Below are 127,056 nucleotides of genomic sequence, written 5' to 3' on the forward strand. Positions count from 1 at the left end.
TATAACGTAATACGTTATAACATTATACCATATAACGTAATACGTTATAACGTAATACCATACAACGTAATACGTTATGACTTAATACCATATAACGTAATACGTTATAACGTTATACCATTTGACGTTATACCATATAACGTAATACGTTATAACGTTATACCATATATCGTAATACGTTATAACGTAATTCCATATAACGTAATACATTATAACGTAATACCATATAACGTAATACGTTATAACGTTATGCCATATAACGTAATACGTTATAACGTGATACCATATAACGTAATACGTTATAACGTTATACCATATGACGTAATACCATATAAGGTAATACGTTATAACGTTATACCATATAACGTTATATCATATAACGTAATACGTTATAACGTTATACCATATAACGTAATACGTTATGACGTAATACCATATAACGTAATACGTTATAACGTTATACCATATGACGTAATACCATATAACGTAATACGTTATAACGTTATACCATATGACGTTATACCATATAACGTATTTCGTTATAACGTTATACAATATGACGTAATACATTATAACGTTATACCATATGACGTTATAGCATATAACGTAATACATTATAACGTTATAACATATAACGTAATACGTTATAACGTAATACCATATAACCTAATACGTTATAACGTTATACCATATAACGTAATACGTTATAACGTAATACCATATAACGTAATACGTTATAACGTAATACCATTTGACGTTATACCATATAACGTAATACGTTATAACGTTATACCATATATCGTAATACGTTATAACGTAATACCATATAACGTAATACATTATAACGTAATACCATATAACGTAATACGTTATAACGTTATACCATATGACGTAATACCATATAAGGTAATACGTTATAACGTTATACCATATAACGTTATATCATATAACGTAATACGTTATAACGTTATACCATATGACGTTATACCATATAACGTAATACGCTATAACGTTATACCATATATCGTAATACGTTATAACGTAATACCATATAACGTAATACATTATAACGTAATACCATATAACGTAATACGTTATAACGTTATGCCATATAACGTAATACGTTATAACGTGATACCATATAACGTAATACGTTATAACGTTATACCATATGACGTAATACCATATAAGGTAATACGTTATAACGTTATACCATATAACGTTATATCATATAACGTAATACGTTATAACGTTATACCATATGACGTTATACCATATAACGTAATACGCTATAACGTTATGCCATATAACGTAATACGTTATAACGTGATACCATATAACGTAATACGTTATAAGGTTATACCATATGACGTTATACCATATAAGGTAATACGTTATAACGTTATACCATATAACGTAATACGTTATAACGTAATACCATATAACGTAATACGTTATAACGTTATACCATATAACGTATTACGTTATGACGTAATACCATATAACGTAATACGTTATAACGTTATACCATATGACGTTATACCATATAACGTATTTCGTTATAACGTTATACAATATGACGTAATACATTATAAAGTTATACCATATGACGTTATAGCATATAACGTAATACATTATAACGTTATAACATATAACGTAATACGTTATAACGTAATACCATATAACCTAATACGTTATAACGTTATACCATATAACGTAATACGTTATAACGTAATACCATATAACGTAATACGTTATGACGTAATACCATATAACGTAATACGTTATAACGTTATACCATATGACGTTATACCATATAACGTAATACGCTATAACGTTATGCCATATAACGTAATACGTTATAACGTGATACCATATAACGTAATACGTTATAAGGTTATACCATATGACGTTATACCATATAAGGTAATACGTTATAACGTTATACCATATAACGCAATACGTTATAACGTAATACCATATAACGTTATACCATATGACGTTATACCATATAACGTAATACGTTATAACGTTATACCATATAACGTAATACGTTATAACGTTATACCATATAACGTAATACCATATAACGTAATACGTTATAACGTTATACCATATGACGTTATAGCGTATAACGTAATACGTTATAATGTTATACCATATGACGTTATACCATATAACGTAATACGATATAACGATATACCATATAACGTAATACGTTATAACGTTATACCATATGACTCTATAGCATATATCGTAATAAGTTAGAACGTTATACCATATAACGTAATAAGTTATAACGTAATACCTTATAACGTAATACGTTATAACGTAATACCATATAACGTAATACGTTATAACGTTATACCATATAACGTATTACGTTATGACGTAATACCATATAACGTAATACGTTATAACGTTATACCATATGACGTTATACCATATAACGTATTTCGTTATAACGTTATACAATATGACGTAATACATTATAACGTTATACCATATGACGTTATAGCATATAACGTAATACATTATAACGTTATAACATATAACGTAATACGTTATAACGTAATACCATATAACCTAATACGTTATAACGTTATACCATATAACGTAATACGTTATGACGTAATACCATATAACGTAATACGTTATAACGTTATACCATATGACCTTGAACCATATAACGTAATACGTTATAACATTATACCATATAACGTAATACGTTATAACGTAATACCATACAACGTAATACGTTATGACTTAATACCATATAACGTAATACGTTATAACGTTATACCATTTGACGTTATACCATATAACGTAATACGTTATAACGTTATACCATATATCGTAATACGTTATAACGTAATTCCATATAACGTAATACATTATAACGTAATACCATATAACGTAATACGTTATAACGTTATGCCATATAACGTAATACGTTATAACGTGATACCATATAACGTAATACGTTATAACGTTATACCATATGACGTAATACCATATAAGGTAATACGTTATAACGTTATACCATATAACGTTATATCATATAACGTAATACGTTATAACGTTATACCATATAACGTAATACGTTATGACGTAATACCATATAACGTAATACGTTATAACGTTATACCATATGACGTAATACCATATAACGTAATACGTTATAACGTTATACCATATGACGTTATACCATATAACGTATTTCGTTATAACGTTATACAATATGACGTAATACATTATAACGTTATACCATATGACGTTATAGCATATAACGTAATACATTATAACGTTATAACGTAATACCATATAACCTAATACGTTATAACGTTATACCATATAACGTAATACGTTATAACGTAATACCATATAACGTAATACGTTATAACGTAATACCATTTGACGTTATACCATATAACGTAATACGTTATAACGTTATACCATATATCGTAATACGTTATAACGTAATACCATATAACGTAATACATTATAACGTAATACCATATAACGTAATACGTTATAACGTTATACCATATGACGTAATACCATATAAGGTAATACGTTATAACGTTATACCATATAACGTTATATCATATAACGTAATACGTTATAACGTTATACCATATGACGTTATACCATATAACGTAATACGCTATAACGTTATACCATATATCGTAATACGTTATAACGTAATACCATATAACGTAATACATTATAACGTAATACCATATAACGTAATACGTTATAACGTTATGCCATATAACGTAATACGTTATAACGTGATACCATATAACGTAATACGTTATAACGTTATACCATATGACGTAATACCATATAAGGTAATACGTTATAACGTTATACCATATAACGTTATATCATATAACGTAATACGTTATAACGTTATACCATATGACGTTATACCATATAACGTAATACGCTATAACGTTATGCCATATAACGTAATACGTTATAACGTGATACCATATAACGTAATACGTTATAACGTTATACCATATGACGTAATACCATATAAGGTAATACGTTATAACGTTATACCATATAACGTTATATCATATAACGTAATACGTTATAACGTTATACCATATGACGTTATACCATATAACGTAATACGCTATAACGTTATGCCATATAACGTAATACGTTATAACGTGATACCATATAACGTAATACGTTATAAGGTTATACCATATGACGTTATACCATATAAGGTAATACGTTATAACGTTATACCATATAACGTAATACGTTATAACGTAATACCATATAACGTAATACGTTATAACGTTATACCATATAACGTATTACGTTATGACGTAATACCATATAACGTAATACGTTATAACGTTATACCATATGACGTTATACCATATAACGTATTTCGTTATAACGTTATACAATATGACGTAATACATTATAACGTTATACCATATGACGTTATAGCATATAACGTAATACATTATAACGTTATAACATATAACGTAATACGTTATAACGTAATACCATATAACCTAATACGTTATAACGTTATACCATATAACGTAATACGTTATAACGTAATACCATATAACGTAATACGTTATGACGTAATACCATATAACGTAATACGTTATAACGTTATAACATATGACGTTATACCATATAACGTAATACGCTATAACGTTATGCCATATAACGTAATACGTTATAACGTGATACCATATAACGTAATACGTTATAAGGTTATACCATATGACGTTATACCATATAAGGTAATACGTTATAACGTTATACCATATAACGTAATACGTTATAACGTAATACCATATAACGTTATACCATATGACGTTATACCATATAACGTAATACGTTATAACGTTATACCATATAACGTAATACGTTATAACGTTATACCATATAACGTAATACGTTATAACGTAATATCATATAACGTAATACGTTATAACGTTATACCATATGACGTTATAGCGTATAACGTAATACGTTATAATGTTATACCATATGACGTTATACCATATAACGTAATACGATATAACGATATACCATATAACGTAATACGTTATAACGTTATACCATATGACTCTATAGCATATATCGTAATAAGTTAGAACGTTATACCATATAACGTAATAAGTTATAACGTAATACCTTATAACGTAATACGTTATAACATAATACCATATAACGTAATACGTTATAACGTTATACCATATAACGTATTACGTTATGACGTAATACCATATAACGTAATACGTTATAACGTTATACCATATGACGTTATACCATATAACGTATTTCGTTATAACGTTATACAATATGACGTAATACATTATAACGTTATACCATATGACGTTATAGCATATAACGTAATACATTATAACGTTATAACATATAACGTAATACGTTATAATGTAATACCATATAACCTAATACGTTATAACGTTATACCATATAACGTAATACGTTATGACGTAATAATATATAACGTAATACGTTATAACGTTATACCATATGACCTTGAACCATATAACGTAATACGTTATAACATTATACCATATAACGTAATACGTTATAACGTAATACCATACAACGTAATACGTTATGACTTAATACCATATAACGTAATACGTTATAACGTTATACCATTTGACGTTATACCATATAACGTAATACGTTATAACGTTATACCATATATCGTAATACGTTATAACGTAATACCATATAACGTAATACATTATAACGTAATACCATATAACGTAATACGTTATAACGTTATGCCATATAACGTAATACGTTATAACGTGATACCATATAACGTAATACGTTATAACGTTATACCATATGACGTAATACCATATAAGGTAATACGTTATAACGTTATACCATATAACGTTATATCATATAACGTAATACGTTATAACGTTATACCATATAACGTAATACGTTATGACGTAATACCATATAACGTAATACGTTATAACGTTATACCATATGACGTAATACCATATAACGTAATACGTTATAACGTTATACCATATGACGTTATACCATATAACGTATTTCGTTATAACGTTATACAATATGACGTAATACATTATAACGTTATACCATATGACGTTATAGCATATAACGTAATACATTATAACGTTATAACATATAACGTAATACGTTATAACGTAATACCATATAACCTAATACGTTATAACGTTATACCATATAACGTAATACGTTATAACGTAATACCATATAACGTAATACGTTATAACGTAATACCATATAACGTAATACGTTATAACGTTATACCATATAACGTAATACGTTATGACGTAATACCATATAACGTTATACCATATGACGTTATACCATATAAAGTAATACGTTATAACGTTATACCATATAACGTATTACGTTATGACGTAGTACCATATAACGTAATACGTTAAAAACGTTATAGCATATAACGTAATACGTTATAACGTTATACCATATAACGTAATACGTTATGACGTAATACGATATAACGTAATACGTAATAACGTTATACCATATGACGTTATACCATATAACGTAATACGTTATGACGTAATACCATATAACGTAATACGTTATAACGTTATACCATATAACGTAATACGTTATAACGTAATACCATATAACGTAATACATTATAACGTTATAACATATGACGTTATAGCATATAACGTAATACGTTATAACGTAATACCATATAACGTAATACGTTATAACGTTATACCATATGACGTTATAGCATATAACGTAATACGTTATAACGTTATACCATATAACATAATACGTTATAACGTTATACCATATCACGTTACAGCATATATCGTAATACGTTATAACGTAATACCATATAACGTAATACGTTATAACGTAATACCATATAACCTAATACGTTATAACGTAATACCATATAACGTAATACGTTATAACGTTATACCATATAACGTATTACGTTATGACGTAATACCATATAACGTAATACGTTATAACGTTATACCATATGACGTTATACCATATAACGTATTTCGTTATAACGTTATACAATATGACGTAATACATTATAACGTTATACCATATAACGTAATACGTTATGACGTAATACGATATAACGTAATACGTAATAACGTTATACCATATGACGTTATACCATATAAGGTAATACGTTATAACATTATACCATATAACGTAATACGTTATAACGTAATACCATATAACGTAATACGTTATAACGTTATACCATATAACGTATTACGTTATGACGTAATACCATATAACGTAATACGTTATAACGTTATACCATATGACGTTATACCATATAACGTATTTCGTTATAACGTTATACAATATGACGTAATACATTATAACGTTATACCATATGACGTTATAGCATATAACGTAATACATTATAACGTTATAACATATAACGTAATACGTTATAACGTAATACCATATAACCTAATACGTTATAACGTTATACCATATAACGTAATACGTTATAACGTAATACCATATAACGTAATACGTTATAACGTAATACCATATAACGTAATACCATATAACGTAATACGTTATGACGTAATACCATATAACGTAATACGTTATAACGTTATACCATATAACGTAATACGTTATAACGTAATACCATATAACGTAATACATTATAACGTTATAACATATGACGTTATAGCATATAACGTAATACGTTATAACGTAATACCATATAACGTAATACGTTATAACGTTATACCATATGACGTTATAGCATATAACGTAATACGTTATAACGTTATTCCATATAACATAATACGTTATAACGTTATACCATATGACGTTATACCATATAACGTAATACGTTATAACGTTATACCATATGACGTTATACCATATAACGTAATACGCTATAACGTTATGCCATATAACGTAATACGTTATAACGTGATACCATATAACGTAATACGTTATAACGTTATACCATATGACGTAATACCATATAAGGTAATACGTTATAACGTTATACCATATAACGTTATATCATATAACGTAATACGTTATAACGTTATACCATATGACGTTATACCATATAACGTAATACGCTATAACGTTATGCCATATAACGTAATACGTTATAACGTGATACCATATAACGTAATACGTTATAAGGTTATACCATATGACGTTATACCATATAAGGTAATACGTTATAACGTTATACCATATAACGTAATACGTTATAACGTAATACCATATAACGTAATACGTTATAACGTTATACCATATAACGTATTACGTTATGACGTAATACCATATAACGTAATACGTTATAACGTTATACCATATGACGTTATACCATATAACGTATTTCGTTATAACGTTATACAATATGACGTAATACATTATAACGTTATACCATATGACGTTATAGCATATAACGTAATACATTATAACGTTATAACATATAACGTAATACGTTATAACGTAATACCATATAACCTAATACGTTATAACGTTATACCATATAACGTAATACGTTATAACGTAATACCATATAACGTAATACGTTATGACGTAATACCATATAACGTAATACGTTATAACGTTATACCATATGACGTTATACCATATAACGTAATACGCTATAACGTTATGCCATATAACGTAATACGTTATAACGTGATACCATATAACGTAATACGTTATAAGGTTATAACATATGACGTTATACCATATAAGGTAATACGTTATAACGTTATACCATATAACGTAATACGTTATAACGTAATACCATATAACGTTATACCATATGACGTTATACCATATAACGTAATACGTTATAACGTTATACCATATAACGTAATACGTTATAACGTTATACCATATAACGTAATACGTTATAACGTAATACCATATAACGTAATACGTTATAACGTTATACCATATGACGTTATAGCGTATAACGTAATACGTTATAATGTTATACCATATGACGTTATACCATATAACGTAATACGATATAACGATATACCATATAACGTAATACGTTATAACGTTATACCATATGACTCTATAGCATATATCGTAATAAGTTAGAACGTTATACCATATAACGTAATAAGTTATAACGTAATACCTTATAACGTAATACGTTATAACATAATACCATATAACGTAATACGTTATAACGTTATACCATATAACGTATTACGTTATGACGTAATACCATATAACGTAATACGTTATAACGTTATACCATATGACGTTATACCATATAACGTATTTCGTTATAACGTTATACAATATGACGTAATACATTATAACGTTATACCATATGACGTTATAGCATATAACGTAATACATTATAACGTTATAACATATAACGTAATACGTTATAACGTAATACCATATAACCTAATACGTTATAACGTTATACCATATAACGTAATACGTTATGACGTAATAATATATAACGTAATAAGTTATAACGTTATACCATATGACCTTGAACCATATAACGTAATACGTTATAACATTATACCATATAACGTAATACGTTATAACGTAATACCATACAACGTAATACGTTATGACTTAATACCATATAACGTAATACGTTATAACGTTATACCATTTGACGTTATACCATATAACGTAATACGTTATAACGTTATACCATATATCGTAATACGTTATAACGTAATACCATATAACGTAATACATTATAACGTAATACCATATAACGTAATACGTTATAACGTTATGCCATATAACGTAATACGTTATAACGTGATACCATATAACGTAATACGTTATAACGTTATACCATATGACGTAATACCATATAAGGTAATACGTTATAACGTTATACCATATAACGTTATATCATATAACGTAATACGTTATAACGTTATACCATATAACGTAATACGTTATGACGTAATACCATATAACGTAATACGTTATAACGTTATACCATATGACGTAATACCATATAACGTAATACGTTATAACGTTATACCATATGACGTTATACCATATAACGTATTTCGTTATAACGTTATACAATATGACGTAATACATTATAACGTTATACCATATGACGTTATAGCATATAACGTAATACATTATAACGTTATAACATATAACGTAATACGTTATAACGTAATACCATATAACCTAATACGTTATAACGTTATACCATATAACGTAATACGTTATAACGTAATACCATATAACGTAATACGTTATAACGTAATACCATATAACGTAATACGTTATAACGTTATACCATATAACGTAATACGTTATGACGTAATACCATATAACGTTATACCATATGACGTTATACCATATAAAGTAATACGTTATAACGTTATACCATATAACGTATTACGTTATGACGTAGTACCATATAACGTAATACGTTAAAAACGTTATAGCATATAACGTAATACGTTATAACGTTATACCATATAACGTAATACGTTATGACGTAATACGATATAACGTAATACGTAATAACGTTATACCATATGACGTTATACCATATAACGTAATACGTTATGACGTAATACCATATAACGTAATACGTTATAACGTTATACCATATAACGTAATACGTTATAACGTAATACCATATAACGTAATACATTATAACGTTATAACATATGACGTTATAGCATATAACGTAATACGTTATAACGTAATACCATATAACGTAATACGTTATAACGTTATACCATATGACGTTATAGCATATAACGTAATACGTTATAACGTTATACCATATAACATAATACGTTATAACGTTATACCATATCACGTTACAGCATATATCGTAATACGTTATAACGTAATACCATATAACGTAATACGTTATAACGTAATACCATATAACCTAATACGTTATAACGTAATACCATATAACGTAATACGTTATAACGTTATACCATATAACGTATTACGTTATGACGTAATACCATATAACGTAATACGTTATAACGTTATACCATATGACGTTATACCATATAACGTATTTCGTTATAACGTTATACAATATGACGTAATACATTATAACGTTATACCATATAACGTAATACGTTATGACGTAATACGATATAACGTAATACGTAATAACGTTATACCATATGACGTTATACCATATAAGGTAATACGTTATAACATTATACCATATAACGTAATACGTTATAACGTAATACCATATAACGTAATACGTTATAACGTTATACCATATAACGTATTACGTTATGACGTAATACCATATAACGTAATACGTTATAACGTTATACCATATGACGTTATACCATATAACGTATTTCGTTATAACGTTATACAATATGACGTAATACATTATAACGTTATACCATATGACGTTATAGCATATAACGTAATACATTATAACGTTATAACATATAACGTAATACGTTATAACGTAATACCATATAACCTAATACGTTATAACGTTATACCATATAACGTAATACGTTATAACGTAATACCATATAACGTAATACGTTATAACGTAATACCATATAACGTAATACCATATAACGTAATACGTTATGACGTAATACCATATAACGTAATACGTTATAACGTTATACCATATAACGTAATACGTTATAACGTAATACCATATAACGTAATACATTATAACGTTATAACATATGACGTTATAGCATATAACGTAATACGTTATAACGTAATACCATATAACGTAATACGTTATAACGTTATACCATATGACGTTATAGCATATAACGTAATACGTTATAACGTTATTCCATATAACATAATACGTTATAACGTTATACCATATGACGTTATACCATATAACGTAATACGTTATAACGTTATACCATATGACGTTATACCATATAACGTAATACGCTATAACGTTATGCCATATAACGTAATACGTTATAACGTGATACCATATAACGTAATACGTTATAACGTTATACCATATGACGTAATACCATATAAGGTAATACGTTATAACGTTATACCATATAACGTTATATCATATAACGTAATACGTTATAACGTTATACCATATGACGTTATACCATATAACGTAATACGCTATAACGTTATGCCATATAACGTAATACGTTATAACGTGATACCATATAACGTAATACGTTATAAGGTTATACCATATGACGTTATACCATATAAGGTAATACGTTATAACGTTATACCATATAACGTAATACGTTATAACGTAATACCATATAACGTAATACGTTATAACGTTATACCATATAACGTATTACGTTATGACGTAATACCATATAACGTAATACGTTATAACGTTATACCATATGACGTTATACCATATAACGTATTTCGTTATAACGTTATACAATATGACGTAATACATTATAACGTTATACCATATGACGTTATAGCATATAACGTAATACATTATAACGTTATAACATATAACGTAATACGTTATAACGTAATACCATATAACCTAATACGTTATAACGTTATACCATATAACGTAATACGTTATAACGTAATACCATATAACGTAATACGTTATGACGTAATACCATATAACGTAATACGTTATAACGTTATACCATATGACGTTATACCATATAACGTAATACGCTATAACGTTATGCCATATAACGTAATACGTTATAACGTGATACCATATAACGTAATACGTTATAAGGTTATAACATATGACGTTATACCATATAAGGTAATACGTTATAACGTTATACCATATAACGTAATACGTTATAACGTAATACCATATAACGTTATACCATATGACGTTATACCATATAACGTAATACGTTATAACGTTATACCATATAACGTAATACGTTATAACGTTATACCATATAACGTAATACGTTATAACGTAATACCATATAACGTAATACGTTATAACGTTATACCATATGACGTTATAGCGTATAACGTAATACGTTATAATGTTATACCATATGACGTTATACCATATAACGTAATACGATATAACGATATACCATATAACGTAATACGTTATAACGTTATACCATATGACTCTATAGCATATATCGTAATAAGTTAGAACGTTATACCATATAACGTAATAAGTTATAACGTAATACCTTATAACGTAATACGTTATAACATAATACCATATAACGTAATACGTTATAACGTTATACCATATAACGTATTACGTTATGACGTAATACCATATAACGTAATACGTTATAACGTTATACCATATGACGTTATACCATATAACGTATTTCGTTATAACGTTATACAATATGACGTAATACATTATAACGTTATACCATATGACGTTATAGCATATAACGTAATACATTATAACGTTATAACATATAACGTAATACGTTATAACGTAATACCATATAACCTAATACGTTATAACGTTATACCATATAACGTAATACGTTATGACGTAATAATATATAACGTAATAAGTTATAACGTTATACCATATGACCTTGAACCATATAACGTAATACGTTATAACATTATACCATATAACGTAATACGTTATAACGTAATACCATACAACGTAATACGTTATGACTTAATACCATATAACGTAATACGTTATAACGTTATACCATTTGACGTTATACCATATAACGTAATACGTTATAACGTTATACCATATATCGTAATACGTTATAACGTAATACCATATAACGTAATACATTATAACGTAATACCATATAACGTAATACGTTATAACGTTATGCCATATAACGTAATACGTTATAACGTGATACCATATAACGTAATACGTTATAACGTTATACCATATGACGTAATACCATATAAGGTAATACGTTATAACGTTATACCATATAACGTTATATCATATAACGTAATACGTTATAACGTTATACCATATAACGTAATACGTTATGACGTAATACCATATAACGTAATACGTTATAACGTTATACCATATGACGTAATACCATATAACGTAATACGTTATAACGTTATACCATATGACGTTATACCATATAACGTATTTCGTTATAACGTTATACAATATGACGTAATACATTATAACGTTATACCATATGACGTTATAGCATATAACGTAATACATTATAACGTTATAACATATAACGTAATACGTTATAACGTAATACCATATAACCTAATACGTTATAACGTTATACCATATAACGTAATACGTTATAACGTAATACCATATAACGTAATACGTTATAACGTAATACCATATAACGTAATACGTTATAACGTTATACCATATAACGTAATACGTTATGACGTAATACCATATAACGTTATACCATATGACGTTATACCATATAAAGTAATACGTTATAACGTTATACCATATAACGTATTACGTTATGACGTAGTACCATATAACGTAATACGTTAAAAACGTTATAGCATATAACGTAATACGTTATAACGTTATACCATATAACGTAATACGTTATGACGTAATACGATATAACGTAATACGTAATAACGTTATACCATATGACGTTATACCATATAACGTAATACGTTATGACGTAATACCATATAACGTAATACGTTATAACGTTATACCATATAACGTAATACGTTATAACGTAATACCATATAACGTAATACATTATAACGTTATAACATATGACGTTATAGCATATAACGTAATACGTTATAACGTAATACCATATAACGTAATACGTTATAACGTTATACCATATGACGTTATAGCATATAACGTAATACGTTATAACGTTATACCATATAACATAATACGTTATAACGTTATACCATATCACGTTACAGCATATATCGTAATACGTTATAACGTAATACCATATAACGTAATACATTATAACGTAATACCATATAACGTAATACGTTATAACGTTATGCCATATAACGTAATACGTTATAACGTGATACCATATAACGTAATACGTTATAACGTTATACCATATGACGTAATACCATATAAGGTAATACGTTATAACGTTATACCATATAACGTTATATCATATAACGTAATACGTTATAACGTTATACCATATAACGTAATACGTTATGACGTAATACCATATAACGTAATACGTTATAACGTTATACCATATGACGTTATACCATATAACGTAATACGCTATAACGTTATGCCATAAAACGTAATACGTTATAACGTGATACCATATAACGTAATACGTTATAAGGTTATACCATATGACGTTATACCATATAAGGTAATACGTTATAACGTTATACCATATAACGTAATACGTTATAACGTAATACCATATAACGTAATACGTTATAACGTTATACCATATAACGTATTACGTTATGACGTAATACCATATAACGTAATACGTTATAACGTTATACCATATGACGTTATACCATATAACGTATTTCGTTATAACGTTATACAATATGACGTAATACATTATAACGTTATACCATATGACGTTATAGCATATAACGTAATACATTATAACGTTATAACATATAACGTAATACGTTATAACGTAATACCATATAACCTAATACGTTATAACGTTATACCATATAACGTAATACGTTATAACGTAATACCATATAACGTAATACGTTATAACGTAATACCATATAACGTAATACCATATAACGTAATACGTTATGACGTAATACCATATAACGTAATACGTTATAACGTTATACCATATAACGTAATACGTTATAACGTAATACCATATAACGTAATACATTATAACGTTATAACATATGACGTTATAGCATATAACGTAATACGTTATAACGTAATACCATATAACGTAATACGTTATAACGTTATACCATATGACGTTATAGCATATAACGTAATACGTTATAACGTTATTCCATATAACATAATACGTTATAACGTTATACCATATGACGTTATACCATATAACGTAATACGTTATAACGTTATACCATATCACGTTACAGCATATATCGTAATACGTTACAACGTTATACCATATAACGTAATACGTTATAACGTTATACCAAATAACGTAATCCGTTATAACGTTATACCATATGACGTTATAGCATATAACGTAATACGTTATAACGTTATGCCATATAACGTAATACGTTAGAACGTTATACCATATAACGTAATACGTAATAACGTTATACCATATAACGTAATACGTTAAAACGTTATACCATATGACGTTATAGCATATAACGTAATACGTTATGATGTTATAGCATATAACGTAATACGTTATAACGTTATACCATATAACGTAACACGTTATAATATGATACCATATAACGTAACACGTTATAACGTAATACCATACAACTTAATACGTTATAACGTTATACCATATAACGTAATACGTTATAACGTTATACCATATGACGTTATAGCATATAACGTAATACGTTATAACGTTATATCATATGACGTTATACCATATAACGTAATACGTTATAACGTTGTACCATATCACGTTACAGCATATAACGTAATACGTTATAACGTTATACCATATAACGTAATACGTTATAACGTTATACCATATAACGTAATACGTTATAACGTTATACCATATGACGTTATAGCATATAACGTAATACGTTATGACGAAATACCATATAACGTATTACGTTATAACGTGATACCATATACCGTAATACGTTATAACGTTATACCATATGACGTTATAGCATATAACGTAATACGTTATAACGCGATACCATATAACGTAATACGTTATAACGTTATACCATATGACGTTATACCATATAAGGTAATGCGTTATAACGTTATACCATATCACGTTACAGCATATAACGTAATACGTTATAACGTTATACCATATAGCGTAATACGTTATGACGTAACACCATATAACGTAATACGTTATAACATTATACCATATGACGTTATAGCATATAACGTAATACGTTATGACGAAATACCATATAACGTAATACGTTATAACATTATACCATATCACGTTACAGCATATAACGTAATACGTTATAACGTTATACCATATAGCGTAATACGTTATGACGTAACACCATATAACGTAATACGTTATAACGTTATACCATATAACGTATTAAGTCATGACGTAATACCATTAAACGTAATATGTTATAACGTTATACCATATGACGTTATACCATATAACGTAATACGTTATAACGTTGTACCATATCACGTTACAGCATATAACGTAATACGTTATAACGTTGTACCATATAACGTAATACGTTATAACGTTATACCATATAGCGTAATACGTTATGACGTAACACCATATAACGTAATACGTTATAACATTATACCATATGACGTTATAGCATATAACGTAATACGTTATGACGAAATACCATATAACGTAATACGTTATAACGTTATACCATATGACGTTATACCATATAACGTAATACGTTATAACGCGATACCATATAACGTAATACGTTATAACGTTATACCATGTGACGTTACACCATATAAGGTAATGCGTTATAACGTTATACCATATCACGTTACAGCATATAACGTAATACGTTATAACGTTATACCATATAACGTAATACGTTATAACGTTATTCCATATAACGTACTACGTTATGACGTAATACCATATAACCTAATACGATATGACGTTATACCATATGACGTTATACCATATAACGAAATACGTTATAACGTTATACCATATAACGTATTACGTTATGACGTAATACCATATATCGTAATACGTTATAGCGTTATACCATATGACGTTATACCATATAACGTAATACGTTATAACGTTATTCCATATAACGTACTGCGTTATGACGTAATACCATATAACGTAATACGATATAACGTTATACCATATGACGTTATAGCATATAACGTAATACGTTATAACGTTATACCATATAACGTAACACGTTGTAATATGATACCATATAACGTAACACGTTATAACGTAATACCATATAACGTAATACGTTATAATGTTATACCATATGACGTTATAGCATATAACGTAATACGGTACAACGTTATACCATATAACGTAATACGTTATAACGTTATACCATATAACGTAATACGTTATAACGTTATTCCATATAACGTACTACGTTATGACGTAATACCATATAACGTAATACGATATAACGTTATACCATATGACTTTATACCATATAACGAAATACGTTATAACGTTATACCATATAACGTAACACGTTGTAATATGATACCATATAACGTAGCACGTTATAACGTAATACCATATAACGTAATACGTTATGACGTAATACCATATATCGTAATACGTTATAGCGTTATACCATATGACGTTATACCATATAACGTAATACGTTATAACGCGATACCATATAACGTAATACGTTATAACGTTATACCATATGACGTTATACCATATAAGGTAATGCGTTATAACGTTATACCATATCACGTTACAGCATATAACGTAATACGTTATAACGTTATACCATATAGCGTAATACGTTATGACGTAACACCATATAACGTAATACGCTATAACATTATACCATATGACGTTATAGCATATAACGTAATACGTTATGACGAAATACCATATAACGTAATACGTTATAACGTGATACCATATAACGTAATACGTTATAACGTTATACCATATGACGGTATACCATATGACGTTATAGCATATAACGTAATACGTTATAACGTTATACCATATGACGTTATACCATATAACGTAATACGTTATAACGTTGTACCATATCACGTTACAGCATATAACGTAATACGTTATAACGTTATACCATATAACGTAATACGTTATAACGTTATACCATATAGCGTAATACGTTATGACATAACACCATATAACGTAATACATTATAACATTATACCATATGACGTTATAGCATATAACGTAATACGTTATGACGAAATACCATATAACGTAATACGTTATAACGTGATACCATATACCGTAATACGTTATAACGTTATACCATATGACGTTATAGCATATAACGTAATACGTTATAACGTTATACCATATAACGTAATACGTTATAACGTTATACCATATGACGTTATAGCATATAACATAATACGTTATGACGAAATACCATATAACGTAACACGTTATAACGTGATACCATATACCGTAATACGTTATAACGTTATACCATATGACGTTATAGCATATAACGTAATACGTTATAACGTTATACCATATAACGTAGTACGTTATAACGTTATTCCTTATAACTTAATACGTTATGACGTAATACCATATATCGTAATTCGTTATAACGTTATACCATATGACGTTATACCATATAACGTAATACGTTATAACGTTGTACCATATCACGTTACAGCATATAACGTAATACGTTATAACGTTATACCATATAACGTAATACGTTATAACGTTATACCATATAGCGTAATACGTTATGACGTAACACCATATAACGTAATACGTTATAACATTATACCATATGACGTTATAGCATATAACGTAATACGTTATGACGAAATACCATATAACGTAATACGTTTTAACGTTATACCATATGACGTTATACCATATAACGTAATACGTTATAACGCGATACCATATAACGTAATACGTTATAACGTTATACCATATGACGTTACACCATATAAGGTAATGCGTTATAACGTTATACCATATCACGTTACAGCATATAACGTAATACGTTATAACGTTATACCATATAACGTAATACGTTATAACGTTATTCCATATAACGTACTACGTTATGACGTAATACCATATAACGTAATACGATATAACGTTATACCATATGACGTTATACCATATAACGAAATACGTTATAACGTTATACCATATAACGTAACACGTTGTAATATGATACCATATAACGTAACACGTTATAACGTAATACCATATAACGTAATACGTTATAGCGTTATAGCATATAATGCTATATAAAGTAATACGTTATAACGTTATACCATATATTGTATTACTTTATAACGTTATACCATATAACTTAAAACGTTGTAACGTTATTCCATATAACGTCATGTTATATAACGTAACACGTTACAATGTTGTACCATATAACTTAATACGTTATAGCGTTATACCATATAATGCTATATAACGTAATACTTTATATCGTTATACCACATAACGTTATGTTATATAACTTAATACGTTATATCGTTATACCCTATAACGTATTACTTTATAACGTTACGCCATATGTCGTATTACGTTATAAGGTTATACCATATGACGTAATACGTTATAACGTTATACCATATAACGTGTTGTTATATAACGTGATATGTTATAGCGTTATACCATATAGCATATTCCGTTATAACGTTGTACAATATAACGTTATGTTATATAACGTTATGTTATATAACGTTATACTATATACCGTAATACGTTATACTGTTTTACCATATAACGTTATGTTATATAACGTTATACTATATAACGTTATACTATATAACGCTCTACGTTGTAACGTTATAGTATATTTTGTTACACCATTTAACATTATACTTTATAGCATATTACGTTATGTCGTTATTCTATATTTCTGGTTAAGATTAGAATTTAGGGCGCGTGACGATTCTTCGTTTGAATTGGCCATCGTTTTACAAAACAGTGATTATATTTACGCGTATATACAAGACTTTACAAAGTATAATGAATATTGAGTTAACGAATAATAAAATTAACAAATATTAAGTTTTACGAATGATAAGATTGACGAATAATAAGTTTAACGAATAATAAAATTAACAAATATTAAGTTTTACGAATGAGAAGATTAACGAATAATAAGTTTAACGAATAAGAATATTGACGAATAATATGTTTTACGAGTAATAAGTTTAACGAATAATAAGTTTAATGAACGCTATTAACAATGTTCTTGGGTTCAAACGAATCCACGGTCAACGGAATAACTTTTTACTATGCGTAGTATAATTTTAGGCAGAAACATGCGATTGCTGAGACGCTCGGTAAACTGCTCGATGTATTACTTTCCAAGGCGATCACACGAATAATAATCTGATGGAAATCTTTCTCGCTGTACGATTGCATTTGTTTGTTATATGCTCGTTGGAAGCATCGAGGGTGTTCCAATCGCCGTTGCTAGGCAGTTTCTGCCTAAAGTTTGATGTATACTCATTGGAAGCATCGAAAAATTTCCAAACGCCGTTGCTAGGCAGTTTCTGTTGATTATTAATACAACGTGTGTCCCATTATATCGACACCTCCAAAGTACAATCCCATGTGGCCAGGCCCGTTCTTGAGGCCGTATGCCGCCACAACCACATTTCTAGAGAGAACCATACAACCGCTCCATACCTCCGTCAGGCAAAACGTTCATCCCGTAACCGTGGCTACTTTCGGCGACCAGTTGTCACCTCGAGCCCAATTTCGCTATCACAAATCTCGAACAATTACAATCAGATCGAATGACAACAATTGCTTAATTACAGCTATGATAAAATCTAGGCTAAAGCATTAGAGAACTCTCCCAAAATTGCAAAGGGAAGGCTTCGGTTTTCCTTTCATCTCCGACACGGCCATTCTGACCATCACACGTCCTCGTGTGCAGCTAAAATACAGAGTTTTTTTCCAGCATTAGACTCAATGTAACTGATATTATTTACCATTCAATTAAATGTTCCAAATAAGTCAAGGCTCCAGTTCAACAACAAAATTTTGTTCGGAGGTTTGACAAGCAAGGAAATGAAAGAGAACTCAAATTAATAGTGTTATAGTTTGTATTAAAGTACCAGTATAAAAGTACCAGTTGCATTCTGTGAGTTACCAGTCAGACCGCAATGACACGACAGATCATTTTCGATTTCGCACACAGATCTCAGTTTGTTGGATCGTATTATCACGTTGGGTGCATTACGAAAGGCGCAGGACACCACACTGGGCGTATTACAGAAAGCGCATGACACCACTGAGCGTATTACAGAAGGCGCAGGACACCACACTGGGTATATTACAGAAGGCGCAAACGCTACACTGGGTATATTACAGAAGGCGCAAATACTGCACCGGGTGTATTACTATGACCACAACGTGGTGTTAATTATCACCGTCGTTGTCATCACCGCAGACGTCTAACTCAGCAAGAACGCAACTATCTGACATTTTTCTCAATTTGTCATGTCTGTCCTTATATGACCGTTTGCCGTCTAAGGTTTTTAAGGTATATCTATCTCCTTCCAAAATCTCTGCTATCACGAATGGACCCCCGAATTTCGGATCTAACTTCCTTTGATTTCTTTCCTCCTTCTTACGTAATACAAAGTCACCGAGATTAAACCTAACTATCTTAGCTTTCGTTTTGTCGAACCTGTCTTTATCATAACTAGCGCAAGTATCTATGTTCTGTATCACCTGTTGCCTTACATTGGAGATATCTACTTCCTTTTCCTCGATATTATCAAGCAACGATAAGCCGTAGGGCCTTGCTGCCTTCCCAATTAATAATTCTTGATTTAGTCACACGATTAGTGGTGCAATTCAAGGTTAATTGTATCTCGCCAATCGCGTCTTGCCATGATCGCCCGGTCGTTTCCACCGTCGTAAGCATGTTCTTTAACGTACTCATAATACGCTCTACTTGTTCATTGGCCCTACTAGCACCGGTTGCTATTAAGTGGAGTTTAATGTGTTTTGGAAATTTTGGAAATCTTTACCTGTAAAACATCTTCCTTGGTCAGCTATTACCCGGCAGGGATTGCCGAATAAAACTATAGCGGACTTAAGTGCTGTAATGGTGTTAAGGGAATCTAGTTTACGGATATGATGCAGATATACAAATTTTGTAAAAGCGTCGACCAAAACAATGACATACTCCTTCGAGTCACTCCTACCGCTTAGTTTGCCCGTTATGTCCATATGAACCGTATGCCAAGGTATGCTGGTCTTAGGTATAGGATGTAATTCGGCTTGTATTTTACCTGAATTTGCCTTTGAAACTCGACAAGTATGACAGTTCTCTACGAATTTACGAACATACTTCGCCATTCGTTCGAACCAGTAATACTCGTACAGTTTCTCAAGCGTTTTATTCCAACCTAAGTGCATAATGGACTGGTGCACATGGTTAATAACGGACCACCTAAAACCTCTTGGGACAATGGGCGAGCAGAGAGTTCTGCCTTTTCTCTGTATTTTACGATGGAGGGTACCGGACCGTGATTCATACGTATTCGCGACATCTTCCGCGAGCTCTTCGTTCTGCAATTTATTGACGATCTTAGAAATTTGTGGGTCGCGACGTTGTTCCGCTAGTAACCAATCGTCGGAGATCGTACGATGATCCAAGTCTACAGGGTTCCGCGAAAAGAAGTCTACGTGGGCCATTCGTCTGCCTTCCCGATATATAATGTCAAAGGTAAAAGTTTGTAGGTAAGCCCACCACCTATAAACCCTGTCATTTAAATGTACCTTATTACTGGATGCCTTCAAGGAATTGCAATCAGTGACAACAAGAAATTCTCGTCCGTGTAGATAATAACGGAAATGCTTGACGGCGTTTACAACTGCTAACGTCTATAGTTCATAGGAATGATACCTAGATTCCGCAGGGCTAGTTCTTTTGCTGTAATATTCCACTACTCTGTTTTTACCTTCAACCTTATGCATTAAAATAGCCCCATATCCCTCAGAACTAACGTCAGTATGTAGCTCTATCGGATAATTGGAGTCAAATATCATTAACTCCAGCGCGTCGGTCAGAACGGAGATTACCTTTTGCCTTATTTTTTCATGTCTATCCGTCCAAGTTATGTTTTTATTGCCGGAAGTAAGTGCATACAAGGGTTTCATTACCTGTGAGAATTTAGGGACGAATTTTCGGAAGTAAGAGGCTAAATCTATGAATTGCCTGAGCTGTGTGACGGTCGGTGGCGCAGGTAAAGTACTCAAGGCGTGTATTTTACCCGGGTTGGGACGAACTTCTCCGTCATGAATTACATATCCCAAATAGAGTACCGATGTCTTTAGAAAAGAACATTTTGAAAAGTTAAAAGAGAATCCGGTTTTTGCGAGGGTATCTAATCGGTGTACAATCTTTCTATGGCCTGATCTGTCGAGTCGGCAATAATTAGGACGTCATCCAAGTAAACAACAACGTATGAATACGCGAGGTCGCCTAAGGCATTGAGAATGGTCCTTTGAAAAACGGACGGTGCATTTTTCAATCCGAACGGCATTGTTATGTACTCGTATTGTCCGTCGGGTGTAACGAACGCTGTATACTCCGTCGAATTAGGATGAATGGGAATTTGATGAACTAATGAAATATCTCGCCTTTTGCAATCTCGCGATTTGATCCGCGATAAGGGGTAGGGGATACCTATCCGCGATCGTATCTTTGTTTAACGCTCGAAAATCTACACACAGTCTATCTGAGCCGTCCTTTTTCTTCACGAGTAACATAGGGCTCGCAAATGGTGAACTATTAGGCCTTATGATTTTTGCTCTAATTAGTTCGCTTACGGAAAGCCATAATAAATGACTCTTTAAAATTTTGGAAAATAGAAATCAATCGGCTTTTACCATTACCAAATACTTCAGTGTCCACTTCATTAAGATTGCAAGCATTAACTATCTTCGTTTTACAAATATCGAAGCTATTGTGCGTAATATTTACATCGAATCCTTGGCCTAAGATTTCGCGACCAATCATAATATCATACTTTAAATAACTATCGACAAGGACGTGAAAAGTTATCTCCAATGTAAAACCGTTAATACGTACAACGGACAAAATCTGAGACGTACTTTTAACGCAAGTGTTACTACTACTATATCGGTCGTTCATTTACCGGAGAATTTCGAGGCGACAGATTCTTTAATTAATGAGCACTCGACTCCGGAATCGAAGTAAAACGGGAACGACTCACCCTGATAACTTAAACTACCGGCTGGGGACTCTATCACGCAGGAGTTGACTCGACGTTCGTTCTTGGGGCCGGGTTTTCTGTCCTGTCGTAGCGGACAGTCAGGTCCGATGTGGCCCTCCGCATGACACTTAAAGCAAACCACCTGGGACGATGTGGCTGGTCGGCTTCCTTCCGGGCGTTGTGTATCCTTTCGCTGTTCGCTATGCATCCTACTGCGGCACTCCCTTATTTTGTGTCCTCGATTACCACAGTAAAGGCACCTCACCTGGAGGGCCGATAGCTTGCGTCGTTTGGCCTCAGGTTCCTCCGATGGATTATTTGACGAAGGTACTGTAGTATCGTGAAAATTAAAGATATAAATTTTTTCCCGATTACTTACAATTTATTAATAGGGAATTAAACATACAAATATAAATTAAACAGAAAACGATATTTGTTTAATTGAAACTAAATGCTATACTCGTATCTATATCAAATAACTTTACAGTTATTTGGCAACTCTCCTCACAACGAATCTCTCTCTCTCTCTCTCTCTCTCTCTCTCTCTCTCTCTCTCTCTCTCTCTCTCTCTCTCTCTCTCTCTCTCTCTCTCTCTCTCTCTCTCTCTCTCTCTCTCTCTCTCTCTCTCTCTCTCTCTCTCTCTCTCTCTCTCTCTCTCTCTCTCTCTCTCTCTCTCTCTCTCTCTCTCTCTCGCGAGATCGCGTCACCCCGCGAACGTGCGAAAGTTAAAGTATAATAGGGTATATATGAACATTACGAATATGGAACATATAAGTAATTATATTACAACAAAAATTACAACCAAAATGTAAATATTTATTAGGCTTATATAAAACTTACATTTAATAGGTGTAAGTTCGACCAATTGCTGGGAGACGTAATCGCGAGGAGAGACGTCAACGGGAGTCGTAAATTCCCGTTACGATTATAACAATCGACACCATGAATTGATCGATCCCCTGATTTCCGTTGAGATAATAGGGGTGATTGAGTTTGTATAACACTGTGATTCAGAGAATTATAAATTATATATTTCCAACACTTAAATTACACTGTCGAAGAGAGATAAATAAATAACTTGTCGCACGAAGATGCGATAGATATGTATGCTAGAGCAGGGCTCTTATAATGGAAATTAATGTATTAATGGACTTAGCACTATAATATATTTAGGAGAGGCGATGTATGTTCGACAGCACCGAGAACCGACAAAAGATTTGCGTGAAGTATGCGACTCTCGCGCTATGTGTAGACTGCCGCGTTAGGCGTTAGTTTTTTGACTGACTGTCACTCTTTTTCTAATACGGACGAAAAGTTCGATGTGGGTGTGCCCCTGTGCCTAAAGAACGCGGATTCGTTGTTCCCACTTTCGTTAGGAAAAGTGAGGGTATCGAACCGCGGTGTTGATTGATAATGACCTGCCCTACTGCTCGAAGGGATGAGTAGGAAGTCTCCTACCATCGTGGTGGATAGATGACCGTATTCGTGAAGAAAACCCAGCTTGTTTTATTAGAGGGCTATTCGGATTTTCCTAATGGGCGCATACCCGCTTTCTCCGTGTTTTAAGTGCGCCTAATAAACCCAAGGACCTCTCTAAAAACCGACTGTGTTTCGAGAATATTTTTAAGCTTTAGAAATTCTTCCAGACAAACGGATTGAAGACACATGGCGAAACAATACAGGGAAGTGAGAGTTATGGTGGGTCCTTAGGTTTATTGAGGGTCGAACTGACGTTACGCAGGCCGGTTGTTGTCCGGTCGCGCGGGCTGGCGTGCAGATGTTTTAGGCGGCGTAACAATAGGTTTATATACAACATATTTATACACAATTTATTAGTTTCATATTGTATTAGATCGTATCATTGCAGTCTTTTACTTCTGAATGGTAGGTGCAGACTGATTGGATGATTTGGAATCTCGCATAGAAGCGCTACGTCTTCGCTTTAGTTCTTCTTGACGTCTATTCTTAGCTTCCTTTTGCCGTTGTGCTAACAGCTTCGCATACTCTGCTGCTTGTTGCTTGCGAGCCAAGCAACGCCTCCTCTTTAGAGCCAGTCTATGCCTCTTTCTCTATATAAACATATTTTTATTTTATCATAAATTCCTTACTTTTGGAAAATTTTAACTGAAACAAAACAACAATACGATATAAATACATATATGTACAAACCTGGAGTGTAAGTGGGGTAATAAGACGTTGAATTTTAGGGGCTTTCGACCGCTGTGGCTTGCCCTCTTTTTGAATTGGTCGTTTCACAACGAATCGACGGACATCATCTTCCTTGGATAAATTAAATAGCTTGCGAATTTTGCTCGCCCTCTTGGGTCCTAAACGGCGAGGGACTTCCTTGTCAGTTAAATCCGGGATATCCTGTAAGAATTTAATCAACTTATACATTAAATGCTTCTTAGCATTAAAAATGTTCTTTAACATGTTCATGTGGGTGCTGCTTTTTGTATTTCTCGCCGTGGGACAGCGCTCATATGGATTATTATTTGAAGGCCACATGCAGTTTATAGATAGCTATTATACTAGTGTCCCTTTGGTTGAAGAACATTTGCAGAAAAAAACATTTATTTGTGGTACTGTAAAAATAAACAAAAAATTTCTACCGCCACAGGCGATACAAAAACAAAAACGGGATCACATTGTGAGTTTTGAAAATCGTAGCACAGTTAAATCTTTTAAATGGACTGACAAAAGACCAGTTTATATGTTTACCACTTCCAAGAATCACATGTGTACAATTATTCAAGGAAAAAATGACGAACTAAAGCCTAATGATTTTTTTTATAATAATACAAAAAAGGGTGATGACTTATCCTATCAAATGACATCGTACTATAGTTGTTTACGGAAAACCGTTAAATAGTACAAAAAAATTATTATACAATTAATGTGAGGGACTTGCCTCATAATTTTGTGGTACATATATCAAAGACGATGTAATAAAGATATTAATATTTTGCAATTTAGAGAAAAAAATTATTGTTCATCTTTGATCAATAATCACCACATTGCAGAAATGGCTATTGAAAAGCAAATACCTTCACAAAATGTTCACATTTTCTCCATTCACATAAAGGGTTTGTAAGAAAGTCAAGAAAAAGATGTAAGGAATGTTACAAATGCTTATATAAAAAAAACATTAGATTAGAGACTATGTCACGAAAAAAAAGTAAAAAAGTAACGATATATTGCAATTGCTGTGAGAGCCAGCTAGCACTTTGTTTGAAATGCTTTTAAAAATTGCATAGAAATATATAAACAATTAAGTTAAGTTTATAATATTGAATTGCTGTGTTTACTATCGAATTTTTCTTTTATACGTTTATAATATTAAGATGAAATAAAATAAATCCTACTTCTTTTTTATTTAATAGGCATTAAATTTCCGTTTAAATTTTCAAATATTTCAAATGGCGACTTTTTCTAGTTACTAAACGAACTACATTTTCAGTGGTACACACCACCTGATGGAACATCCAAATGTGGGTCAGGTGCATGCCGCCTGATGTGAAACTCGAGCGCGAGCCACCGGTGGTACGCGCCGGCGTAAACGTCTTAATAACTTAACTCACTGATCATTACAGTCATAGATATGTTGACTTTTAGTGTATCGCTTGTACACTGAGAAAAAGTGTAAATTATATAACACAGTCTCCCAAATCAACACGATAGTTAATCTTCCATGTTTACGATAGTATCGTAAGATAATAAGTCAATTCTAAGATACACCCTGAAACATGGATTATAGATAGAAAGTACAGTCAAATTAATACCTTTTCTCCTTTTTTGACAATGACAAGAGCGAGTACTGAAAGGTTGGAATCGACGATGCATCCACGGACAGATTTACGTTTGCGCTCACCATCACGTCTAGGTCTGTAGCATGAATGTCCTTTTGAGAGCAGTAAACGTACGCGCCCTAGATACAGGAATTTTTAAAAAATTAAAATCAATGCATTGTACCAAATCTATAAAATTCATAAACACATGAAGTTGTTACAAACGAAATTAAAATAGAAAATGCTTGTGTTACCATTAGTCAGAACACCCTGTTTCATAGGAAATCCTTGTTTATCATTGCCGCCTGAGATACGAACGACATATCCTTTCCATTCGTTACCAAGAGCATCAGCCTCTACTTCTGCGCCCATACGCTTTTCATAAAAAATTCTCAGCTTATGCTCATCGGAGATTTCAAACAGTTTCTGACATCCTGTTGCAGGATATGATACGTTCAACTAGAAAACACATAAATATCATACAGAATATGCAAAGATTTAACAGCCTTTGTCAGTTTATTCAACGTACATAATCAAATAAAAAATGTTCTATATACATAGCTGCATAAAGCTTTATTAAAAAGTTAGAACAAAAATCCAAATTACAAGGGGAATTGCAAGAAACTCGTGATTACTATGCTATAAAATAACAGTAGATATATCACTTTGCAATAAGACTTCAATTGACTTATATTTATAAAGCATATTTTCCTTGATAATAGCCATAAAATATATTCACAAAGGTCGGCCGTTTATACTTGTACAGTGACATATAAGTTAAACGTCTAAGACATTTTAATGAGGTTATGCTTGCTTTCATAGTATAATAATGAAAATTGTAAATTTTAATGCTCTGAAGAAAATTTATGTTATTCCTCGTTAGAATATGACTTGCTTAATGTTGTTTATAATGTCAAAGTTAAATAAAATGAGTCATATTTCAAAATTGGTTAAGTATACAGATAAACGAATGTTTCATAAATTATATATATCTAAAATTATTTATAGCATTTCAATAGATAAATTTTTATAGTAACTGTTTGTAATATTTGTTAGATTTTGAAATTATTACTGGATGCGTACCTTCATTTCGACAAGTATGAAACAGCACTGCGAGCTACAAACAGAAAGATGGGATGTCGCATTAACGGACACTGCATGCGTACTGTGAGTGCGTTAACCGGATATCCGGTTTAAGTCCAGTGAAATATTAAAGTGAAAATAACAATAAACAAACTCTGTACAAATCTGTAAACAAATCATATTAATATTTATGTTTATATAGTAATTACTTAAAACTTAATTTTTTAATGTTAAATTAGTTCATCAACGAATTATATTTCTCTAACAGACGGATGTGATGAAAATTAATAACATTTTTTTTAAATATTTAAAACCACTAATGTGTACGTACATTACATAGAAAATATATAAATACAAGAAAAAACGTTATTGTTTCTTTATTTTTAAAAGATAAGTAAATATCCAAATATTTTATCAAAAGTATTATTTATATTGTTGTCTATTAGAAAGAACTAGGTTTTTAGTTCTGGGATAGTTCTTTGGAAAAATTGGAATTTTTGCTTGAGTACATGAGTAAATAACATTATTATAATAGATTGATCGTATATGACGATATATGAATAATGGATAAATAAATCGAGAGTAGAATCGCGTTTTACGCGTAATAAGCTGGTTTACACTATGGCAATAACTGACATTTTGTAGAAAGAGAAAGAATAGCGATAAGTTGTTTTTATTAATGTATTTTCAGTCCTATTCATACATATGATTATAATATAATGATTAAATCATTATTTTGTACTTCATTAAAATTTTAAATTATATCATCAACAATATTTACAGTAAATAGGGAAATTAAAAATTAAATTCATAATAGACTTTTCATTGATCAATCAATGATAACATCAACGAAATTGTTACTTAGTGTACAAATAATGAGGTTATGTAGATTATGCTTATATATAGTGTCTATCCAACGAGACGAGGCAGTAAACGTAAACATTATTTGACTGCTACAGATTATACATACTTTATCTACAATCTACATATGTATCTCTGTATATATTATTCGCAATTGCAGAGTTAGGTTCATTATAGAATATCAAATAGGATATGGAATATATTGTGATGTCTTTATATAAAAAATGTATGTGAAATTAAAACAAAAAGTATCAGACAAAAGATTATTTTGCTGTAAACATGGAGTAAAAAATTCTACCGAATTTAATAAATTTAGGATCTGCTAGAACTAAACTTTACTACAATGTTAAGAAATTAAATTTGATATTCGTCTTAAAATAGGAGTACTATTAAAATTACCGTTGATGTTGCTAAACACTATAACTCGGCCTAGATCACTTCAGAATCTTTAAAAATTATTAATTAATTAAAATGATAAGCCTCTACCTACGTATATGCTGTATAAATTTAAATGAGTATAATAGTGAGTAAATGAATATTACGAATATGGAACATATAAGTGAGGTCAACAAAGTATTACAACATATTTATACACAATTTATTAGTTTCATATTGTATTAGATCGTATCATTGCAGTCTTTTACTTCTGAATGGTAGGTGCAGACTGATTGGATGATTTGGAATCTCGCATAGAAGCGCTACGTCTTCGCTTTAGTTCTTCTTGACGTCTATTCTTAGCTTCCTTTTGCCGTTGTGCTAACAGCTTCGCATACTCTGCTGCTTGTTGCTTGCGAGCCAAGCAACGCCTCCTCTTTAGAGCCAGTCTATGCCTCTTTCTCTATATAAACATATTTTTATTTTATCATAAATTCCTTACTTTTGGAAAATTTTAACTGAAACAAAACAACAATACGATATAAATACATATATGTACAAACCTGGAGTGTAAGTGGGGTAATAAGACGTTGAATTTTAGGGGCTTTCGACCGCTGTGGCTTGCCCTCTTTTTGAATTGGTCGTTTCACAACGAATCGACGGACATCATCTTCCTTGGATAAATTAAATAGCTTGCGAATTTTGCTCGCCCTCTTGGGTCCTAAACGGCGAGGGACTTCCTTGTCAGTTAAATCCGGGATATCCTGTAAGAATTTAATCAACTTATACATTAAATGCTTCGCTGTACACTGAGAAAAAGTGTAAATTATATAACATAGTCTCCCAAATCAACACGATAGTTAATCTTCCATGTTTACGATAGTATCGTAAGATAATAAGTCAATTCTAAGATACACCCTGAAACATGGATTATAGATAGAAAGTACAGTCAAATTAATACCTTTTCTCCTTTTTTGACAATGACAAGAGCGAGTACTGAAAGGTTGGAATCGACGATGCATCCACGGACAGATTTACGTTTGCGCTCACCATCACGTCTAGGTCTGTAGCATGAATGTCCTTTTGAGAGCAGTAAACGTACGCGCCCTAGATACAGGAATTTTTAAAAAATTAAAATCAATGCATTGTACCAAATCTATAAAATTCATAAACACATGAAGTTGTTACAAACGAAATTAAAATAGAAAATGCTTGTGTTACCATTAGTCAGAACACCCTGTTTCATAGGAAATCCTTGTTTATCATTGCCGCCTGAGATACGAACGACATATCCTTTCCATTCGTTACCAAGAGCATCAGCCTCTACTTCTGCGCCCATACGCTTTTCATAAAAAATTCTCAGCTTATGCTCATCGGAGATTTCAAACAGTTTCTGACATCCTGTTGCAGGATATGATACGTTCAACTAGAAAACACATAAATATCATACAGAATATGCAAAGATTTAACAGCCTTTGTCAGTTTATTCAACGTACATAATCAAATAAAAAATGTTCTATATACATAGCTGCATAAAGCTTTATTAAAAAGTTAGAACAAAAATCCAAATTACAAGGGGAATTGCAAGAAACTCGTGATTACTATGCTATAAAATAACAGTAGATATATCACTTTGTAATAAGACTTCAATTGACTTATATTTATAAAGCATATTTTCCTTGATAATAGCCATAAAATATATTCACAAAGGTCGGCCGTTTATACTTGTACAGTGACATATAAGTTAAACGTCTAAGACATTTTAATGAGGTTATGCTTGCTTTCATAGTATAATAATGAAAATTGTAAATTTTAATGTTTCATATGAAGAAAATTTAGCTTCTTGCCTTATGACTTAAGTTCCAATAGTGCGTGCCATAAGCAACAACAAGGTTGGTCAAATGTCGAACCATTTCACGATTTGACTGAGTGTTCGAAATTGTACAAATGGTTCATGTCTTTTTGTAAATGCATGTGTAAGGCACAATTATTTTGCAGGATGTTTGATAAATAAATACTACCAACTGATCATTGGACAAGCAAGATTTATTATCTTGAAGTCAATAATAAATCAATAATATTTTTATTACAATTCCTAAAGAAACATATATTTTAAATTATGAATGCTTAATAAAATTTATAAAAATTTAATAATCTTCAGTTGTGTGGTATCTTTCAAAGCATATTGGTACATGTAATGCAACTTTACATCTTTTGCATTCCCACGTTGTTTCACTACGTTTTTTATGTTTTGTGCAAACTTTACAGGCTCTTGATGGCTTTGATTTCGATGGTGTTGGATCTATATGCTTGGGAAAATGACCCCAATGTTTCCCGTGCAGTCTCTCTGGTAAATCTCCATTCGATAATCGTCCTTTTCGTTTATACTCTGGTAATGGTATATTTTTTAGTAATGATTGGGCTATTTCAATTCTATATTCAGCATAAGTCTGTTTTTTGTTAGTATCTATTTTGTTGAATAAAATGTACGAGTTAAACAGAGCAATATCAAAGAGGTAAAAGAAAACTTTTCGGTATCCTTTCATACATTTCCTCATCACAGGGAAGCACGCTAGCATTCGGTCTTGCCGGTCAATTCCAATCATTCCTTTATTGTACTCAATGACACATCTTGGTTTTGAAGTACAATTGAATTGATTTTTTTCTGCTTCAGTCATTTCTGCTGTTTCGTGTTTTGAAGAAAGAATATAAATGTCTCGTATATCCTTCCATTTTAATGCCAGTATTCCATTGCAGCTTCTTATTATATATTCACCCTTTTTTAATTTTACTTTACAAAAATCTTTTGGCATATTATTTCTGTTCGAGTGCACTGTTCCAACAACATTAGTTTTACTGTTAATTAAAGTTTTAAACAGTTTTGGAGAACAATTGTTTAAATATAAAGTATGTCCTTTATGTAATATTGACTGTGATAGCTCTTTGACAATACTTTCAGATGCACTGTCACCAGAATTTATTTTATCACTACCAGTGTATATTTTAAAATCATAGCAATAACCTGATTTTGACTCACATAATTTATAAAATTTTATACCAAACCCTTCTGACGGATTAAATTGTTTGTAGGATAAATGTCCCTTATATTTCATCAATGATTCATCGATAGTAATGTTCTCTTGCATTGTATATACTTCTTTAAATCTTTGATTCAAAAAATTTATTACAGGTTTTATTTTACATAATTTATCTGTATTGTTAACTGAATTGTTATCTGAAAAATGCAAACATCTAGTTATTTGCAGAAATCTTTTGAATGGCATTGTTTTTCTGAAAATTGGAGTTTCTATAACTGCTTTCTTAGACCAATTCATTTGAATTGTTGGTTTTTTAACTTCAGCCATTATTATACATAGTGCAAAATATATTTTGATTTCACCACTGTCTACGGGGAACCAAGTTTTATCTATTTTTAGTCTTTTATTTTCATTGTTCATTATTTGGTTTGCGTATTGATTCGTCTCCGTGACAATATTTTCCCAAAATATATTATCAAATATTATATTAAAAAAATCTAATTCTTTTTTGTTTTCACCTAACTGACTCAAAATTGCCACTTTTATGCCAGGAATCTCTGTATAGTTCCAGATTTTTGGATCATTAGTTTCTTCTTTCCAAATCCATAGCTCTGATTGTTGATGATTACTGTGGTCTTCATCGTCGGTATCATCTTCAATAATCAGTCGCTTACAACGTTTTCGTACAGGAAGTGAAATATCACTACTGTCACTATCACTATTTAAAGTATCTATCAAATCACTTTTTGCAATGCTAGCTGAATTTTCAATGTCCTCAACAACGCTTAATATTCTTTTTGAAGACATTTTTGAGGGTACCTTTCTAATATTTTTCAAGAAAATATATCTGCATGTCCGAATGCGGCCAAGAAAATTAGTAAGTATTTGTCGCGTGTAGCCCGAAGAACGTACCACGTCTCTCACACGTATTATTTACTTTTGGTCCGAATGACTTACCATGTCTCTCACACGTATTATTTATATTTGGCCTGATCGACGTACCATGTCTCTCACACGATATCGTAGGATAAGGGGTTAAGTATTCTACATTTGGATATGACTTGCTTGATGCTATTTATGTTGAAGATAAATAAAATAAGTCATATTTTAAAATTGGTTAAGTATACAGATAAACGAATGTTTCATAAATTATATATATCTAAAATTATTTATAGCATTTTAATATATAAATTTTTATAGTAACTGTTTGTAATATTTGTTAGATTTTGAAATTATTATTGGATACGTACTTTCATTGTGACAAGTATCAAGCAATGCAGCGAGCTATAAACAGAAAGACCATATATCGCACAAGCGGACACTGACTGCGTAGTAGAGTGCGTACACCGGATATCCGGTTTAAGTCCAATGAAATTTTAAAGTGACAATAGCAATAAACAAACTCCTTATAAATCTGTAAACAAATCATATTAATATTTATGTTTTCATAGAAAATATAACTTAAATTTTTAGTAGTAAATTAATTCACCAACGAATTACATTTCTCTGACAAACAGATATGAAGAAAATTAATAACATTTCTTTCAAATATTTAAAATCACTAATGTGTATGTAGATATTTTATTATATAGAAAATATATAAATGCAAGAAGAAACATTATTGTTTCTTTATCTTTAGAAGATAAGTAAATATTGAAACATATTCTATCAAAAGTATTATTTATACTGTTGTCTATTAGAAAGAACTAGTTTTTAGTTCTGGGATAGTTCTTTGCAAAAATTGGAATTTTTGCTTAAGTACATGAATAAATAACATTATCATAATAGGTTGATCATATCTTATGACGATATATGAATAATGGATAAGTAAATCTAGATTAGAATCGAGTTTTATGTGTAATAAGGTGGTTTACACTATAACAATAACTGTCATTTTGTAGAAAGAGACGAGAGCAGGAGGGGGGCAGCGTTCTGAAATGCCGACTTGCGGGCGTGTGTGACATTTTGATGTAGAGTGTCTTTGATGATTTTCGTCATGTATTGATTTAATACATAGATATTTCCGAAAAAAGTTAAGTTTAGTTGATCTTTTCAGAGGAAAACAAATAATAATGAGCTATTTGAATTTAATGTAAAACATTGAATATATTAATTTTTTGTAGGAAGATGGATGTCGCAGTGATAGAAGTCCTTCAACAAGCGGGTAGTCAGGATCCCACTATTTTGAAACCAGCTGAACAAACTCTAAAACAATGGGAAACTGAAAGGGGATTCTACACTGCGTTATATGTAAGTTGCATAAATAAATGTAAAATAAATTTGATTAGATTGTAAGGAGGCAAAAATTTATTCTTGATCATTTTTATTTTAACTAGCATATATAAGCATATACTATTTGCTTATGTATGTAATATTATTTTAGGTTATTTATTTTCATTACTAACGAAAGTCTAATTATTATATTGTAAGTAAAATATTAATAATTATTTCAGAATGTGTTTTCTAATCATTCCTTGAGTATCAATATTAGATGGATGGCTATTTTATGTTTCAAAAATGGTGTTGATAAATATTGGAGAAAGAATGCTCCAAAGTAAGTATTATTTAACGCAATCAAATTTGACTAATAGTATTAACATTTTAATGTAAATTAATAATTAAATAACATGCATTATTACTACAGTGGAATTGCAGATGACGAAAAGGAATTTCTTAGACTACGTTTAATAGTAAACTTTGAAGAACCTGTAAATCAGTTAGCTATCCAATTGGCAGCTCTCATTGCTAAAATTGCAAGGTAATTGATATTGATTAAATAATTTGTGTTTATTTTTCTCTCTGATTCATAAAATAAGTTAAACGAAATAATGTTGTGCAGATATGATTGGCCTAGAGAATGGCGCTCATTAATTCCAACCTTATTGGATGTTATAAGAGGACAAAATCCTTTGGCCCAGCATCGGGCACTGTTAATATTACATCATGTTGTTAAGTGTTTAGCCTCTAAACGTTTAGTTCCTGACAGACGACTCTTCCAAGAATTAACCAGTAGTGTGTTCAGTTTTATTCTGAATGTGTGGAATACTTACACAGAATCTTTTCTTATAATGGCATCAAATGGAGCAGACACAAATCAGATACAGGAAGCTTTGGAAAAAGCATTGCTTCTATTGAGAATTCTTAGAACACTTATTGTAAATGGGTTTAATAAGCCTTCAGAATCTCATGATGCTATGTCATTCTTAGAAATTGTTTTTGAACGTGCAAGAACTTGTCTTGAATGTCGTTAGTATATTTCTCCTCTGATACTATCTTTAATATCAGTTATATATTTGTCTCTTTTAATAATGATTTTTATATAATTTTAGGAAAAACATTAATTTCAAGAGGTATACAGATGGAAGTATGCGATAAATTTATAATTCATTTAACTAAAGTATTAATAGGAGTATTAGAAATGCATCCATTTTGTTATGTAGAACTAATACCAACATCATTAGAATTTTCTGTTTTTTATTGTTTTACTGAAGCTGGTCAAGCCCTAGCTTTTGAAAGATTTGTTATACAGTGTTTAAATTTAATGAAAGGCATTTTATTATCTACATACTATAAACCAGCTAAAGTTCTTAAAGGTATATATGATGGATAATGGTATTTTGTAAATTTATGGGTGTGATTTATTAAGCTTGAAAATTTGTTAATACAGATACGAAAAATCCGTTAACGTTGAGAGCAAATCAATTGAGACAAGAATTTTTTACACCTGAAACATTAGCAGAAATTTGTTCAAGGCTCGTAACACATTATTTTCTTCTAACACCTGCTGAATTGGAATTATGGGATACAGATCCAGAAAGTTTTGGTAAATATTTGTATACATACATACATATATGAATATATATATATATATGTACATACAATGTTTTATATTTTTTATTTATACTGTTTTCAGTTGTCGATGATGGCGGTGAATCATGGAAATATAGTTTAAGGGTAAATATTGTATAGCCGACTATTTACAAATATTTATAAATGAATTATAATTGTAAAATTATACATTTTTATTTACTTTATAATTAATATTTTATTTTCTTTAGCCTTGTACGGAGTGTCTGTTTGTAGTAATTTTCCATCATTTTGGAGAAGTTCTTGTACCAGTTTTAGTTGAATTAATGCAAAGACATCATCAACCAGTTGACCCGAATAATTTGCATGCTATTCTAGTAAAAGATGCAGTATATAATGCAGTTGGTTTGGCTGCATTTGATTTATATGATGAGGTGAGAACAAAATATCACAAAATAATCAGTGTAAATAGTCAGTCATCCAGTTTATCATGCTTCTATTTATTAGGTAAATTTTGATCAATGGTTTTCAACTACCTTAAAAGAAGAGTTGAAAATTCGAAGTAACAATTATAGAATTATTAGAAGACGAGTATGTTGGCTTATTGGGCGCTGGACAAGTAAGTAAAGTGCAGCTTTTTAAACAAGTAGGATTTATTATGTAATAATTTTGTATTGTAACAAAATTGCAGCTGTTAAGTTAAGTACAGAGTTAAGACCAGAATTATACAAACTTATGGTTGAAGTTTTGAGTCCTGAAGAAGATCTGGGTGTTCGTTTAGCAGCAAGCGATGCTTTAAAACTTGCAATAGATGATTTTCAATTTAATCCGGAAGAATTCTCGCCATATTTAGAACCAGCATTCTCTTTGTTATTTTCGCTCCTAAAAGAAGTAAAAGAATGTGATACCAAGGTATATATATATACATATATATACTGTTATATGTTACTTTCAAAATATTGTTGTAGTTCACAAAAACATATTTTAAATAATTTTCAGATGTATGTATTATACGTATTATCATTTATGATTGAACGTGCTGGTAGTGAAATAAACCCACTTGTTGGAGCCCTCAGTTCATATTTGCCAGCACTTTGGCAAGAATGTGAAGAACATAATATGTTAAGATGTGCTATAATTTCAACACTTGTACATCTGGAAAAGGTACATTTTTCTTTATATTGTTTAATGAATTGAACTATATTAATATAAATCAAATTATTGACCTTGATATTGATAAATCAAATATATAACTCAATGATTTTATTGAAAATTTTAAATAATAGATAACATTTGAATTATTTTTTAGGCTTTAGGTTCTGAAAGCGTCCTTATAGAACCACTAGTAGTAGGTGTTATTGCATTAAGTTGTGACGTCAATCAAAATTGTCACGTTTATTTGTTAGAAGATGGCTTGCAATTATGGTTAGCTTTACTGCAAAATGCAGCTGCGCCAACATTAGCTATAATGGAACTGGCTAAAAATTTGCCTGCTGTATTAGGTTAGTAAATAATTCTATTTGATGATGATTCTTATAAGCATCCAGAAAACTTGATGCTCTTTATATTTTTCAGAAAAATCATTTGAACATTTAAAATTATGTTTGTATATAGTTCAAGCATATGTAATATTAAGTCCCCAAGAATTTTTAAGTCAAAGAGGAGCGATTATAATCGAAACACTTAGGTCACTTTTAGGAGATTTGAACTCGGAAGGAGTTGTAATGATAATGACAGTGTTTGAACTATGTTTATGTGCTTCACCTCGGCAAGGTGCAGAACTTATTAAACCTGTTTTAATAACTATATTTGAGTGAGTATAGTTGCTTCAGTATGTTATATCAAGTTATACACATTAATATTTATTTGAATTTTGATAGAAATATGTATAAGGAAGAAGAAGTTACAATGACGATGACTATGTATTTATCTATCGTGGCAAGAGTTTTATGGTTTTACAAAGATATTTTTATACAGGTATTAACATTTCATATATTGTATTTATGTATTTGTCAATTTGTTAATATAATTTGTGTAAGCATTAAAATAATCGTTTAGGTAATAAGCGAATTAACCAGAAAAATGGGTGGAAACGAAGTTAGAGAAGAAGTTGTATTGGGAGAAATAATACGTATATGGGTTAATCGAATGCCATATATTCCTCTACTAGAAAGACGTAAATTATTAGCTCTTGCACTTTGTTCACTTCTTGGACCTGACAGTCCTCCCTGCGTTCTTCATTATTTTCCACTAATAATATCTAATATCGTCGGAACTCTCAATGACATCACCAAACTTGACGACATAAGATGCGAAAATATTGGATATGCCATTGAGTACGTAGAAATTATTCGCACAATACATATAATTGCAATAAAAAATCATACTGCTATAAAAGTTAGCATTTTTACTTATTTTAGATCTTTGTCAATTAGTGGGCAGTCTAGTCCATCTCAGCATGATGATGAAGAATATGGAAATAAACACGAACAGCGAAAAAGGAGACTTGATTTTAGCGATCCTTTGCCTAGTATATCTTTGAAAGATACATTACAAAATCAGGTAAAGAGATAGTTCACTTTTAGTTACAATTATGTACCTATTATATGCTAGAAACCTCCTAATTCAATTATGTATTTGTTATATATTAAAAATCTTTGTTTTTATTTCAGTTACTTACTTTACGCAGATTAATTGGAGATAACCAGTTCAATCAATTGATGTTAACCCTTCATCCAGAAATTGATAAAGAACTTAAACTTTACGTATCTTTATGAAAAAGGAGAAAGTCTAATTGAAAGAGAAGAAAAACAAAATATTATGTTAAACGCCCACTACGTGTAAAAAAAAAGCTTTACGGCGCTCTATTATAAAACGGCACTATTTTATTGTATTATATTAGCTGTTTCACTGTACTAATAATGTTGATAATAAAAGACTTGACATTTCAAAATTCTATCTTATTCATTTGTTTAAAGTATATATATATATGTTCTAATAATTAAAGTGTTCCCGCAATAAGGTAATGCCATACCTAAATTGTATTTATTACAAGGGAAAGAAAGGCTTTCATATACAAATAGTTGTTTGATTTTGAACTGATTTACTCAAATTATTACAAATACTATAATTTAAGTAGTATAATTATAGCAATTGATTATGAAGAATTATATTCTAATAATCTAATAATCTGCAGTTAAGAATGTAATAGTACTATAATCATATTTGTTCTATTCCAAAAATTATTAAATTTCGTAATATATATAAGAATTATATATTTAAGTAGAAAAAGGCATTTTTAATTCATAATTTTTCCCGCTTCTTGGTGATTATGATTAAGAGCAATCTAGCGTTGCTGCTGCAAACTACAAACAGCTGTCGTCTATGTCAAATCGTAGCAGGGGGTTTGCCCATTTCCAGTTTCAAATAGTTCTCTGTTCTCACTAAATTGAGGCAAGGTGAGTACTCTAAAACAAATTACATTCATTATTATCCTTAAAATAACTAATTTTAATGTTTTGTGCAAAAAAATGTTTGAATCAGTATCTTTATTCAATACACGGATGTACTGTATATAATATTCGATTGGTCGGTGTACTTGTTTGACATATTCATTGATTTTATACGTTTTTTTGTACATTCAATAAACAATTCAATAAACACGTGTATAGTGATATTGCGATTTCATAAATTACAAAATAGGTTTAAAGCGAAAACAAATGTTAAGTGGACGCCATGTTCATTTTTGGTTACTTACAGTAACATCTGTGATTGATGGCGTGGTATCATTGTTATTATCGTTTTAAATTTTGGTGAAATATTTAAATTGCAGACAATACACAAAACACGCAAGATTAAATTGTAAAAAAATTATATACAAGTCAATATATTTTTTTAATTACAACAAAAACATTGACAATGTTGTTGGTTCTATAAAATAGTTTTCACGCTGAATATCTAATAACAAGATATGTACATGTATAAGTACATTATACATATAGAAATATACTTTCTAGTCGCTAATAACTGATTAATTATGAATGACTTAATATTTGTTGATGATCGTAGTATACGATTACGATACGATACGTAGCATTCAAAGTATATACAGGGTGTTCCAGAAATAATGTACAATCGGCATGAAGGCGATTCCACATGAAAAATGAATTAAAAATATAGATTAAAATTTGTTCATATAGTGTTTCCTTTTCGATAAAATAAAATTTGGAGATTTGGTTCGTATATGTGATTTGGCTAATTCGTGACTGAGTACAAATAGACAATCAGCAGGACATTATCCTGTATAGATAAGTAAAAAATGTAGAATAAAATGTCATCGTAAAGGTTTCGTTTTTAAGAAAATAGAGTTTGTATGTGCTTAGTTAAGAATTTATCTGGCACTTGATAAATTTTCAAATTCCATTTTCTCGGAAACGAAACGTTACGTGAACAAAACTTGTTCTTCGAATGTCTTCGAATCTTTTTTTCACGTAGAATCTTTCCCTTGCCGATTGTACTATAATTACTAGGATACCCTGTAGCTCTCTCTCTCTCTCTCTCTCTTGGAATCTTCATTGGGCAAAAGCAGATGTTCATTTCATTCTTTTTATGTAAACTCTTTATATTTTTTAACATTAACCTTTTTAACATTAGCATCCTACTTCTAAAATCAGTATAAGGAGGCTATTTACCAAAATAGCCATCATATGTTTCTTATATTAAAAGGTCATTAATAAAAAAAAAAAAAGAAAACTATGATACGTTGGCATGAATATTCGTATATATGAATTGAAAATTTGCTATCTATTACTTTTGTACAATTCTAGATCTTCCGATGGAATTAATTATAGATAAGTACAGGTTTATCTTTGTTAGCATAGATTTTGATAAATGATAAATTGTTATAAGTGACATAACATAGGTTTGTTTTTTAATCTGTATACATATTTATTGTTTACATAGTAAAGTGACAATCACAAGAGATAAAATAAATACAAATATTATAGATAGGTTAGTTTTTTCTTTATAATTAATTTCTTTATAATCTTTGCAAAGAAATTAATTATAAAATGAATATCGTGTCCTAACAACATCTATAATGATACCATATTCATGATAGAATGATAAAGCTATATGGTTGATACAATTGTAAACAAATTAATTGCATAATAAGAAAATGATATTGAATTTTTTAAAATAAAATTCGTGATCGTGGAGCTATATTTTTAACAAAATAGAAAAATGTTATTTGAACACAAAGAATTAACAGAAAATTGCAGAGATATTTCATATTGCATATAACTTCGTTGCGATATCATTGTTTCCTTTTCCGTGTTTATTTTATGAACGTTAAAGAGAGTTCATAATGGAAAGCTGCTCTAGAAAAATGAAAGTAAGAGTTATTTCAATGTTGGCAGATTAATATTGTCTCCTGCTGAACCGGCATATATTTTTAGAACTATTTTCAAGAGGCCCGCGTGGGGGTGGTTTGTATAGCGGATGCATACTCAGTATAGGGGGCGTACAAAGCGACAGAATGTTATCGAATGATAGCAGTACCATGACCTAATCGTATTTCTCTTATGATTCTTCGCTGACCAAATGTCTGAGATTTACGAAATTTTAACATTTAATTTCTTCACTTATAGATGATACTTTTATTTTATTTTTGTACCGAAATTATAATTATTGTTGTTATATTAAGGTAATAGTAATTCGAAGAATGAGTTCATGATAAATATCATGATAAATATTCATTTAGGACTGCGATAAAAATATTTCGTATCGCTTCTTTGCCCTTTCTTTGTCAATGGGAGTCATGAGTTTTCAAACAAATATATTTTCTCGCGCCCCTTTCGTTGCATGTAACACCGTGACCTTTTCATGTAAAATCCTTTGAATCCCCGAGGTGCTAGTGTCGGTCCTAACGAAGAACGCCAATAATGCGTATTTCGTTATAGACATACCAGAAAAATTAATTGAAATTAGATAGGTATTAGATAGTGTTTTTTTCATGGGTTTGTATATAATTATTCCGTTTTCGTCTATTTCATATTAAAATATATTCTTTTAGCTACCAAATATTATCAAACTAAAAAACTAACAAAAATGGATTTATCACATCTTTTCCTGTGGTTTTTATTTGGTATGTATTTTTAGCAATAGAAATGCACAAGCTTATTCATTGAGTATCAAAAATCTTGTTAGTATTTGTTTACTTCTCATTGATTATATATAGTTACATCAATCACTATAATAGATTAGCGATAATTGAAATTATAGGTTCAGTTTTATCATTTTTGGAAACGATTGGTTTGCTTAATAAATTTTAGCAAAATATTTTAAATTATCTCTTACAAAAGAAGTATTTGATAACGAAAAATAGAAACGAGTTGTAAAATAGAAATTTCGCTATATTATAAAAACGGAAGAGAACGGCAATGTTTCAAGAACTAAAGATCGATTTTTCCGCATTTTCGTAATTTTTTATTACTTAATAATTTGAATCGAACATTTTGTAGTGCATTTCTTTTTTTCGCGACATTCTGAGTAGGGGGAAAGCCTAAACTAGTGTTGTAGGTATATAATGTGATGGCGCGAAGTTTCGAGTCAATAGCCTGTTCATAAAAAGATTTCAAAAATTGTAAACCATAAGAATTGTAATAAGATATTATTGTTTTTTGGAAAGCAAAAACGTCAAATTTTCGTATCGAAGTAAACGTTGAATTGTATCTTACAATATGCTATTTTTCTATAATAAATTTTTTCTGTCTAACCAAATAATAAAAGCTCTCAACAACAACTTCTTACACGTTTTTCAAAATCTTATTCTGAGATATCCCATACACAGCAGGAGATTCACGTTGATTTACATCACTTACATAGTTGGGGCAAAAACAGAAAGGAAGAAAATATAGTAAATATGGGCAAATATATGTTGGCAAGATATTATACCTCGACGAATGTTCAAACTGGATCAATAAGAAACAGCGCAAAATCTAACAAAAACTTGTAAGCTACGTGTATTTTCTGCTCGCTAAAATCGTACTAAGTAGAGGTTCGTATTCAATTAGTTGATTTGTTGTTTCTGTTGCATACTTTCGACATATGTTATGCCGTATAACCTTCAATAATAATCTTCAAAGTTAACCAAAGTTGAAATTCCCAACAGATAAATATGGGAAATTCGTACAAAATGATATACTTATGATTCTAGGTCTATAACTTTTTAGTTTATGTAACAAATTGTGTAAATAAAATTATATTTATTAAATGTTTTCACAATGAACATAAAGTAACAAAAGTAAAATTCAAAAGTTTAAATATAGCGCTCAAATTAACGGCAAATTAAATCTCTTCTCTTCTCGATTTTAGCCCTTTGGCTGGATAAACCGTATATATTATACAATATTAACCCCGGATCTAAACTAAAAACGATAATATTGAAAATCATCCAGTATTTTGGATTCACAGGCAGTGTAGTTGTCATATGTCCAATATGTTTATTAAACACGTTTTACACTCTATATACTATCTTCATCTAAGTGGCTTAGTTTATATTTCTCGTGATAATATATGTAAAAGTTATTTCCATTATCGTCATGTTTATTTTAGTTTCTTTATTCATCAATTTTCGTCTTTCAACTATTATTGCCAAAAGATTAAACGATTTTTAATAAACAATGGTTCGGAATACAATACTTCACATAGTGTTTTTATTCTGTATAGTCCCAGGACTTACGAACAGAATTTTCTGCTTGAACCTAAATATTAATACGGGACTGATTGGCAATGATTTTAAAAATACAATGTAAATAGATACTGTTAATATGTTTTTCGTGTAACTTATCTACAAACCTATGCGATCTTCATCTTCATGTTACTTTCCTATTTTGCTTATTTCACAAAGGGTCAAACCTAACCTAACCTAATTTTTATCCAGTATTACTCTATTAATTCCACAGAAACATCGTTTTTTGTTTTCTGCCTATTATTTCCAATGTCTTTCTACTCTGTCTGTTTTACAAGCGATCAAACATAACCTGACCTAATTTATATCTAACATTACTGTGCATGGAATTAATGAATCGAGTCAAAATGAACACCATTCTTCGCTTCATTTCCACGATCCTCAGCGCCACTTTCCTTTGCTGCCTTTGCAAACGACAAAAATACGTGGCTGATCCCGTAAGGGGTTGCGATTAGACGGTGCGTGGGCGTAAATCTAGCGACACGCAGCGGCTTGCAGAAAAAGCTGTAGAAAGAAAAAAGGCGTGTGCACTTGGAACCTATTAGAAGTCCAGAAAAACCAACGGAAATGAGAAAACAGGTTAAAGGAAGGAACGAAAAGGGAATAAGGGAAAGTGTAGTAAATACAAAAGCTTGAGACAATTACGACAAAGTGGAAGTAGGAATCGCAAACGAGACAAGTAGTGGGGATACGATGTAGCGAATGTTGAACAGAGATACTCATGTAATTTTTGTGCATGCGACAAGAATGGACAATGCGCGTGGAAAGGGAAGGCATGAGAGTGAGGGTAGAGGGAGTTGGCAAGCGTGCGCGTGAAAGAGTGGGGGAAGTAGAAAGAGATGGAGAATGCGATATACTCTACTATGTTGGTTTGAGAGAGACAGATTGATTTTGGTCGCCGGGTATCGATCGTCGCGTTGAAAACTACCCCTCGAGTTGGAGGCGCAGTGTGCAAAACCGACTACGTACGAGTCGGTGGTGCTCGTGGTGATCGCGGTCCACGCGGATCTCTACGCTTTAGGCTCTTAGAGTTTTCACTTGCGTGTTCATCGCGATTTCCTCAGTTGTGGACTATCCACGGCACAGATCATCAACAGTTTTAAAAGTGCCGCAAGGACGTGTATAAGGTGAGATGTCTGCTCTATCGTTACATCTGCATCTGTTAAGAATCCCTCAGAAGTTCGATCTATCTGTTAGTCCGTGTATTATACTCGATATACGTTGCTTCTTTGGTCCGAGTGTCTTTTATTTGTGGAAAGGAAACAAATTATTCTGGAATATTTAGAATTTAGAGCAATTGCCAGTCGTTTGGTCCTCTTTGCACGAATTTTGGCTCATTGGTCATTTTCTGACCAATTTTGCTTGCGGATAGTTGAGAACATATTTTATTGCTTTCTTCGTGTTTTCAACGTTATCATGATGGTTAACTTTCAGATTGCGAATGTCCTCTGTAGCTAAAATCTCAGAAAACTGAAGTTCCCTTCATTCGACTTTAAATATATAGTATTAACTTTTCGTATTTTAATTTTAATGTTACTTTTGTTGTATTTTAATCTTAGTATTAATTGCTCATATTTTAATTTTAATATTATTATTTCGGAACACATTGTGTGACATAACTTTACTTATAAGATAGAGGATACTAAAAGAGAGATATTTTTGACATATTTCTACATATTTTGAAAGATGAGAAAAATGCTAGATTTTAGTTAAATAGATAGAATTTTGGGTGTTTTTAACACTGTCACAAATAAAGGTGAACGTAGAGCGGAGACCAGCGCTGTCATGTCAGCACCGGGTCAATTGGAAGGGAATTTAGTTCTATGTAACACCAGTGTACACTTGTATTATTCTTGATGTTAACCGTTAGCAGTCATTATTAGCCCGTTATTAAATGCATAGGTGAATCCTTTTCCCTCCAATGCAACCTTTGCCCTTATTCGTCTGACACTTGTTCTGTTCTCCTCGAAGAAGCGCGCGGCTTATTAAGAGGGACGCCACTCGTTAATTCCTCTTTATGAACGTGACACTCTATTTTTGGAGTCTTTGCTCCATGACGGAAAGGCCTTATAAGAATCTCGCTAGGACTAAAACATATGATGTAATTTTCTATGAAAATTTGCGTCAGGATTAGCGATGAGCCCGAACACACTGCGAGTAGCATATTCATCGATTAGATTCGAACTCTGTATAAGTGTATTAGGTTATACAAAAAGTTGATAGCGTTTCTATTATATGAATTTCTATGGAATAGTGGAACGTTCGAACAAATATTGTTTTTAGTTGGATAATTTTTAATTAACGAGAATTAAAGAGAAATGTCGAAAATTTGTTAATGAAACAGCTTTTTTTTTGAAGTGAGACAACGTTGAGATTTGTATATCTAAGAAGTGTTGAATCGTAGCTATCATGTTCACCTCTATCTGTCTCATTCAACAAATATGGCAGAGTCTCGTTATTATTTATCATGGCCTTTATAAATCTTATTCAAAAGAAATAGATGAGAAATGAAATATACCAGAAGGCTATAAAAGCTATGTGATGGGATTTATTAGTCAAGACGAACAATTTTTCATGCCGACATTCATTTCGTAAAGCTACAGATGGTAAAAGGATTAATTCTAGATAAATTTTTCTTAACATTCAGTATGAACTTTTGGTACAATCTGGTATTAATTGTCTAATTAAACAGATAATAGGCCTTACAGATTTACTTATGTTTTCGAAAGTGTCCTAATACTACTGAATACTTATGAATTTATATTTAGTTCCAATTTTATATCTAGTAAGTTTATTAATTGTTCCTTTGTTCCATTTCCTATGTATCAGTTTCTTCAAAATAGTAATTGTTTTGTAAAATGATGAATATATTATGATACAGTTATTATTATATTTTCATATCCATGCAAATATATGCAATATTGGAAAGTATACATTACAAGTATGTTCAAACATTGATCAATGAGGTTCGAACACTCTACATATAAGTATTTCGAAAGAAACTACTTTCAACTAGATTCGAACCTAAACGCATCAGATTCGCATCTTCTACGAGTACTTTAGCAAATAAAAATAATAGAATAGTCCCAAGTAGAACCGATCGAACTGATCAAATAAATTCGAAACTATACGAGCGTCTTTCCGGAAATTCTCCAATCGCTTAAAGTCATTTTTTAAATACTTATAAGTGTAAAACGTTCAAATAAAATTTATACGAATTCCATATATCATCTACAGTTCTATAGATTTTTCCTTTTTTTAGAAAAATTCAACAAGATGATAATGTTTTTCTGATTCTCGTAATTCGATTGCTAATATTGAACTATTCGTTTCGAGTACTCGTTCCAGGGTTCGAAGCCAGCTTGTGAGGATCGAATATTTGGCAAGTAGAATTAATGAAACGTTGTATGTTACAAGTACTATTCAAATTCTATGAAATTATTTATAGGATTTATGAGTTACATATGTGTATATAATATTGAATTTGATGCTATCACTAGTATACAGTCAGTTTCATCCATGAATTTTTATTTTATTATTTCAAACTTACTTTCACCTCAGCAAAAAGAAAAGATTTCTTTATTCTTTTAGAAGATGTTTATCTTAAGATAATAATATTCTTTTTGTATTTTGTTCAAATGAGATATTTTTTAGCATCAGAAGAATACAATTAAGTTGAAAATGATTGAAATGCAATAGGATTGTTTAGAATTTTCACTTGAAAAAATTCGTGAATATTTCTCAAACGTTACTAAACATATATGCAAAAAGCCAATGCAGAAAGTGTTCCAATTTCTTGAAAAAAAATCTCAATAAATATTTGAAACGAGGTAGGTATTTTAAAACAGAATACTCTCGTTTAAATATATTCGTAATTTGTTAATCATTTCTGATGATATTTTTTCGTCACACTGATTCTGTATACGCGTGTGTGAAATATTGGAAAGGATTAGCATGTACATGTGTGTCGGCGTTTATTACATCAGAAGTAAGTCAGGATGCTGGAAAACGTGGTCGATCGATAACATTGAAAATCATCCGTCCGTGGATGGCTGGATCTGGCGAGCAACCAACCGACCAGTCATAAATTCAAACCCTTCCTCTCTTCGTTTTTCGAAAATTTGCTGCGATCGTTTCGCGACACACACACATCGATTATCCTTTTTTCTCTTTTTTCTGCTTGCAGGCTTTCTGCTTATTTCTGTCTAGAGAGAGAATAGAAGTATCATCAACACCACCATGGCGTTCGCAGGGTTAAAAAAACAGATTAACAAAGCAAATCAGGTGAGTGTATAACTTTATTTAATATTTGTTTATATCGCATTTCTCATGGTACAATCAATAAGGGGGGGGGGGTGATTCTATGTGAAAAAATAAATCAGGAATAGACAATAAAATCTTTTCATATTCCATCTCATTTTTGATAAAATTGAATTTAAAAGTTTGCTTAATAACGTGAATTTGTTTATTTATCGTCTGGATACGAGTAAACATAACCAGTAAGAGGTTATTCCACGTGGAAAAATAAGTAAAAAATATAGAATACATATAATTTTTTCGAATCTAAGGCCTTGTTTTCAAGAAAATAGAGTTTTAACATGTTTAATTAACTTGGATATGAATTTTATTTTTGTTAACTACTTTATTATAACATTCTATATCTCATTGTACTATAATCAGCAGTTATGATCGGTTTGAATGTTGAAATTTTTATTACGTTTCGCGATTCCTCATCGGTGACCTTTTATCAACGCGAATTTTATTGCTACCGTAATTTTCATGAAACGAACATTTAATAACGTAGTAAAATACTGTGGAATGAAAAATTGAACGTAAAATTTAATATATTCAAATATTAAACAGAACTCTATGTTACAATGTTACAAATTAGATAATTTTTCGATCCAAAAAGAATTTCAAGTCTTTAGCACAGGTTCCCAATTTAGTACAGCACTGAATACGCAATGGAGTCAGTTGAACATATTATCATAATTAGCAGCCCTGTTTTAATACGCGGACCACCAGTGACTGATTCAGAATCAGAGTTGGTCACTTTTTACTTGGAAAAGAAATAATAGACGAAAAAATCAAGTATTTACACTAAATAAAATAGTAAGAAAGTTTATTTGAAAATAAAACCATTTGCAAATAAATTTCAAAATCGTACTGGAAATGTAAATTATTTCTAAATAATTTATTTACCAAATATTTCATTGTTTCAAATAATAATGGGAGATAAAGGATAACGAATAATTGTTTTTCGTGTAGAAGGGATGTTAATTACTCTATATGTTGATATTTAATACTATCCTTTGAAAATCATTTCGCGATCCACACTTTACAATCTATGGAATAGCATGTTACTTATGTGTCGGTGTTCAATGTCTCTTGTAATGTAATTACGGTATGCTATGAATGTGAGAGGCGAAGTCGCGTTATCCTCGCCTACGCACGGTTAACTGACCGAGATTCGTGGAGTTTTTTTGAGGCCAGATTTTCAAGCTTACTTCGCCACCGGGGAATCACCGTTGTCCCTTTGTAGTCGCACGTATATCGCTGACTTTTACTAGGTCACGCTATGATTTCAATTGCATTTCACCGTCTGATAAATCATTATTATGCACGTATTATGATTTCGAAGACATTGCATATTTCGGTATTACAATGACAAAGAGACGAGTAGAATATTTCTCTTTGTTAAACTGGGGTTTGGAGGTTTGGATATATATATGAATATATATATATATATATATATATATATATATATATATATATATATATATATATATATATATATATATATATATATATATATATATATATATATATTCTTATCTATATCTATTTAATATATATTATTTTATTGTAATTTAGTTATAGTTATAGCAAAATAGTTAATACATATAAACATACATACGTAAATGAATGGAATATATATTCCTTTCTTTCTTTTTGCTAAATTGAGATTTTAAAATTAAATTTTTTTTAAATCTAGAAATTTTGATATACTTCTTTATTGTATTTTTTATGTTCAGTTCTTGAAGTATAATTTTTGGTCATAAAGTATACATTAACCATATTTTCGAATTATTGGATCATCACTTTTTCCTTTCCTTTACTGCTTTATAGTTTCATAATAAGTCAGAGTGATATTCGTGAAAATATATGGATTGTTCGTGGGCGATAATGATTATTCCTATACGATGCAACAAAGTTTCGTCTTATATAATTATCGAACGAAATATAAATTGATCGTAATGCGGTAACTAACGGCACGGATAGATTTTAAAATGCACTATTGAGGTTTCAAATGCAGGTTCAAATGCTATTTTTACTTTAATTTTCGATAATATTTTACAAAGTACTTTTAACAATTTGTTCAACTGGAACATATCGTTATTTATAAAAACTGTCCATAGAAGCATTAATTATAATATGTAAACATTAGAAAAAGGGAAAGTTTACGCAATTTTTAGTTAATAAATAATAACATTTAACATATAATTGATATAACTAATATAATTAATAGAACAATTTTAAACTATTTTTTTTGAAAAATTTCAAAACATAATAATCTTTTAAATTTAATTTTTATTTATATTCGTTGTAACTTCAAATAATATTATGTTAGTTATTTATATAATAATACTATATTTTATATGTTTACCATAATATAATAAATTATTATTATAAAGTTTCCACTTGAAATAGTACCACAGAATATATCTTATTAAACTTATTCATTAGGATAAAAGAAAATACTCTTTTATATTAGGTCATCCCATAAGTTCGTGGCGACTTTTGTGTATACATTTCATGTGTCGATTTATAAACATACGGCGATAAGGAGCCAATGCACTTGAGCTTAGCTGATCGAGAACAGGCTAGAGCAGATTTTCGTAGATATAAGATCGTAATATAGTGAACACAGTGACTTCTAACAGTAAAAAATCATGAGTGAAATGCGTATCCATTTTCGACATCTCATGTTATATGAATTTCGGAAAGGAAATTCTGTAACAATTGCCACGAAAAACATATGTGCTGTTTACAGAGAAAATGCGCTTTCATCTCGCACCTGTAGGAAGTGGTTCCAACGTAGAGCTGGGAATTTTTGTTTAGAAGACGAGGAACGCTCCGGGCGTCTTCCGCAGACAGACGAAGATAAAATTCGGGATCTTGTTGAAAAATCACGAAGTTTGACAGTTCAAGAGATGTCAAATGTTCTGAAAATACCTAAGACAACGATTCATAGGTGTTTAAAAAAAATAACATATATAACCTCTCGAAAAACGGCATGAACTTATGGGATGACCTAATAGAATTGAAAGATTATCTACGACCAATTATACAATTTATTTCATGCATTCATAATATGTAATTTATTGATTCTTAATCGCTTTTAACAGAAAACTGAAACAAGCAAGTTGTCCTCGGAACAATACGAAGAACATAACAAACAGTACATTAAATCAGTCTTGCAGTGCAATTTGTATCGTTATATCGTTCTTTAATGATCAATTTACCGGTATCCTAAACTGCTTATCGAATAGTCCTTGTCGATAATTAGTTTTACCGTTATACATGGTTTTATCGTAAAATAATTCTGTATACGTTCACGTTCAACGAAATATTTTATAGAAGTACTTTAATTAAATATTATTGGTATATTTTATGAGATCAAAAGCATACATTAGTTTAACTTCATTGAATTTCTACATCAGAAATATTTAAGTTTTCACAAAATTCGATTCAAACATTTTTAATGTGGAAATTTGATGAAGTTAAACTGATATTGCTGACTGAATTCGATTCAGCCAACAGATAAAAAATGTGGAATTTTCAACGCAGATCGAAATACAATATTTATTTCTTTCCTGAAACTCAATTTGCCTGGCTTACTATCGATAATAATTTATATTTGTTCTTTTCCAATAAACTTCTCCCTTTTCTATTTCTTCACGTAATCACGATATTATTTTACTTATACTTGCTAAGTTTCCCTTCATTGACGATTAAAAATAAATAAATATTCGAGGTGATTTACTTTTGAATATCGATTTCTCTCTGTTATATCATTAGGCTCCACTTGAGTTTGATTCTCTCTTCTCGAAGCTTATTATTGTCATTTTTCATTTTTCAAATGTACAACATTAATATGAATTAATTCGTTAAACCTCTAGTTCGTAATCGTAAAAGATCAATATTAAATAAAGGTAAAGTATGGCCACAGAGAAAGTAACTAAGAATAATTACGATTTCATATCGATCGATGTTCCAACCATTAGTACAGTGTTTTGACCCGTGAACAGGGGTCTCGTTCGTCACAATGCGCCTTGAGTGGAACAATTAATTCTTATTTAGGCTGACACTTATTAAATGCGAGATGGGAGACGTGTTCATAGTTTTACATGGTTAAAGATAAACTTTCTCAAACCAAGATAAGTATTGCAAAGACCAATAATTGGATAAATATAATCTTATATAATTTTTGAAAAATTATAAAATTTTAATAATTACAAATTATATTATATAAAAGGGGTTGCTTTGCAATGAGTGATATTCATAGGTATATTTAGATAAATGAAGTACTACTGTACTTACATATGTACATTATGGTATTTTCAGTTGCAGTTACTATTATAGAACAATTTGTATATAGTTCTTTTCTCAGTGTTTCTGTGTCAAACAATTTATTCCTGTGTAATTAAAAAGAAAATATTCATTGAAAAATTAATTGAAATCGTTATATCGTGAAACAGATGAATGTAATTATTTTGTTATACATATGTATGGTGTAGAAAGAAAGAGAGAATTTATGGCAAGATTGTTCTATGAAGTAATGCAAATAGCGTACGGTTTCAATGAAGTTCTCCGTGTATTTTATACGGGTATTAATTCAAATTTACCGGCTTTTTAAACGAGTCTGGGAAATGATACTCGAGGTTGCAAGAACGACTTTTATTTCAATCATAGAAAGACAATATCCGATTCATGAAAATTTATATTCGCCAACCAAGGGCGTAAATGTATTTTTATCCTTTTGAAGTCGCAGTTCTGAAAGTTCATCATGGCACGGTTTTTGTCAATGTATTAATTAACTTTTAGAGTTACTGTTTATTACTCACTTATTGTTCTTAATGACCAACAAAAAAAAGACTAATTTTAAATATACTACAGAAAATTGCAAAATAAAATTATCCTGTAATCTTAAATAATTTAGGTTTGTCAGTTTATTTTTTTTATATACTAATTACAAATATCAAAGTATTATTTTTATAATTAAAAAATCAGGAACTATATAATGGTTTATTTGTTGCGTTAAAGAATCAAATGCTCGTAATAAAAGGAATATGAAAAGAATTCTAATGATCTTCTTTTAGAAATAAAAAATTTAAAATATTAGGTGTGGTATAAATTATGTAAAATTTACAAAATGTTCACTTTTATTATAGATATAACATAGCTTTACATATTAATTTTGACATGCGTGTAACAATTATATAGTTTTGGATTTTACGTAATTGATTTCGTAGCAGCTACATTTAAAATTTTAGCTACGAATATTTTAACTACGAATATTATAGAAACAGTGTAACGTAAATGTTGCATGAATTACACATTTATTCAAAGTATCGCAATTATTGCATATAGGTAATAATAATTACGTTAGCAAGTGCTATTGGTAATAGATGCTCATTTGCCCTTTATAAACATGAAATATGTAATACTAAGCTACTATTATATTTTAATTCTTAATTGTGTTGTGTTATATATTAACCAGCATAGAGAGATATGAAATTTTATTATATTAGAAATTAGGAAATCATCTTTATAATCAATTTCCGGAAATATCATTTTAATGTAATGTATGTATGTATGTATGTGCAACGCATTAAGTAATATGTTTGATAGAATGTATGTGTTAATTAGAGATTAAAATAGTCTTATCATGGTATCTTATCATCATCATCAATTGCAAAATAATAATTTAAGGGACAGTGAAAAATTCGGAAGTTTGAGAATAATTTGAAAGAAGTTCGAAAATTTGAGAGTAAAGAACTACTAACGCCGATTATAGTCGGTGCTCAAATAATAATATGCTCGGTTCTAATTACATCTGAAATTATTGTTTTGATTTTGTGTTTGATTACGTATTAATAATGTAGTTTCTTCGAGGAAAGAGATTGGAACAAACCAGTTATCTCTGTACATCTATTAATTTCTTCAGTTGTCAAGGTTACATTTTTATCTTATCCTAACCCTTTTTTTATCCAAAGTGAATATTCGTAGCGAGTAGAGGAAATATACTCGCAGCCATGTGCGCCTTAAAGAGAAGGTTAATGCAGGATATGAGGAAGATTTTTTCGTACTTAACGTCAAAGTTTTTCGTCCTTCATAAACGAAGAAGATTTACAAGAAATGAACTTGTTTGCGCACGATCGAAATATTATTAATACTATTTTAAAATAGCAAGTTATAAGCTGCCAGTATCAATAAGAACTTATCCGTGCACAACAGTAACAAACTTGATAACAAAAGAAATGAAATTTTATAAGCGGAGTTGAAAAATTACAAATTATCTGTTTTTATTTTTTGTTATTCTTTACTACTTGAAATTTGTTCGTTAGCTTAAGGTTATTTATATTGTATTCTAATTCTAAAAAGAAAACTGTTTAATAATAAACGTACAAAAGCCACATTCGCAGTCATGTGCGCTGTAAGGAAAAGTTTAACGCGAGTAACTGTATTTACCGAATAATTCCAAGAAACCGGATTTTCATGGTAACCATTCTCAGAATATTTCATCGGCAGTTGTAACGTCGCGAGCATTACAATATAATCGGTGCATAAATTCGAATCAAACAGCATGTGATATTGCAACTACCGGATGTGGGTCAGATTTACTCTAGGACAACGTGTAATCGGCAACGGTGCGCTACCTATGTTTCTGCGTGTGATGCCGCTTCATAAGTGGGTCACTGTTAAATATAGGTCACGGTCGTATGGGACCTTCGTCAAATAATCGTGTTGCTTGGCTTTTACACTTTTCAAGGATCTTGACATAGTGTTGCTCTCGTCTGTAACTTGCGATTCAACTACAAACGACTCGATATTCGCGATTATCTTAGATTTGCTATATTAAGTTACGCGATCACTTAATAGAAATAAACGATCAACTTAGCTTTAAACCGGAAGCTTCTATAATTATAAGATTAAAAGTTAATAACGATAAAGTAGTTTTAGCTTTTTAGACTTCCTGCAAACATAGATACGATATTATTTATTTCCAAAGTTATCTCGGCATAACTTCATAAAAATGAGAGATTTTTAACTTATTCATTATGTAAATGAATTTCATACATAAAAATACACGAATAGAAATGCTACCTATAAATCGTGAATTGTTCAATAGGAAAAGAATTAAAGTACACATGTGATTAACAACACTCTCGCGATATTGTTTGAAATTCTATTATATTCATTATATGGAATAGTGAATGAAGATAATTTCGAATTAAACAGAGCTGAACAAAAACGAGAAGAGAAAGAGAGATTGTGGGTGGGTTCGCGATGCGATATGCGTTGTTATTATGTAAAATGAATTGCTTTCATTTCGCGTTTCAAACATTGTAGACGATTCATCTTCTTCGAGAAAAGATGTGTAGAATATTTTGCTTGTTATTGCGAAAGGGCGCGTAGTAATGTTTGCAATCCTCATTCATACGTTCCCGTTTCATTGAAATTACTTGCGTGTTTCTCAAATGAAAAGAATTAAGCCACCGTGATAATCTTTATTCATATATGCAAAGTAAGAGAGAAGACCAAGAAATGGCACGAAATGTATTTATTAAGAAAATCTTCTCGAACTTTTAGATGCGTTAAAATAAATGAAATAAATAACGAATGAAATAGAAATTATATTTGTATAATCATTTGAAGAAATAATAAAAATAGTTCACTTCCGTAATGTCCAACTTTAAAACGATACATTTAAGGGATAAAAAGATATAACCGCTCTAGAAAGCTCGTTTGTAGGCCGGATATGATGGACAACCGGAAACTGGCCCGTCTGTCGCCATAAAAGAAAGCATCGTAGAAATCTCGAGCACATATATTGTGATAGTCGATTGGTCAATGTTGGTTAATTGCTCGTAAACCGAGATGATCTTGAAAGATGAAACGAGATTTCCTATGAACGAGAGATATCCGTAGGTCAGAGGCGAGGGCAAAGGATATATGTAGTATGGTAAGATGTTTGAAAAGGGAAGAAAATACCACTGCCAGAAACGATAGGCTCTCCGGATCAATAATACCCGTCGTCAATTGATCTAAAGTGATGTATACCTCTGAAATCTTGGCAAATAGTACGAAGGAACTCTCGACCGATATTCAACCATTTTTATCATACAATCATCACCGCCATAATAATCAATAATCAATATTAAACAAAGATATTTGAAACTATTAATTCATTACATAATTGTGGTCTATATTATATGAGTTATTGATATGATTGTTTCCATTTTAGATTTATCTAGTCGTCATATTATACAAATACATTTTGTATCGTATCTGTATAATATAAATATCTCCATTGTTTTTATTATCAAACGAAAGTTCTTGAATAACATTAACATAAACTTGCATATACAAATGTATAACGTTATGAGCAACAGAACACAATAATAAAAAGCAAGAGATTTAAATCTATTAAAATCTATCGCGCGATTAAATTGACGTACTTCCTTTTCCTCAAATAGCAAAGGTGAATTTAACGAGCAAAAATCGAATAAGATGAAAAGCATGTCTATATAATACGAAATATGAAAATACAAGAAAAACAAAACAATGAGTATTTATTTTTTAGTGAACGGTTACAAACAGAAAATGTTCATGTTAGATAATATTAAATATTTGATGTGCTAGTTAAAAATAGGAATTGTGGATCATTCACTTGGTCGAAACGAAAAATGACCTCACTCTTCCTACTTTCACTATTTCTGATTAGTAGAGATAAGTTTGCGTTACGTCAAGAATAAGAAAACTTTCAACAAAAATAATATAAAGTTGATTAATTTTAATAAATTGATGAGTATAAAAAATATGCTAAATGTAATTTCTATAAATCCAACTGCTTTTTCTAACCAGTTACAATTTTAGGCAGAAAATTGATACGAAAGTTACAGTTTGAAAATTAAACAGACTAAACTAAACTAAATTAAATCAACTAAGTTTAACAAATTGTAAAGTACATCATTGAGGTTTCAGATATGATTGGAGACACATTATGAAGATTTTAAATGCAGTTTTAAGTGTATCATGAAGAAGATAATTATTGTTCTTCATAACTTTGTTATTGCTGTAGAAATTCATTTAACCAGCTTATCCGGCTCGTTTATGTACAATCAATTTCCTGAAACATAATTAATAGAGAAAATATGAAAGAGAGCGTGATAATTAAAGTAGAAATTATACTACTTATTAACGCAGCGTTAAAAAGATAGGAAATAATACAAAAATTTGTTTTTTTTAATATTTTCTTTTTATAGATTATGAAAATAAAAATAAATGTTTGAAAATAATAAGGAATTGATTGACATTGCGTTCAACTTACAAGAGTAACAAATTTGTGATTTTTACGAAAAATAGGTAATATAAATTCTCTTGTATTATTTAGTAATCAACATGAATTAACGAGTATTATTCAAGAAATTAAAAATATGCGCAAATAATATTCAGTTCCTGCATAATTATAATCAGTTCAAAAGTGCTTTTTTTTGTTTTTAATCAAATGTCCGTTTATACATTTAACAATAATGAGTATATATAAATGACATGCATTAACGTTCCGGTTATTATATAATTTATTATATAATACATTAAATAATTTATTATATAATAAAAGTGTAAATAAAAGTGTAGTAAACATTCATAAAATGAAGTTAATAAAAGAAAAATTTTATTAAATGTGTCAGAGAATATTTACGTAATATACGTAATTATAATATAAGGAAACAAGACCGAGAGGAAACGAAGATCGCGAAAATTTATTAAGTTAATGAAAAACTCGTTATTAATTTATCTATTAAAAAATTACTAAATTATAAAATTTCAAGTATTCAATCTCTCACACACAGAGTTAAAAACAATAAAAATTTCTCTAATAAAGACATTAAAGAAATGTGTTTCATAACTTCTTTAAATTCTATTTATTAGTAATCAGTAGTCGACATTATTTATTGTGAAATTAATAATTTGCAGGATGGTCGCATGTAAGTCAAATGTACTTTGCATTTATTTCAGTAACAATAAATGCAAATGTACTTTGCATTTATTTAAGTAACTCTGCATTACACCGTTATTTATAGGTTCCAAGCACACCTCTTGATTACTGCAGACGTATACCAAGAGTCTTTCCCTTTAATTATTTACGGTAAAACCAAGGATTACTTTCGGAAAAATAGTTACGCTCATCCATTCATGCTCTTGCATTACGATCTTTTTTGTGAATTATTATAAAAAACACTAAAGATTTGTCATGATATGAGACATTTTTCATTCATATAAATTTTATAATGGATAAATCCGTAATCTTGTAGACATTTTCGAGTTATAAAGGCTCGCCTGTATCCATAAAAACATATATTTAATCCCAGAAATAAATAAAAAGGTAGAGTTAGAAACATAGAATTTTAAAATTATTCCTGTGATCTTCAGTTCGAAAAGCAACAATGGAAAGAATCATTTGCTATTTTCGCGTGTACCTGCAGATTTTAAGGTTTTTATGTTTCATGAATTTGAAGGCTTCCTGAATAAACAAAATGTAATCTTGTCACGATTTTCGAATTACCACGGATCGACTGTACTTAACTCTTAACTGGTATTATTGGATCACAGGCAACCATAACAATTTGGAATTAGATTACTTAGTTTGAAGAACGTAAAATATAAAATAAAATTAGATATGCTAAGTTTCAGTAATCTAACATAAGTTATAATAGTTATACATACATAATCTAGCAGTACTATTTGAAGGATAAAATTATAATGTTTAATCTTATTATTTAATTCTAATGAAATTTGTATTTCCAGTATATGACAGAGAAGATGGGCGGAGCGGAAGGAACCAAGCTCGACGTTGACTTTATGGATATGGAGAGGGTGAGTACACGTTTCTACATTTTTAAGGTTTCCGGAAGGTGTTCTTATTGCATCGTCTTTAACCTTCGATCAATCTTCTCGCCAATGAAACCTTCTTGATGAAATTTGTTCGCACCTCTTTTACTTCAAAGAAATGAACTCCTTATGTACTTTGAAATATTATTTAGAAATAGAATTTAGGAAAAAGAAAATAAGAAAACGAAATAAAAGTAGAAATTTGATAATGTAATATCATTTAAGCTAACGTACAGTATGATATAATTTTGATCGTAGAAAACGGATGTCACGTATGAGCTGGTGGAGGAGTTACAAATGAAAACGAAAGAGTTCCTTCAGCCAAATCCAACTGCAAGAGCGAAGATGGCCGCGGTCAAGGGCATCAGTAAGCTCAGCGGTCAGGCAAAAGCCTCGACTTACCCCCAACCAGAAGGTGTTCTCGGCGATTGCATGCTTATTTATGGAAAGAAATTGGGAGAGGATAGTATTTTCGGTACGTTTGTTCAGTCCATATAGTTAGACTTAATTAATAATTAATTGTTATTTTAAAACATTCATATTCACTTCCTATCACCAAAAAGCTGTGCCGCTACTTTAACTTTCGGAGGACATTCGCATCTCAACCCATAACTTTCGTAATTGCATACCTAACGAAGAAACTAGTAGAGCAGACGCATAAATTATGCATCTAAGTACAAGCAAACATTCGGCTCATTAATCTTTCCTAATTTCTGTTCGCAGCTCAGGCTCTGGTTGAAATGGGCGAGGCGATGAAGCAGATGGCGGACGTGAAATATTCTCTGGACGACAACATTAAACAAAACTTCCTGGAGCCTCTGCACCATTTGCAGACCAAAGACTTGAAAGAAGTGATGGTAGGTTGGTTACTAAAAAAAGTTGGCTTTTCTTCTTGACTCGTTGAGTAGCGTTGTCCCAGTTTAACGCGACAAGAATACGCGACGAGACAGAAAGAAAGAAAGAGGGGAAAAGTGCATGTATTCGAGAACGGGAATTGATATCCCTTTTTGTTTTCAGCATCACCGGAAAAAGCTTCAGGGACGAAGGCTGGACTTCGATTGCAAGCGGAGACGTCAAGCGAAAGGTATACTTGGACGCGAGTTGACTTTATCTTTCTCTGCGATATTTATTGATTTATTTAAGCACAACACATTGGGGCCGCGCACATTGTGTCCTTGCACACCTTGTACATACATCATGTCTTTGTACAAAAACTCGATGCGTGTCGTTTGCAATTATACGCACGTAGAGTGGCTCACAAAAGCGTTCGAACACTTCTGAAAACCTCTTATGGATATATTATACCTGTTACATATTTTGAAATTTCATTGGTATTGTAGTAAGATAGAAGTATCATGATTTACGTTGGTAAAATATAAAACAGATGTACAGTGGCTACACAAAGTATTTACATGTCATTGTATTTATTATTGCATTTACTTACTAATTATTTAGACTCGATTTCGTTATGTTATATTTTATATGGTAATAACAATTTATGATTAAGAAGGAATATTTTAATATATGACAGGTAAAAGTTCTATGTCATGATAGCCATATCTCACTACAGTATTAATGCAATTTCAAACAGTTCTGTATAACACACATAACACATTCATAGAAGATTTCTATAAATATTCAAATAGTTTCATGGGTCACTCTACTAAAAATAAAGATAACATGTAAAGATAAAATCTAAAATCGGACAAGAAATGCAGCTTTATTAAATGATTTATGCGTGTTCTTCCTTCATTTTCAGTTCATTGTCTTAGTTTACAGGCATTCCATTCGCATGTTCTGCTGCATGTGCACTTTGTCATAGATAAATTATAGTTGGTTGATGTTACCATGATAATTTTTTATTTGTTTATATGGGGTGTTTCATCAAGTTAAAATGCAGATTATTTATTGCAGATGATCTTAATGCGTATGAAGGTCCATATTTATTTGCAAATTATCAATCATTAAGTTTTTCAGTTTAGTATGAGAGAAAAATATTTGTTTTCCGTTTGTTTGTCTGCATTCTTAATAATTAGCAACTGGAAAAAGATCAGCCAGTCCTCATTTTGGAAGTCCAGTGAAGTCTTCTTCACCATACACTGGTACGTGATTTCCTACGTGCAATAGTTATTAAATTCCTCACTTTATTTCCAATTTTTTAGATTTAGTTGCTTTTTTTAGAAACATATAGAATAATCAACCCTTTAATTATTTCCCTTTAAATCCATAATCATTACATTACATTATGTGCATATAAATAACAATCCAAGTTATAATCTTTCTTTTTTCATCTTTGATGTATCTTTGTATATTTTTTCTAAAATAAATGTATGTAGATTTATATCATAGTAATTCACAATCCTTCCAGATGATTATATCAAAAATACTAAGTATAACAAATATAAATATATTCAGAAGTGCACTAAAGGTACTGCGAATGTTGAATGTGTTGTTCTTATTCTGTATATATTTTCTAGTGAAACTTCAATATCTGTATTATAAATGCTTGTGTTTCGAGAAAGAAGGAATGTACACGATCAAAGTACTTAAGCATTTCATATGGTTTAATTTCGCTAACTTTTACTCCTTGTTGTGTGTATATCTTATAATGTATCAAACATAGGCATTTAAGCAACCCTGTAGTACAATTTTTAATACCTTCACCGGCGCAAATTTTGCGAGCAGGTTCTCACGTTTCAGACGACGAAATTCGTCAAGCAGAAGAGAAATTTGCAGAGAGTCTCCATCTGGCACAATTGGGCATGTTCAACCTTTTGGAGAATGATGTAAGTAAAAAACTAATTGAATGTGTGTTAATTTTTACTTGAACAAGTTCTTATATAGAGATGTATCAAATTCTTCATGGAAGAATTGAGCAATTAACACGATAAAAACTTAAAGATGTTTGCTTATCATTGTTATATTGCTATATTGTTGCTTTTCATTGTTTTTTCCTTAGGTTGAACAAGTGGCACAGTTGGCAACATTCAGTGAAGGTCTCCTGGAGTACCATCAGCAGTGTACTGAGATTCTAAGAACACTAACAGAGACACTTTTGGAGAAGTATGTATTGATACAGTATACATATCTCACCAGACTTAGAACATCTTTTATTTTTTATAATCCTTTACAAGAAAATGTATAGAATATAAATGTTAAATAATAAATTGAAAAACTATGGCAATTTATATATTAATTCACTTTCACTTAAGAAATTCACTTTCTGTATTGCTCTAAAAAAGAATTTTGATTCTTTGTGTAATTTAATGTGATTATATTATGTACAGGGTATATGAATACTATTGTTAAAGATCATCACAGTGCAACATTATACCTCTGGATCAGTGGAGGTTTGAAATTCGAAGTTAAAGACAATTTTGTAGCAACTTCTTTAACGAATCTCTATCGATCTAAAGATGTAGAATCGCACTATAGTGGTCTTTATTAACAATATCTATACATCTTTTACTTTATTATATGAATTTTTTCTAATTTCTATAGTTTTAAGGTTCCTAATAACATTATTTTATGCTATGAAATAATCTTCCACTTATTATCCACAATAATTTTGTAATGATTATGCTATTGTATTTTTATCTTTAATCACAGGAAAGACGAGGCAGCGAACAAACCAAAAATGGAATTCATACCGAAGACATTGGCCGATTTACACGTCGATGCATTACCTACATCGGATGCTATGAACGGTGGGAACTTCTCCTTCCACGGTAAAACACATTCACACATATGTTCACATCCAAGATAATGACTCTTGCGGGTGAATTGGCTGTCTGTTTCTTGTTTCCTCTGTCATGCAACATTTCTGCGTGTCCTGCAACTATACACTATAGTCGTATACATTGTACTCTTTCCTGATTGAGTTTCCCTCGCCATTACTCTGACTGTTAAACGGACATTAAATTTTTGTTATCTTTTGTACTCAAAGGAATATATTACATACACACTAAAATATGACATAATAGTAAGATATAAAAGTCGATGAAATCATATTTGAACTTCAATGTGGAGATTGATCTTCTTTTTTATTATGGTTTCGTCGAGATTGTAATAGAGCTAACAAATTGAATAACAAATTTTCCTGCAGTTTTATGTTAATTTTGATAAATAATATTATATAATGTTTCTGGGTTTAGCATTTCGTTTTTTCAAATGCTAGAAAGTTATTCTATATAAATTTATTTATTTATCTATTTAATGGTAATAAAAGCTGAAATTGCTTCACTTATTATTATTGCTTCACTTAATTAAACATTTAACACGATTACTTACCTATCACCTTGAATGCATTTTATTTTACTGTTTCCAAGCTAAGCAATAATTTTTTTGTATTTCTGATACTTCGAGAAATAATTGTACGCAAGTATGAACTATGTATATATTGACTCACCAACGTAATTTTGCGAAACTCATCTCTAACACATTCATTACACGTTATCCGACTGTTCTGTGTGTATACTCTCGTATACCTGAATGTCTGTCCTTTTGACACAATGTAGGGGCAAGTCGAGCCGGGTCTCCGATTCATGGGGATGGGAAGCGCTCGCAGCTTGAGCTATTTCCAGCCGGAAACCCGCCACAATCTGCCAATGGTAAATTTTGCATGGGGTTGGTTTCTCCTATCGTAGGTTTCGATCGATCGATTAATTATTCAATTTCAATTCTATCGCTTTTCGTGCACCGCAAACAGGGCAAGAAAGTAATTACTATTTTGCTTCTTGTGTATCTTCTATCGATGTATCCTAATTTAGCCATTTACTGGTCATTAAGTATATACATGCATGTTTATGTAATGGTTATACATTTCTTTTTGTGTGTACTGTTATGGAATACTTTGTTTTTCTTAATTTTATAAGATATAGTGATTCACAATAAAACTTGAATGTCAAGATCATTATGTTGTTTACTATCATTTTTTAATAATATAGTATTTATTGGATTGTTGTAGATTTCTCTATAAAAATTATATAAAAAGTCTACTTAGAACCAATAGAAATCTAATTTTCTAATTTAATTTTCACTGCATATATAAATCTCAGACATTATCGTATTTAAATATTAATGTGATTCACTGTACTTCATAATTTTATCTAGATTTTAGCGAGAATAGCTGTTTAAGTTGATCATCAGATATTATCATACATTTAGTTTTGCATTATGTTTTATTTTATTGAAGATAAAATTCAAATTATTTAGATACTGTAGTGCTCTAATTTAAGACTGTTGCAGCAAGCCTAATATTTTGTTGCATTATCTATTTGTATCTAATATAATTCTAAAATTCTTGATGGTTTCTAGCTTCGCCCTTGCCATCACCGAGCAAATCGCCAGCCAGGACTCCGATGACAAGACAACCTTGCTGTACAGCTTTGTACGATTTCGAGGCAGAAAATCCTGGAGAACTCGGCTTTAAAGTAAATATAATACAATTATATATACAATTTTCCATTTCTGATTGTTTTTTTGTGTGAGTAATCTGAATTGGTAAATGTATTTAATTAAATATTTTGTAACTTAATTTTTTGTTATCGTAATTGAGGCATTGAAAATAAAAGTGAATTAACATAGAAACATTCTCAAATGTAAATCACAGATTTTAATAAAACTTATGTAGTATGATGTAGTTCTTGAAAAAGTATTTGACACATATCTTTTTTATGTACTGATATTCATGTTGAAAGAGTGAAAACAGCTCCCGAAGTTGAATGTTGGAAACATATTTGACGGAATATCTCCGAAGCTATTAGGTTTAGAAAAATTGTCCAAATGTAAAAAGAAATGTTTTTAAATAAGTAATGTATCTAACAATGGTGTATTATATTTCAGGAAAATGATACGATCACTTTGACCAAAAAGATTGACGAGAACTGGTTCGAGGGTAGCCTGAACGGTCGTACGGGTTATTTCCCAGTAACTTACGTGCAAGTCGTAGTGCCATTACCTTAAGGAGACGCGGTGCGTCTCGAAACCAAAGACCCTGCATTCGTTCATCAGCGTTTACCACGAGAATTACCTTAAATTAACAAACAATTAGCCTAAAAATCTCTCTTTCAAGATTACTCTCTTCCCTACTGAAATCACTTATTGCGTTATGGTTCGCTTATTCGAAATGGATGAATCCTCAAGTTCTACTCTATTCACTTATTTTATTTCTTTCCTTTTGTCCCCAGGAATAGCTCTATACGCATGTTAATGTACATATATAATGTTATAGTGTCTTTTATCGACGTAAGGACCTTCGCGCGCGCAGATACATATATATATAACACATGACTTACAGTACTACAATTAAGTATGAACACACGTATACACGTACACGAGATATACATGTACACACAATGTTATACATCATGAAGTACCTACGATGGCAGTCCACTGTCAAGGGCGGCTCTTTTCTCACTTTTTAATGTCGCTTCATGTGTCATCGATTTAATATCATTAATTTCTCACCAAAGTTTTATTGCACAAAGACATCAGAGCGCCAAGACTGCATTGAAATTTTTCAAAATACTTTTTACCTCAAGTATTTTCCCGTTCATTCAATCAACAATCATATACTCATTTAGTAGACATAGAACAAAATAATATTGCCTATTAAGTGATGGTTGATCTGCTCGGAATCGATTTTTCAGTCATAAGTATTTGAATCACTCGATATATCATGTTCATATTTCATGATTTCATTCAACGTTCATGTTTTCATGTTGTATATTTCTTTCCATACATTTGTTATTTGTTCATCATGTTCTCAAGTGCATTGTTCCTAATATAAGGGGAGAGAGAGAGAGAGAGAGAAAGAGAGAGAGAGAGAGAGAGAGGTAATTGAAATCATGTCATCCATTTTGCGTTGGTCCGCACGGCGCAGCAAAAAAGAAGCCACATAATTCGTATTATTAATATGGATTCGTATGTTGTATAGTAATTCCTTTTCATTCCTCTATCATTTTTTCAACGTTTATCTCGTATCATTTGTCATTTTTTTTTAATCATTTAGGTGACACCGACTAGAGAGTTAGAATTTAGTTAAGCGATCTTCAAAATGGCGGCGAACCTCTTCCACGAAGTCGTCGATTAATATTTAATGAATAATTAAAAATATTCCATGTTTTCCATTCTGACTGTTTCGAGTCGTGACGCAGAATATGATTAACTATGTATTTCTGTCAGTCAGCATTTCTAATTCATTTAAAACTTGTTAATTCTGAGCTCCTTCTGTGTTATAGTCTCAAATTGTCTTCATTTTTTTAAGATTTTAGTTCTTGTTAAGTGTAACTTCTTAGCAAATTAATTCGAATGACTAGTAAAACGCGATATTTTCGGAATAAAATAGATTTTACTTTACTAAGTATTTTAGAGATTAGATATTTTAATTTCTATTCTTCTTGGACTTTGTACGAGAGTTCAACCGCCAGAACAATGAAAGTAATTAAGGAACTTGGTTATTTGTTGCCACGTGGATTTTAGGTAAAAAATCTTCAAACAAAATATTTGCTAAGCATAATATAATAATGTTAGAGTATATAACTTACATATTATATACATATACAATATATATACATATATGTTGTCGATGACGGCGACAACAGTGATGACTACGACGATGGCATTATTATTACTGGTACTCGTATATTTTTCCATTTACTGTTACAATGAAAACATTTTCCATGATAAAAAACGTTCTTGGCCTTACTTTATATTTTTAACTGTTCCAATAGCAGTTTCATATAGTTGGTATTTTATGAATTATAACAACTCGCTAAGAACGACGTTCCAATGTGAGTGCGTTTCATGATTAAAAATTTTATGACTGGGATCTTTCCTAATGTAGAGATTATAACAGATTATAAAATTTCAAATCCGCATATAATTTACGATAGTTTATGTAAATTCATATTTTTATGTGTATTTGGATATGAGGACTTCTTTCATTCTCTATATATTGTCGTCGATACTTTAAATGTTTTGTATATTTTTGCATTACATACATTTCCTACGAATGCATAAGGTCTGCAATCTAATTATTAACCATTTAATGTACATATCCGTGATACACATTACATTTAATTTAACCAATATTAAAATTTAACCTATATAAATTTTTATAATATAACTAATTTTACTGTCTATTTTATGAGCAAAATGAAAAGATTAATAATTATTACCTGTTGATCTTTTCCTGATCTCTTTTTAGTTATCATGATGATAAAAAGGAAAAAGGGAATCCTAACTTCAAAAAAGATATAAATTATAACATATTTTATTTCTTGAAGATACAAAATATAAGAATCGAGGAGAAATGAATTGGAACGTTGTTCTTACGACATTTAAAATTCTTAAGAACGAAACCTATAGTTTGATTTGCCACGAAAATGAAAATCGTTCCGAGTTATCAGCTGATGTATTTGAATACCACACTACTATCGTCATCAGCGTTCAGTCATTGCGAAGACGAAACAGAAAGAGAAAAAAAGAAAACGAAGTAGAAGAGACATTCATATAATTTTATCTATTGTAATTCATCATAAGTCGCATAAAACTTTTTCCGACAAAAAAAATCGAAGTGTTATCGATGTTGTGCAATATTAAAATTTTAACGTCATGCTGTTTAAGTCACAATCGCTGGATCAGTGTTTCTCAAAGGCACGATTGAAGAAAAGGGAAAAGATAAATCTGATAGTAAATAAACAAATGCCTTCGATGTTAGATATCAATGATCTTTCGAATGAAAGCGTAATCTTATTACGTATTTCTTCTTTCGAGCAATAGAGGAACAAAACTCTCGTTCTTTGTGATTTTTGTCTTCGGCAGAGCAAAACGACGCGAAAGAACGTAACAATTGTAGCGACTAGGTGCCATACAGAGAATGTATTCGTAATTATAATTGTCGAAAATGTAACAGCTTATAGCTACAAAACCACAGGTTGTGATAACCTTATGTTCTTTCGAGCGTTAGCCGCTGCTAAAGAATTTCGTCAATTAATAAAAATACGCGAATTAGTGAGGCGTGAGTTTCATCTTCCAAGCGTTGTCGAGAATCGTTGAGAGATATATAGTTAGATAAAATCATGATTGAGAAGGTTGGGAATCTTGTAACTTGCGTCCACATGCAAACGATAGCAATATAAGTATCTTTCTAGAACGAGAGACATATCATCGAGATTATCTTTTTGCGGTTTGAGAAACACTGCACTGGTACATACATACATATGTACGTTTAAAAAAAGAGTATCATGAGGGATTTATTCTCGTTGAGTGATAATTATTGTTGCCCTCGCGGACCTATAACAACAATTTCTGTCAACTGGGAATTATAATACGATCGACGATTGTCGAGAAAAATAAAAGGAGAACGAGATGAAACGATCTATGAATAACTAAAAAAAAAACAGATCGGTATCTTACTCTATAAATGTTGGCTATTGTTAAATGTTGAATATTGTTCTGCGGAGGGCTTGCCTCCTTTTCGAACGATGGAGCACGCTCGAAGCTTCGAATTGACTGTTTATTTTAAAGAATTATGTTAATAGTTTTACAGCGATTATTAGACTGCGAATATTTATGTATTGAATATATATTATATATTTATGGAAATCTCAAAGTGCAAAATTACATAAAATACTCGAAGTATAGTGAAACAGATCTTTGCTTAGATTTCATTTTCTTAATTATATTAAAAAGAGTGTAAATGCTTGCAGTCTAGTAATCGTTAGTCTTGTTTTTCTTTTTTTTACCTTTCTTAATGGCGACGAAGAAGCATTTTATATATATATAAGTACATATGTATACGTACGTTTACTAGGTTATATTTCTTATAGAAATGCGTTATTTGTAATATGTATATGTAGGTAGATTTACTATTTTAGGGTGTTCTGAAAATTCTTAGCGAAAGTTAAGAAAGATTTCATTGAAATTGGAATTTTCGCAATCTATAATTTCACGAATTTATTTCTAAAAAATTGTTTGTTCAGTAATGGGTTTCCTCAAATAGGTTTTACCGCCTTCCAGAGTATTTCACTTTTTTAGCTTTCGAATAAGCTTTACAAAGAGCGCAATAACAATGAGACTATACTATATTCAGTGAATGAGATAAAGGTGAATCTATCAGTTACGACTCAAAATTTCTTAAATGTATGAGATTCAACATCCTTTCAATGAAAAAAGGAAACTTATTTTATTAACGAATTTTCGGTGTTCCTCCTTAATTCTCTCTAGTATTCAACTAAGAGCAGCGAACGTTTCGTTATTCAATAGAAATTTATAATAAAAATGCTACGAACTTTTTGAAAAAAACATTATTTCAAGTAGTGTATTTTATGTAGAGGTTAACTTATTTTCGAACGCATAAATTTCGTTCGAAACGACAAGCTCTCCGCATTTTAATTGTAATCTAACTATTTCGGGGTCGGGGCGACATTGAATCTACCGCCCCCCGCAGTCACTGAGCATCCTTGGTCTGGAAAACTCGAATTACAGACGCTATTCTTTTTTCCTCCTATCTTGTATAGTTTAGTTTTTCATCGTTCTTCTATAACCCACGGTTCTTTATTCGAAACTCTTCCTTTCAAATTTCTCGTGATTCTGGTCCACTTATATTTTGTAAGCGTCAAAATGTTTGGAATTCATCGAGAAACACGAAAGGAAGCGGGATATTTTTCTTCCTTTGTTCTTTTTGTAGGTTATGTTTTTTAAGCTTCTTGTCTCGGATCTCGTTTTCTTGTTAATTTGTTTGGTTGTCCTTGACGAAGTGCGAAGAGACGACCAGTGGATGCAACGCAGTGATACTTTCAGACAATACATTACAATTAATTACACTTATATTAATAAATTAATCTATTATGATTATTGAACTTCGATCGAAGAGGAATATACGATATGTACTCGATTTCGATCAATGCTAAATAATTATTATCACTAATTAAGAAATAAAGTGTGCTCTATGTCATGCTACTTTCGGTCTTCAATGATTTCTTAGATCTTTCATTTTTTGCATTTTAAAGTAGTTTAACTTAAACATCTAATAACACTTAACATACTATACAATTCATTTCAATAAATTTTCTATATATTTTCTAACTATTTATTCTATTTATTTCAATCAGCACAATTAAATGCTTTTTTTTTTAAACTACTTCATAATTAAACTGCATTGACATAAAACCTAAAGAGTACTGTTAACTAATTTATTATCAAGTAAAATATAGTAAATATATTGCATAATAGAAATAAATATATTACGTTAAAAACATAATGATGTATACTAAAAAGTAATGTACAATAAAAGTTTAATTAATTTTAACACTAGATTTACCGACATTTCGATTGCGTTAAATTGACATGTATCCAAAGAGATAGATATATCACATAGAAAACTTCAAAACGAGAAAGCTTTGAAGAAAATGAATTTCGATATATATTTATCTCGTTAAATGGATAAGTGAGTACAAATGGTAGAAGAAAAGTATAAACGGTTCGTGTAATTTTCCTCATGGAATTCAAAATGCAACAAAATGACGGGTCCCCTAAAATCTAGTGTAAAATATTTTACTAAATTAAATTTTAGTTATTTTAACTAATTTAATATTTTTCATTATTTATTAAAATTTGTTACAATTTTTAATTCGTAATACATAAATAATAAAATATACAAAAATATACCTCCATTTTATAATACATTTACTATTTTTTACTTTCTAGTAGATACAACCAACAAATATAAAAACAATAGTTCTTTATCTCAGCAGTTACATTAATTGCTTCATTTATATTAAATATCATTCTTAACCTCATTTCATACACATTTGAAACCCAAAAAAAGTAGTATCAATCGTAAAAAGAAAGAAGGCTTGCTTATCTTTGGGAAGGTGGTTAGGCGTGATTCTGCAGATCATTTGCAGAGTTAACCAAGCCTGCGACATGATTTACTGGGCATAAAAGCTGCATCCATAATGCATATCTGCCCTTCGGTGGACATAATTGTATATGATATTACCCGAGGGAGCACGGTTCTTCCCGGTAACAAGGCATACCATCAACTCAAAAAGAACCCTCATAAAGCATCCTCTCCACGTGGCGTCGCTTCCACATACTAGTTCGCGCCGCAAGATCGAGCCTCTATTCGCGTTTTCTTGAGCTGCGTTATTATCTGGCTACCGCAAACTCAGCTTTTCCCGAAGTTAACCGCGGAAAATACAGCCTTTTCATGCCCAATTACAGAGCTAGTTTCTCTTTATGTGCTCCTGGTCGTGGAATTTTTTTCACCAGTGTTTAGCAAGCTGAAAAGTCTCAAAATGAATCTCAGGATATTTTAAAGGATTTAAGTTATATGTGAAATAATAGATAGGTTAATTTTATATTTATTTCAAGTTTTATTAGATTAGAATTTTTTATACAAGATGTTTCAAAAGTAGGCTTTTTTTATTTCTTTTGGTTATGGTATTCATCGAAAAGGATAAAGAAATGTTTAATTAATATACACAGAACATAAAATCGATCAACGAAATAGTAGTTTTTACATTTGTAGAAGTTAATAAGTTGATATTTATGGATTATACAATATGGATTGATATACTTGAAGTGAACTACCGTCTAAAAGCATGTAATTTAATTATAAAATTTTCACAGATCGAGATAATTATTTTAAATTTTGTATCTATTTTATACGAGTCCTTTTCAATAATTTTTTATTAGCTTAGGTTCCTTTTGTAATTCTTTTAAATAGGTTTCACAAATGTTTACATTTTTATTTTAAATGAACGTGAGAACTGACAAAAAATAAAAAAGAAAGAGGGAAAGGAAGAGTTCCAGAAATTTGCAAAAAATAAATATCTTTAATCTCATCGAGAATGCCAATTTAATTTGATACTTCAATTGACAACGATTTGACAAAGCAACATCCTTCAGAATATCATTCATTGTTCCTCTTCTAGAGTTTAAGAAATATTCGTTCAGGGACGCTTTTCTTCGAGGGAAAAGTCGAATTACTTTCTGGCAGATACAATACCCGCTGCTTGTTCGCATCCCGTAACAGGAGGGTCGTTTTTATTAATGCATGCGAGAGGGGGCACGTAAGCGGCTTACCTCGTGCAATTAAAATGTTCCTTTAAATACTCAGCTTGTCGACTTTATTGTAGATGACTGAAAGTTGTGTTTAAATCCTTGCTTGTTATACTGGCTTCCGATACATTCTTCGCCTCTGCACGAGGGCCATAGGTAAAAACATCATGTTTTTCCTCTCTTCTTTTTTCCAATATAGTTTGTGATTCAAAGTTCGTAACATTCGCTTGCATAATGTTTTTTATAATATTAAATGAAACGATTATATTTAAACATGTTTTGCATTTATTATGACACATTTTGTCATATGGTAGAATTATTTATGAGAATTAATGCAACGCGACGATTTAAATTATAATGAGTTAAGTTAACATATGGCTTAACATTGCTATTACTATTGTCATCACTTTAATTGTTTCATTGTGCAAACATTTAGGATTGGAAGACTGACGTTAAATCATTTCGGTAGTGTATTGGACAAAATTACTTCAAAATTCCTGTATCACGCAAGAATCGAAGTCACCTTTATCGATCACATTGTGGGTGGATTCTATTTTGTGTATTATTCATACGATATCAACAATTGACAATTTAACGATACCAGTTAACAGTTAAGAAAAATGTAGTATTTATCAAATAGATGATTAATCTGTATTTTTTTTTTTTTTATTGTTGGAAAAGAAGCAAGTGGAATTTCGTGAAGTATCTCTATCGATTATAGTCGATCGCAAACGGGCAATATCAATAATAGGTATCGTTGAAGAAACACCGTCTGCGGCTAATGTTCCGGCAAATTGGCTTCGCGAACGAAGACACCGTTGCCTCTCGGGAGGAATCTACAAGTACGACTGGCTTTTCTCGCGCTGACTTCTCCCGTAACTACCTCACGTCCCGACAATACATGCTCATGTGCCATTATAAAGGGTCATCTAGATTCTGAAACCGGGAGTATTTGTAAAGGTTTGTTTCGTTCAGGAATATGGGGTGTCCTGCAGAACGTGTAACAAACTATTATATGTATAAAAAGGAAACGTGAAGTTAGTCTTCTGGAATTGACGGTTAATTAGGATTTATATTAGCATTAGGTATGTGTATTATGCAAATTTTATATAATTACTATTGAAATTTTTTTTTTTGTTTTTAATGGCTATCATTGTTATAGTTGAGTATAAAATTCTGAATATTAAATGCTATATTTTATATTTAATTTATTTTATTATTATAAAATGTATGTGATATTTTTGAAAGCCAGAAACATTAATTCTTCTGAAACCGTATTTAATTAAAATAGAATTAAAATGATTTATATGTGTCGGATTAATGTGAAAATTCAAGTACCTTCATTTGCATTATACAAACTATGAATAATAGTTAAATTTACAAGCATAGAGTCAATTAAACTTAAGAACTTAATTTCGAATAAAGCGATTAATCTTATCTTTTTATTATTTTTTATTTTCTTAATTACTTACGGAAGAAGTCTTAAAAAAACATATTTTATACTCTCCTGTAAATAAACATTTTAGAAGAAAATTACAATTTTCAAATTTCGTATTTGAAAAAATATATAATATGACTGTTGCATAAACTTCTTTTCTGAACGTTAAAGATAACTTTTCTCTGTATGTAAGTAGTACATACAATCGCGTATATTTTATGAAAAGACGATTGAGTTCTTCATATTTCTTTTGCCGATACGCTTACGAAAATAGTATCGTGAGTACCATATGTGGTCGAAATCTGAAATTTTGCTGACGATCGTCCAGGGACTACAAGCTGTATCTGTTAAGGGTTTCTGCTCATTGGAGCGTCCTCGTGTAAGCGGGAGTGCTCCCCGAGGATTTCACAGCCAGGATACATCCAACGACCAAAATTACACCGTGCATTCTACTATACACCAGTTTCTCCAGTAATCGAAAGAGATTTGTTTTTTTCTGGTCAGCTTAATGTATCTTTGTATTTGTTATATTTACGTAACTGCTTCGTACTTTTGGTTTTATGTTTTATAATTTGATTTAACTTTGCTGTGTATTATATAAAATCTTATCATTAATTATATATCTATATTGATATTTTTATATAAAGAAGATTTCCGAAATTAAAAGTAGCAAAGATATAATAGAGTTAAAAATAAACTTTTCTTTCATTGCTCAATACCATGCAAATGTTCTATTTTGTTTCTTTTACGTTTTTTTATTATATGCAAAACAGTTAAAAATTGTTGTGCACTTCAAAATTTTGGAGTTTTAATGTTAACTCATCTCCTCATTTCTCACAATTTATATGTTAGGAACAAAAAACAAATCAATGAAATAAAATACTATTTATGAATAAATAGAGCATAATCAACATACACCAGTGATCAGAACTTTTATTGTTATTCGGATTACACATAGTGTTTCCATATGCTGCCGCTTACACTTGTTATGTACTTTATCAACAATACGTTTCGTACCATCTACACGGCATCCTTTACAGCTGTGTTGCGTATACACCGGTATTCTACGAGATAAAAAGCAGAGGAAATTACTTTCATCGAATACCGTACCTCACGATACGACATAATAACACAGATTCTCCCCATTGACTGTAATGTTTCATGTATAGGTAATACATTTCCTTTATATGTAGATTCGTAGCTGAAGACCACATGGGATAAACGATAAACAATAAAAGACGAAAACAATAGGTTAAATCTGAAGATAAAAACACATGATATATAGTCGAATTTTGATAATTTGAGTCTCAAGGAGAGGAGGGAAGAACTAAAATCTTCTCAGAAGTAATTAAAGGGGTGAATTAAAAACGGGGTAATTAGAATTTTAATTCTTAAATAGTATCGTTTTATAAAGTTTAGGTTATTTCACTTTATTTTGTATTTCATATTCTCTACGAAACTAGTAAATAAACTAGTAGTGAAACTAGTAATAAAGTGAAATTAAATGAAAAATTCCAAAGTTAAGTAACCTAATCCTAAATTGTTATGGTCCCAAATGGTTTAAGTATACCAGTTATGAGTTAAAATTGACATGAAACGCAAATAATGTAACTTATCATGTTTTATCCCTATGGTCTTCAATTCCAAAAGTGTCGATGAAGAGAATCTGTTAATATCTTCACGTTAATTTTCAAGAACATCCGCTCCATACATATTTTCGCTATCTTTTTTATCGGACAAGCGATCGCAACGACTAACCATTCGCTCGAGAGGCTAATAACCGTAAGGAGTACCTATATTGCACAGCATATCGACTCGCGCAGAGAAGCCAATTTCAAGCTGCATTAGCTCCTCGATGCACTAAGTAGAGTAATTATTACAATGTAAAGGAATCCTCGAATGCATGTTTGTGCATGCACGTCTTAGTGAATCGTACTTAACCCTGGAATTCATACCAATGATCGTGAAATCGAAATATGTTTCGTTGCAGAAATGCTTCAGTTTCGTAGTATGAATAAGTTAAGTAGACATTAATTAATTTCATATTGCCACATGAATAAAATAATGTGCGTGAAATATACAATGGCAAGCACAGGTTGTATATATATATATTATTTATTCAATAATGATTATACGTATATACAATGACAAGTGTATAAATATAGAAATATTACTCGTAAATTCAACTATATATTATTATATAATTCAATTATAAATTGTATTACGAAAGAATTTATTTCTACGATACAAAATTTCTTATACTTTCAAACGCTGTACCTAAATAAAGAACAATGTTTCAATTTTTATTTCGAGTAATTAATTATAAAATAAATTAAGGTAAATTTAATATAAGATTCTTTCTTCTAATATTAAATTTACCTTAATTTATTTTATAAGATTCTTTCTTCTAATATTAAATTTACCTTAATTTATTTTATAATTAATTACTCGAAATAAAAATTGAAACATTGTTCTTTATTTAGGTACAGCGTTTGAAAGTATAAGAAATTTTGTATCGTAGAAATAAATTCTTTCGTAATACAATTTATAATTGAATTATATAATAATATATAGTTGAATTTACGAGTAACATTTCTATATTTATATACTTGTCATTGTATATATGTATAATCATTATTGAATTAATACTGGGCAGATTGATTAGACAAAAGCTAAAAATGCTGGAATATCTTTATAACAGATAATGATAAAAGTTGTCAAAGATAGTTTTTGATATGAACTCCATTTTTTTCTCTGTAATTTCTCTGTAATTAGTTAACGTCAAAGAATAATTTATTTTAATTCCAGGGAGAAGTATAATTGACTATTGATCGTCCTTTCCACAATCAAGTTTCTGTCATCGTATTTGAAGTTCGTGACTAACTGCATTTTTCCTGCCATTTACACACGTACGTACAGTTCAATTGTTCGTAAAATTACAAAGTTTTGTAATACAAACAATTCTCTATGTGCACGAAACTTGATGATTATACGCATTCATATAGTTCACCATAAGAATCGAAAATAAATATCTCTAGATACGTACAAGTTTTGAGCGAAGTTCTTTATGTATATGTATCTATATCGTGGAAATTAGTTACACGAATATTTATAATAGTGTTTTTTGTGCGAGCGTAATTGATCTACAAAATTAATTATGAGCGTAAGAACGAGGACGACGATCAAATTTTTTTGTGTTTTTTTCGTGTCTTCGTGCATTTCGTGAGTTTGCTCAATAATAAAAAATACGTAACATTTTTATCCACACTACTCGATTAAGACTAGTTTTGCTACGTCTCCGCGATGAAAATTGAATGAGATTCGCCTGGTGAAAGATTGCGTCAATGGAAAAATCGAGAGGTTAGAAAGTGAAATGATTATTTAAAATAAGGATCTCCATCGTCTAACTTTCTGGGCCTTCTTGCGCAATAATTTATCAATTAATAAATATAATGAATTGTATCGATCAATTCTTACTTTTATTAATTTTAACTTTACCATCGAAAAATTTTGAAATTAATTATAATTATTACTGGATATAGTTTCATTTGTAAGTTAGAAATTTCATTTAACGCTTATAAAAGCCAACGTACTTTAAATGAAAAATTTTCAAGTATATTGTTATAGAAAGATCCTGGATATTTGACATTTATTTTTCCAACTTAAAATTTATAAATTCCCAATTTTCTCATTGTACACTTACAAAAAGACAAAAAGGCAAAAGAGAGCCATCAGATCAACGCGCTTTAAACTAATTGGAATTCACCGGATCCGAAGCTGAATGCCGACGGAGACCCCTAATTTACAGTGTCTTTTTGAATTACTCTCTACCTCATTCCCTCTCTTTCCCTCTTCTACTCGTCCGTTCTCTCTTTTCCTCTTCTTTTTCTTTCCATCCTTTCTCTCTCCCTCTCTCCCTCTCTCTCTTTAACCTCCATCCCTCACACTACTTCTCTTCATCCTCTTTCAGCTGCTACTGCATCTCGTGTCGATTAATTAGTGGGCGCAGACGGGCTATGAATCTGGCCGTAAAATATTCCTCGTGGATGGCAAGCGGAACAATCCGCACTCGTTCTCTCGTTCGGCTCACTTCCTGCAATCATCATTGTTGAAAATTAACAAAATTCCGCTCCGCGTGCAAAGCCAAATCAAAGGAAACAAACAAAATCGAAAAACCGTTTCATTTATTCATTTAGATTGAATGGGTAATGAACCGGGCGAATGGTCTCCGGCGAAATTGAAAAGTTAGTCGAGCAAGTTGGGCGCGATTAAAGGTGAGCTCTTTCGATCGGTTCCGTCATATCGATTGGTATCTTTCTCTTTCTCCTATTTTTTTCTATGAAAAATTTAATATAAAAAATTTAATAAAAGATATATAAATTTAATATAAGAGCAATGTAGTTCTAGAAATAAGGAATAATTATGCTTTGTGGCAGATTAGAATCATAGTACATATTGTGAATCAGAGATAGTATTAGATTGTGGTAAGTCGATTGTTGTTTTTTAGAACTTGATCATCGCTAAGAAATTGAGTATTTTTAATGGGAAAAGTATCACGATGGATGTGCATATACAGGTTGAATCTAGTAACTGGCTCGAACTATAACTCTGTTCCTATTGCAGATGGAATAAAATTGTAGAGGCAAGTTTTGCATCGTTTGTCAAGTTCTATCATCATACAGTGCGATTTTTTTCAGAAGTGTCTCGGTGTAGTTGTAAGGTACAATTGCACTTTTTTTAAAGGGAACTCTACGATTTTATTTGCATTAATTGATTCTTCGTGAATCATTGCGAACAAAAAAATATTAGGATAAATTTATTTGTTAAGACTGTTTTGTCTGCAACAAATGCTCAGACGTTCCACCATTGCATTCTGAACATTTCCTCGCTCATTTCTCTATCTTTTCCATTGCATTGTATGGAATTTTTTATTACATTTCATGGAACATTATTGAATAATTGTAAATACGGTAAATTATATCCTGTAGGGATTCGATATAATGGACAAAAGCTTTCTCTTCAAGAAGTCTACGTTAGTCAAAGCATTTTCGTTTGTTATCGATGATCTCATGTTGGCATTCATATATAAGGTAGATCGATTATCTCGTTATTTTCAGCTTACGGTCGTTTTCAATGTCGTGATTCCTGCTCCAGCCGAAGTATTATATGCTTTCATATAAGTAAACATATGCAACACACATATACATAATATTCTAAACATATTTTTCATTGATTATTTGTGTATCTTTATCTCTGTGTTTTCTCTATGTTTACATGTTAGTATTAATGTTTGAAGAGAACAACTGCAAGAGAAAGGAAAAAAATATAATGTATACACAAAAATATTGTTGTTATTTCTATACTCAATGGTAAGATCAGAATAGTTATTATTTTATTGAATGGATAAATCTATCACACCGTTCTGAGCCAAAAAAACCTTTATTGCATGCGCTTACAAAAACTGGGGATAAAAACAAAAAGGCATCTTAAGCCTATCGATTAAATCTATCGATTGTAACTAGAATCATCCTCTAGTTACTATTTCTTATAACTAACGCATCTACATATGGATGGCGAGCACGAACTCACGTTGTCATTTTCAACAAATATATACAATTATATTATGTGCATGCTAAATTATATAATATTAAATTATATAAATTATATAGATAATTGTAAAAATATATAAGAAATCAAACCCGATAATTCCATAATCTTTTATATTATATTAAAGAAAATTAATTGCAACGAACTCTATAATTTAAACAGAGTTGTAGACTGTATTTAGACATTTTTTTTAGAAACAAGGAAGGAATTCGTTTCTAACAGAAGGAAAGTTAAACTTGATTGCATCGTGCCATACTTGAACTCGAGAAGCGAAAGTGCGCAAGCGTCGTCGGAAATCACGCCTCCTCGTCGAGAGAGGAGTTCACCCTCAACCCCTTTTCCTGTTATTACCAACTCCAAGATCCACCCCCGCGTCTGATATCGAGGCAACCCTCCGTTCTCAGTTAACACTCTGGTCGCAACTAATTACTCTAATTAATTGAAACTCCCGAGCTTCCTTTGCACCACTCGTGCCACGCTAATTACTAATTGCTAATAACAGAGGAGAAGCTAGTCCAAAATACCGAGCAGATTAAACGTTTACCAAAGCGATGTTTATCATTTATATTATTTAGCTGTCGAATGGTAATTATTTTACAGAATTGTCTCTAAACGACGATATTTGGATATAATTTCTATTGCTTAGTTGTCGAATGGTAATTATTTTGGAAGATTTTCTCTAAGTGGCAAGCGATCACGTTAGAGATGTTAGGCAGCAATTTCGTTACTGCTTGGTTTCTGGAGTTGATTGGAAATAATCATAATGATGCATTGGAATTTTTGAAAATACGGCGAGGATATTTTCATGGATTTTAGTAGGAATTATTTTCGGGTTAAATAGTTGATAATTGATGCTATATGTAATTTGTATTTGTATATTATATATTTTACTATCGACTGCTGAAATTAAATAAATGAATTTATATATTTTTCCTTTCCTAGATAAATTCTGTTAACACGATTCCCACATACATTTTTACTTACAACATTATTACTTATAAATTATAAAGATTATACTACAAACAGAACATTTTGTAAGTAAAAAGAAACAATATCTATTTGGTATTATGTGACTATACATATATTACATACCTTTTATTACATTGAGATGCCGGTAAAAGCTATTCCCTTGCCAGGTGTCGGGACTTCTTGCAGGTTGAAGTTCTGGTTTAACGTCACGCATAGCTGCTGTCTCCTCTGCTATCTTTTCAGCTTCTCGTTCCTAAGACAGAATCAATCGGAATATCGATTTTAGTTTTTCGAAATCTTTTCACATTAATAAGTAGCAAAATATTCATTTTAGTAAATGTTTTTTACAAATATGAAAAACGTATTACATTTAGGGCGCTCAGTAAACCTATTACAAAGCATTGTTTCCGTTATTTTTAATATGGTGAAATGCTTAAGGAATGAATTGTTTTGTTCGAAGAAACATCCTATGATGCGAAACATTTTGTTCGTGGTCAAATTTTTCGAGATTTAGAATAATCTCAATATTTCCGTAATTTGTAAAGATGAAATCTTCTATTTCTTTCACATATATCCTTATCTTATCATTCCTTGTCTTTTGTACACAAAGTTATACAAAATTCTATGTAATTAAAGTATTTCTCAAATTATTACTATATTACTATATTATTACGAATACATACGACAAAAAGACGTTTATTTTTCAATCGTTCAGAAGGGTTAACCACTAGAACCATAGTAATCGGATTTAAAAATCGGAGAATGATGTTAAACTTCAGCCATAAACACGTGTCCAGAGGTGACGTTCACTTTTTCCCGTTAATGACAAATGACTGAATGGAATAAGGACAGCTAACGTGAACATGACCATCCAATCATCATGAACGACCACTCAGTTATGCAACGATGGCCACAATCCTGTTGATGTGTTGTGACCAACGTTGGTTTACTCGACGATCTATAATCTAAAACGCAGCTACCTGTACAAGCGGGACGTGGTACTTTATTTAATGTTTCCGCCGATAGCAATCGTCAAATTACTTAAATTAATTTAATCCCTCGACACGGCGCCGATCAATTCGCGTGAATTATTCCTGGTTCCGGAAGTTGTCGTCCCTTTTTACTATATGCCACCATTTTCGCGTTTTGGAAATATTTGGATATAAAGTAGAAGTTAGTATCAGTGTGCTATTTTTTGTATTTTTCATTATTATCATTTGCAATTCAATTATCCTAATGTAAGTTATAGTCTATGCATAGTTTTTTGCGTAATTTAAGTCCATTTAAAAATTATTTCAGGGAACACTTCAGTAGCTGCTATAGTACATTTATTTTATGTTTGTCATACGATAAATGAAATAATAATTCGATTTTATTTACTCATATTTTCAAACAATAATAATTAATTGTAACTAATGATTCGTTTGACATTATTTATTTATATTTCGAAACAATAAATGAAATAGTAATTTACGTTAGTAAAAGACACAAGACTAAGACTCTTTAAAAATACAACCTCGCGTGTCGAATGCCTAGTATTCATAGTTTTCGCGTGCTTCGTGTCACGAAATGAACGGAGATCAAGGTATACGCTGATTTTTAAATAATGTCTGTCACGCGGCTGTTTCATAGAACTGATTTAATCACTGAATCATATCAGAAAAATCGATGACACATAATGTGTTGCAAGCAAACCTGCTGTATAATTTCAGAGCATCGACTTCTCTGACTAACATCAGATACTAATCGTACATTTTACTTAAATAAGACACTCGATTGGGAAATGAGTTTTTATGCCCAGTTCTAATTTAGTAAATTGAAAATATAACATAGTGGCCGTTCTATTGTTCCAATGTTAATTATTGCTTGGTAATATCAAATATTGGTGTATTAAATGTAGATAATTGTACATGTATATGAAAAATTATTATTAATTAATATATTTTATATCTTATTATAAAATTGATTATACAAAGAAACTTTAAAAGAGATACAATCTGAAAAATATTTATCAAGTAATAAAATAAAGATAGAAGTCGATTATTAGATGCACGCACGTATAGTAGAAATGAACAATCATAATTTTAATTGCACTTAATATTTATTATATTCTTGCACGCTCGAATCTTTATTGTAGCTATCATAAAAACAATGAAATATTGATTTATCTTTACAATACAATACTGTACTAAATGAAGATCGTAAAATTGCAGGAGAAATAACAAAATTTATGACGGTTGATATTAAAAGCCTTAAATGAACGAACTCGTATATCGAGGAAAATGTATAATCAATTAATTTTAATCAGTTAATATTTCACATTTGTTAGCACCATTTCTCTTTTATGAAACAAAAGGTTAATAATAACGCTTCGCTATAATGTAGAAAGATTGGAAACATTATCGGAGAATATAATAAAATGTTTAATTTCAACTACTTAATATTTATTAATGTTGTATTTTTAAATTCCTATTTTTATCTTATAAAAACATGTGCCTATTTCAATTATATTTTACGTATTATCCTACATGCCGTTTATCACACAGAAAATAAATGAAGAATAACATTTTTACTGGAAAATAAATTATTTTTTATTTCCTATATTCATTTTCTCTTGCATTATTTTTTTGAAAACTTTAAAGAAAGCTAATTTAAATAATAGTACTATGCAAATAAGGGTGATCATTTTTCTACCATAGATTCTTATAATATGATTTTTACAAAGATGACCCATTGAACGTTAAAAGAGGCTTCTTAATTAAAATTTTTAATTCCATTTTGTCGTTCATTGGTCGTTATTCGATACTATAATAGATCAGGACGAGTAAGGCGCCGATAAAATTTTCATGGTGTTTGGGATTTCAAGTAATTACGTTTTGTGTACACAGGAGCTTGACGAGACGCGCTAGGGGCATAAGAGGGTCGATTTATCTATTGTGAAATAATTCAACGAGTCGAAACATTAGAAAGGGTAGATTTTAATCGATAGACTTTACTCCAAAACATACTTTTGTGACTTCTTTTCATTTATTATTGTATTTATACATTATTTGTTATTTAATTTCTTTTCCCAATTTTTATAATGTTTAGCCTGTATCTCATGAAAATTGAGGTAATCCTTAAATAAACCGACAAAATACCTACATTCAAAATTTAGCCGAAAATCCGAAGTTACAGTTGTAAGATATTTATTGCAAGTTAGCTGTTTATGCTAGTTTGCTAGATGAGATACACCTTAACCAAAATTCCTGTAGCGTCATAGAGGAATCAATAAATCTATCATCATCGTCGTTTATTACTGCGATGAGGTCGCTGCTCGGCTGTTTTCAATATTACTTCGAGAAATTTCTATTTGCTAGAAAATTCCTCGCAATACTATAGAGGTTCTGTGGAGCGTGCATTAATGGCAACATGAAGGTTGTTAACAGACAGCGGTGACCAATCTCTCGCGGATCACAAAGTAAATGTAATCGGCGTGGCTTCCGTGGCGGCGTTACGTGACAACATAATCGTTCTACGGCCGGGTTGAATATTTCATTAGAGGCTGATGGAGGCATCACGCTTTGCAATCGGTTTTGCCTGTTCGATATCTAGAATCGTGCATCTCTGCGATTGCTGTGACGCGCTCCACGTTATATTTTGAGCCACGATTCTCACGATGCCATGCGGATTGCGAAATTCACATGTTCCGCGCGATTCTAGTTCTAATCTCCACTGGTAATTTGTACCGTTTAACTGTCTGGGGCGCAAAATTTTAAGACAAAAAAGAAGAAACACCATAGTCACACAGAAAATTTATTTATAACTACGATCGTTCTGGACGTATTGTGGACACGTATTGACCAAATCAGTAAGTAAGTAAGTACATGCGTTTACCTGTGCGTCCATCAAACATGCATTAGTTATATCTATGGCAAGATGAAGTCGATGGTGTTACTGTGTTTCGATCTTATAATTTGAGGAGGGATGAGAAACATTCCACTTTGAATGTATAAGTACCTATCAAAGCAGCAGGACCCTTTATTCCACTATGCATCAAAGAGTTAATTAAATCGCGGATTTTTATGTATTTATAGAGAATTTGAAAATTGCACAAAGTGTACATATGTAGGCAATACGAAAAGTTATCTAAACTACCGAAAGTATAATGCTTACAATATTTGGTAGATAATCTTTCGCGGTATTTTACTTACTAGGAAAGCTAGTTTGCGCCAATACTTTTGTTTACCATCGTATCTATGTACAAATTTCATAATTTCGGTATTCAAGTGTTAAGGATACTTGTTTCTTTGCAAATATCTATCGCACAAAACACATTGTATCCAATAATTAAACTATGAGTGTTTATACAAATTCATATTTTTATCAATTCATGTACAAATTTCTTCTACTCTGTAAACGTTATATATAATTAGTACTGTGAATATTTTTTCTATTTTCGAATAATATGGGTATTTTATAAATTTTCGTGTATTTAAATTTCCTATAACTGCACAAACATCGGCAGTCTAAAAATAGTAGTACACGCGTAAATTCGCATAATTGTAACGGAACAGAGCTTGCTAGCGTGATTGGCGAGAAGTATGGTTTGGGAATGCGTATGGCAACGAACAGGTGTTCGATGGAGTAAGGTACCCCATGTATCCTTACAATTGGCACATATGTTGTTTATAACATCCGTGCAACCTCGTTGCATGTGCGAGCAAATCTGAGCGATGAACTGGCATTTCGTGACCGATCGATTCGTTACGATAATTTGCGGATTTCAACGCCGTATGCTCCATAATCAATAGAAATGATCAACCTCAGCATCATCCTTTTTATTAACTTTAAAACTAATTAAAAGAAATATTAGAAAATGTAGAAAATTATTAGATGTAGAAATATAAAAGGTATAGGAAATTATTTGTGGTATTTACTATAAAATAGTAGACGTAATAGCGTGATACTTTGTTATATTCTTTTGGAATGCTTTTCACGTACAAGCAAAAGATAAATAACTGCGTTTTATCATCGTAGGAGTTGCGCATTGAAGACGCAACGAATGACATAGTGTTTCGTTTTTTTTCTCCAACTTCCCTGTACGTTCTCACATAACCCCTTGGGTAAATTGTCCGAATGATAGATCTCGGACAAGAAACAAAGGGTGAGGTTAGAAAAAGTAGAGACGATTGCGAAAATTCAAGGTGTACGAACCAAGCTACGTATCTTAGCAGATTACCTTGTTATTATATCGCTTGTACGTGATAAGCATAGATGCTATCGGTACTTTTACAGGCATTGGAGAGTTTCGAAAAATTTGAGGACGATTCGTGAGAGAAAAATAGGATAAAACCGAAAAGTAAATAATACGGTATTCATAGATGAAGATAAAGAAGTATGATAAAAATGTATTGATTTTTGGAGAAAATTTTGTGAACATCTATAGCGTAATATTGGCAAACTGATCAATTATTTCTTAATAATAGGTGTATTAAAGTATTATAAATATCTGTCATTAATGATATATACCATGTAAAATATTTAACATGAAAGAATTAAGTATTTAAAAATTAAACAACGCAATTAAAACGTAAATCAGATTATTGTAACCATCTATGATCCAAAAATACTAGCTAACAGTTAAAGCAAACACTTAAAATAAAGATTTCTTCAATGAAAGAAAAACATATAGATGGGCCAGTTACATGTTAGCAGCGAATACGAGATATGTTCCTTTTTCAAATAATCCAAATTTGCTCGAGTAGATATGGGAAACGATCTCATAGTTTCTTTTATTAAATTTACATCCCTTGAATCTTCAAAAATAACGAAACATATTTGAAACCTATTATGTTTGAATAAAATTCGCCATTTATATTATACAGTTTCATATCAATTCCATTATTCACGAGCTGATATTTATTAAATAATCATCATAAGAAAATTATCATATATAATAACCACTCTACAACACACTTGAGACCTTCTCGGGAAAGATCTTTATCCCAAGAAAGGCGAAGAACCGAGCAATTCAAATCCTTATTATATGTCCTAAAAGAGGAAAATAGGCAAGTGATAGAGAGCGATTTTAGGCGAATTCTATGCAATTATTCAGTAATTTAGTACGAGAGCTTCACCGTATTTAGTACTATTACCAAGGAGGAAATTAGTATTTTTATTTGTGCGAGTACCTAGAAGGCGTCGTGTACTTTACAAGAACTTAAGCACGATACTATAAGGAAGACTATTTCCATCGTGATGAAAGCTTATTATTAAAATTCACCCATAGAACTCAGTTTTTCCTCAGCCCGCCCAGTTTCCGAAAAAATACTCCCCAAAAACCTTTTACAAAAATGAACACCCCCATCACAACGTAACTCACCTCTATCTTTCCATCTCTTTCCGTATCAATTAAACTCACCGTAGCTAGATGAAAATTTAATCGTTCAGGCAATCCTTTTCGTACAACCAATCGCAAAAACTGCTTTGTAGTACTACACACTGACACGCAATTTGATTGTGCGACAATCGGTTCGTCTCTCTAAAAAACGTCTCTATTCTCCCCTTTGCGTATCCATATCGGTCGAAACTTTTGCTTTTACGTTTACTGGCTAACAAAAATCCATCGCTGTACAGAAACGAACAACCAATGTAGAGAGTAGAGAGAGTAGGAGGAGGAAACAGGGTGAAAGAGGTGGAGGAAGGTGGAACGAGGGGGATGTTGGCGCACGCTACGATTGTTTCTCCGTAATCCTTTATTGGATCAACGGGGCTGAAACAATTGAGCGAGCCATAACGCGAGGATGGGCTGCTGGTACAGGGGCAGACGAGCGTGTTGAGTTTTCGGTCTGGCGATGCCGATGGGCCTCACTTCGTGTAAAGCGTTGCAAGCAAGGGTGGAGACGAGATAGAGGGGGTGTATAAGCGAGGCTGGGCTCCGATGATGGGGGCGGGAAAGGATTTCTACCTACTTTGCTCCGGTTGAACGGAGTTACAAATGGGAGAACGCGGAACTCATCCGCGAGAGGGGATTCTCAACTGATGCTTTTCTATGTTTTTGACTTGCCGTTAGATGGATCGGTTGGCTAATTCTAAGATTCGTCTTCGTCTGGTGATTTATAAGTCTGCTACTGCTTCCTGGCTACGTAATTGGTTAGGTTGGGTTGTTATATAGTAAAGTGTTTATAAATTCTTGTGCTATGTTATTATTAATATTAATTCTGTTCAATAAAAATCTAACAAATATCCAAGTAATAGACATTGGTTACTTCTAACGAACCGTTAACTATTTCCTATGTAGGTTTTCAATATAATGAAACTTTAAACTGCCTAAAATTATTCGTTACGTTTCATGTCCTTTAAAAGAAAGAAGAAGAAGAAGAACAGCGAGGAGAACGGTAAAAAACGTAGATATATTTAAGCGATTGGTAAAATGAAGGAGGAATCTTTCTGTCGAGGGAGTTAAAATAATGGGACATAAGTGCGATTTGTACAAGTTTGGATCGGGAATGTGAGCCGCTCGTCGCGTGCAAAGTTAGTACGCAATCGTGTTAGTCGAATCACTTCCAGTCGGTCGATCTTGACCAAATTCATAGCGTGTTGCGGAATTATGCCGGGGAATTGATTATGCTGCCTATAATGTCGGCTTTATTCGAGAGCGTTGTCCGACCGATCTCGCGCCATCGGATTCCCTTCGTCCGCGTTACTTCTGTTTCACTGAGAAATTTTTTAATTTCATCCACTCGTTGATTCATACCATTTTACTACGTCCGCATTTAATTATAATCCTTGTGTGTTTTATTTAAATTTATTATAATAATTATATTTATTTCGGGTATTTTTAATTATTTTTGTTACAATTTCGAACTTTGCAATGTAATTTTGCGAATAATATAATTCTCTTTAATCCTATATATACATATATTTCGCTGATGCTTAAGAATGATTTATTTCGGGTATTTTTAAATTATTTCTTTTACAATTTCGGACTTTGTGGAATAATTTTGGTAAATATAATTTGAACGCCATATTAGATTGGCATAAATTGATATTTTCTTGACAAAAGAATTCCATTAAAACTTTTTTTTTGGAATGATATTTTAAATTAAAAAACAGTGATTATGTCGCTCAGAGATATAGAAATAAATTTTACAATTATTAAGCCTATGGTATTAAGAAAATTTACTGATGTCGGGAAATATATAAGTATTGTAATTTTAATAAATACTGGAAATTTAATTTTGTTCAAATTTTGCCAATGTAAGATATACCTACCTACTTTGATTTTAGACAGATTTATAGAAAACGTCTTTATAAATTGCTATGGAAGTAGAGACATTAGACTGACATATTAAACAGATGTCATGGTTGTTTTTTATGCAAATATAAGTTGATCATGATAGAGCCTTCATTACATGTCGGCACAAAACACAGCCGCCATTAAAGTAACAGTAATAAATTAGATGATTAATAGTCTGCATAAATGTTCATTTTATCCACAGAAAAATATCGTTGATTATCGTTATCCAGTAATATTTCTTCGTTAGTTGTATATCTAGTGAAAGTAATTTTAGAGCATAACAAGTAGCTAATAAAATAGCTTAGTATGAATAAAAATTAATATTATAAATAAAACATGTGCTATTTGGTAATTATAATTATTTATTATTCGCAACTATTCTTATAGACTAAAAAAATAAAGAAATATATGAAACTAAAATTACAGAAGCAACTTTACAAATTCTTCAAATTTCAATATCATTATTAAAAAGAGCAAAACATAATTAACGAGAAAGCGTAAAAATTCCCATATACGAATAATCTTTCCTTTTAAAATATATCCAAAAAATTATGAAAATGAATCGTTTGCGTTGGAAAGAAGAGAATAATGACATTTTAATTCGAGGGATGAGTAGAAGCATATGGAAATGTAAATTACGCGAGCGTAGTGGCTGCCGCTTATCGTGGTGGAACATTATTTGTAGATTCTCAATTTCGCATGGGAGTTATGAAATAATTTTTCCCTGAAACCCTCTTATTCAGACAGCTGTACTGTGAACACAGCACCAGGGGTTAACGAGTTTCATCCTCGATGCACCAAAATTTCGTCGCCTTTTCATCGATGGTCCGCCCAAATACATTTTATTTTTCGACAGTGTTCAATGCGGCCGGATCATGTTTTTTACATACCGATCGGCAATTTCCAATCGATTCGAGCCTAGTGGAATGGAAAATTAGAAAGAATAGCGCTAGTGTTTACGGATAAGACAATATTTTTATCCATTAAATTGCTAATCTTTCTACATTTTTTCTAAGTTTAATATATTTATAATTTTATAGTTTTCTTTCAAAGCTTAAGTTCGAAATTTTTAATTAAGCGTTCAACATTAGCCAGCAATTAGCCAAGTCTAAGTAAACTCGACAAATTTTCAAACCCAATTTTCTCGAAAATGAATCGTCGTGTGAACAAATCTTATATCTTTGACTTATATTTTTCACGTAGAATCGCTTCCTTGCTGATTGTATTATGATTACTGGAACACCTTGTATATCTTATATTTATCACATTTACCTTTCAAACGGAAAAAGAGCAAACGAAACAAGCTGAACAGTGGAACTCCTTTGAAAAAATCCTATTCGTGGTGAAAATTATTCAGCGTTAGGACACGTGGCATGCAATTACACGCGTCGCTTGCATGAAACGAAGCTACATACATATTCTCGTGTATATTCTCGTTGGTCTAATGCGATTTGCGCGAGATGCCCGTGGAGAAATGTCATCGTGGGACGAAACGAAGGTCCGCTATGGAAGTTGTGGGCGGTGACTGTTGATTTAATTATAATCGTCAGCTCCGCCCAGCACCCTTCAATTCAATCCAACTTCCACCCTTTATTTTCCCCTCTGCTCTGGTTCACTCAGTGTTTCTACCTTTTCCCTTACCATTTAAAAATGTTTTCACCGAAAGTCTTCATCTTTTGAACGCTACACTTTGTTTAAAAGGAAGGGAACTGTCTCGATTAACTTTTCATTGCGATGGTTAATTTGCATTAAAAGTAGCTATGTAGTAATTTAAAAGAACGTTTGATGTGGGTTTTGTGAGATGATTTTTAGTGAAAGGTTTATTTAATTCAAGTACTTTTTCAAAGGAAAATCTTTCTTAACTGATCCTATATGTAATACAGTTAATTTAAATTTCTAAGGGTGAAGATATGTGTAATTAATAATTTTCTCAAACATCTTATTTCAAGTTTACTTTGTTATAATAGATATCTGCTGTCATTTCATGATTTGCTATCTAAGAGTGTTCTTCGTTGTTTCATTTGAATAAATAGAATTGTATTACTTTACCACTAAATAAAGTAAACTAAACTAAATAAATAAAGTGTTAGTCTTCCAATAAACGTAAGAAATATATACGCCAATATTTATGGTCGCTATTGTTATTACATACAGTAAATTATTTTTTTCAATTGTATTACCTACGACTCTCTTGGATTAATATATTTCATAAATGTTTGAGATGAAGCGATTTTGAACAATGTAAAGCGATAGGTATTTGAACGTAGCAGGTTCGTATCAAGTGAAATGTTACCGGGTTAACTTATTTTAGAAGATGCTCGTGAGTAGATATAACGTACGTACATTCGTGCGATATAGTCAATTTAATCACAGAGTCCCGAAGGGTTTCATAGTATATAAGGTCAAACGTTGGCATTTCATTCTAAGCAGGGAGAAACTTTGATGGTGCTCAACGATTGTTAAAAATGCCAGCTGGACCTTCTTAATTAACGTTTGCTAAGGATAAAATATAACACGTGATATCCTAAGTATTTAGTATGTTTAAACAATCAAGAAAATATATATAATTATTCTTTTACGTTAATTTTCCTTCTTTTACTTGGTGTTTGGTGCTTGCTTTACTTGAAAAGCATTAGACTAGTATTGCTTGATATGAAAATATATTTTTTTGCATAAAACCATTTATTTTAACATTTTCCATCGCAATCTATATGTTTAAACTATAATTGCTTATTTATATGTTGTTAATGTGTGGTTTTAAAACATTTCAAACACAAAGAAATAGGTTTCTGTTACACGTTTCTCAACAGTACGTAGTTGCTTTTTCCCTTCCTGGAAAAGTTTTCTTGCAAATAAAGTTACAAGACATGCATATTTTCCTTTAATCCATTCTCTTCTGAGGTTGATATCTTTTCACGTTTGATATCCCTGACGTTTCGCCTTCGCGAAAGTTGACAACTGACTAAAAATAATCGTTCTTTGTAGTAACATTTTATTAATGTTTTATAAATATACATTTTTACAAAATGTTCATAGTTAGGTTTCCAACCAACTCTCGCATTATCGTTATCCCAATTTGGTTATTTACGACGACAAGTCAATTTCTTTTACTCGAAGAGTGAGACGGCATCACGTAATAAGAATTCCAAAGAAGTCTGTATAACAGTTGGCGCTCCTTCGAAAATCTAATGGCTCTCCAGACGGTCGAAGCGCAATTAAAAGTTGCGGTCGAAACTAACTAAACCAGCCGAAGTTTGATTTAAACGTTTCCTGGCTGCTGTTCCTCTTCCTGCTTCTACGTGACACCGTTTAATTGCATTTAAATGGATGTTGGAGAAGATCTGCGAATGTCTTCGTGTGTTTCCTCTTTAACGAAAACCCGATGCGAGGAGAATTGACGCGAACTAGGGATGTTCGTTAATCACGATCGACCAAAAGGATCTTAATTGACCAGAGGAACTTCGCGAAGCGATAATCGCCTCGTCCTTATTTCGTGGCGTTCGAATACATTAAACGTTTCTCGCTTCACTTTTATCCTCATTACTATCTGAATGAATCCATTGCGACGGCTTTTGGAAAGAAATTGCGTACTTTTCCTCGGGGTAGTCACATTTCGCTTGGAAATTTACATTCCTATACTTCCTTTCCCTTTAACCCTACTATGATCGTTTTAATTTTGATATTTCGATCTTGTTGTTAGTTCAACGGACAGACAACAATTCTTTTATACGATACGATCGCAAGTAAAGCAAGAGTAAAGTTTGAAACAAATCTGAAAACGGTAAAAGTTTCCAAGATATTTACTGTAAGCATAGTGAGCTGTTGTACACAACTAACCGCCACCTTGACCATACCACAGATGTGTGGCGAAAATGAAAATACCAAATCTCCGTGTAGATTACTTTCCTCGACCGATCTGTCCAAGCGAGAAATAACTGCAAATAACGTTCGGGGATTACTTAGTTACCGTGATACACTTGTGGCCCTGACTCTGTGTGTCGCGCGATGCAGTAACTGGGTTTTCCACTTCTCCTCTTGTCCGTGTGGGTACCTTTGTGACTGATATATCTATGGCTACGTGAACCAACGTATACACACTTGATGTCGTCGAGATGAGAAAAGAGAAAGGGAGAGAGAGAAGGAGAGAGAGAGAGAGAGAGAGATTTTGGTGAGTCTCTTCACAAAGTACGGATCTGTCCCACTCGACACCAACAAGGGGGAATTGAAAAGCTGCCTGGCAATCCGGATAGCTTATCCCGGTCGAACCCTAACCTTCCTGTATCTGCCTCTTTTTTCATGTCTTCCTCTCTGTTACTCATTTCTCCACCCTTCATTTAACTCTCATGGATAATTATTGCTAATTGTTAATACTTCTTTTAGATGAGAGAAAGAGGGAACTACGAGTTGAGATTATAGAGTTGTCTCATTAATATGGGATACAGCTTCGAGAGGAATGTTTTGGTATGATTATGATGTCGCTCGAGGCTTCTGGGTTAAATCCGTATACTAGAGGAATTGCATGAATATTATGCAGAATATATATAATTATACAATTTGTAATAAATTATAATTAGAATAAAAAGTAGCATGTACGCCTTTCGTGTATATGATATTTAGAATGAGATCTAAATGTAGAGTAATATTATCTAGAAGCCGACAGGCTCGATTACAGTAGATTGCTGGCTACAACTCGGTTTAATTCGATTAACTTGGTGCAAACTTGTTTGCTAGGTATCACGTAACTCCGAGTTATCTCGTTTTTCGTTTACAGAAGGGGACGGCGTTCACGGGTGGAGCTACTCTTTTTTTTACTAACACAAATATACTCCGTTATTAAACGATCAGAATATATAGCTTTATTCACTACTCAATGATTAAAGATCCTCGCTGACGCTCTAATGTATTACTTTCTGAAACAATGTTTTCTGAGAAAACATAGTACATACACTCTTTTTAAATACGTTGGTGGAGGTATTAATAGAATGATCGGATACTCGGATGATTTTCATTTCGAAGAGTACCCAGTATATTTTTGGTTTCGATATAGTAAATGGATATTACGTCTATGTTCACTAAGTAGTCGCAATCTTAATTTTAGTTTTATCAAGTTTAGTCTAGTTACATACTTTTGCGAGCCTATGTATAATCAGCGCTCGCAGGAAAAATCCACAAGATTAATAACGAATTATAGAGGATAAACAGGAAACTTGTTTTCTGAAAGTGGGCTCGTGCTATTTTGCAATTCCTGCTTTCGATTACTTCCGTGATTTCCTTAATATGATAATTAATTTCCGATGTGCTCGACTCGCAAAACGACAGTAGTCAAGTTGCATGACACTCCATGCATAACGCCAACATAACATCGCGGTCGTTCATTTAATTATATCGCCGGCATAAGTGTATCTACACGCTGTGAGCATATTATGTCCAGTCGATCGCGCGAGCCCGTTAGTTCGTATGGTTACGGAGTATTTACTGACACAATAATTATCGCAATTGACGGGGGCAGCCGCACGAGCAGTCAGACCGCAGAGCAAATTCTAGGGACGTCGAGTAGTATTACGTGGCAGGAAACTCTCACCCTCTTTGCTCTGTTCTCTCTCTCTCTCTCTCTCTCTCTTTCTCTCTCAGATTTACTTGATTCGACGGCTTGTATCGACGGTAACGAGAGGGCACAGGACTCCTGTATACCAATCATTAATATTGGACCGAGTTCTGGCTATGTCAAAGGGGACGCTCCTTCGAATCCGATACTCAAGGTGTTGATGGTGTTTGAACTGAAGGAATGGTGAAGGGAGAACTTATGAATCGGGCAGCTTGTTACTCGTGGAAGATTGCTGAAATTTGTTTGATTCGACGGAAGTGTTCATTGAGGTTTGTAATATATTATGGAAAAAGTATCTCTGATTAATATAGAAGAAAGATATGATAAGTATCTATACACTTCATCGATTTTAATGAAATTTTAATGAATTTTTAAGATTAAACGAGGAAATTTTAATGTGACACAGTTGAAAATAAATCTGTTACGTCCAAAGATGTAAGTCATTGAAGAATATCCGATAGATGAAACCTGACTTCCGAGACAACGGTTTCTATTAAATAAAAATTCTAGAAACATAGTGATATTAGTAGCATTAACGATAAGGGTAGTTCGCTTTGTGTTCGCACGTAATTAAAGAAACATATGTAAGAAACAAGGTGGTAGATAAACTAATTTCACTCGCATTGCTTTTTAACCCTATATTTCGTGTGGATGGGCCACGTGCAGAAGTACCTACTCGAATTAGGGCGTGATTGTTGCGAATTACCGATCGCGAGTTTGTGTACACCATAAGGGTTAGTCGACATATTTTCAGGAAAGACTCGTAGAGTGCCAAGTGTTTGCGGACCTATCGGTGCTGATAATGGGTGTCGATGGAACCTTTCGTAAGTTCGTTATGCTCAAAGGGTATAACAATGGCCACGTGCCTGTCGTTCGAAAACATTGTACTGCTACGCTTTTGATTCTAATACTAGGTTAATGGAGTCTCCATTAATTAATACAATGCTTGAAACTGCGCCTATAAATGTCCTTAGTATATTGGTTTCTATTCTATTCTCTATTTTTGTTTAAGACCGATGATAGATAATGTATAATCGAGTCATTAATATAAATCGATGAGATTAGGTCTTCTTTAATTTGTCGATTTTGTTTCTTAGGAATGATACTGGAAAACTGATTCGTTCTCTGGTCTGTAAATAATCCTAGCACATAAATAATTTCGAAATAAATTGTAATCTAATTAATTTATGCGCAGAATAATCGTGTGATGAATAATAAAATTCAGCAATGTCGAATTGTTCAAATTCGAAATTTACTTTTTGCATCCATAAATAATTCTAATGCTTTCTTGTTGATTTTAAGTTCTCTAAAGAATTTGAAAACGGCAGAACGTATCATTTATTTCCATTGTAGACAAAGATTTTTTATTTGATCAATTGTCTTTGAAAATCTATATTAACTATCCATTATAAATAATCACTCACCGTTTCTCGAGGAGGACTCCAACACTGTGGCGAATTACGACCACTATGACTACTGGTAGCTGAATTTGAAACGGAATGAAGATTCTGTGCAGTAATGTTTAAAGGTGTCACTGGATCGTCTTCTGTTGTCTCTATATCCACTTCGTCGTCAGAATTATCTTCTTTTTGGGATACTGAGGTATCCGATGGTTGTTCTTGAGTCACCGATTCAACTATCGGTGGTCCACGAATCACAGGACGAAAGGCAGACTGATGCAATGATGGATTCACCGTTGGTATAAGCGGTTCGGTTGGATTGGAACCGCTTATTGGAGGTGGTAGAGGACCTTGAAGAAAAGAAAAATGTCATGTTACGCTATGTGTTATGTTAGCTTTATGAAGAATATTAATTATTACGTTAATAGAAAATACAACGATTAGAAATATTTCTGACAAATCTATATGAATAAATCTCTGAGAAAAAGCTATATGTGGTTGGAAGGCTTTTGACTTGTCGTTGATGGAATAATTCTAGAATAATGTGAATTAATGTAGTAGAATAATGTAGAGAAAAAGATGAAGAAAAACATTTGACGATAAATCCATAAAGATTTATAAAAAATCAAAATGTAATATTATTAAAAAATAATGGCAAAAGTAAATATTTAAAAATAAAAACTCCGAAAATCAAATAACAATACAATTTTACTAACATGCCATCTGAATGCATAATTGAATTTTCCAATTCTTATATGAAAAGTTCTTCTACGTAAAAATTAAAAACTCAATAACTTTTCTCCCTTCTACGTTCTTCAAATGTGTATAAAGCGTCTCAAGGAAGCAGCGCTTCTTTTATATGACATTACATAGAAATAGATACACACAAAGTATACTACGCAAATAGATAGGTACAGTTGCACATATATTGTGAGTAATCCTGGCAATGAATTCAAAACATTAACTAACGATATTTGTTCGCAGCAACGGTTAAGCTAATCCTCTAAATAGCTTGTGCATTTACGGCTAAAATTCGTTAGTATCACTGGTAACTTTTGCACGCCACTCGAATTAATGGTCGGTTCTCTTTGCACGAGAAATTTTGTCTGCTATTAGTTAAAACAATTTTAAGTGATTAATACTAACTCTGACAAGAAAATGGAAATAGCCATGTTAAATCGATCGCGCGAATACACATATGTATGACTGCATAGTGGAACGTGCATTAATAATTATTATCAAAGACCATTACCTTACACGCGTGGGAACATGATCGTTGCACCGATTAATAATTTTCGTAGCACTCTTCACATTCACATATTCCCTGTAATTATACTAATGAACTCTGCCTCCGCAATGTAATTTCTGCTCGCGACGCGTGTAATCTGCCATATTACACATTACAATCTGCCTAAACTGCGTTATTAACTATAGAAACGCAAATTTCTAGAATTTAATAGAATAGAAGAATTTGGGCTAATTTAAATATAATAAAATATACACGTTCTAGTAAAATATGTCAAATTAAAATATTCCACAGAAATACACCAGTTAAATATACCAAGTGTAATGAAATATATCGTTAAAACGCGCAATTAAATGCACCGAAGATAATAGATCAAATGCAATATCAATGCCAAAAAGCAAATCTCCAAGATATCACGAACTCACCAGGAAAGAGCACTGGTCCTCTCTTAGCGAGCCACGGGAGAGCGTAGGGTGAAAATGGAAAACCGGGTGTCTTGGCGGCAGCAACAGCGGCAGCCTGTTGATGTTGATGCCACACATAGTCCATCACCAAGCTTCTAGACAACGGTAGAGGTAATTCTGGAAATGGAGGAACACGTGGATGCGTAGGCGACGGCACGAGGGTCGGAATTTGCGCCGTAGGCGATGATCTCGGCTGCTTTGCAGGACTTGGCGATTCCCTTGACGTTGGATTATTAAGCAATCGCTTTCTAGTGCCGCCGTTGAACATTGCTTTCACATCCTCCCACGCGTGCACCACCTCGTCCGGCGGATTTCCGGAAAGTTTCATGTGACGACGCCAGGAATTGAAATTCGCCGCGTCCGGTTGCACGTATTTGTCCGATGGGCCGATTCGGTGTGAATGGAAGATGAACTTGTTGGGGGAGAAGAAGAGGCCACAGTAGGCGCACTTGATGCATTTCGCACGCGAACTGTTATAGCGAGCTGGTAGAAACGCGCCTCGACAGCCCCAGGCGCATTCGTGGTGCACCGAGAAAGCGAAGTCTTCTGGTAATCTTGAAGAAAACAGAGTGTCTTTGAATAGCGATGCGGCGATTCTAAATGTGAGAAATTTAGATTCTATGTGTTAGAAGAAAATTTATAGTTCGATATGTACCAAAATGATTAGGTTTAGGTAGGTTTAAAATTGTGCATCTTTTCAATAGTCGCAAAAAAAGAAACTCTGAAATTCGTTGCTTTGTCGAATTTGATAGTTCCAGCGTTAAAAATCTTTATACGTTAAGTTAAGGAATTTATTATATTATGTTTTTATGTCATAGGAGACACCTTTACATGTTAAAACACATTCTATGGAGTGAAACAATATGATTCCTAACAATTTTGTGAGATAGCTTGATAAAAGTAAACCAACCTAGGCGGCGCATTGTCGCCGAGGAACGATTTGCAGAGACGCTCGGCTTCCCTTCGCGTAATCATGCCGCATCTTCTGGAGGAAACGGGCATAGCGCCGGCTCGACGGAGGATTTCTAACTGGACGGGAGTGCATTGCACGCAGGTGATGCCCAAAGCTACCCTGCGATTGTGAATCTCGTTGTAACTGAACTGCTTCAGCAACGTGTTGCTTATCTGAGCCAAACATAGCCTTTCTTGACCCTCGATCACCAGGGACACGATGTGAATGCCATAGAGAGATACAGTGCCCACCTGCAACTCCTGATGGTTTAGGTTCACAACGTGGTTCTTCGATGTTAAGAACGATACTATACGAGATACGAACTACAAAGAAAGAAGTAAACAAGATGAAAATTATAAACCAAAGTAAATGTATCTTCAGATTTTATTTTAATCTTTATAATTCTATATACGATCCTTGTATAATAATAATTTACAATTAATTAGCCAACATTGAGCGAGACAAACACGACAATAAAGAAATATGCAATGTTATTTCGTTTGTAAAGTGTTTCATTTTCCCTATCCCAATAAATAATACCATATAATAATATGTAATAATAATTCCCTTGATTTCGCAGAAATTTCACTATATTTTAATTTCTACAATTTCATATATAATCGAAATCTCATATAATGACAACTTACAATTAATTGGCTAACGCTGAGACAAAGAAATAACGTTACTTTGTTTCGGAATATCGCGTTTTATCTGCCCTATCCAAATAAATAATATACAATAATAATTCCCTTGGCTTCGGAAAAATTGTTCAAAAATAATACTAAAACCTTCCCACCGCCAAAGAAATAATGCGTTTTATCTTCAAATAAACGCGGATAATTCGTGATCGCGGAACGTTCACCGGAAACAATTAAAAAGTAAAATCCCATAATATAAAAACACATGCGATACCTGATTGGATTTCGAATGCGACTGTGGCTGCGGCGATTGTGCTGATTTTTGGGGCGCGGTTATCGGCGGCATCGATAATACCGCCGGCCCATCCATTCTACTGCAACAAAAATAAAAACAGAAGAATATTCCTGAAATAACAATCGAGTTCAGTTTTTACAGGCACTCATCTCGCAAAGCCCACTTGATAAATTATTTTCTCTTTGTCTCTCATACATGTATATACGTACACGCTAATGAATGCTTTTCGAATTACACCGATCGGTTTAAATTCTGTAATATTTTTCAATATGAATGTAATAATACTATTATTCAATGGAAAAATGTAATATGAAACGGCGTATGTTATTATTGTTCTGTATTGTTGGCATTATTGTATGATATTATTGCGCTTTAGTTGTTTCCGTTTTGTGTTTCCATTGTAATTATATTTATTACGCTCTATTGATCATCTGACATCGAAACGATTGACCAATGAACATCATTAAATGCAATTTAGTTTGATGAAATTATTTTTGTCATGTTGTGACTATTTTGTGGCTGTTTAACCTGTTAATAACACTACATTGCGTCTTATAATAACGAGTTCATCTAACAATTTTTTATGTTGTGGTTATTATCACGAAAAATGAAATACGCTATGTTTGAAATCGTATTGAGACACGATCGTAATTGAGTCTCGCAGAAGCCAAATCGATCAACTCTACTTTTATTAATTAAATACATAAAAAAGTACATCATCGCATTCTTTCAGTTATTTCCTACAACTTCCCCATTGCCAATACCTATACGTGACAAACTTTTCCGTCGCGATGTACGAAATTCAGAATTCCTCAAACACTGCTTTATCTCCAAGCAAAGGTGGCCTCGTCGAAAAGAAATCAGTGACAAAATATAAAAAGTACAGAAGAGGAAGAAGAAAATACGATGGGAGAACGGGTCGCATCGGGTTCCTTATCCTCTTACACTCTTTTCTCTCACTCAGAAGATGGAGATCTGAAATAAGTGCTCGAGTGCTACCAGCAGAGCCTCTTTCCATTAGTTTAACGCGCGGCGAAGATTTCATTGAGCCCGTGAATTTTTCATGAGAGACCGTCCGCCTACCAAATAAACCGGTGAAAAAAGGATTCCAAAAATAAAAATAGAGACAGAGAGAGAGAGAGAGAGAAGTAGAGGGAGAGAGAGAAGTAGAGGGAGAGAGAGAAGCAACCAGAGAGACGCGATGTAGATATAACAAAGAAAAAAGAGAAATAGAGGGAACGATCTGATTTTGCGCAGTCAGGATAGAAAGAGAAAGAATGATCGATTCAACCAACAGACAGAAACGAGAGAGTAAACCAACGACAACCAGAATGCTATAGAAACTAGAGAGAGATGGAAGGAACCCTCGATGTTGATTTTAATTGAAAACGCCTCCATGAAGGTATAGTGTGTATACGGCTACACGTACAACGGTGCACGCAGATAAAACCCATTTACAAGCGGGCATAGCCCTGACGTAGAAGCACAGAGAGCGCCAGTGCTCCAGCAAACGTCCCCGGGGACCGTAGAACGAGGGGGTAATTCAATTTGACACCCCCACCCACGCTTAAACAAGCCAGCACCCATCCAGCCCTCAACTCTCTTCCTCTGTCTTTCTTCCTGTCCTCTATATACGAGATATATACTGCTCTTTGTCTATGTTTCTTTCTTTTCCCTCTTTCTTTTCTTCTGTTCTCTATATTTGTCCTTTTCTTCCATTTTGGTCCGTGGATATGTATGTTGTGTCTGTATTTCACTCTATTTTTACCATCTTCCTCGTTCTTTCCTTCTGTTCTTCATGTACATATACATATATATATATATATACACGCACACACAGTATTACTTGTACCTTTTCTAGCATGATGGCAGAGGTTGTCTCTCTCCGTCGCGCAAATTAAATTCTCATCCACCGTGAAACAATGCCAGTATCCGAGCCGGAACAACCCCCTACTTCCAGTTCAGCTACCTCCCTCTCTTCAGTTCACCTGCACGGTTGGAAACGTTGCAACCCTCCACGATTGCAATCCCCTCTTCTCTATAGAGAAGACTCGGATGCCGTTGGTCAGCGGTTCGACAGATCGGACTCGAATCGACCGCATTAATTACTCGCTACTTACAATTAGTACAAACTAGAAACGGCCGCGTACGTTCTACTAATGGTCGTGGCGTTTGTTCTCCCTACTTAGCGGCACGTTCATTAGCTAATTGAATCGCGATCAAGAGAAGCGATCCTTGCTGTAGGTTTTTTGTTGGCGGCAGAAATTCGATGAGATTGAACAAGCGGAAGTTCTTGGATAAGAAGAGTCGTTGTCTACCTTTTCAAATTGATCGATATAAGTTACGCTCGATAGGTTAGTTCCAAGATTTCCAAGATTTTGGAAATATTTCTAATGTAAGCAATTTCGAACTTCTGAATAGAAGCACAAGATAAAAATATGGTAGAAATAAAATAAGGACCTGAAATAATTAAGACCTGTGTTTGACGATATCACTAAAAGTGCCCACAATTGATTTATACGGTCGTCATTATACGTATTCCAAATTTCAATTGAGATTTTGATCAAACATTTCCCAGTTTTCTCATTTATCGAGTTTCTCTTGCGACTCTTAGCTTTTATAAATTTGTACGTCGCTACCTTGCACGAATGCAACAAATCGCGATTCGTTAACCATTTTGTTTATAATGAATTATCGCACTTTATATGAAACCAAAAACTCTTCTAATATTTATGAACTACAGTGTATGCGTATTCAAATACACTTCGTTACTTAACCAATAAGATTCCTAAAGAAATAATAATAATTTCTGCACAATGAAACCGTGATCGAGACCGCGATTGCATCCTAACAAAAAAATCAGGATAGAGATAGAAATAAGACAAGAGTACAAGGACAGGAGTCGAAAGGTATAGCAAGAGGTTGCAGAGGCAAAAGTGAAAGAGAGAGAGGGAGAGGGAGAGAGAGAGAGAGAGAGAGAGAGAAGGTGGATAGACGAAATGAGAGCACGATGTAGTCATAATGGAAGCGCAGAGATTTAACAACGTTACAATGAACGAACAAGCTTACCCCGAGCCCGTCTCTGGACCCTCGGAAGCCTGCCGCCGCGCCGCCTCCAGAAGCCCGAGGATCGCAGATTGAATTGTAAAATAACCGAGAGGGGAACAATGCGCCTCGGTACAACATTGTGTTTGCATTTAAATAATCCGCGAGCCCGCGGGTACGCTTATCCTCGCGACTTCGTTCGCCGACTACTACCCTCCACTGCATACAACCATCCCTTATCTTGTATCGTGTCCATTTGTCTCACGTGCACTCTGCTTTTGCGTGCTTATTTCTCCGTGGAAACGGGAACCATTATTCCATACAGTTACAAACAAACGTATATATGATGGAAAGAGGTAAACAGAGGAGAAAGAGATTTTTCACTGGCTATGACATGGTACAAGAAAATAGTGAGATCGTATCCTCGTTGCTGTGTGGGAAACCTGTACGGAAGCGTGTACTTACGGCTCTAGGTCTATAACTTTTTAATTTGTGGCATGTAGGCTCCTTAGGCCAGTAGGGAATTAGAAAGGGAGCAATTAATATAGAAGAGATAATAAACGAAGTAGGAAAGGGCAGAGCTGTGGGTGAGGAAATTGGGAAAAAGGAAAATGAAAGTGCAAATAAAGAGAGAGGATATGCAGTTAAGTAGGTAAATTAGGCAATTAGATAAACATTTATAACAGATAATAGTCAGATAGATGATAGATAGTAAATACGTGATAGCAAAATAAGGATAAAATAAGGTCTTGTATGTAGATGATTAGAGGATAATGAATCAAAATCGTATTTATTGTATTTATAGAATACGTTTACGATGAACATAAAATAACTGAAATAGAATTCAAAAGCTCAAACATAGTGCTCAAATTAATGATAAAACAAAATCTCTTTCTCGGATATTCGCTGATTGCCTGTATATATAGTTTACATCATAGTTATAGTTAACAATCTATCTACTTTATTAGCCGATAATAATAGTATGTTACTGGTAAGTAGCATAAGTATACGATTTTATCGAATAAAGATGAAAAAGCTAGCAGTAATTAATAAGCTCGCAGACAAACGGCAGTTTCAAATTAAAAATTCGCAAAACGTAATCAGCAAACAAATATAAAATGTCTAAATCAGTCGACATAACCACTAGATTATTAATTATATATTTCAATTCAATATTAAATGCTTTTATTTTAACACGAGCACGAGACTGTTTTTGTCTTACATCAGGTTTCCTTTGCAATTCATTCGTTGGTATAAAAACATTTATATTAAGATTCAAAGAACAGCTCGCTACAGTTGAAGGATTGACCCGTCGCAGCAGCGTAACAAATTGCGTCTCTCTTGTAGTCAGAAATATTTACGTTATCCTAAACGGGATGCATTTTAATTCCTCTTTACAGACGTCAAACGATGACTCGTTGCTTCGACAATCTCCCAAGAGGATTACGTAATTTAAACAAGTGCCGCCTGTTATATTCCGCGTACCTAATGAAAAATACGAGAATGATAGGAGAGAAAAGAACGAAGTTCAGATAACTGGACACTCACAAATTTTAGATATTTAAAAGTTGCCCACTACAGTTTTTAAAGAGAATGAAACAACCAGCCCGTAATCTTTGCAACCATCTAACAACGGTTAAATATCTGTTAGAGGAAATTTGCCTCGACTTTTAGTGCATTATCTTTTATCCATAAAAATGCTATAAAGACGTTATCATATTAAATATATCCCTGATATCTGAAAATTATATAACTATATCTTGGTACGTAAAATTTGATAGATTTATCGTTTATTTTTAGAAGATTTATGACCCTAACAAGTAATTATCTTAGTTAAAGTTCAATAGAATCATAAAAGGTGAACTTGTTATGTTCTTTCCTGTATTTGCTGTTCGTATATAAATCGAACGAAAAGCATGATTGGTATGCACACGAGAAGATGGCGGACATATTTCTCGACGATGCAGATGGTTCGATGTCTCGACGAAAAAAGAAGCAATCGTTTACGAGTAGCCAAGCGAAAAATTACTGGAACACGGCGGAACTTTAGTAACTCGTGAAATTGCTCCCAGATGCTTGTAATATCGGCGAAACTTTCTGCCTGGGTCACCTGAGCCCCGAAGGCGTTCGACTAATATTAATTCGGACTCTCTAAAACAGGTTGTTGTTTTCAAGATCTTTCGCGAGTTAAATCCAAAGCGATGCACGGCTAATCTCTGGGCAAACAGTTTATGGTGTTTGCTTGACTATGCAACGTACTACGGGGAAACCAAGCCCCCTTTCTGCTGGATGTAAGCCCTCGATGTCCCGCGGGACCAGTTTACCCCCGACTCGTGAATCGGCTATCAATTTACTTAGAAACAGCCGTGAAGTGTCAGGCTACAGATTTTTATAACGCTTTGCGTATTCTTTGAGTTGGTTAGAACTGTTGTTAAAGGAAAACAAAAAGATCGGAACTGCAGATTTTTATAGCGCTTTGAGTATCCTTTGAGTTGAGTCTTATTTAACGATTACCAGCATTATATTTGATAAATAGTGTTTATACCGTGAATGAGATTTTGATTTTTCATATTTTGTGTTAATGATGTTTTTGATTTAGTTTGAAAGTATTGAATGTCAGAAGGTACAATCTTTTTACTTCCAATTTATAAGAAGTATCTAAAATATAATGAAAATAAAATAGTTTGAAATACAAATCATATTTAATCGCCATAGGTGCTGATATTAGTTTTGCCAACAGCATTTACATATTTTGAATAATTGCGAAAAAGGAGAAACTAAAACCCGACAGCTTTGGTTTGGTTAATCATTTCCACATTTCCAAACGTATGTATCTCACCTGTTCCTTATGACAATTCTAGTAAATCAATTTAGTTAGACTTCTCTAAAAGTCATAGAAAAGGTACACGTTTTACCAAACTTTGGAAGAATTTGACTTAATTAGTTCTAAAGGAAATAGTCAAATATTCTTCACATTTGTGAAAAATATTTCTTTTTATGGGTTTTGTAGGAATTTAACTAAATTGGTTTGCAAAAATCGTTATAGGAAGCACGCGAGGTTTGCGAATATAAAAATTATTAAATAAACCAAAGCTAACCGGTTTTAGTTTTTAGTTTTTAGTTTCCCGTTTTGTAATTTGAGAAAAATTTGATAATTTTCGTCAACTAATCGACTCACTCTGTCAAAACCGACAAATATCCACAAATCGTAACAAACCCGAGCCAAATACAAATCAACCCAACGAAACTCCATTCAAAGCACGTGCATCTCACACTTGAGTTCTGTACAATCAACTCCTTCCACACTATCACCAATCTCTCATATATAAAATGCGGATATTCATGCAAATTCAAATTTTTATGAATTTAAAATAGACTTATTTCAGTTGTTAAATATTGTAACGAATATCCCAGTTTGGATTTTATACATTTTTGCATTCTATGTGCATTCTGTGCACTACTGAACTTTTAATTTTACAGTGGTCCGCGAACTTTCCTATTCCAATCGCACTCTTGTGTCAGTAACTAAAAGAATTTCTCATCATCAATATCAATCAACATCAATAACGATTCTATTATATTTTTTTGAAACCGGAGACATTCTTTTAATAATAAAAAGATCACGCAAGGAAAATAATAGAATTATATTTCTCATAAACGTATGAAAATCTGCAGTCTATTAACATGTACTTGTGTCCACTAAAAACTCAATCAATTAAAGAAATACCTGTTTAATCAAGCCTTCCAAATCTCCTCCTTCGCCGATCACTGATCCTGGGTCACGTATAATCCGGCCACGAAAATCCCGCAATCAAAAATCAACCCTCTTTTCCTATTTCTCTCTCTTCCAATTTGTCAAATCGTTGTATTTGGAAATATCGCGTTCACACGAATCTACATAACAATTTCTAACTTACTGATATGTGTTTCTTCGTAGTAACTAAATCTACTAATATGTTTCTGACCAGCTCGTCAAACCATAAGGGAATATAAGTTCCACGATAAAACGCAACGTCGCGGAAGATCGAAGAAGGCTTTAGGGATCACCACGAAAATTTCCTAGGTTCGTTCCTGCAATAATTCGATCTGTAGAAAGTATTTCTCTTTTCACCTCGCTGAACCACGAAGAAACGGAGATCCCACGAAAAAGTGGAACGGACGCGGAAGATCAAGGAGCGCGTTAGGGATGACTACGAGCGACTGGCCGCGTTCAACGTTTCGCTACACTTTCCGAAACGTTCTCGTCGTCTCTTTCCTTCGCTGTAACTCGTTCCTTCGTCGCACGTAGGGAAAAGGGGAGAAAGATACAAGGGTTGGTTGAACGTAAAAGACAGAGATAGAAGAGGGTAGCGAAGAACCGCCCCCGAATGAGCTCGTCGCGTAACAACCAACCCCATAGCGACGATAACGGGGATGAAGGCGGAGCTTGGGGTAACTTGGCCGACGGGGGTGGCTGGCTCGCCTCAGGGGTAACTACAAACACGTACTTACCGAACATTATGATCATACTCGAACTCGAGCCACGCACACAGAAAGGACTCCTGAATGAGTGAGGGAGACACGATAAACGTGCACTCAAGGAGACGGTGTTTTCCAAAATGATAAATTCTTTTTAAAAATGATCAAACGAGATTTGTGTTGGAATGGTTTTTCTGATTTTTTGCAAGAGTTATAATTTTGAAAAAATTTGGTTTTGTGATTATTAAACTGCAAACGTTTATACATTTATGAGTAGCATTGAAAACGCAAAAATACGCAGTATATACATGTAGTATACGAAAGTGTGTATGTAAAATACCTAAAATACAGTGCTCGTTGTAATATCTAATATGTAAAGCAATTTTATACTTGGGTTACGTTTTTTTAACTAACTTCATAGAAGTATAAACTCGCATTAAACCGACTCACATTACTGACCGCGGTAAGAAATTTAAAAGCAGAAAATATACAAAAATATGTGAAATATCTAAAATAAAATACTCGTTATAATATTCAATGCATGTCTATTAAAATATGAAATTATGTAAATATCCATGGTTTAATTGCGTAAAAGTCTATCTTCAAAAAATAAATACGAAAATCGTATTTCTCTTGGTGCTCTCAGATGTCCGTATGCAGAGCACGAGCAACCTTTCACGCTTAGTCGGAGCAATCATAACGGAATATCATTTTTTAACCATCGACTATACCCAGTGTGTTCACCGTAACGTCACTGGTGACATTAATAAAATAATGCAGTCACGGATTTCAGGACACTCGAATGCACGGGGCTGGTTGAGAGAAACCAAGGGGGATGTAAAACTGAGACGCGACCTTATGTTCGTACATCGTCTCTTTTTCTAGGCGTGTCGAGCGTGAAAGGACGCGTGTCAGAGCGAGAAGGAATAATATAATTGGCAGGGGTCCGCAACAATATTTATTACACGTAGGGGTAGGAAAAATTCTAATGACCAACTGGGGTATAAACTGCACCAGCCTCTTTGCGGTTCGTTAAACGATATTTCGTTAGAGGGATCACGCTAGTTACTCGCAAAGATGCGCACTGACCTTTTTTCTATTCTTTTCCGTGATTCTTGTTTTTCTTTTTATTCAGTTTTTAATACCTACTTATACAGTGGTTCGATAAAGTATTCGTAAACTTATCACGGAAAACTGTAATGTGTGCACTGTGCGTATTACGTGGAACATTTTGAAATTTCATTAGCATTATAACGAGACGCGACTGTCATGATTGCATTAGTAAAATTTGAAGCCAGTCTGAACATGTATATAGAAGTTGTATTAGGTGAAAAATTGATATGCGGTATAAATATAATAAATGCTAAAGATGGACTGGATACTGAGAGTTATTAATATTGGGGCTAATTGATCGTTTAAATGCTTTTATCATGTGTGCGAAAAATGTGTATACTTGCATTAAATAAGGTAAATGTTGGATAAGTGTAGGAAAATCGGGACACAAGCTGGGCATCTATGCAAACATTTTCTCATACTTTAGATATTTTATATATTTTTGCACAACACATTCGTTCTATGGATTTTCGCATTTTCATAAAAATTCGTAATCTACCACTCTATAATCATAAATTTTCATTCTCTTAGGTCGCTAATAACCCGTGAAAACGATTCCTACGGTTTTAAATAATGGAAAAAGGAAAGTACAGTGGCAAATCAAACGTGTAGCTATAATTACGCACCAACAGTGCAGTCCATAAACCACCATTAACGCTTTGTATCCTTAAAAACGTATCCGAGCAACAGCGAATTACTCACAACGACTACCACTTATCTTCGGTATCGCGATTGGTTTTTAACAGTATCCAGCCGGATTTGATCGGTATCGTGAAACCCTCTGAAAGCCTCGTGTCTCGTACAAATCAGCCGCACGTTTAGCTGGTACAAGAAGCTGGCTTTAATACCCGACACACAGCCTCATCAAAGCGATCCTTTCAGTACCGATAGGCCACCAAGGGCTACAGTTAACCGTTCCATCTTCTTTTGTCCGGGACCTAGTTTGTGGTAGACTAGCCTCTACACGTTTACCAGTAAGTATCTATGTTTCACAAAACAGAAGATCAATTCGGTATAGTTTCATCGTCTGTGAAAGATATTTCTACCTATAATCGAGCGATTAACTCTCCTTTGACATTTTATGTTAAAATCTTGCTTTAGTTTCGAGATGAATATTGACAAAAATTTGAATATTTCACGATCTAAGGGTCGACGAAAGAAAAGTTTCGAAATTATAAAGTTTCTATATTTGAGCGTCCCAGAAGTCAAATTAATTGATCATTAATCGATACTAAAAATACTACAAATAAGCAAAAGGAAAAAGAAAGAGAAACGAATAAATATCAAGATTACAAAATCGCCGTCTCTGCGTTAAAAAACAAAAGTCTGCATTTTTCTCCGATAAACTCTTCGAAAGTCTAAGATCTTTAAAAAGATGACTCTAAAAATATAGTAAAGCTACGTCATTCACAATTTTGTTCTCGTCTACTTGTACGTCGTACTTGCGATACGGCATTAGCATAACGAGTTTCGATTTCAAGATCGTTTGTTCGGAGGCGACGATGCGTGGCTAATTTCTGCACGAGGGTTGTACGACGTCACGAGACACGCAGGTTTCATAGTCAAAACGCCTTGTTACATATGGGAAACGTCGACGACTAGAGACACCATTTCAATCGTGTAACCGTGCAAGTATCGCTGCGGGCACGCTGGCATACTGCACAGTCAATTAGTTTAATAGGCCAACAGTTGTTACACGACTAGAGGAGGCAAGGGTGTCTCCCACGTCCACTGTCACGCCCCTGAAGAATCCTATTACCGCCAATTGATCGATTTATCCGCGAAATCCCTTGCATTCTCTTTGATTTCTTCACTTTCGCTTGTAATCAGAAACTAAGAACAATAGTTATTTTTTAAATTTTTACGCAAAAAGTTATTGAACAAAAATTAATTTCTATTTAATTCCATTATCGATGGAAATGAAGAATTTTTCGACCGCCGATAACCGTTATCCGTGGTTAAAGTAATTTATGTCATTCATAACGGCTACCAGTAACAGACAAAATTTTAGTGATTTTTAAGTCATTCCTGACCAAAATCATTTGAATCAAGATGCCAATTCTGCAACTCTTGAAATTTGCCATATAACCGTTATAAATTATATACTTCTTTTCTCGCGTAGAATCACCCCCTTTCCGCTTGTACCACCAGTTACCAACCATCCTGTATATAATATAAATATCCCTGATTAAGGTATATCTCCGCAAGATAAAAAATGCCTCTCGCATATTCATATATTTCCATCTTACAAATCGAAAAAGCCAAATCCAAGAAATCCACGAGGTCGAGAAAATAGAGAGGAATCTCTGCAACGTGGAACTAACGCGAAAGGTCTACAGCATACGATAGAATACGTCTTAACAGGAAGCGAGATTTTAATTAAAGGGGAGACAGCAGAGGTTCGTTGCGCGCAAAGCGTTATGCATAATGTTATTCGGCGTATCTACTGTAATAAGTGTAATCCGCGCACCCCCGATCCTCTCGACACTAATAGTCCACGGATAATACAGATTATAACCCCCTTCCGTTCCTTCCCAATGAAACTACCCTTCGAGCTTGAAAGCCAAACCTGCTTGTCTGAACTGAACGTGTTTGCTGCTCGAATAGCAATCTGAAACAATTCCGAAGCAATCGTATAAGGTATCATCGTGGTCAGCACTCTTCCTCCTCTGAAATCGATTCGCGATTATTCGTCTGTTTCCACGATCGCGAATTTCTCTCTCTTCCGTGGCCAGATTGCATATAATGATTAGGGTTTACAAAATGATGCTTTCTTTGTCTTACCTTTCTTTTTTCATTTTTTGATAGATAGAAGTTCTTTATAAGTTTTGTTCTTTTTTTTATACTAATATTGATAGCGGTAAAAATTTGTTATATCGTACAGAGTAGAGTACGGTTATTGGAGTCAAAAAGATGTCCAAGTTAAACTAATCCAAGAAATTGATAATCCTAGCGACTAATTAACTCGCCTTCCTGGATTCCAACTTCTTTAGTTGTGTTCATGAAAATATGAATGTGTACAAAGGTCGTTGCACATAATAGATATTTCAAATAATATCTATGTAAATCTGACTTAAATGGCACTAATAAATAATGTGAGTGTTAATATTTTGACTAATTTAAACTATTAGCAGTTTAATAATTATGGTTAGGTTGCGTATAATTGCGTAATTTCAAAATATCCAATTCGGAAAGGTGCGTAATAGGAGAACACAGGGAGGCAACCCTCGGTTAAGTGTTAACTGTGCCAACAAACCCTGTTCCTTTCGCAACCCCTTACAACGTGGCAAAATACACGATGACCCTTTCCACCCTATGAACACTCGAACCTCAAGAGAGCTCGCCACTCAAACGATCGTAAACAAACTTCTGATCTCGTTTTAAACGTTTTCCACGCGTGCGAATCAACCGTCGACTAGCGAATCACTGCAAACATTTCCTTCTTCTTAAAATATGAACTTTATATCCGTACAGCAGGTTTCTTCCTTTTCGGGCTTGTTAAAAAAGCTATTTATATAGAAAACCTGTTTCATTTCGATTAAAGAATATTAAAGAAAAAAGTATAGGATATGTATTAGGTTGTTCGAAAAGTATGTAATAAAATTTAAGGAAAAGTACACCAAAAAAAAAAATATAAAATGGAGGTAATAATATTCTATAGAAGAGAAAAGAGAAGACTTCGCATTTAACATTAATATTTACTTTTAGTAATTTAAATTTTACTTATATTTCAATCTAAATTTTTTAAAACGTAGTATTGTATGAAACACGAAGAAAGCACAATAGAAAAACTGAAAATATCTTTTAAATTAATCACATATTTTCACATACAAGTACTTTAGTGTCTCTTTCTAGAGAAAAAAGACTCATCGCTAATTTGGTATATTAAAAAAAAATCTCTGAGAAATTAGAGCTATTAGAAATGAACTTCTTTTATTTGTATCTATTATGATAATAATAGCTTTTTAAATTATTTATTAGTAGAAGGTTTGTGAATTTGCGAGTAGAAACGAGTAATATCTTTGCAGTATGATAACAAAGAATTAAGTTACGTAGTTTAAACTGCGTGATACTGTGCTATTGATCTGATCTAATGCATACCAAATTTTGTAAAAAGTAATTTCATGTGAAGGCCATAGTGTGATCATCACTGATATAACATCTCTACACGACAATTGACGTAAGTTCATTCATGTTCTCATTTAATCATTCATAACAATCATTAAGCTAAATATAATAATAGAGTACGATAAAATTCATAATAATTTAATAAATACTGTAATTGCATTTGCTACGTGTACGTTTTATCATACTTGAAAATAATATAGGATAGAAGGAGAGTTTGGGAAAATAGTTAGCCGCAACTAGGCTAGGTATTTACTATTTCAAGGTTTTGTTCGTGGTTGCTCGTAAAGGCTATAATAGGTATCGTGTACAATAGAATATAACCATCGGTGGTAAATTATGTGGGGCACGTGTCCTGGCATAAGTATAAAGAGATTGAGCTTTTGTTCGATCCGTTTTCGACGACGTCTCGAAAACGTGTCGAGTGAGGCATGGTCATAAACGTCTCAATAATGGCTTTATTATGCGCTCATTTATACACGTTTTCGGAGAAATATCAAATAAATATGCCTGTCAGGGGAATTTGTTATTTTCTTCTACAATACATACGTATTATAGGTTTATTTGAATATTTTGTTAATGCTCTTTGGATTCTTTGAATTTGCTTAATATCTTTTTATTTTATTTTTTTTTTAGTATGTGACATATATAAATTGACGTGTATTATTTGTCATTAGGATAATATTAATTTGTGGAATTAAAAAACTTTTATTTTTTTTTTGTCATAAATGCAAAAATTTATTTATCGAGTATTATATTAGATATGAAAATTGATAGAAATATTTAATATAAAAAAAATGTTTTTCTCTACATTATATTGAAACAGATTTTGAAATATAAATTATACTTTACAAACGCTTTTCAGAAACATTCGTTTTATTAAAAATAATTTTTATGTGTAATTTTCGATACACATAATATTTAGAAATTAAATATATGAAGCTCTTCGTTAACTTCTAATCAATATGACGCTACAGAGTTTTTCTTTCATTGTCTCAAATTGATATTGATATTGATGCGATGGCCTCCTGTTCTTTTTTTTCAAAATTCTTTCTCATGAGATGATACATTTTCATGTTATGGAGTTACCTGCCGTTTAAAACGAGAGCAACTAGCAATGACGTTGATAATTTGAATATGATACATATTTAATTTATTGCTGATACAAGATAATTTACCAATAGTTGTATATAATACTTCTGAATTTATCGACCGAAGGAAAAAATGCGTCTTATTGATTGAGTGTAGATAATTCAGATTTCGTTTATGATCAGTCAATTTAAAAAAAATGATACGTAAATTAGTGCCACTGATTAAGAACAGAATAGGAGTGACATGTAATGCTCTTTCGCCCCCAACATTTTAGGGATTACCTGACTCTCTTACCGTTTTTATGTCAAATGCGACATTACCGATTTAGTGGTTTGAATTAAAACTAAAGTCTTGTATGGTACGCAACCCACGATATTCTTACAATATTACACGGCGTTCCACGACAAATTATCAGTTCATTGCTTAATTGTTATAAATTAATAGTATAGATGTTATAAATTAATTATTTAAACTTTATAAATTAATGGCTTAAGTGTTATAAATTATTAGCGTGAATATTATAAATTAATAATTAAATAGTTAAGTTGTGCTGTACAGTCAAAACATTGACTAATTTTGTTAATGGTGATACCTGTTTGGTCGGTAAGTACCAGAAGCTAGTTTATCGCATATTGGTAAATATCTATTGTATCTAACGGTAACTTAATGGTGACATTTGCATAATACATTTGTACTCACAAATTAAACACATCAATTACATTTATTTTATATTTTACAATTTAACGATATTTTAAATAAATTGGATTAAAAAAAATTATTTTACATTCGTAGACTTTTATGCTTTATCGAGCTCAGTCGATAAGTACCATATGACGTAAGTGATTCGTTCTTAGTACTTGGTCAAGAGATGTATCTACAATAATACACACTTAGTTTCCTAATTATGAAGTTTGTTAAGAATGAACGCATTAGGGGTTAATAAAAGTACAAAATAAATGTTTTTAAAAATATTGTACATATTTTTTCTGTGTTCTCTTTACGCTGATTACATATTTGACACAAAATTTGACAGTGTTTCTCGAATCAGGAACAGTATCATAACCACCTTTTACCGGCCGAATTAACAAGGTAAAGGAATAACAATTCCATCATTGCTAGAGGAATGTTTCTACACATTCTCATAACGATAACCTGAGAAATATGTTTTTCGAATTTTGAAACAAGTGTGTTATATCCATTTGTAGAAAGAAAGACCAATCAGAACAGTGCGTTCCTTGTAATTGTCTACATTACTACATTATCTTCGACATCTCTTCTTTGCCATCAATGAATACAGATCTGGTAAGATAAATCGGAAAAGGTCTAGATCGTTTATTGCAAGGTGGTAATGACTGTTTTGACAGCGGCTCGCTCTTCGACCATCATAAACCGTTCTGAACGATGCCTCTTCCAGCCCCATTGTCGTCGACACCGATTGGAATCAATATTTACACTCAAGCCCGTGTAAGCCATGGATTACCAGAGGCTCAACCGATCCTTCCAACCCTTTTTCGATTGAGTCAGCACAGTCAGCGACCGTTCACTGAGAAATTTTGCTTGAAAGGGGTCCCGTACACGCTTTCGTTGTTAAACAGTCTTTTTCGAAGCAACTCAAAACTGTGTGTTTCGGTCGAGGCCAGTTTAAGCGATATATCAAGTAGTCTTTTTCAAAAGTACTCAAAACGATCAAAGGCCACTCCTATGCTTTTGAACGATTTTTCACGCCTTTGAAAAAGGGTCCTGAATCCAGGAGTTAGGTTAGGTCCTCTCATGGTTGGGTATTTATACGGGGCGAGCATCGAACAATATGAAATTTCGTCGATCGTTATTGTAGCGTGTTCAACTGGATGACGATCGCGATGCATCGGTGCACGCGCGTGAAAGCTGCCCTATTCGAGCCATGGATAATTCGGAATTGGATTATCGCGGCCGATCTGGGAATCTACGGTCGTTCTTTAATCAAATAGGTGTAAGGTAGAGAGAATGACGCTGTTTTGTTTCTTTCGAGTGGGAAGATGGGAACAGAGATTTTTGGAATTTGTATTTGAAGCTGTCTCGTGTTGAAATTTTAGCTGATATTTTTAATTGGCCACTAATACTTTATAATAGAAAATACTTTATAGTTGCTTCAATAGTTTATTACATAACAATAGATAAAAATCTAGATACAGTTACAAACAAATATCACATACTTTTAGCAGCCACGCGCAGATAATGGATGAGTAATTTCTTCTAAAAACTATATAAATCGTTTCTCACAAAACTTACTTTCTAACAAAATTTCCCGCGTTAAAACTTAAACAAAATATTCCTCGCCGCTGTAAACGCTTCGAAAATCACAAAGAATTTCTTTCGCAAGATGCAAATACAATTTGTACAAATACATAACCACTATACCTCACTGCCAAACCTCTAAAAACACTCTTGAAAAATACAATAGAAAATAAAGAAGCTTAAGAAAAGTTCTCATCTACCTTTGATCATATCAACCTCCACGCTATTACCATTCATCTGCATCGGCACATCCACGTTAATCGGCGCGCCAGTGAAACTTATCCTCGCTTTCGGCGCAAGTCCGGTGAACTCCGGAAGATTCTCCATTTCGTACATCTGCATGTGTTGAGCGAAAGAATCTGCGTGAAGTCGCGTCGCCATTATTCCGAATCCTTTCGGAATCAGAGATAAAACGTAACGATTATTTTTACAATTTTTACGAGAACATCATCGAGTAAATGTTAATCTTCGTTTAAATGGAAAATAGCAGTTTAAGTGGCAGAATATCGGCTAAGCTACCGTAAAGATGATAGATAGATAGAAATGAAAATGAAATACTTTGTATTTCTTTCGAGCGAAGTGTTTCTTTCTCTACGGTATAAGTGTGATGTTCGCACTACGGTAATTTTCGACCGTTAATGGCTAATTTAGATTATAATGATTGCGATGCTTGCCTTCAACGAGAGCTAAGAAGATGCCACCAACGGTAGCGCTGCCTATCATCGATACAAATCCGGTTCTCGCGGCCAAAACGCCTCCAGTCAGCGCTCCGCTTAATATGGAATTCCACGGGTCTTCTTTACGACGACAGCGGATCAAGGTGCACTCGATAGCAGAGAAAAGGCCGCCCCAAACAGCAAAGTTGCCGGAGATTTGAGGAACACGGTTTTTTACTGTCGTTAGGCCGCCGTGGAGGCGTCGTTGGAATCCCGATGGTGCGTTTCGGAAACCGATGGCGCTCTGCTTGAAGAGAAAAATGATTAGCTCTCAGTTGGTATACTGCATGCATCATTGGACAAAATTAAATGAACAAAAGTAACACATATATCCATTCTAGAAGCGACCGCGCTTTAAAGATTTTAAGGTTGCAGTTATTCTTTTAAATAGATTTATACAAGGTTTTGTATAGATTAATCGATGCGTGCTTTGATTCTTTAAACGAAAATAATAGTATACTTGTATCTAGAAATGTGTAGCTTATATTTTTAGAATTTCATCAAATGGAGCGAAAGACAAGGAAAATATAAACAAAAAAGCATTGCGTTATCCCTCCTCCTCTTTCGTGTTTGTAATGTTTTATAATTCTTCTTTTACCTTTTCTTTCTTTTCTTTTCTACTGTCCTTAAATATATTTTCATTCATTTTTACATTACATTTTCAAACTGGTTTTAAATTCTGCTAATAATCACGTCAGTAATGACTCATAATACTGTTAATGAAATTTCAGGATATATTATATACCACACGCATAATATACACATATAAGAATCCTGTGGTAAGCGTTCAAATAGTCAGTGAGCAACTGTATATGTATAAATGACTTACTTGAAAAAGTGTGCCACAAATGGCGCCCATGGTGAAGGCACCTCCGCAATCGTCCACTATTCTCCAGGGACACGGTTCACGATTATATTCCATGTTGTCAATTACTTACAAGTTGTCTTTGAGACAATAATGGTAAGCATAACCGATCAGTACTATTCTTAACAATATTTCTTCATAAATTTATCGCTCATGGTTTTACCTTGATTACGTCTGTAACGCTACGTATTATAAACCAAAGTCTATTCACAAGTCTTCTTATAATGATTGTAAAAAGAGTATTAATATAATTGTAAAATATTTTTACAAGATTATCGTGAAGTTAGGCTACTATCGTAAATCACTTGAAACTATTAATGAATATTATCGATTTCTACCGGCTATTAATTTGCATATACATATATATATATATATATATATATAATATTAATATAATAATAATAATAATAATATTATTATTATTATTATATTATATATTAATATTATATACATGTTAATGTAGAGTTGAAGATACGTAGACAGCATCAGGTCCTATATTTCATTTTCATAAAATCTTTCTTTGTTATATGAAAGTTCTACCAAACAATATGGAATTTGATATACTTTGACCTAATTAATTAGTACGTAAATGTTACAATAAATACAACGACGTGTCGACATCTTTTGTAGTCATCGTAAACCTTCCCACGATAAGCAGATGAAATTTGTTTTATCCATTAAACGTTATAACAAGCGTTACCTATACTTTGAATGTTTTATATAGTTTTGCATATTCTATGTATTCCTGCAACATTAAGTATAAATGCGTAAAAATCCGCTATCTGATAACAAGTGCCCGAATACTTTTATGAGCCATAATATTTTCACGTAACACTTGTTCGGTAGAACTTGGCTTACTCAACGAAGGGGTTAAGTTTGGTAAAAGCTCAGCAGGGAACAAATAATACGTGAGCATCCTAAGTGAATAATAAACATCTCAGTGGGGTTAGACACTCGGGGTTGCGCGTTTAAGGTGGCCATATTGGTCTCTTAGCCTCCGGCCTCGGTTCTTATTTATCCGACTAGCGTTCATCGTGGCGACCCTTCTCGTACAAATGATTATTCGGCTATTATACGATGATTACCCAATGGTACGTGGGTGTAACACGAGAAATAAGTGTGCAGTTTCATGTCGCCACGGGGTCCAATGACAGACTGAATAAATCCATCGAGTGTTACCGCGTATTTAACGCCGCGAAACACATGTTCGTACATCTGTACGTATAAGTATTCTTTTCGGTGTCGCTTCCCTCCAGTTGCTTTCGTAAATAATTATTCTTGATTCGTAATATTGTCCTTAACTTATTAAAGTAATTTGACTGGACTTTCTCTTTCAACGATAAAACGAGATATATATGAGCTATAGTTAATATTGACCAACAATTAATTCGTTTTAATTTCGGTAAAGACCGAAGAAGATCATTTAAAGTTATCTGAAGATACGTGAAAAAAGCATAGTACATATACATACAGTACATACGCAAAACTTATCTATTTGAAACACCCAATTAATTTAATCGTTTCACAATTCAAAATTTCGCTACAATTTCAAGTAGATATATAGAATAAGGATTGTCCGAAGAAGGAAAGCGCAGTACGTGTGCGCGTGCATGGCCAGGCTTTCCGCTACTCTTTTTCAAATTGAATCTCACGAGCCGACGTGGTTTATGGCATGCAAATTGGGTTCGACCTCCTCCTCTGCTACCCTTTCTGCCAAATCCTAATCCAATCCGCTTCTGCGTAAAGTCTACCTACCCTACACTTTTGTACGAAACACCAACCTGAAGAGCATAAGCACCTTACCACCAACCTTCACATGCCAACTGTTTCCACGAATTTTTCGTATTTTGACGTCATTTGTACCGCTGCTCTTCAATCATAACTTTGCATCGGAATGCTCGCATAGAAATGCATTTTCGAATTATTTCTATGTAATAAGATAAATTTATACAAATATTTCAATTCACTTACGAGAAAAACGTAAATATTACACGCATCCTGTTATCCGATCGCTATACATACTAGTACTATCTACTGTTCTTTTTATAAAAATTCCTAGTTCAGTTTCAATACTTTTCGTACAAAAGTATACAAATTCTTATGTGCAAACGAATATAAGAATATTCCATTTCACAACAGAAATGAAAAATCGCGAAACAACCAACGAATTCCGAAAAAGGATGAAGCTAACAATAAGAATCTATAAGGGATAACGAACAAAGGAATCTATATGACAATAAGGAATAATAATTTGCAGTAGACATCGGGATATCAAGATCGAGAGACATCGATATTATCGGACAGCTGTCGCGTGGCGTGGTGGTTGTCTCCGTGGCCGGAGTCGGCAACAAAGGGGATCCCCTGTTTTGTTAATCGTTCTCCATAATGGAAACTGAAAGGGGTCCTTGTGACGAGTCGCGACGTAACGTTAAATATGTACGTGTAAACGGTCGTATCGCGGGGTGCGGCCAAACCACGCATAGTATTCTTTGTAATGGAATATGAGATTGAAGTATTAGGTATAACATGAAGTATTAGCGATTAAATGACTGGTGGATTTGTGTGGACGAGCACGATGTTATCGATGAAGATATCGAGAATAATAGGAAACGCAAACTTTTTTACTGAGACCTATATCAATCCTATAAATAGTATCGTTACATTATCGATGACTGTAATAATTTACGTTTGATTACTAAAATATAATTCTGTTCTGTGCTCTAGACTCTCCGTGATAAAGATCTTGACATAAGATTTAAAGGTTTTACCGTAAATATTAATATTGTGATATTAATTATAACACAAACAGAGAGACGTTTAATTAAGGAATCGATGGGAAATCATGTGAAACAATAATTCGCTTCGTGATTTACGTGTGTGGAGACACGGCACCCCATTTCTAACTTAACCAACCGCTTAAGCACCTCGCACGAACGACAAAGGGGTTTCATCCCCGAAACTCCTGGACGTACTGATAGATTACACAAATGCTCTTTGCGGCAACAACATCGGGAGGGTTGCAACATCAACGGGATCCCATCGACAGCGGTTACCCTAAAATATTCATTCGAAACTTCGCTGACGTTGGCGACATTTGGACGTTAACCATGACGGTAGAGTGGCTTTGATCTTGTATTCCTGATTGTCGATCGGAAAGAACCGTGATTTTTTCAAATCCCCTGCATCGATCTTTTTGATAGCTAATCGTCCATCTTAATATTTATGTCGACTGTAATAATATGTCGAGTTCTGTTATCAAACGCTGTTAGTAGAAATAATTCGTGTCTTGAGATTAATATTATTTCGAACAGGCTCTATTTCGAGAGTGACTGTCAATTGATATCGTTTATTTTTAACGACCTACATTTTTAAAAAACGATTGTTAATTAGCATTATTTTTAACAATGTTACGTGAAACTCGTGGCGGGCCATGAAATTGTTATTTTCTACAGACTTTGGCTATGTACGTTGACACGGTTCACTAACTGAAGCCTCTGCTATGGTCCGTATTTAGAGAACCTAGGAAAACACTCGACTTGTTGCAACAGCCGTCCACAACCCTGTCTATGTTTCAGATCGTTCTGAATGCCATTGTGTTCCTGGGCCTGGTCCACTAATAATAACGTGTATCTACGCCGACGGTGTCATGATTCTTTCGAATAAGCAGCTCTTCGTTTCACAGAATCAGGGCTACGCACATTTTATTTGAAATGAAGATAATATGGAAGCTAAGTACAAAACTGTGTTGCTTAAGGTTCTATGTCTATAAAGTAACTTTTTCTTTTTTATGAAACAAATTGCGTAATCAATATTATATCTATTAAATTTCTTCGAAATGAGCGTAAACTAAAAACGAATTCAAAAGAGAAACTTAATGATTCGCTGTAGCCTTTTTGTACGTATTTTGCAATAAATTATTATTGACAAACATTTCGACAGAGTGAAAAGTAGTCGCTAAATGGTCGCTGGCTTTTTTTAAAATTAGTTGTGGATGGTTATGTGTTTCCTCTGCGGAGCAACAACCTCATGTAAAGATGAATGTGTCATGCTTGGAAATGAAAGCAAATTACCGTCGTCTTCAAATTGAAAATGATTGCTACTCTACAGATGAGTATTAGTTTCTTGCGGATAGTCTCGGAAATAATTTCGGGATAATTAGAAATTGCTAGGATTGCACGCTACTAGGAGAATTTTTTGAATTTAATAAGAGATTTTGTTGCGTGGTTATTTAGAATTAGTATGTGGAAGATATCGTACGATGGTTTTAACCATTTCTTAGATAACGCACGTTTTTATACAAACTTAAGCCTTCAAATATTACGCTTGTCGCTGTACTTCCAATATTCTATATAATTTCGCACCTTCTAGTTTTCCAGAAATGTATAAACATCCGCGAGCTAATCATATTAAATTTGCAAATAAGAAGGAACAAATTTTATTTATGTTATTAACGGTCGATGAATTTTTTTGGAACCCTTTTTACGCTTTGTTTCCGCTGATCCGAGAAACTTAAAATTTGAATCAGTTAAAATCCAAAAAGGGGGACGAACCAACACCTCCGACCACGTTTAAATCAAAATTTTCGCGCGGGGGCGCGCCAGAGCCCAAGCGGAAGTCCTCGAGATCTCTCGAACCACCTTCTTGATTTCGTTGTCGACGATGTCCACTGAAACGTGACCGCTTGGCCGTGTAACAGGATTAGAGGAAGGGGAACAGATTAAATTTCGAGATATTTAGCCGGACCGCTGCACCCGTCTACTCTTTCTGTTAGTATGGCAATGTCCATCGGAGGGAATAGTAGGATTTTCGGCAATATTTTGGGTGTTTAGCCTTTGTCGCGGGACACTGACCATTGTCGCGTGAAACGATGGGCGTGGAGTTGCCGCGTGAAAAGAGGAACCGGCCACCTTCTTCTGTTCTTCCCCTCCATTCTCTTCGCCCGTGTCCCTTACGCGCCTCTTTTTCGAACCACAAAGGGCCTGTGGCCCGATACTTAATTTGCGCTGCACGCGTTCCGATGACTCTCGAATTTGCCATACTTTTGTGGCCTCTTCGAACGTTTGAGTTCTATGGCGTTGGGCTGATTGTCGAGGAAGCGGTCTTTGAATTGTAATGTTGGTATAGTACTATGGGCAGCCTGGTGAACTGTGGAAGCCATCAACACTTGTATAGTGCATTTTCACCTCTTACAGTGCTGCATTTGAGAAATAGTTTTCATATATAGAATACTTTCGAAACTTTATACATATTTATGTTTATCCGACGTTCGATTCAGAAAGTGGGATAATTCGAAAAACGCGTTGTTCGAATTGTCACTGTAAGGATGTTACAGTCGTAATTTGGTCGGTGAAGGATGGTTATGACACTCTTCTTCGACCGAGAGCGTGCAATTTTATATAGGATACCTCTATCGATTGACTTGATAGCGAAAACCTTCACGTATTATCGTAATTTAAAATAATAATTTTTGAATTTCGCAAAGTTTGAGAAGGCTTTCTCCATATCATTAAATAATCATTTTCCAAATATTTTGAGTGTAACGTTTAAATTTGACCAGAAACTTTATTCTTTCCTTGAAGCATTCACCCTCGAAAACTCTATCACGTCTATCGCGTCTCGTTAAATCTCGAAAGGCCACAGATGTAAACAGAAATGGCATCCCGTGGAGCGATTCCCTTCTTCCTTCGCTTCCGCTTTCAAGTGGCGATTCGTTATTTCATCGTTGCGCGCGTCATCGCCTTCTCGAGGGTACTCCGTGTTCTCGAGTGCTTCACTCTCGACAGTTTCACGCCTTGAAAACGAACTACTAATCGATGTTAATAGCGTTTCTTTCGGGAGTACACGTGCTGGCAGTTTCGCTTTCTTCAAGTTGTTTGGTAAATATCTGTATTGATCGTTGAAGGGTTAAAGGATTTTAACAGATGAAATTTCTTTCGGAGATTGGGTTGGGCTGCAGAGATTAAAAATGATATTATAGAAGGACTCGTTACAAAGCGGCAGATACGTTCCGATGTGTGTAATTAGACTACAGATTTATGTAAATTCATATTTTTAAGTTGTGTAAGGTATTATTTCACGTGCTAAGTCCTATAAACGGTACTATACTTCAAATATTTGATGTATCTTTGCACAACATGTGCATTTTTCTACCTTCAAATTTTCACTAAACGCATAAAAATCCGCGGTTGATATATGTATAATATAACATGTAACACACACCCATATATATACCACGTATACATTAGATATAACATGTTACGAGTAAAACACTTCAAAATCCATTAAACTCCCATACAACTTGTCACAATTTGCCACATAACCATTTACCTACATTATCCCCGAAAGAAGATCCAAGAATCTCGTGAAATCTCATGCTGGGAAACAGGGAAGCCCCCGACGGGACTAGCACGATAGAGTTTATAAATTATGAATATTTAAGCAGAGAGCGAGACAGCGAGCGCAGCGTTCCCTGAAACGATATTTTCCTATCTCGGTGCAATAACGTCGCGCAATGTAAAAGGGATGCTTAGGAAACAGGATGGTACACGTCACTAAAACGGTAGCATCCCTTTGAGAGCCAGCGTCAAAGCTAATGGACCTTCTCTCTTCTCCACAAGGTTCTATCATGTTTCTCTTCGCCTCTTGTACCGTTTTCTCTCTTCCTTTTCTCTTCGGTACACAGGGTGTTCCAGTAATCGTCGTAGAATCGACAAGGGGCCAACTCAACGTGAAGAAATACACCGAAGACATAGAATACAATTTCTTCATACGGCGCTTCGTTGTCGAGAAAATCGAATTTGAAAATTTATTTAGTGCAAGGGAATTTGGATATGGGTAATAGTGCATAATCGACGAGAGCTTGTTAGGTGCGGAAAGACAAGAGAGACGAACGGATCGTTGTATGGGTATGTGTGCAATGTAAATGTATATGTAAATGTAAAGTTCACCTGCCCTGTGCCGCGAGGCTGAAAATTGAGTAAACTTGACTAATTGGCAGGAGGTTATTCTAAATGCCAAAATAGGCGAAAAACGTGGAGTAACATTCTCCCGTTTGGGGCTTCATTTTCAAGATAATAGAGTTTGGACGTGTTTAGCTAAGAATTGACACAGAATTATACCTGATTAATTTTCAAATTTCATTCTCTTCGTAAACGAAGTGTCCTATGAAACGTTTGATTCTACCTTGTTAGACTTACTTTCACCGGAAGAGTAACCTCTTCTCAATTATTCATTTCTATCCAGTCCGGAACTAGCCAAGTCTAAGTATGCTTTCAAACTTGATTTTCTCGAAAACGAAACGTCAAGTGAAAAAAACTATTCTACATCTTCGACTTACCTTTTATATAGAACTACCCCTGTCTTATATCTGTATCATCAATACTAAAACATCCTGTATTCTCTATATGGTTCTTCATTTTCTAGGATGGCTCTCTCTCTCTCTCTCTCTCTCTCTCTCTCGTTATAAAGGGCGTCACGGGGGCCGAGGCCAGAAGCCCTGCTAATGTTTAGTACCAGTTGATTGCAAGCTCGTTAGAATATGCATAAAGCACCGTTGTTAAATGCTCTTTCTCTTTGCGTGGTGTGCTGGAGTGAATTTAATGGATGCGTGGTGCTACTCCTGAGCCGTGTCTGAGCACGCGTGCAGCCGCAGAAATGTTGCTGGTGTCGCTCGATTTGGTTCAGAGTAGGATTTTCAGCGGAATGGAGGGTGTGAGAGGGGGTGAAGTTAATTATGCGAAGGGAGGATGGTGGTTGTATGGGAAATAATATCTGTAGTTATAAGACGTTAAAGGGAATTGGAATATTGTTCGGGAGAATTGAATGGGTTGCGAGGAGGATGAGATGGAAAATGGGAGTTTAAGGAGGAAGTTGTACCTAGTATAGCTTTGTGAAATATCTGCTTGCCTCGAGACATTCAAAAGTGCTAGAACATCTCCTGTTTTTAGTGAAACTTTGAACAAACACTTTTTAATAAAATTGCTGGTATACTTGCTTTACCGTAGAAAATATCAAGTTGAACGAATCATGAAAACATAATTCATCTATAATATTTCCTAGTTTTCCAACAAATACATATAACTGTTTCGTGAGTTTGATGCGTTCTGTTAGCCAATCTGACTGGTATCGCAATGGTATGTAAACTATTTAAAGTTTAGTATTATTTACATCCCATTTCTTTTATTCACAGAAACACGAATTCGTAGTAAAAATTCGTAGTTTAGTTAGAATGATACACTAACTATACTTTCAATTCTAAGTAGAATACTATGTATTGAATTTAATTCACGCGTTGTTATTTGGATTCTCAACGATTTCAAAAGCTCGTTTCCGTTGCCTGGAAATCTTCAAGTTTGGTTTATCGGATCCTACGTTTTCGCGAGCGTTTAGAGGGAGTTTGAAAACCGATTAGGAGTGTATTTTGAAGCATCAAAACTAACAGATACCTTGTGCAGTCCGGCTACACGAAACTCGACCGCCCAT

The 127,056-nt window shown here is 32.6% G+C and overlaps 6 protein-coding genes across 19 annotated transcripts; 2 read left to right on the plus strand and 4 right to left on the minus strand.

The window, feature by feature from the left end:
- Window positions 1–26,854: 26,854 nt before the first annotated feature.
- On the minus strand, window positions 26,855–30,050 carry LOC126864206 (40S ribosomal protein S6-like). 2 transcript variants are annotated; one of them, XM_050615281.1, is made up of 5 exons: window positions 29,911–30,050; window positions 29,082–29,286; window positions 28,822–28,967; window positions 27,209–27,409; window positions 26,855–27,108 (listed from the first exon to the last, which is right to left on the minus strand). In XM_050615281.1, exons 1-5 carry the CDS (start codon window positions 29,914–29,916, stop codon window positions 26,911–26,913), a joined length of 756 nt encoding a protein of 251 aa, XP_050471238.1. In that variant the 5' UTR covers window positions 29,917–30,050; the 3' UTR covers window positions 26,855–26,910. The 2 variants fall into 2 exon arrangements, with proteins under 2 accessions (XP_050471238.1, XP_050471239.1); XM_050615282.1 differs by lacking the exon at window positions 29,911–30,050 and adding an exon at window positions 29,642–29,662.
- Window positions 30,051–31,347: 1,297 nt separating this feature from the next.
- LOC126864205 (40S ribosomal protein S6-like) lies at window positions 31,348–35,601 on the minus strand. Of its 3 annotated transcripts, none has more exons than XM_050615278.1 (5): window positions 35,435–35,601; window positions 32,368–32,572; window positions 32,108–32,253; window positions 31,710–31,910; window positions 31,348–31,609 (listed from the first exon to the last, which is right to left on the minus strand). In XM_050615278.1, exons 1-5 carry the CDS (start codon window positions 35,438–35,440, stop codon window positions 31,412–31,414), a joined length of 756 nt encoding a protein of 251 aa, XP_050471235.1. In that variant the 5' UTR covers window positions 35,441–35,601; the 3' UTR covers window positions 31,348–31,411. The 3 variants fall into 3 exon arrangements, with proteins under 3 accessions (XP_050471235.1, XP_050471236.1, XP_050471237.1); XM_050615279.1 differs by lacking the exon at window positions 35,435–35,601 and adding an exon at window positions 35,142–35,289; XM_050615280.1 differs by lacking the exon at window positions 35,435–35,601 and adding an exon at window positions 35,187–35,210.
- Window positions 35,602–36,067: 466 nt separating this feature from the next.
- Window positions 36,068–40,944, plus strand: LOC126864204 (importin-11). 3 transcript variants are annotated; one of them, XM_050615275.1, is made up of 18 exons: window positions 36,068–36,216; window positions 36,308–36,434; window positions 36,638–36,738; window positions 36,829–36,942; window positions 37,024–37,430; window positions 37,514–37,777; window positions 37,852–38,007; window positions 38,098–38,138; window positions 38,243–38,425; window positions 38,499–38,610; window positions 38,683–38,903; window positions 38,991–39,155; window positions 39,301–39,493; window positions 39,567–39,804; window positions 39,872–39,968; window positions 40,050–40,327; window positions 40,412–40,553; window positions 40,664–40,944. In XM_050615275.1, the coding sequence occupies exons 2-18, from the start codon at window positions 36,312–36,314 to the stop codon at window positions 40,766–40,768; spliced, it is 2,940 nt and encodes a 979-aa protein (XP_050471232.1). In that variant the 5' UTR covers window positions 36,068–36,216; window positions 36,308–36,311; the 3' UTR covers window positions 40,769–40,944. The 3 variants fall into 3 exon arrangements, with proteins under 3 accessions (XP_050471232.1, XP_050471234.1, XP_050471233.1); XM_050615277.1 differs by having other exon boundaries at window positions 40,427–40,553; XM_050615276.1 differs by having other exon boundaries at window positions 36,084–36,221; window positions 36,312–36,434.
- Window positions 40,945–41,334: 390 nt separating this feature from the next.
- On the plus strand, window positions 41,335–71,886 carry LOC126864208 (endophilin-A). 9 transcript variants are annotated; one of them, XM_050615284.1, is made up of 13 exons: window positions 41,335–41,449; window positions 49,928–50,025; window positions 60,838–60,906; window positions 61,180–61,396; window positions 61,645–61,778; window positions 61,939–62,005; window positions 62,958–63,023; window positions 63,607–63,707; window positions 63,881–63,984; window positions 64,531–64,649; window positions 65,439–65,531; window positions 66,238–66,353; window positions 66,766–71,886. In XM_050615284.1, the coding sequence occupies exons 2-13, from the start codon at window positions 49,981–49,983 to the stop codon at window positions 66,883–66,885; spliced, it is 1,251 nt and encodes a 416-aa protein (XP_050471241.1). In that variant the 5' UTR covers window positions 41,335–41,449; window positions 49,928–49,980; the 3' UTR covers window positions 66,886–71,886. The 9 variants fall into 9 exon arrangements, 8 of the variants coding, with proteins under 8 accessions (XP_050471241.1, XP_050471242.1, XP_050471240.1 ...); XR_007689097.1 differs by lacking the exon at window positions 41,335–41,449 and adding an exon at window positions 45,998–46,868 and having other exon boundaries at window positions 65,439–65,638; XM_050615285.1 differs by lacking the exon at window positions 41,335–41,449 and adding an exon at window positions 46,196–46,868 and having other exon boundaries at window positions 63,622–63,707.
- Window positions 71,887–78,047: 6,161 nt separating this feature from the next.
- On the minus strand, window positions 78,048–108,112 carry LOC126878420 (SKI family transcriptional corepressor 2). Its single transcript, XM_050641188.1, has 7 exons — window positions 107,660–108,112; window positions 100,867–100,966; window positions 99,913–100,214; window positions 98,964–99,556; window positions 97,317–97,642; window positions 82,130–82,259; window positions 78,048–79,523 (listed from the first exon to the last, which is right to left on the minus strand). The coding sequence occupies exons 2-7, from the start codon at window positions 100,960–100,962 to the stop codon at window positions 79,423–79,425; spliced, it is 1,548 nt and encodes a 515-aa protein (XP_050497145.1). The 5' UTR covers window positions 100,963–100,966; window positions 107,660–108,112; the 3' UTR covers window positions 78,048–79,422.
- A 9,074-nt stretch (window positions 108,113–117,186) lies between these two features.
- On the minus strand, window positions 117,187–120,083 carry LOC126863570 (mitochondrial import inner membrane translocase subunit Tim17-A-like). The gene is made up of 3 exons (XM_050613836.1): window positions 118,540–120,083; window positions 117,669–117,954; window positions 117,187–117,386 (listed from the first exon to the last, which is right to left on the minus strand). The coding sequence occupies exons 1-3, from the start codon at window positions 118,630–118,632 to the stop codon at window positions 117,187–117,189; spliced, it is 579 nt and encodes a 192-aa protein (XP_050469793.1). The 5' UTR covers window positions 118,633–120,083.
- Between the last annotated feature and the right edge of the window lie 6,973 nt (window positions 120,084–127,056).

Source organism: Bombus huntii, chromosome 3, assembly GCF_024542735.1.
Source record: "Bombus huntii isolate Logan2020A chromosome 3, iyBomHunt1.1, whole genome shotgun sequence".
In the NCBI taxonomy this organism is placed as follows: Eukaryota; Metazoa; Arthropoda; class Insecta; order Hymenoptera; family Apidae; genus Bombus; species Bombus huntii.

What these genes read in the sequence shown, in the direction of transcription:
- LOC126864206 (XM_050615281.1), bottom strand. An exon ending in ACAGGGTGTTCTGACTAATG is followed by an intron (nt 28,968 to 29,081) that starts GTAACACAAGCA and finishes TCCTGTATCTAG; the next exon opens with GGCGCGTACGTTTACTGCTC. An exon ending in TTACCCCACTTACACTCCAG is followed by an intron (nt 27,109 to 27,208) that starts GTTTGTACATAT and finishes ATGTTTATATAG; the next exon opens with AGAAAGAGGCATAGACTGGC.
- LOC126864205 (XM_050615278.1), bottom strand. An exon ending in ACAGGGTGTTCTGACTAATG is followed by an intron (nt 32,254 to 32,367) that starts GTAACACAAGCA and finishes TCCTGTATCTAG; the next exon opens with GGCGCGTACGTTTACTGCTC. An exon ending in TTGTCAAAAAAGGAGAAAAG is followed by an intron (nt 31,911 to 32,107) that starts GTATTAATTTGA and finishes AAATTCTTACAG; the next exon opens with GATATCCCGGATTTAACTGA.
- LOC126864204 (XM_050615275.1), top strand. Translation starts at nt 36,312, where the DNA reads ATGGATGTCGCAGTGATAGAAGTCCTTCAACAAGCGGGTAGTCAGGAT. An exon ending in GATTCTACACTGCGTTATAT is followed by an intron (nt 36,435 to 36,637) that starts GTAAGTTGCATA and finishes TAATTATTTCAG; the next exon opens with AATGTGTTTTCTAATCATTC. An exon ending in TGGAGAAAGAATGCTCCAAA is followed by an intron (nt 36,739 to 36,828) that starts GTAAGTATTATT and finishes TTATTACTACAG; the next exon opens with TGGAATTGCAGATGACGAAA.
- LOC126864208 (XM_050615284.1), top strand. Translation starts at nt 49,981, where the DNA reads ATGGCGTTCGCAGGGTTAAAAAAACAGATTAACAAAGCAAATCAG. An exon ending in TCAACCTTTTGGAGAATGAT is followed by an intron (nt 63,708 to 63,880) that starts GTAAGTAAAAAA and finishes TTTTTTCCTTAG; the next exon opens with GTTGAACAAGTGGCACAGTT. An exon ending in CCCGCCACAATCTGCCAATG is followed by an intron (nt 65,532 to 66,237) that starts GTAAATTTTGCA and finishes GATGGTTTCTAG; the next exon opens with CTTCGCCCTTGCCATCACCG.
- LOC126878420 (XM_050641188.1), bottom strand. Translation starts at nt 100,962, where the DNA reads ATGGATGGGCCGGCGGTATTATCGATGCCGCCGATAACCGCGCCCCAA. An exon ending in AGGACCAGTGCTCTTTCCTG is followed by an intron (nt 97,643 to 98,963) that starts GTGAGTTCGTGA and finishes CTTTTCTTCAAG; the next exon opens with GTCCTCTACCACCTCCAATA. An exon ending in GGAGTCCTCCTCGAGAAACG is followed by an intron (nt 82,260 to 97,316) that starts GTGAGTGATTAT and finishes ATTCTGTCTTAG; the next exon opens with GAACGAGAAGCTGAAAAGAT.
- LOC126863570 (XM_050613836.1), bottom strand. Translation starts at nt 118,632, where the DNA reads ATGGAATATAATCGTGAACCGTGTCCCTGGAGAATAGTGGACGATTGC. An exon ending in TTTGTGGCACACTTTTTCAA is followed by an intron (nt 117,955 to 118,539) that starts GTAAGTCATTTA and finishes CTCTTCAAGCAG; the next exon opens with AGCGCCATCGGTTTCCGAAA. An exon ending in CTTCTTAGCTCTCGTTGAAG is followed by an intron (nt 117,387 to 117,668) that starts GCAAGCATCGCA and finishes TGATTCCGAAAG; the next exon opens with GATTCGGAATAATGGCGACG.